The following is a 144,179-nucleotide window of genomic DNA, read 5'->3' on the forward strand; positions in this document are numbered from 1 at the left end:
GTTGCCAGCTGGTGGCTTAACCACGTAGAGCTTGCGGCCCGCAACGAAAATGACCACCGAGAGCAACATGAGCATGGCCGGCACGCTGAAGGCGAGCGAAAAACAATTCTTATCGCCGAAGCAATGCACATCCTCGCGGAGTATGGGTGTAATGGTGGTCGAGATGGTGGAACCGGCATTAATGGCGAAGTAGAACAGCGAGGAAAATGTGGCCAGCTGCTTGGCTTGTTCTGGCATGCGGAACTGATCGCCACCGAATGCCGAAAGCAAGAAGAGCATGCGCACGAGTCTGAAAATAAAGGAGAATATTTTAATAAATCTGCAAATTTCATTATTTTTACTCACTTACCTTTTTCTGCTGCCGGGGTTAATCTGCGCACGTGTGCGCACTTAACCAATAATTAAAAATGTCATTCATGACATGTGATGCCATGCCGTCAGTTTTTTTTTTTTTTTTTTAATTCGCCTTAAAAATTTCATTCATGACATAAGGTGATGCCATGCCGTTAGTTTTTTAATTCGCCTTAAAAATTTTACAAGAATGAATCTAAAACTTCTTTTCCAAACCATGAGGCATAAATCATGCTTATGAATTTTAGATTCAATTTTTTATTGCAAATACCATATTTGAAAAATATGTTTTGCTAGCAAATAACGCACTTGCAAACCGAAAGTCTCCTTCTACAGCAGTACATGTATGCATTGCCCTTGAACGTACTGAGCAGGAGGTACTTTATTGACATGAAAGAATTGAAAATAATTATTAAGCCAAATTGTATTTAACATTTTCTTTGGTGGCAGGCCACTTTGTCGAAAACATACGACAAATAAAACAATAACGTTAACATAAATTTGATGCTAAAAGCAAAAATGTTTTTTATTTAATTATTATTTGCAACACTATGGTAAGGTAAGGCAGTTAACACCACATAAGGCCGCCTACACACTATGGTAATGTAAGGCAGTTCACACCACATAAGGCCGGCTCCACACTATCAATATATATAATATAACTTATGCACTTTTTCTCGCCACCCAATCAGTTTTAGATGATATTCAAAAACAAGCAACAAGATCTTCAACAAAGTAATTTTAGGAAGATGACGCGCTACAGTGCCTTAAAGAAGACGGCAGCCCTACACCCAAACCGGTACCCGCTCTCTTGCACGCTGTGCAAGGGAAAACATCCATTGCGGCTCTGCTCGTCCTTCCGGGCCAAGACACCGGAGGAGCGCCTACGGGAAGCACTCATAGGCAAATATTGTATAAATTGCCTTGCGGTCAACCACAAGTCAGCGAATTGCCCCAGCGACGCACGGTGCCGGCGCTGCAACGAAAAGCACCACACCATGCTCCACATCGGGGAAAATACACGTCGCCGCCCCGCAGTGCCTCAAAATCAACCATGGAGCGAACAAATAAGTTCCGATGATGCTCTCTCCATCGAAGCATCAGACCCTGGAACGGAGACAGGCCTCTCCAACCAGAACCGGAGGAGGGAGAACTAATTGAAACCGGAGCGGAAACACGGCCTTTCCGCCCATCACAGCGAGGGAAACGGAAACCCGGACTTTCCGCCCCTTGCTGCAACATGAACGTCGCGCGCACAAACGCCGTCTGCGCCGTCGCCAAGAGCACAACTCGGCCAGACTGGAGACCAGGTCTCTCCAGATTCACCGGGCTAGCTCCTTTAGAGCCGGGCTAGCGGATCGAGCCAGCATAGCGACTCCTTCCTTGCTGCCAACGACAGCCATTTTACCAACGGCGGTGGTAAAGATTGAGGCAAGGGGACGTCTACATCTGGTCAGGGCTCTGATAGACGCATGCGCCCCTACGTCGCTAATTTCACACGACCTTTTAAAGGAACTGCAACTTGTGCAGACCCATATCGGTGGTCAACGCGGCTGCCTCGTAGTACTGCGAGGCAGACATGGGACGAATACCCGAATGTCGACGCATGTAAGGGTAATTCATGGTTATATGCGCATCAGCCCGACCACTACATTAGACGCGGCCATAGCAGCCCCATACACTCACATCAAACTGGCGGACCCAAACTTCCACAAGTCGTCGCCGATACGCTTGGTGCTCGGCGCGGATGTTTACTCCCGCATTATGACCCAACAGGTCATGTCTCAAACATTTGGGCAGCTCCTCGCACAGGGCTCCATATTCGGCTGGGTGCTTTCGGGTACGGCCCGGTACTAAATTAAGTCATTTTAGTATTTTCTTTTTTAACTTATTCTATTGTTTTCTTTTGCATTCCTATTTAAAATAAGTATTGTTTTTTGGATTGTTATTTAAAGAAAAAAAATATAATTATAATAACAAATGAACTTAAACTATTTTCTATTTAGCTGTACTCATATTGTGCCATAAATTTGTACCTCGTTGTGGTGGTCGATGGACACGTAATTTTTTTTTTTTTTTTTTTTGTTGCTCACCGCAAGGGGGCCGGTATGTTTAGGCCAGCGCCTAATTTCTTTTTACCACCCCTAGTGAGTATATAACAAACCATTGCCAGTTAGTCGTTAAGAGTTTTCACTCAACGGTTAATAACTTTCACTCAACTGGCAATGGTTTCGTTGAAAACTCCCGCGTAGCAAGCGAGCCTGGGAGTCGCGCACTTTCACTTTTTCCTAGCGATCGAAGCAATCAAGACGTCGTCCACCGGCCATCACAACCAGCATCACCACAAGCACAAACCGTAAGTAATTTTGTTGGTAATCACAATTTAATAAAGAACCAATATTTTAATTTGGTATATTAAATACAAACTTTGTGGTTTCATTTGCTAATACACTCCCTTTTTTTCCTGTTTCATATTCTCAACGATCGACGCATCGTCCGCGAGTGACTCGTCGAACGTTCGAGAAACGACACGCTTAGCAGACATATTAAGTGGAAGGTATCAGATATTTACACAAATATCGACCATATGGCTATAATCGCTGAAGTTTCGTTCTCCCAAGAAAGGGAACTGTCTCGCAGAAATACCTCTCGAAAACGTAGTTGGCGTGAAAAGTAATTTGATACCGACGTCTTTGAGAGCGTCTGGAGTGCGGCAAAGGCACCAGGCGAAGACGCCACCCACTTAGTATCCGCTGTGCAGAAGGAACTAGTTGCAGCATGCGACGCAACTATGCGCAGGACGAGATACAATAACAATCGAAAGCCGATATACTGGTGGAGCGACAAAATTGCCAAGCTGAGGAAACTCTGTCACTCAGCTAGACGTCGCGCACAGCGAAACCAGAGAGGGGGAAACGTAATCCGCCTCAGAGAAGCATTTAAATGCCAAAAAAAGCTCCTGAAGCCAGCCATTATCCGTAGTAAGATATCCTGGTTCGAAAAGCTATGTGAGGAAGCGAACATAGACCCTTGGGGATCGGCATACAAAATTTGTATGTCGAAATTCAAAAATAAGTCGCAGCAACCTAAGAACGCATCATTTATGAAAAATGTTGTCGAAGCGTTATTCCCTACACATGCATCCATTCTTCATCTTAATTGGCGTAGACACCGTTTACGCGATTATAGCCGAGTTAACAACAGCGCGCCAGTCGTTTCTTCTTTTCGCTACGTGGCACCAATTGGATATTCCAAGCAAAGTCAGGTCCTTCTCCACTTGGTCCTTCCAACGGAGTGGAGGTCTTCCTCTTCCTCTGCTTCCCCCGTCGGGTACTGCGTCGAATACTTTCAGAGCTGGAGTGTTTCCGTCCATTCGGACAACATTACCTAGCCAGCGTAGCCGCTGACTTTTAATTCGCTGAACTATGTCAATGTCGTCGTATATCTCGTACAGCTCATCGTTCCATCGAATGCGGTATTCGCCGTGGCTAACGCGCAAAGGACCATAAATCTTTCGTAGAATTTTTCTCTCGAAAACTCGTAACGTCGACTCATCGGTTGTTGTCATCGCCCAAGCCTCTGCACCATACAGCAGGACGGGAATTATGAGCGACTTATAGAGTTACCTTTTGTTCGTCGAGAGAGGACTTTACTTTTCAATTGCCTACTCAGTCCGAAGTGGCACCTGTTGGCAAGAGCAATTCTTCGTTGGATTTCCAGGCTGACATTGTTGGTGGTTTTAATACTGGTTCCTAAATAGACGAAATTATCTACAACTTCAAAGTTATGACTGTCAGCAGTCACGTGAGAGCCAAGTCGCGAGTGCGACGACTCTTTGTTTGATGACAGGAGATATTTCGTTTTGCCCTCGTTCACTGCCAGACCCATTTTCTGTGCTTCCTTGTCCAGCCTGGAGAAAGCAGAACTAACGGCGCGGGTGTTGAGGCCGATGATATCAATATCATCGGCATACGCCAGCAGCTGTACACTCTTATAGAAGATGGTACCTTCTCTATTTAGTTCTGCAACTCGAACTATTTTCTCCAGAAGCAGGTTGAAGAAGTCGCACGATAAGGAGTCGCTTTGTCTGAAACCTCGTTTGGTATCGAACGGCTCGGAGAGGTCCTTCCCGATCCTGACGGAGCTTTTGGTGTTACTCAACGTCAGTTTACACAGCCGTATTAGTTTTGCGGGGATACCAAATTCAGACATCGCGGCATAAAGGCAGCTCCTTTTCGTGCTGTCGAAAACAGCTTTGAAATCGACGTAGAGGTGGTGTGTGTCGATTTATCTTTCACGGGTCTTTTCCAAGATTTGGCGCATGGTGAATATCTGGTCGGTTTTTGATTTTCCAGGTCTGAAGATACACTGATAAGGTCCAATCAGTTTGTTGACGGTGGGCTTTAATCTTTCACACAATACGTTCGATAGATCCTTATATGCGCTGTTGAGGAGGTTAATCCCACGGTAGTTGGCGCAGATTGTGGGGTCTCCTTTTTTATGGATTGGGCATAGCACACTTAAATTCCAATCGTTGGGCATGCTATCGTCCGACCATATTTTACAAAGAAGCTGATGCATGCTCCTATCAGTTCTTCGCAGTCGTATTTGAATAGCTCGGCCGGCAATCCGTCGGCCCCTGCCGCTTTGTTGTTCTTCAGGCGGGCAATTGCTATTCGAACTTCTTCATGGTCGGGCAATGGAACGTCTGCTCCATCGTCATCGATTGGGGAATCGGGTTCTCCTTCTCCTGGTGTTGTGCGTTTACTGCCATTCAGCAGGCTGGAGAAGTGTTCCCTCCATAATTTAAGTATGCTCTGGGCATCGGTCACTAGATCACCTTTGGGGGTTCTACAAGAGTATGCTCCGGTCTTGAAACCTTCTGTAAGCCGCCGCATTTGTTCGTAGAATTTTCGAGCATTACCCCTGTCGGCCAGCTCATCAAGCTCTTCGTACTCACGCATTTCAGGCTCTTTCTTTTTCTATCTACAAATGCGTCTTGCTTCCCTTTTCAACTCTCGGTATCTATCTCATCCCGGATTGTGGTCGATCGTAATGTTGCGAGGTAGGCAGCCTGTTTTCTCTCCGCTGCGACACGGCACTCCTCGTCGTACCAGCTGTTCTTTTGCACTTTCCGAAAACCAATGGTTTCGGTTGCAGCTGTACGTAAGGAGTTTGAAATGCCGTCCCACAGTTCCCTTATACCGAGTTGTTGACGAGTGCTCTCAGAGAGCAGGAGTGCAAGCCGAGTAGAAAATCGTTCGGCTGTCTGTTGTGATTGCAGCTTCTCGACGTCGAACCTTCATTGTGTTTGTTGGCGTGCGCTTTTTGCTGCACAGAGGCGGGTGCGAATCTTGGCCGCAACAAGATAGTGGTCCGAGTCGATGTTAGGACCTCGGAGCGCACGCACATCTAAAACACTGGAGACGTGTCTTCCGTCTATCACAACATGATCGATCTGGTTGGTAGTTTTTCGATCCGGAGACAGCCAGGTAGCTTGATGAATCTTTTTATGCTGGAATCTAGTACTACAGATAACCATATTTTGGGCCCCGGCGAAGTCAATCAGCCTCAACCCATTTGGGGAAGTTTCGTCGTGGAGGCTGAATTTACCGACCGTAGTGCCAAAAATACCTTCTTTGCCCACCTTGGCGTTAAAGTCGCCAAGCACGATTTTGACATCGTGGCGGGGGCAGCTCTCATAAGCGCGCTCCAAGCGCTCATAGAAGGCATCTTTGGTCACCTCGTCCTTCTCTTCCATCGGGGCGTGGACGAAAATCAGCGATATGTTGAAGAACCTCGCTTTGATGCGGATTGTGGCTAGACGTTCATTCACCGGAGTGAAAGATAGTACTCGGCCACGGAGTCTCTCTCCCACCACAAATCCAACACCAAACTTGCGCTCCTTTATATGGCCACTGTAGTAAATGTCACAAGGACCTATTCGTCTCTGTCCTTGTCCCGTCCATCGCATTTCTTGGTCGGCGGTGATGTCAGCCTTTATTTTCGCGAGGACATCAACCAGATGGGCAGGGCACTTTCCCCATTAAGGGTCCAGACATTCCAGGTGCATGCCCTCAAATCGTAGTCCATATTTCGTTTGCCATGGTCGTCATCAAAAGGGGGGTCTCTCATCCGATGCTTGTTGCATCCTTTCATTGAGGGTGTTTTTTACGTGGCGGGTCCCAAACCCAGCGCACAACCTTATGTAGGGGATGTTTCGCCTTCTCACATTAGCTCGCCTTCGAACGGATGTTCTTAGGCTACCCAGAGGATACTTGGTCAAAGACCGAAAGTAGTGAGCTGCTTGAGCCATGTGTAAAAGAATCGTTTCTGGCCACTCCCAAGTGAATGGCGATCAGAGAACTTTCCTCAATTGCGTGAACTTCTAAACATGACTCCATTCTCCATGCATGCATGCACATGCATCCATTTCCTACATTAAAAGAAACGAAGCAACGGAGCTACCCCTATTAGTCACAGAAGACGAACTATTGCCTATTGCGAAAAAAATCAAAAACTCTAAAGCGCCTGAAATAGATGGTATAACAAATAGAGCCCTTAAAGAAGCCATAAAAAAAATTCATACTTATCAACAAAGCCGAAATACAATTAAAAATAAATATCTATTTTCAAACATATGTATGTATGGACATACACATAGTCATGCATTTACATGCAATGCGCATCCAATAAAACTAAAAATGCATAGGGACACATGTCATAAATTTACAGAAGAGATAATATTAAACACACACACACACACACATGCATTAAATTGTAGCAATAAACAATATGCTGCAATACATACAAACATACACACATACACATACTTATATTTAGTTATTTAAGATAGTTTTAAAATTTGTATATAAGGAAGGAAAATGCAAAATAAAATCAGAGTGAAATAATTCTCAGCTCAGTGAAGGTCTTTTCATTTCCCCCCACCAGTGGAAAGGTTTGATCAAATCTTCATTGAGTTTTAAACAGTATTTATTTTTTATTTGCAAATTATTAAAAAAAAGAAAATCACATAAAATTCATTTACTTACCTTCTTGTTGTACGAGCACGAATGCCATGTATCTCTCAATCGTTTTTAATGACCCTTTTTGGGATTTTCTTTTGGCACTATTGACAATTATGTTGTTGTTATTGAGTACAAAAAAAGTCTATTAACAAGTAAGGAAGGGCTAAGTTCGGGTGTCACCGACATTTTATACTCTCGCATGATAAAGTGATAATGGAGATTTCATTATTAGTCATTTACATATTTTTCAAATACCGTATTTGTGTAAAGTTTTATTCCGTTCCTAATGTATATACTCGTATTATACAGAGAAGGCATCAGATGGAATTCAAAATAGCGTTATATTGGAAGAAGGCGCGGTTGTGAACCGATTTCACCCATATTTCGTACATGTCATCAAGGTGTTAAGAAAATATTATATACCGAATTTCATTGAAATCGGTATAGTAGTTCCTGAGATATGGTTTTTGGTCCATAAGTGGGCGAGCCCACGCCCATTTTCAATTTTTAAAAAAAGCCTGAGTGCAGCTTCCTTCTGCAATTTCTCCCGTAAAATTTAGTGTTTCTGACGTTTTTTGTTAATCGGTTAACGCACTTTTAGTGATTTTCAACATAACCTTTGTATGGGAGGTGGACGTGGTTATTATCCGATTTCTTCTTTTTTGAACTGTATATGGAAATGCCTGAAGAAAACGACTCTGTAGAGTTTGGTTGACATAGCTATAGTAGTTTCCGAGATATGAACAAAAAACTTAGTAGGGGGCGGGGCCACGCCCACTTTTCCAAAAAAATTGCGTCCAAATATGCCCCTCCCTAATGCGATCCTTTGTGCCAAATTTCACTTTAATATCTTTATTTATGGCATAGTTATGACACGTTATGGGTTTTTGGTTTCCGCCATTTTGTGGGCGTGACAGTGGGCCGATTTTACCCATCTTCGAACCTAACCTTCTTATGGAACCAAGAAATACGTGTACCAAGTTTCATCATGATATCTCTATTTTTACTCAAGTTACAGCTTGCACGGACGGACGAACAGACGGACTTACGTGGTTGCCGCCGTAAATATAGTTGCTTTATGTATATTTCCGTGGTTTTCTAATAGAACCTCGCAGGCTTTTTCTATGCCTAGTACTTCTGCTTGGAAGATGCTAGCCGAGTTCGGTAGACGTATAGAGAGAGATATGCCTAGATCAGCGGAGAATACCCCCGTGCCCACTCCGCAGTCCATTTTGGACCCGTCGGAATAGACTAAGGTGGTATCTTCCTCTACTATTGAACCTCTTCTCCATTCTCGTCTAGATGGTATCCTCACCTGGAAGTGTCTACTGAAATCCAGCTTTGGGAGAATGTAGTCTGATTTGTTAATAGTGAACTTGTTTAGAATTACACTATGTTCGTAGTTCAGCTGTTGCCAACCTCCCAATTCTTTTATTCTTATCGCCGCAATAGCTGCTGTTTTGTGAATAAAAATGTCCATTGGTAGTTGATGCAGGATCACATTGAGCGCATCAGTCGGACATGACCTGATTGCACCCGTAACTCCCGCACATGCTGCTCTTTGTATTCCATTTAATTTTCTAATATTGTATTGTTTGTTTAGCGCTGGCCACCATACCAGAGCTCCATATGTAAGTATAGGTCTTATGACAGCCGTATACATCCACATGATTATATTTGGTTTAAGGCCCCAATTCTTGTTGACGATTTTCTTACAAGTATAGTAGGCCATGTATGCTTTGTTTATTCTTTTTCTATATTTATTTTCCAGGACAGTTTGGTGTCAATCTCCACCCCAAGTATTTAGCTGTGGGGGATAGAGTGAGTGTTGTACCTTTAGTACCGGAAGTTGAAACTGAGGTATTTTGGTTCTGCTAGTGAATAGCATCAGTTCTGTTTTGTTCGGGTTAACTCCTAGACCATTGTTTTTAGCCCATAGGTTTAACCTACGAAGTGCTCTTTCCATAATCTCGCTGACTGTTGAAGGAAACATGCCTGAAACCAACAACACTATATCGTCTGCATACGCTACTGCTTTCACTCCTTCACCGTTTAGTTGGAGTAGTAGCGTTCAGCGCTGCAACCCAAAGAATCGGAGGAGGACCCCCTTGAGGCGTTCCTCTACTCACATAGCTTGTTTGTGTTGCAGTAGCGCCGTTTGAAGCTATAATCTTCCTATTCTCAAGCATCGATAGTATCCATCTGCACACAGTGTCGTCTATGCCACCATGTGCCAGAGAATTAATTATCGCATTTACTTCTATGTTGTTGAAGGCGCCCTCTATGTCTAGAAATGCAGCCATGGTGGATTGTTTGTGGTGTAGTGATTTTTCGATTACACTTATCACCTCGTGAAGGGCGGTTTCGGTTGATCGGCCCTTCATGTACGCATGTTGGGACTTCGATAACTTCTCCGCCATTATTGCTCTTACGTGTAGATCTATTAGCCTTTCTAGTACCTTCAGCATACAGGAGGTAAGGCTTATAGGTCTAAAATCCTTGGCATTCTCGTGTGTTCTTCTGCCAGGTTTTGGAAGAAACACAACTTTACTCCTTTTCCAACTTCTTGGGATGTAAGATAGTTGAATGCTAGCCTTGTATATATTTTCAAGCCTTAGAACCATTGGTTCTACTAGTTTTTGCAGCATTATGGGCATAATCCCGTCAGGACCTGCCGCTTTAAATGGTGCAAAACTGTTTATGGCATATTTGATTTTACTTTTGTCCACTATTTGGCTTCGATAGTCAGCTGCATTCAGCGGTGGTTCTGGTTGAACCCTCCTTGAAGGTTTTTGCTGGCTCCCGGGGAAGTGCGTTGTGATTAGTACCTCCAGAGACTCTTTTGCCGAGGAGGTCCAATCACTTCCCTCAGCCCTAATGTAGGCAGTGTTAATATGATCTTTGGATAGCATTTTACTCAGCCTAGCGGCTTCTCTGCAACTTTCTATCGATGTGCAGAAAGATTGCCATAAGTCCTTTTTAGCTTTCCTGACTGCTTTTTTGTATTCTTTCATAATGTCTTTATATGGCTGCCAGATTTTGATTCTAAAACTCTCATTGAAAGTTTTCCTTAGTTGTGTTCTCAAACTCTTAAGTTCACTGTTCCACCAAGGAAGAGACTTTCTCTTTTTCAAAACTGTTAGCGGAGTAGATTTATTAAAAGTTGTGTCATCATTGACTAGGGCTCCTGTACTAGGCTGATGTCGATGCCCCTCTCGTTCACGAGGGTTGTCAGATTCGCTGTAGCACTCTTCGAGTGCTGCAGGTTTATCTGTACACATCTAAGGTTGTTATTGGGCATCTCGGGTTTCTTCGTTGCCCACATTCCTTAGCAACTGGCTGGCGTCGTCGACCTCTTCCGTGTCGTCTTCGTCAGCCGCTTTGTCGCCTTGGAAGATTTTTAGTCTGGCCTTGCGGATTCCGAAGCTGATTTTGTAGTCAGTCTTCTTCAGAGCCTCAATGGACTCATCACAAATGGCCACTAGTATTGGCTTACTTGCTTTATTAGGTTTTTCCTCCTTGATTAGCTGCCACTCATCTATACCTGGTATAGATTTGTTCTGCAGCTTAATGCACCTCAGGAGTTTTTCGCCTGGCTCCTCTAGAGGGGGTAACCAAATGCGAGCACGAGGTCTCTTTGGAATGTCCCTGGCGGGTATAAGCCTCAATTGGAGGCCTACGAAGGCGTTGCTAATTATAGCAACACTACCCGTCAGGAAATCTAGCGAGGCCTGGTCCGCGCATTTGATGACCCTGTAGCCCCTGAGGGTCTCAGAGGAGTCAAACTCCGGGTGAGGACCCGCAGGATTGTCGAGTACATAGCTTAGCACCATACGCGACAATCTGACGTCGATCTCCACCCATCTCTCCTGTATTGTGCCCGGAGAAGAGGAATTGTTGTTGTGCTGCTGTGTTCTCCTTCACTCCGCCTCGGTTTTTTGGGCTGAGTTCCGGGTACCTCTGTGATGGAGCGATTTCTCTTTTGAGAAGTGCTCTCTAGTTTGTTCTCTACTTGAGGTTGTGATTGCTTCCTTTTCAGGTAGCCTTCTTATTCCTCTACGATGGATTTGAGGCGCTTTGTTTCAGCCTCATCAACTGGGGTACCGGCTGCCTGGTCTTTGGCTATCTTCCCTAGTATGAAGACCGCCCTCTGGTACCGGTTTTTCCTCAGCTGATTTTGGGATTTCTTGCGCTTCTTTTTGTTCTCACTTTTAGCCGCCAGTGCACTTTGGTTGGTGCTCATGGCAGCCTTGGAGGTGGACGCTTCGTCCCTTACCTCTGTGGTTTTCACTGCTGTATCTACCGGTATACTTTGTTTGGTATGTTCGGTAGTACTCTTACTCGTCTCCTAGCTGGAGGCAAGTAGTTCGTCCTCATCGGATTCCGTTATAAGATTCCGATAGCTCACGTCCTTAGTCGTTGCTGTTGTCGCCAATTTGGTTGTTGTAGTTGGTGTTGTTGTTGTTGTTGTTTTTGTATTGTTTGCGTTCATGTTTGGTCCCACGAGTAGTCCGGAAAGGGTAGTCACTCGTCCGCAGAGCCGGTATGCGGAGAGAAGGCTTTTATACCTCCGACCTCGCCCGGGCATCGGAGGGGACCGTTCGCGATCAGCTATTTATTATCCCCCCGCTGACCATTCAGCCCTCGGCACGGGTACCTCGACACCTTGGCTTAGGTGGTGTTGGTTCGGGTGTCCTCATACTTCCACAATAGGAGATGAGCGTAAAACCTAGGGTTTATTCATCCATATCACTATTGTGGGAATTATGAAGTGTCCCTCTTAGTTCGTAAGATTAGAGTGCGTTTCCTTTGGGATGCACACTTTACTCTTACTTAACCAAACTCTATAAGTCACTCATTATTCCCGTTCTGCTATATGGTGCAAAGGCTTCGACGATGTCAACAACTGATGAGTTGACATTACGAGTTTTCGAGAGAAAGGCTCTGCGAGAGATTTATGTACCTTTGCACATTGGCCACGACGAATATCGCATTCGATGGAACGATGAGCTGTACGATATATACAACGACATTAACATAGTTCAGCGAATTAAAAGACAGCGGCTACACTGGCTAGGTGATGTTGTCCGAATGGACGAAAACACTCCAGGTCTGAAAGTATTCGACGCAGTACCCGCCGGAGGAAGCAGAGGAAGAGGAAGATGTCCACTCCAGTTGGAAGGACCTGGCTACGCTTGGAATATCCAATTGGCGCCACGTGGCGAAAAGAAGACATGACTGAGGCGCTGTTGTTAACTCGGCTATAATCGCCAGTAAAGAAGAAGAAGAAAATAAAATATTTTTTTTAATGGTAAAGAGTGCATCTGCAAGATCAAATGTGCTGTAACGAGAATTGAAATCCTGACGTATACGGCAGAATGGTTCGTTTAACTCAAAATTTGTTCTTGAAGGTAAAGGTATTAACTGCCTGGTTGAGCGAACGGGAACTTTAAAATTAATATCAGACAACAGAGATGGACTACAGGCTGACCCATTCATAAGTTTTACAAGAAATATTATATCAAGCATTTCCCTACGACTAGCGAGTCTAGGTAGTTTTATAAGTTTTAAACGATTACTTGTAGTATATGGGGGAGATTTAATCTAGAATCCCAATGCAAATTATTTAAGTAAATATTGTTTTTGAACGGACTCTAACTTTTCCGAATGGACTTGATAACTCCATATGACAGAAGTATACTCTAGTATAGGCCTTTAGATCCCTAAATTATTTAGACCAACGTTTAACAAAACTAAGAGCGCCTTTAGCTTTAAAAACCATGGTGGATACTACATGAAGATTAAAATTGAGTTTGGGGTCCATAGTTACTCACAACTACAAAACTGCTACTTACTCCAAGCTGAAGTATTGTATAATTAAACTTTTCTCAACAATAAATATGTAAACTAATTTAACAAAAACATTTTAATTTAATTAATTTTGAACTATTGTATTGAGTAATTAATATATAATAATAATGACGTTCAAAATTGAACATGTTTGTTGCTACCAAAGTGTGAATTGCAGCAATATATTTAGTTCATTTTTTATCTATTCTACATATTAAACATACTAAATAAGATATAAAAAATAAGAAAAACGTAAAAGCACATACTAATAGTGAATAGTTATGTATATTCAAATATATTAAACATGAATATTTACATGCATATGCCACACGCATATATTTATATGAGACACTCAACGAATGAAATATTTCTCAGCTCAATAAGGTGTTTACTTATCCCCCACCAGCGGTAAGAATTTAAAGAATCTTTCTTGAATTTAATCGTTTGATCTTACAAATCAAGCAAATAATAATTCGGTCCGGCCTGAGATCCTCCGAAATTTGTAAAAAAAAAAATCTAAAATTTATAGAAAGTATTAAATGCTTATTATTTTTTTTTCTATTTGTTAATTTATCTACATTAAATTTAAGAAAGTTTGTACCTAATTGTTATAAAAAATTTACATGATATGTTTACGTAGATGATACGATTATGTTATCTACGAATATGGTTAAGCAGGTTTTCTTGTAAAGAAACGTCAAAAATTGTACCTAAAATCTTTTGTTCACCCTAAAAAAATTTCAGAATTTCAGTTGTTAACATTTCCTAACCAAATAAAAGATTTCAGGTTTCTACAAAGTTATACCAAAAAGTTGAAATTTGACAAAATGGCGGAGGTTTGAACAAAAAGTATTGAATTAGGCCCTTTTTTCGACAGTTTTAAATATATGTCGAATGAGCATTTGGTAATCTTGCTTAGAAGTAGATAAATCCATTAACGAGTTTTATATGTATACGTGTCAAATAATAACAAGAAATTTAACTATTAAGTAATTTTTCTTAACTTTCATTCCCCCATTTTATTGTAAATATCATCAAGTTTTGTTTTACCACCCTCAGGCATTGGTAAATTGCTCACTTTTTTCATCCATTCCGACAATCATACCTATTAATCAGAGAACTGCAACGAGTATGATAAAATCTGAACAAACAGTCGTGCCAAAAACACAATTAAATCAATTCAGTTCAGCATAGACAACATTGTTAATCAATTCGAGTAGCCGCCAGCGTCAACTGATTTGATGCAACACGAACAATCTGTTCTTCGGCAATCACGATCGTGTAAACGTATGGCTGGCTTCGGTTCCAATCGTATCATGTCAGTTCATAGCGTTGCGACGATTGTTTGAATTGAAGTGAAACTTTAGGTAAACTATAAGTAAATCTACGAGTAAATCTATGGGTAAATCTATGAATACAGCAAACAACAACAATTTTCAGCTGGACTGATTTGAATAATGTGTGGCAAAAGTGTATCAGCTTTGAAAATGTGCGCATGTTACAAATTTCCATTATACATATAACATATGTACATATATAGAGACATACATGTATATACAAACATATGTATGTATTTGAAATATCCTTAGAACAAAAGTGCACTAATAAATCAGTGTTTAGGGGATGATATAATACAAACCAAAGTCTGTCGATCATTTCAATCATTGAAGCATGAGTTTGCATCACTTCGGGTATTTTCTGCTGATACGAACGTTCATAAACAAATCAGGTATAAGCTGATCGTTAGTGATTCAAAGTTGTTCTCTATCGCTGATTGGAAGACAAACAGTGCGCTTCATGTATCAGACAGAGTAACGGATCAGTACTTAAGTATAAACAAAAAATTATTACAGTAAAAGCTCCTTATTCGCGCTTCCTTTATTCACGTTTTCACTATTTGCGGATTAAAAATATGACACCCAATTTCTATATTCGCGACTAAAAATTTTTTTATTCGCGGATCTAATAAGTACATACATAATAATAAAATTATTCCAATGGGTATCCAACCCAATATTCTTATCAAATGGACTAATAAAAAAGTAAAATAGATCTTATTACAAGTCAGCCTAAAGTAATGTTGTTAAATGATATCGCGGAGGACTTTGACACAAGCCGCCTTCGCCGCGATCGGTTGAATGAAGGCAACCTTATACCACAATAAATAAAGTATACTTGTGCTCACATAATTAAAAAAAAACTACGTTTCTGAAAATAAATTCACCGAATTATCTGTTCATTTGTATAACGGTTACAAAAATTGTGATCGAGTAACACGTCTCTACTGCACTCTTCCTAGTTCATAATGTCAACTAAAAAAAATGAGAAACGAGTTTCGACACGAAAAAAACTGTGTTACCGCTTAAAGTGAAAATAGAAATGCTTAATCGTTTACGCCTTGGAGAGTCATTTGCATCCATATCACGCTCATTCAATGTCAACGAATCAACTGTACGATCGATAAAAAAAATCCGATGATAAAATAAGGTCGTCTGTAGCTTCAACTTCACTGTCAGCTAAAATTGTTCGTGATCCAGCAATAGAAATAATGGAAGTGGCGTTGTCATTATGGATCGAAGACCTCAACCATAAAAGGGTGCCCCTGAGTGGTCCAATGTCAGGGAGAAGGCAAAGCGTCTTTACGCTCATTTTAAAGAACCGGATGGTAGTTTTAGTGGTGAATGTACAGATGGAGGATTTCAGGCATCAGAAGGTTGGTTCAATAAATTTAAGGTGAGACAATCATTACATGACATCAAAATTGTTGGAAAAGCAACATCTGCAGACACTGCTGCAGCCGGACGATATCCAGAAGAATTTGCAAACCTAGTAGCTGTTGGAGGATACAAACCTTAGCAAGTATTTAATGCAGACGAAACTGCACTGTTTTGGAAGAGAATGCCAAACAAAACATTCATTTCTAAAAGCGAAAAGTCTGCTCCTGGATTTAAGGCAGCAAAGGATAGAGTTACACTGCTGCTATGTTCTAATATATCTGGAGATTGTGTCATTAAGCCACTGATGCTTTACAGATCGTTTAATCCTCGGGCTATAAAAATCAAAACAAAGACAACCTGTCAGTGTTTTGGCGTGCTAATAAGAAAGCGTGGGTTTTCAAGCGCTATTTTTTGCGACTGGTTCCGGAATTGTTTTGTTTCTGAAGTTGAAACTTATTAAAAAAAAAACAGAATTTAGACTTTAAAGCGCTCCTAGTTTTGGACAATGCACCAGGTCATCCTCGCGAACTTGAAACTATGCATCCAAATATAAAAGTGACATTTTTACCTCCCAACACGACGGCTTTGCTTCAACCTATGGACCAAGGATTAATCCAGGCCTTTAAGCTCTATTACATTAGACGAACTTTCAAAATCATCTTGGATAATATGGAACGTAATCCTGATATGAATGTTGTGGAATGCTGAAAGAATTTGACATAGCAAAATGCATCGTAAACATAAAAGAATCAATGGAAGAACTGAAGCCACACACATTGAAGTCATGCTGGAAAAAACTGTGGCCTGCTCTGACTGCAGAAAATTACGAAGAATCCGTGCAAGCTCAAATTTTGACGGCAAACATAGCCGAAATCGCGAATGGAATAGGACGAGATGGGTTCGAACAGATAGAATCAAGTGACATTCAGGAATTGCTTAAATCGCAAGATGAAGATTTGACTGATATCGACTTGGAGGAAATGTTAAATTCACAACCTATTGAAGAAGAGGCTTCAACAAGCACTGGAAACGTGACATTCAATTTGAAAAATCTTAGTGAAGATTTAAGAATAGCAAATGAGCTCTGCGATTTCTTTATGAACATTGATCTATCTATGGAACGAAGTTTAATTTTTAAGAGACAAATTGCTAATGCGACTGCTGTGTATCAGTCTGAATTGAAGGAGCTTTTGAAAACTGCTAACCAAGAAAAAATTACAAAATTCTTCAAACCATTGCCTAAGCCTTAATATAATTAATTAAAATGTTCAAAAACTTCAATTAAATCATTTTTTATATACATACATGTACCTATTTTTTTTTTTGTCACCTAGGAACATATCCCCTATAATCCCATATAAATTACCATCCCGTATTCGAATTCGAACGGACGTTTTCAATTTATCAGAATATCATTTTTCTTTTCCGTACAGGCATTAGGTTTCTTTTAATTATTCATGCGCATTCCTTCAGAGATATTTTTTTCGCATCTGAAAAACGCTTGAGGATTTTCACACATATTAATTTTTTAAATCGAATAAATTTGTATATCAATTTTTGCTGAATTGTAGTTTTTATTTTCATTTTTCCCAATTCGAAGGGAAGAGTTCAAATTATGCGAATACGAAGAAGTTAACAACCTTTTTCGTTGCGACTTTAGAGATTAGATAAAAGTTTGATTCTTTTAAGTCTGAGCTAAATGAGTTAATATAGACTAGCCTGACAGATTTTCAGAAATATTTCGTCTATATGTGTGTAGAGTGATACTTGAACGAAAACTCTTTAAGTAAATAAGAGTTTCGTTTTAAACTTTGATAAATGATGGTTTTGGGTTAATTATATAGTCTCAACAAAAATCTTTAAGGTAATAGAGTTTTAAATCCACGAATTACTAAAAACACGTACTCATATTTCGTATTTATTACCGTTTGAATCCAATTTTTCATCGTAAATGATCAGCCAACACCGCTTCTACCAACCGTTTTACCGTAGGTGGATACCGTGGTGAATATCCCACGATTTGGATTTTTTCCGTAGAAACGTATGTCAGGCTGGGATTGCTCACTAAACGTAGGGTTACCGTCTCGATAGTAGATAGTAATTATAAAATTGTCTTCTAAAATGTTTGAAATTTTCTTAAACTAACTCCAAAACTTAGCCGAATGTTATTATTTATTAATATATAAAACTATTTTTTAATAGTTTATTTTTTAGTTTTGATATATTTTACATTATGAAAACTGTAATTGAAAAGTTAGATGTGTACAAAAGATATGCGTATTGGAGCAATGGGCAACGTTGGTTCAAATTAAAACAAAAAAAAAAAGATGGCAGATTTCTACGGGTTTAACTTTTGACATATTTTGCTCGCCACGGGCGGGCAACTTAGGAAGGGAGGAGCGGAACTCGTTGACTCTGCCATTAATGTAGGGCAGCGAGTCTATACTGTATGCATATGTACTGTAAGTTATGCCACAACTGGAGAGAATGCGAAGACGGACTTAGGAAATCATTCACCAAATATCACGTAACTGTGTATCCTTACGTATTCAAATGGCTATACCAGATATTCGACTTCAAATTTTATTTAAATTGAATAAACAACTACGTAGTATTATATAATAATATTACGTAATAAAATAATAAAATACTTAGGTATTGGCTCGATCAAGATTATTTTTTTAAAGGAGTACTACGCGAAAGTATTTCAGTCACCCGGGGTATTGGCTCGACCAGGGTATTTGTTTTATTTTATTTACAAAAAGGAGTATTACACGAAAGACTTCAGACACAACGATTTGATATAAATTTTATAATATTATCATAGAGTTTTACTTATTTGTGCTTATTAAATATAAATAAAATATTATTCATGTACATATATATGTACATGGAAAAAGTTAACAACTCAATTATAGCTTGAAAAATTTTGGAAAGTATTTTTTATTATAGTTAATATAGAAAGAAGAATCGCGCGAAAATACAAACAAAGAAAAATGGTTAAAATCCTACATATTTGGTTTAAAAGATGTGGCAACACTCGTTGTCTTCATAATTGTTAACTGTGTAATTGTGATTTTTAAATTAATAAATTTAGGTAAAATATAAGAAAATAAAAAAATCATTGATAACTTGTTTCAATGTTTAGAAATATATTTAAATAAAGAAAGTGAAAAATGTGAAAAAAATTTGAGTGAAACATTGAGAAATACTAAGTGTTATTAATACAAATTTTTGAATTTTTAATCAGGAATATGTTAAAAAAATTTAAGTGTTAGCAACATTATTTTTGCATATTCCTCCCTCCTCCAGAAGCTCCCCTATCCGTACATACCCCATTTATACCGAAATTCGTATTTTCCTGACCGCCAAAGTAATCGGAATCGTGCCAAAAAACTATCTGTACATATATATATATATATTTTATGCATGATAAACTTATTAATAAAGCGTGGTACTTAAATATATTAATATGTACCTTGCATTTATATGTTTTGGTACTATTTTTTATTATGTACTTAAATAGATATGTAGTTGTATTACTATATATCGATCTATTTTATTTGATAGTTGTATTTCGGTTTTTCGCAAATTAAACGGATATTTACACAGTTTGGTAACCGTTTAGTGTTTTCGTGAACGTATTTTTAGTTTGAACGTTTTTTTTTCTCTACATACATAAGTATTTGATAAAAACGTAATCACGTTCATACATGCATATGCATGTATATAAAAATCGTGACAAACACCGAATCGAGAACAAAATTGAATTGCCAGAATTAACTAGACAACGTAATCGTAGTTGCCAGAATGGTCTAGGGACGAAATCTTTCTAATGACCTAACATATGTGGGCTCTATTTAGCAGTTATTAGCATTAGCATTAGCATTATCATACAATTCCATCCATCTTCACATTGTCGGGAGGATATTTGGTTTAGGCGAATTTGGTTTTTGTAGCTTCAGAGGCTTAGGATATATGTATATTACACCTATTACAGGGCGGGCAGTTTATAGGTTTTATAAAGGGTTATAGGTTTATTGGTTTTTTAAGTTTTACATATGTTCAGAATTGCAAATGTCAGAATTTTGCTTTCTATTTGACACAACAAAATGTATAAATGTTTAAATCATAGGTATTTTTTGACGCCTCTCAACACAAAGTTTACTAATTTGCATACATCCCATATGATATATAAAAGCTTGACATCAATGTTATAAGATGTATCAAATAAAATAATAGATGCATCGAGAGCATCCCTAGTATTGAAAGTTCCAAAAAATTGCTTTATAAATAATTAAACAGTAAATAAAGTTAAACTTGGTTGCTTGTTTTCATGGTTATCAAGAAATAAAGTTAAAGTGTGATGATTTTTATTAGAAATATTTTATTCAATGAATGAAGTATAAATATTAAAATTTCTCCCTTGATATCCCTTCTATTAACCAACAACTACCGCTACCGGTAGTACCAAACTCACAAATACGAAGTAAACTGTAAGGTTCAGTTTAGGCTATTGCCATGCCTTTGGTGGTGCTAGTCGGCTTATTAGTGGTGCTATTGGAAGCCCACAGTATCTGCTAGGTGATCCGAAGCATTTAAACCATACTCGTATCGTGTTCGACGGTATTTGGCTCTTGGCGTCATGCTAATGAGTGACCTTCACTATGACGGCTATAAACTCGAATGTCGTTAACGTATTAGTTAATAAAAAGTTTACGAAGTCATTCAACTGTTTATAAAAACCGAAATTTTCGCAACTTGCAACGAACTTAATTAACCAATAACAGAAATTTTTTGGTTTTATTTTTTTATCCAATTTTAACATCTTTATAACTTTCTGTTATAAGCAGAGCGGATTAATTTTTGCAAATACATCTGGCAACCTGTTTAAACTTAGGTATCGATTAGCTGATTATCAAAAACAAGTCTTTCGTGCCATGGTAGTTAATTTACTAGTTCTGTCGCAAAAGAAACAGAACTTTTTAAATATAACTGTTTCTGGTGGCGCCATCTATTGGTGAGTATATGAAATAAAATGTTTGATCTCTTGTTGACATTTCGTAAAAATTTTAAGACAATTGAATAACAAAAATCGATGTTATCGATCAAAAAGTGACAGCAGCTTTTGGTTATCGGTCGTAAAATGCAAAGAGCAAATATTAAATTTTGTTTTAAACTTGGGTAAATGTTTACTGAAACATTTCAAAGGATGAAAAAGTTGTTTGTGATCAATGCCTATCACGTAGTAATCTGCATGAGTGGTTTAAGCGATTCCAAGAAGGTCGTGAGGACCTCTGTGACGATCAGAAGTCGGTCGTCTTCAGAAGTCAAAAACAAAGACAATGCTGATTTGTTTTTACGATTCCAAGGGTATTGTACACCGAGAGTTCGTCCCACCTGGCTAACCGATTAATGCTGTGTTTTATTGTGCCACAATACCGTGAGGCAGGGTCCTGGCGCCTGTTGCACGATAATGCGCCGTGTCATCGGTCGACGGTTGTCACTGATTTTTTGTCAAAACTCCATATTAACCATTAATCACTCACCCTACTCACCTGAACTGGCACCCTGTGATTTTTACCTGTTTGGAAAACTTCATTTTCCCATGAAAGGACACTGGTTTCAGGACATTTCAGCTATCCAAAAGGCGACGACCGATATTCTCAAGAGCATTCCGAAAAATAACCTTAAACACTCATTTAAAATGCTAATTGATCGGGCTAAACGCTGTATCGGAGCACAAGGAAACGACTTTGAATAAAAAAATATATCTTTTGAAAAATATTAATTTTTTGTTGTTTTTTTTAACAGTCCTGTTTCTTTTGCGACAGACCTTGCACAATGCCGAAGAAATATAAATCGTTGTGCGAATGAATACGTCGAATGGTTAATCAGTTTCCGGGCGTAGGATCGCGCTATGCTGATCTGCATATTTTATAATTGCTCTGTTACGGCTAATATCTAATAATTTTGTTACTCCATATTATTATAACGATTGTATGTATCACCTATGTTGTATAGTATATGTACATAAATGAACAGGATTACGAGAAAAGTTTAAATTTCGCGGTTCGTCTTTTCCCCGTGAGTTGTAAATCTTGAGTAAAATTTGAGAGCATCTTAATGAAACTGGTACACGAGTTCCTAGTACCAAAAAATGACGAGTTCATGATGGCGTGACCGGACCAGTGCTACGCCCAAAAAAGAATGAATGAATTACAATCATATTTTAGTATGAACTTATTTTATCATCCAACTTAATTAGAATCATCCTCAAATGAGTTATAAATATGTGACATAAACTTAGCCGAAGAGGCAGCGTTAAACCTATAAAATAATAAGGTTTGTTAGAATAACGGAAAGGCTGTTCAATAAGTTTTGTCGTTGGATAAGAAAGCGTTGCTACCAGCTCAACATTTTTTCGACCTCCAAAAAGCGAATCAACAACAGATATCATAGCCAAATTCAGGATATGTATTGTTTTGGAAGATCGTCGGTTGACTGAGAGAGATTTAATAGAGACTCTACACATCTCATTAGGCGGTGTGAGCCATATTTTAAGTGAAATTTTGGGATTTAGAAAGCTTTGTGTACAATGGGTGGCGCATTCGCCAACAATGGAAGAAAAACACATTCGAATGCGACTTTCTCAGTACCATTTGGAGCGTTTAAAAAAGATAAAGTAGATTTTGTGCGTTGATTCATCACTATGATGGAGACTTGGGTCTACCACCATGATCCTGAATCAAAACAGGAGGCTAAAGAGTGGAAACGAGTTCGTGTCCTGAAATCGGCCAAGAAGGTTATGGCATCAGTTTGTTTTTTTGCAATTTTGTTTGTTCGAATAGCAATTACCCGCCCTAAGAACAACAAAGCGGCGGGGGCCGATTGATTACCGGCCGAGCTATTCAAACACGGCGGCGAAGAACTGATAAAGAGCATGCATCAGCTTCTTTGTAAAATATGGTCGGACGAAAGCATGCCCAACGATTGGAATTTCAGTGTGCTCTGCCCAATCCATAAAAAAGGAGATGGGATAAGCCCTCTCAACATCGCATATAAGGTTCTATCGAGCGTATTGTGTGAAAGAAAGACCTGGCAAATCAACAACCGACCAGATATTCACCATGCGCCAAATCTTGGAAAAGACCCGTGAAAGGAGAAGCGACGCTCCGTCAGGATCGGGAAGGACCTCTCCGAGCCGTTCGATACCAACCGAGGTTTCAGACAAGGCGTCTCCCTATCGTGCGACTTCTTCAACCTGGTGCTGGAGAAAATAATTCCAGCTGCAGAACTTAATCGAGCAGGTACAATCTTTTATGAGAGTGTACAGCTGCTGGCGCATGTCGATGATATTGACATCACTGTTGACAGTCATAACTTTGAAGTTGTAGATAATTTCGTCTATCTTGGAACCAGCGTAAACACCACCAACAATGTCAGGCTGGAAATCGAACGCAAAATAACTCTTGCCAACAGGTGCTACTTCGGAATTAGTAGGCAATTAGAAGCAAAGTCCTCTCTCGACGAACAAAAGCCAAACTCTATAAGTCACTCATAATTCCCGTCCTGCTATATGGTGCAGAGGCTTGGACGATGACAACAACTGATAAGTCGACGTTGCGAGTTTTCGAAAGATTTATGGTCCTTTGCGCGTTGGCCACGGCGAATATCGCATTCGATGGAACGCTGAGCTGTATGAGATATATTATATGACGACATTGACATAGTCCAGCGAATTAAACGACAGCGCCTACGCTGGCTAGGTCATGTTGTCCGAATGGACGAAAACACTCCAGCTCTGAAAGTATTCGATGCAGTACCCGCCGGGGGAAGCAAAGGAAGAGGAAGACCTCCACTCCGTTGGAAGGACCAGGTGGAGAAAGACCTGGCTACGCTTGGAACATCCAATTGGCGCCACGTAGCGAAAAGAAGAAACGACTGGCGCGCTTTTGTTAACTCGGCTATAATCGCGTAAGCAGTGTCTGCGCCAATTAAGAAGAAGAAGAATTTTGTTTGTGGATTACTTGCAAACTGGTAAAACAATTAGTTCTTAATATTATTGCAACCTTTTGGAGAAGTTGAAGGAAAAAATTCGTAAAAAATTCGTATTTTGCAGACTTCTATTCTAGCTTCAGGAATGCAATCCACAGATTGGAGGATCGTTGGAGCAAGTTATTAATGTTTAGGGAGATTATACTGAATAATAAAGTGTACTTTGAATCATAAAATTGTGTTTTTCTTATCAAACGACAAAACTTATTGAACAACCGGTATGTAGTATAATATAATTCCACATATTTTCGCCGTTAAAGTATATCCAATATTATATATCTATTTAATCTTGCTATACACATCTTACTTATTGACCGATATATACGGTATAAGACCAACCGAAAGGTTTATTAGGTATGCAGGATATATGTGTATTATTGACCCGATTATATTTATTTTTAGCCTAACTACATACGTGTCGTTAACGTAAAAAGATGTTCTCTGAGTTCCATTTAGATATCTGTTCAACCATCACAAATATATAAGAAGTAAAGTCCACCGGAAGTTTGAAAATCCCGTTATTAAATAAATGGGGGCTACCAAATTTGGTTGAAATTGGTCTAGTAGATCTGGACATATTTGATTTCAACGTAATGTGGGCGATGGCATGCCCGTCGTCCAATTTTAACACCTGCTTAATGCCGCTTTGGGGGCGTAGTAGTGGTCTCATTACACCCATCTTATGGTGCCAAGGAACATGTGTACCAAGTTTCTTCAAGATATCTTCATTTTTACTTAAGTGACAGATTGCATCGATAGAATTCAACTCGTCTCGTATTATTTTTTATTTATACTTATATACATATGTACATGATCGGATATCTTATCACGATTAGTATTAGGTGATACAAACAACCGTGAGGTAAACACAACAAGGTTACAAGAATGTAAAAATATTCCGATCCTAATAAAAAAAGATAAGATAGCGTCGCTATTATCGTTTTATTATTTAAAAATTCCTGTAGCAGCTTCTATTCTATCGAAATTTCGTCGCCTAAGTAGGATAAACGTTGGGAACATGAGTTTTAAATATTTTTAAACATAAGCAGCCGCTAACTATGCAAATGCCTTTTCTTTAAAAAAAATTACACTAGCATCATCTATCTCGCACTTTCTGCCTAAACGGTCATTACACACACTTCCAATAATTAGGAGAAAAGCTTTCGTCAATTTTTATTGGTTCGCAGGTTCCGTTGGTTATTAAGTTAGCGTAACACAATCTTGCCACTCATTTTTTGAGAATTATTGGGAGAGATATTTCCTTGGATTACGGCCTTTGTTTTGTAACTGGTTAATTGTGGTTTTTTTAGCTACCTATTCTATTTGTGAGATTTTCATTGCCATAATCTCATTGCCATTGTACTTTTACCTATTCTACTTTTGTGGTTTTCATCGCATGAGAATTACTCTACTCCTATAATTTTATTAAATTAAAGTAAATATTAAATATAAACAAATACCTGTTTGTACTATCCCCCAGCCACTAATTAAATACAAAGTTTTGGGAAAAAGCAACTTTTAATAGTAGTACATATACAAATGTAAAAAATTATAAAATACTTTATTAGGAGGTTGTACTGGTCAATATAGTAGTTCAATTTTATTTGATTTTACCATTCATATTGATATCCGTTAAGTCAATAAATCATGTCACATCTATATATTTCTGCTAAAGTTCATTTTATAACGCAAAATATGGTGAAAAAATTAAAATCACCTGCAGTAGGTACATTAATTCAGTACCAAATATGTAGAACCAAAGAGTCCTAAGGTTTCAAAACCGGAGCATACTCTTGTAGAACCCCCAAAGGTGATCTAGTCACCGATGCCCAGAGCATACTTAAATTATGTAGGGACCACTTCTCCAGCCTGCTGAATGGCAGTGAACGCACAACGCCAGGAAAAGGCGAACCCGATTCCCCAATCGATGACGATGGAGCAGACGTTCCTTTGCCCGACCATGAAGAAGTTCGAAATGCAATTACCCGCCTGAAGAACAACAAAGCGGCGGGGGCCGATGGATTGCCGGCCGAGCTATTCAAACACGGCGGCGAAGAACTGATAAGGAGCATGCATTAGCTTCTTTGTAAAATATGGTCGGACGAAAGCATGCCCAACGACTGGAATTTAAGTGTGCTATGCCCAATCCATAAAAAAGGAGACCCCACCCCCTGCGCCAACTACCGTGGGATTAGCCTCCTCAACATCGCATATAAGGTTCTATAGAGCGTATTGTGTGAAAGATTAAAGCCCACCGTCAACAAACTGGTTGGACTTTATCAGCGTGGCGTTAGACCAGGAAAATCAACAACCGACCAGATATTCACCATGTGCCAAATTTTGGAAAGGACCTGTGAAAGGAAAATCGACACACACCACCTCTTCGTCGATTTCAAAGCTGCTTTCGACAGCACGAAAAGGAGCTGCCTTTATGCCGCGATGTCTGAATTTGGTATCCCCGCAAAACTAATACGGCTGTGTAAACTGACGTTGAGCAACACCAAAAGCTCCGTCAGGATCGGGAAGGACCTCTCCGAGCCGTTCGATACCAAACGAGGTTTCAGACAAGGCGACTCCCTATCGTGCGACTTCTTCAACCTGCTGCTGGAGAAAATAATTCGAGCTGCAGAATTTAATCGAGCAGGTACAATTTTTATAAGAGTGTAGGTACAGGTACAATCTATTATAAGGTGCTGACGTATGCCGATGATATTGATAACATCGGCCTCAACACCCGCGCCATTAGTTCTGCTTTCTCCAGGCTGGACAAGGAAGCAAAGGAAATGGGTCTGGCATTGAAATATCTCCTGTCATCAAACAAACAGTCGTCGCACTCGCGACTTGGCTCTCACGTTACTGTTGACAGTCATAACTTTGAAGTTGTAGATAATTTCGTCTATTTAGGAACCAGTATTAACACCACCAACAATGTCAGCCTGGAAATCCAACACAGGATTGCTCTTGCCAACAGGTGCTACTTCGGACTGAGTGGGCAATTGAAAAGTAAAGTCCTCTCTTGACGAACAAAAGCCAAACTCTATAAGTCACTCATTATTCCCGTCCTGCTATATGGTGCAGAGGCTTGGACGATGACAGCAACCGATGAGGCGACGTTACGGCTTTTCGAGAGAAAGGTTCTGCAAAAGATTTATTGTCCTTTGCGCGTTGGCCACGGAGAATAGCGCTTTCGATGGAACGATGAGCTGTACGAGATATACGACGACATTGACATAGTTCAGCGAATTAAAAGACAGCGGCTACGCTGGCTAGGTCATGTTGTCCGCATGGACGAAAACACTCCAGCTCTGAAAGTATTCGACGCTGTACCCTCGGGGGGAAGCAGAGGAAGAGGAAGACCTCCACTCCGTTGGAAGGACTAAGTGGAGAAGGACCTGGCTTCACTTGGAATATCCAATTGGCGCCACGTAGCGAAAATAAGAAACGACTGGCGCGCTGTTGTTAACTCGGCTATAATCGCGTAAGCGGTGTCTACGCCAATTAAGAAGAAGGAGAAAGAGTCCTAATAAAAACAAGTAAGGAAGGGCTAAGTTCGGGTGTCACCGAACATTTTATACTCTCGCATGATAAAGTGATAATCGAGATTTCATTATACGTCATTTACATATTTTTCAAATACCGTATTTGTGTAAAGTTTTATTCCGCTATCATCATTGGTTCCAAATGTATATGTATATTATACAGAGAAGGCATCAAATGGAATTCAAAATAGCGTTATGTTGTAAGAAGGCGTGGTTGTGAACCGATTTCACCCATATTTCGTACATGTCATCAGGGTGTTAAGAGCATATTATATACCGAATTTCATTGAAATCGGTCTAGTAGTTCCTGAGATATGGTTTTTGGTCCATAAGTGGGCGAGGCCACGCCCATTTTCAATTTTGAAAAAAAGCCTGAGTGCAGCTTCCTTCTGCAATTTCTTCTGTAAAATTTAGTGTTTCTGACGTTTTTTGTTAGTCGATTAACGCACTTTTAGTGATTTTCAACATAACCTTTGTATGGGAGGTGGGCGTGGTTATTATCCGATTTCTTCCATTTTTAAACTGTATATGGAAATGCCTGAAAAAAACAACTCTGTAGAGTTTGGTTGACATAGCTATAGTAGTTTCCGAGATATGTACAAAAAACTTAGTAGGGGCGGGGCCACGTCCACTTTTCCAAAAAAATTACGTCCAAATATGCCCCTCCCTAATGCGATTCTTTGTGTCAAATTTCACTTTAATATCTTTATTTATGGCTTAGTTATGACACTTTATAGGTTTTCGGTTTCCACCATTTTGTGGGCGTGGCAGTAGGCCGATTTTGCCCATCTTCGAAATTAACCTTCTTATAGAGCCAAGGAATACGTGTGCCAAGTTTCATCATGATATCTCAATTTTTACTCAAGTTACAGCTTGCACGGACGGACGGACAGACAGACATCTGGATTTCGACTCTACTCGTCACCCTGATCACTTTGGTATATATAACCCTATATCTGACTCTTTTGGTTTTAGGACTTACAAACAACCGTTATGTGAACAAAACTATAATACTCTCCTTAGCAACATTGTTGCGAGAGTATAATGAGGGTAGCGAAGCAGAGAGCATTAAAACAAAAGTGCTAAATTTCGAGTTCGTGTTGGTTTGTGAATTCATGCACACTGTATTGAACAACATCAATTATACATCCAAAACTTTACAAAAATTCGACCTCAATTTGGGGGAGGCGAGTAAAGTTTTAACAGAGACCAAGCAAAGCTGTAAATTTATATAAATGATTTCGAATTATTAAAGCGAAAAGCCGGTGAAACTGCAAGAAAATATAGTATTGATACCATTTTCATGAAAAAAGGCAAGGAAAAGTTAAAAAAAAAAACATTTTGGTGAATTAGCTGCTGATCGCCGATTTCTAAACCGAAAAATATTTATTTAATTTTGTAACTCCAACATTTTTATTACATGTAGATGAAGCAACTTTATTACAAAAGTGTGACGAATTCCAAAGAAAATATTCAGACATAATTGGCCCTAATTTTACTTTAATTTATTAATATTTACCACCTGGTTTTAGCTGAACTAACTCGAGCATGGACTGTTCACCAATTATGTAATTAAGAAATAATGAGCAAAATATATAACGGAAGTTTTTACAGCAATGTTATTATTCTTTACTATTCCTGTCACTTCTGCACCACATTTTTAAGGAAATAATACGGACCAAATTCGACTTCGACATTTAGCGGCAATTGCAATTAAAAATATAATCGCATCAATGCTGGATTTAAACAAAGTCATTGAAAATTATACGAAAATTAAAGCTCAGTTTAGATAGCAGTGGAGCCCCATTTTTAAATTTGCCCATTGCTCTTGGTTACCTAGCTACGCCACTGTTTTCAATTATTTGTTGACACGATTTTACAAGATGTCAATGGAAACTTCCACAAGGGGATGAGTTTTTACACGTGATTTTCACTTCTACTAAAGGTCAAGGAGTGTCATCCCGAAGACTTTCATAACAGTAAAAGAAACTAGGTTTAAAGTCAAATTAGAAGGACTGTAGAAAAACTTATGTAATTCTTTCGTTTGTTTTTTTTAGTAAAGACACTCTTAATCACTTCTAAGATGGACGAGAACATCTGCGTGCATCTACTTTGAGGTGATAATTATCTGGCAATCCAAAATTTTTATTTAACAAAGAAACAACTCATGTAAATTATGAGTTATGAAGTTTAGGCGCATGCGAGAATGTATTTCATCGATTCCCGACTAAATTTATCGTATAAGATCCACTAAAAATAGACAAGCGGGATCGAAAAAGAAAAGGAAGTATTGAAGTAAACCGATGTAAACATTAAAACTCGATTCAAAGAAAAAATGGATTCCGTTGTTGGCATTCTCTACTCAAGTTACAGTAGTTAATCAAAGGCTGATAAAGCGTTTCCATGAATTAATCTGTTTTGGCGTATATCATGTAAAATTCGATCGATACGACAAAATTACAGCGAAACTTGGTACTGACTTGTATGAGAGGCACCCAATGTCTCTCAAAAGTGATAACATTTGAAAGTTCGGTGCCACAGTAATCAACTATTTCAACCAGCCGAGGTTAGAGCAAAACACTTCCGAGATACGGCCTCAATTTTTTCCTGAACTTATTCTAGAATGGAGTGTAACAGATACATATATCCTAACTAGATTATTATAAATTTTTGAGTTGTACTAGGAAAAAGCACACGTATATGTGCATCAATTTTGTTAATTTCAAGTAGAGTCAAATTTTGATTTTTATGTTTTGTAAAATAGTATTTATTGTACGGATTTATAATATATATAGCTCGACCATTTGAGCTCATTTAACCTAAGGACTTAAATTAAAGGAAAACATCAGTGCTTTATATTATTTATTTATTACTAGAGGACCCGGTGAACTCTGTTTTGACTTAGATGAAAGAAACCAGGGGTGTTGAGGAATCTGACAGTTGTCGGAATCAGAATTGAAACCGATCAAAAAAAGTAGTAGGTGTCATGAATTCAGACATTATTGGTTTGATATTCGAAACAGATTTTGTATCGGTTTTGGGTGTCACGGAAACCAATTTTATCGGTTTTGCTGTCAGAAACAAAGCAAGAGGATAGTCGCACACAGATTTGAAATGTAAGTCAAGAAATCAACTTATTTTATTGTTACAAATTGATTTATCTTTATTTTTATAGGAAAAAACATAAGAATAAAACACGAAATCACTTAATTATTGAGTTTTGGGAAAAAATGCGTATATTTAAGAGGGGAGCCTGCTTTAGAAGCTTAAAAACTCGTTTTTTTTTTAAATTTTTTTTTTTATGGGAGGGAAAGAAATAATTGATTAACGCGAAATTTCACCCCAAAAATTTTTGGATACGATTTCTTTGATATTCTGCCTTAGGAAGCAATTGCCCGATGCATCTCGCGTGTGAATTTGTCAGACGGCGGGCAGTATGCAAGTCGCAATTTCTATCGGAAACAAAAAATTCAAAGAGATTCATATTTGTTAATAACTTATGTTGAAGTTGACCACAAAAATTTTACATTATGTTGCTTAAACATATGTTCAAACTTAACTTTTCTTAGTTTTGTTTAGTTTAAATATAGATCTTAGATTATTTTTAAAGAGATTCAAGCAAAAAAAAATTCGATTATTTGAAGCTTCTAAAGTAGGCTCCCCCGTTAAAGAAGATTTACAAAACGTAATAAACGTAACTTAACACCCAAATACGTCTCTGTTCATTCGATAAATATTATCTCTTAAAATTTTTCTTTAATTCGGAACTCATTAAAAACTTTAATAGGATTGATGCCAAATGTATTCATTTGCAAGTTTTGTCACATTAGGAAACAGCTGGTTCGAATATTGGTTTTGCGTATGTTCGAAAAGACAATCCAATCAGATTCTGTGACACCATTATTATCAGAATTGGTTTGCAATTTTTCAAGTCGTTTTTTTTAGGAAATAAAAGTTAAATTATATCAGTATTTTAGTTATTCTTTATTGTTCATGTATTCTAGAGCAAATGTCGTACTCTTCAGTCAAATACCTTGTCATATACGATATTTTCTGTTTAATTATCAAGCACAATAACAAAGAACGCAGATGGTCCTCAGTCCCTGGAACGTGCCACATATAACGCGAAAAACATGGATATTCCAGATTCAAACTACTTTAAAAGATTGACCTTGCCGTTGTCCGTATTTGACTTAGAGATGCAGAGATAATGGCTTCCACGATTGTCGTATCCCAAGGAAAGATAGAAAACAATACCCCTTCTAGTAAGTTTAGTTCTTCACATCAGCACGATCTGTTGGGAATATTATACCATTAACGCTCCGTACTGTTTCTATTTACGTTGGACCACACCTGGTATCTCCGAGTAAAACAAAGTTCGTGCTAACGGATCTCTTTGGCAGATCATACGTTGAGCAACATTCTAATCTTCTTTCGTTACCAAAAACCGATGCTAATTTGTCATGAATGTTTTCGAAATAATTGGCGCATATGGAACAATCTAACTATTGGCGACAACGAAATCATTCTGTTCTGTTGGTAGTTCGATCATTATATTATGTTGATCGACGCCGATACAGTGGATAACCATTGTTGCTAGTTAGTGGATATAGAAGGTAAATGGATATACTCTTCAGAACGCAATTAAGCTTGATTTAACCTAATAAAAATTAGGCGTTCCGTTTCTAATTTGGTGAACATATTGACGTTATACTGCTGAAACAATTGATGAAACCGCAACAAATAATTGTCATCATTTTAAGAATCATCAAGTGATACGCGTAATAATCGATCGAACTTTTTTATTACTTTCTTCACCCAAAATTTAAAAATTAAATTTAATATTTGGTATCCACATTTTTAGCATATTTATAAAGTGGTTGTTCGTAGTATTTTAAAAAATGCTTTCACCTCGACAGCGACAAAGCTCGGCTGTGTCAACTTCAATCCAATTAAATGCTGATTCTCAAATGACCTTCAATTAATTTTAAGTGTTGTCCACTTCTACCTTTATCGCTTCACTTCCTTTAATTTTATCAAGGTCAATTTAGTTTTTGGATAATTAATGTAGGTAAATGAAAGATGCAAGCATTTTATGGATTTTTTTATGGTCATGTATTTTAGTACATTTGCTCCACTTTTTAGTGAAGCCCCTTATCATAGACGACATTTTTCGTTGTATTATCAGGTGCAAGAACAAATAACGCAGATGGCCTTCCGACCCGTGAACATGAAACATATAAAATAGGGAAAAACAATGATTTTCTGGATTCAGATCACAAACTATTTAGGATTGGCTTTGGGATTTGTTTATAGTCATAGAGACGTATTGCTACTAACAAGTACTTTTTTTTTTGAAAAAATTCTAGCTATTGTGAATGAAAAAAAGCGATGAACTGGCAATGCCACTAGTTCAATATACAAGCTATGATAGCTTATGACTTTTACTTGAAACATGAAGATTATTATATTAAATATAGTAGTCTTTGTACAGCTTAATATTATCATTTCAAATCGACCTTCTAATATAAAATGCTACAAAATTGAAAAATAAACACAGCCGTGCGAGTGACAATTGCAATGTACTACAATACTATTGTCAGTTCGTGTATTGAATAGAAAAATCTCACAAAACAAAACGATGTTGGCCAAGTTTTGAGATTCATTCGAGAACTTCTGTTGCATTGACTTCAATGTCATCTCTCTTGAAGCATGTTCGTCCTATGAAACTATGAAATATGTGGTATAGGTCTACATTGCAGTTCTTTAACGTTTCCAATGCAGCAGTCGGTAACTTGTTGTCTGTCGACTTTTGCCTTTGCCCCTAATGGAACTGCCATCAAGTTCACCTTTGAGCTTCAAACGTCGCACGACGTTGTCATTATCCAAAAGGCCTTTGAATCTATCTATCATGCAGTCAATAGGATTTACCACTTCTTTGGGTTTCAAAGCACAGACTTTTTCTGGAAGTAGCAAACTCAGTTGAAATCCATCCAATACTTCTCTAGTAAGCGCGTCTTCAGATCTTAGCCGATTATATCCAACGGAGGAATGTACACTGAGACCCTGTAGTATTCTCCTCAAGTTCTCAAGCAGAAATTTGGTTTGGTTTTTCTTCGTCAACTTTCAGTCCTGCCGCCATTTTATTTCGTGTCTGAATAAAGTGATTGAAAATGTTTCTCAGTTTTTTGTCTTTGACTTTGGAACGTTAGAAGCAGCGTATCTATCATATTTGATGCCTTTGCCGGATCGATCGATTCTTCTGAAGAATCACGCTGAGTGAATTAGTTAGAGATAAAATATCACATACGCAAAAACTCTAATTATAAATTGAAATTTGCATACGCATGCGATGAGTATCGTTGCTTTTCTCATTGTTTCCAAATTTTTCCAGTTACTAATTTTTGTATTTAAGAATTAAAAACTTATCCAAGTGGGAATTTTTTTTATTTGGCATGAATTTAGTGTGGGATGTCCACAATAATTTAAGATTTATTGAAAATACGAAAACTGATACAAAGATGAAGAATAAAAATGGAGAGTGAAACTGCTGGAACGTGCTTGCTGTCCGGATGATGCGCCAAAAAGAAGGAAAAATGGCGGTTCGTCAAGCTGTCAGCTTATCCAGTTTTTGGGTTGCCATATCTATGCTTTTTGCAGAGTTCCATTTGGGGTTGCCACATTACTTTGGGGTTGCCACATCACTCCCCCCTTTGTGTTGAACTGTTTGATTCGGCGGGGTTTGGTAATCTTCATCGACGAAAGCTGCTTTTAACCAGTCGATGGTAATGTTTACGTCCTTCCCTCGGATTTTGACATTGAAAAATTTGTCGCCGCGTTCGACTACGGGAAACGGTCCCTCGTATGGTGGTTGAAGAGGTGGACGAATTGAGTCGTTTCGCACGAAGACTGATGGTGTTGAGTGTAAGTTCTTTTCTACGAATGGTACGTGCGCTGAGTGTTTGTAGTTGGTGACGGCTTTAGTGACTGCATGCGTATGCGTAAATTTTCGACGAATTCACCTTCGTTGGCATTGTGCGTATGTTTTTCGGCAAAGAACTGGCCAGGTAATCAAAGTGTATCTCCATAAACCATCTCTGCGGGTGTCGCCTTTAAATCATCTCTCCATGAGGAACGAAAACCTAGGATGAGTGGGAGAACTTCGACCCAGTTGCCTGTCATGTAGCATTTTATCGCTGCTTTTAATGATCTGTGCCATCGCTCTATAATTCCGTTTGACGCGGGGTGATACGCAGTGGTACGAAGGTACTTGATGTCTAAAAGTCTGGAAAGTTCTCGGAATAGTGTAGATTCAAATTGTCTGCCTTGGTCCGTTGTTACTCTACTCGGTACTCCAAATCTAGCGATCCATTGCGTGTAGAAATTAAAAGCGATGGTCTCTGTCGTGATGTCTTCGAGCGGGAGTGCCTCTAACCATCGGGAATAACGATCGACTATTGTCAAACAGTATCGATAACCTTTGCAAGGCGGTAGTGGTCCGACGATATCCATATTTATATGGTGAAATCGTTGCTCTGGTAACGTGAATGTCGACAACAGTGCTCTGTTGTGGCGCTGCACTTTAGCTCTTTGGCACGGGATGCACTGCCTGGACCATAAGCGGCAATCTTTTCGGAGACTCGGCCATACAAATTTTTCTGCAATCAATTTAGTTGTTTTAGCGGCGCCGGTGTGTGCCATGTTATATATGGAATCGAAAGCTGTTCTGCAAAACGAAGGAGTTAAGAACGGTCGGACTTGGCTGGTGCTTACGTCACAGAAGATGTCTACAGCGGTGCCTGGAATCGTGAAAGGTTTGATTATGGGCTGGTATTCGAGTCTTGTAAGTCTTTGAGCTCTGGGTCAGGCTTTTGACTCTCCGCAAGTTTGGCGAAGTCGATAGTTCTTGGAGTATGAATGGCGTCAATACGTGACATTGCATCAGCTACTACGTTTTCTCTTCCGGGGATGTACCGAATGTCTGTTGTAAATTGTGCGATGAATTCCGAATGACGCATTTGACGCGGAGATGCCTTTTCAAGCTTTAGCTGGAACAAAAATTCTCTTCCTTCTAGCATATGTTGAAAATATTTGACTGCTTTGTATGCCGCTAAAAGTTCACGATCGTAAGTGCTGTATCTTGTTTGTGTTTCAGTAAGGCGTTCGGAATAAAAACCTAGTGACTGCCACTGGTCGTTGTCGAGTTGTTGTAGTACAGCTCCTACCGCAGCTCCAGATGCATCAACCGTCAAACTGAGTTGCGCCCTGTGTTTTGGGTAAGCGAGTAAAGTTGCTTTGCATAAGTCGTTTTTGCATTGTTGAAATGCCTCCTTTGCTTCTACTGTCCAATCAACTGGCGATGTGTCGTTTTTCTTGTTCCCTTTTATGAGGTTGAATAGTGTCTGCGAAAAAAGTTTACCATACCGAGAAAGCGTCGCAAATCACATACTCTCGAATGTAGGTTGAAATTTTGAATTGCCCGTACTCGTTCTTCTGGGTGTGAAATTCCACTGCTGTTTATTTTGAAACCTAAAAATTTAACATGCGGCTGACCTAGTATGCATTTCGAACGGTTGATAACAAGGCCGTACTCGCGTAGCTTTTTAAATACTAACTGATATCAAAATATCATCGAGGTATGGCCAGGCGAAGTCGTATTCACGGAAGATGTGATCCATGAATCTTTGGAACGTTTGACTGGTATTCCTCAAACCAAAGCACATGAACGGAAATTCAAACATGCCGAATGGCGTTGTAATTGCAGTCTTTGGTATGTCGTTCGGCTCCACAGGAATCTGGTGGTAGGCCCGACGCAGATCAAGTGTGGAAAAAAATTTGCAACCATGCAGGGAATGAGTGAAATCGTGCAGGTGTGGCAGGGGTACCTGTCAGGCTCGGTGACGACGTTTAGTCGCCTAAAATCCCCTCAAGGCCTCCATTCGCCGTTTTTTTTCTTTGTCATGTGCAACGGGCTTGCCCATGGGCTGCGCGATGGACGACAGATGCCTGCGTTCAGCAAGAGTTGTATCTCGGCTTTTGCGGCTTCTAACTTCTCGTGAGATGAGCGTCTCGGTTTAGAGAAGACTGGTGGTGGTGACGATATGGTGCGTGACAAAGTGTTGTGGTTTTTTGACTGAAGACTTTTCGATCGTGATGTCTTCGAATTCCCTCAATAAATCGTAGAACGGCTGATAATCTTTGGTGTAAGATAAATTGGAAACTACCTTTTTATTTGTTGATATTGAACACAGTTTGCTGGTGTTTGTGACGTCGTCGATGAGTTTGCGTTGTCGTAGGTTGACTGCTAAGTTGAAATGCGATAGAAAATCAGCTCCGATGATGGCTTGTGACACATCGGCAATGATCAAATTCCAGGAATACTGGCGGCGTAGACCCAGATTGAGGAACATAGTTTTTTCGCCGTAAGTTTTTATGGTGGACTTGTTTGCTGCGTAGAGGTTGTTGTTTTTGTCCGGGCATCTACGTTGTTGTTGCGTAGGTGGAATTACGCTGACTTCAGCTCCCGTGTCGATGAGAAAGTTTATTGCGGATTTTTTGTCTCGGACGATTAAGCGGCGGTTTTATCGTTGAGCCTGTCGTCGACCGCCATTGACGACAGACTAGTTAGTTTAACTTTTTTACGCAAGGGCTACGACATTTTTTGGCATCGTTATCAAATTTGTGATGGTACCAGCACAAACCATTCGAATTGTTGTTTTGCACACCGGAACGTGACGGAGGACGGCTTCTGCTGCGACTTCTAGGCCGACGATTTATGTTCGGCTTTATTGAGGCTATCTCTTTCGTGATTTCGGCTAGCTGCTGCTCGATGCTGGATTGATTGGCTATTGCTGTGTTTGGAGTTCCGACCACGTGTACGTGTAGGGTGTCCGCGAGCAGGGCAACTTTGTTGAGCGGTTCGTTGCTTATGGAATTATTAGTCGCATGTTGGAAGGTAACCGACTCATCCAAATGGACTTTAGTATATTATCGTTGATCTCGCTACTGGCTAGACTTCGCATTTCGCGCAAGAGCTGTGATGGGCGCATATCACCAGGCTCTTGTTCCTGCAGTAGCTTTTTTACACGTTTTTGCTCCGAGTCCGCGAATTGTGTTATTATTCGATTTTTTAGCTAGTATACAGTTCACTGTTCGGTGGATTAAGAATTATGTCGCTTATTTAGGCTAGCACGTTGCTTTCGATCGCGGCCACAACGGTGTGGTACTTTGTTTTGTCGCTCGTTATACCTGCAGCGATGAATACCTGCAGAATGGTGTTATCCTGATGGAAACTTTGGCCACTTCCACGTTGCGGTTTGAATGTTCTCTGCCAATTGGCCCCGAAAGTATAGAAAGTTAACCAAAACTCTGTCTACACAGAATTTACCGTGGTTTTCTTATGAAAATAAGCAATCTCGTCCAATTAAGGTAATGGTTAAAAATTTGCATCACTCAAACGAGCCAGAGGCTATATTATCAGACCTCCACAAGAAGGGATTTAAAGCAATAAACGCAGTCAACAAACTGAAGTGGAAAACGAAAGAGCCGTTAGATATGTTTCTTCTTACATTCGATGCAAAAGAAAATATAAATAACATATATGCAATAAAAACCATATTGCATTCAGTTGTTGCCATTGAGGCCGTAAAGCAGTCAAAGCTCATACCACAATGCAAATTGTGTCAATCATATGGACACACTCAAAACTATTGTGGTAAGCAAGCAAGATGTGTGAAGTGTGCAGGAAAGCATAAGACCATAGAGTGTCAAAAACCTAATCACAATCAACCAAAATGCTGTAACTGTGGTGAGGCTCATCCTGCTAACTACAGAGGATGCGTAGTTGCGAAAGAACTGCAAAAGATTCGTGACCAAAGAACTGGTACAAAGAAAAACGATCCACGTCCTAAAAGCTCGGTTGTAAAAGATACCAAAAGCCTCCCAAAAAACGCAATACGCCAACCAATGGCTGAAAATAAAGTTACAACAGCAAATGAGCTAACTTATTCGCAAGTTGTAAAAGAGAACACTTGTTCAAATGATGCTAGCATTCTTCAACAAATCTTAGAAAAGCTTACAAAACAAAATGAGTTTACCATGGCACTTGAGAAGAGGCTTCAGAAGCTTGAAAAAGCAGTACAAAAAAATAAGTAAATATGACAAAATTCTTAAAAATTATGCTATGGAACGCAAACGGCCTTACTAAACACCAAAATGAGCTAGAAACAATACTCACTACTGAAAAAATTGACGTTTGCTTAATATCTGAGACCCATTTTAGCAAGCAAACTTACATAAAATTCAGAAACTTCGAAATGTATCATGCAATACATCCGAACAATTGTGCACGCGGAGGAGCTGCTATTATAATAAGAAGCAACATAAAACACCACGAAGAAAATAGCATATCTACAGATGAATTTCAAGCAATAACGGTCACGATAGATAGCGACAACTACTTGTCCCTTACAGCAGTTTACAGTCCCCCAAAACATCAAATAAAATGTCATAGCTATCTAGAACTGATCAATAGTCATAAAAACCGATTTATAATGGGTGGTGATTACAATGCGAAACATACTCACTGGGGCTCGAGGCTTATAACCACAAAGGGCAGAGAGTTATTGAAAGCTCTTCAATTGTCTGGGTGCAGTATCATGTCTACTGGAACACCAACTTATTGGCCAACAGATCCACTTAAAACACCAGATCTTATTGATTTTTTTATTACAAAACATATCTCCTCAAATTATATGTGCATAGAAAACGGTCTAGATATGACCTCTGACCATTCACCAGTATATTTAACACTACACGAAAGTGTTGTTATTAAGGAACCTCCACTTTCGCTAACAAATAAAAATACTGACTGGGAATACTTTAAGCAAATGCTATCCAATGTTGATAGTCACGTAAAAATAAGTTGTAATTCCGAGCTAGATAACGAAATCATGAATTTAACAAATACAATTCAATATGCAGCCTGGAGTAGCACACCAACTAAAAGAAACGTCACAGCAGGTCATAAGTATACCAAAGAAATTAAAGAAATGGTAGCAGAAAAACGCCGATTACGCCGAAAGTGGCAACAAACAAGATCTCCATCCGACAAAAGTTGTCTTAACAAATTGTGTAAAAAACTTACCAATAAGATAAAGGCATTTAAAAATTTAACCCTAAGCAATTATCTGAAAAGTTTATCTAACGACCATAGGAATGATTATTCACTTTGGAAGTGTACAAAAAAATTTTCTCGACCCGTAACTCAGCATCATCCAATCAGAAAAGCAGACCAGACATGGGCCAAGAGCGATATCGAGAAAGCAAATGCTTTTTCGGCATACCTTGAAGGTGTCTTCAAACCATATGACACATCCAATGCAGCAGAAATGGAAACTCATACTTACGAGAAGTATACCGAAATTCCTCTAATAACTAACGATGAGGTATGTGAAGAAATAAAAAACTGAAGTCAAGAAATCGCCTGGGTTTGATCTTATTACCAGTGAAATATTAAAACAGCTTCCTCACAACGTTATATGTAAAATTACTGCCATAATGAATGCTACCATAAATCTTCAATACGTTTCCATTTATTGGAAAACTGCAGAGGTGATTATGTTCAATAAACCTGGTAAACCAGCGCATGAAATTACTTCGTATCGGCCCATATCTCTCCTGCCAATACTCTCAAAACTATTGGAAAAACTGCTTGCTGTACGTATTAACAACATAATTGAAGAGAGGAAGCTGATACCAGCGCATCAGTTTGGCTTTCGAAAAAATCACTCCACTATTGACCAAGTACATAGAATAACTCGAGTCATTGAAAATGCATTCGAAGACAAAAAAGTTTGCTCGGCCGTTTTTCTCGATGTGTCTAAAGCCTTTGATAAAGTTTGCCATGGCGGGCTCCTAAACAAAATTAAAATGCTTTTACCAAAAAAATATTACAATATTTTAAAATCATACCTTTCGGACCGTTTTTTCGAATTAAACATGGAGATATGTACTCTGGTTTAAAGGAAATAAAGGCTGGAGTTCCTCAGAGTAGTGTGTTAGAACCCATCCTTTACCTACTTTATACGTGCGATCTATCACATGACGACAATTGTATTACAGCAACATTTGCAGATGATACTGCGATTCTGTCTGTCGGCAAAACACAAACTGCATCAATTGCAAGATTGCAGGAACATTTAAACAAAATATTTGAATGGACAGCTAAATGGCGAATAAAATTAAACGAGACTAAATCAGTACACATTGATTTCACATACAACAATACTAGATATATGCCTCTGTACTTAAACGGTGTGCAAATACCATATCATAATACCATGAAATACCTAGGCATGACCCTGGACACAAAACTTAGATGGAGTGCACATGTCAAAAAGAAAAAAGAAGAATTAGAAATAAAATTCAGAAACTTGTATTGGCTATTGGGTAGAAACTCTGCATTATCCACATATAACAAAATTCTAGTCTACAAGCAGGTGTTCAAACCAGTTTGGACTTATGGGATACAACTTTGGGGCTGCTCAAGCCCTAGCATTGTTGCACAAATCCAGCGATTTCAAAACAAAGTTTTAAGATGCGCCGTCAATGCGCCTTGGTATGTTCGCAGTCACGATCTTGAACGCGATCTCGGAATTGACTCAGTTGCTGCATCAATTAAAAAATGTGCAAAGTCTCATATGGAAAGACTTTCTGACCATATGAACACTGAAGCCAGGGCTCTTGTCACTCGAAGTGAATGGAAAGAAAGGCTTAAGCGCAAAAAACCGTATCACCTTATACAGTAACCAGATTCTCTGCAATTTATACGCAGAGCACCATTAATTATTTTGTATTATACATTAAGCAAAACAAATTGTTCGTTAGTTTATTTTATGTTAACTAGTTACAATGGCATTGAAATAAAAAAAAAAAAAAAAAAAAAAAATTGGCCCCGATGCTGCAAATTTTGTATTACCTGGTTTACCGGATGTCCACAATAATTTATTATTTATTTAAAATATAAAAACTGATACAAAGTTGAAGAATGAAAATGGAGAGTGAAACTGCTGGAACGTACTTGCTGTCCGGATGATGCGCCAAAAAGAAGGAAAAATGGCTTCCCGTCAAGCTGACAGCTTATCCAGTTTTTGGATTGCCATATCTATGCTTTTTGCAGAGTTGCATTTGGGGATGCCACATTACTTTGGGGTTGTCACATTACTTTGGAGTTGCCAAATTAGCTATTTGCTTATAACGGTCAAAGAGAACACGCCTATTGTATGTATGTTTATTCTCTTTTATTCCGGCCTTCATACATTTTGCAAACATTCATCTCTTAATTTTCAGTGGTATTATATTGTTTTTTAAGACATTCATCTATTCTTGCTTCACTTAATTTTTTTTGTTAAGCCCACTAATTTTAGTAGTTTTTATTTAAATGATATTTTAACGGATTTACTCAATAAATCGTTGAAGCTCTACCTAGAGTACAATCGCTGGATTGTTAAATATGAATCTTTTGAACATACATATTTAATAATTTAATTAAGAAGGCAAAAATTTAAACACCGCAAATGCATTTGTTTTGAAGAAAAAATTGCATATAAGTTATGCCAACAGACAGGAATAGTCGGTGAAGGTAAAAAATTAATCTTCTTTTTCTTCTTTACAGGCGTTGACAATGCTTACGCCGAGTTTTTTTAATTGCTGAACTATGTCAATGCCGTTGTATATTACATACAGCTCTTCGTTCCATCCAATGCGATATTCGCCATGGCCAACGCGCAAAGGACCATAAATCTTTCGCAAAACCTTTCTCTCTAAAACTCCTAAGGCCGACTCATCAGATGTTTGGTTTTTATTAGTCGAGAGAGGAACGACTGTTTGTTTGATCACAGGAGATATTTCGTCTTGCCCTCGTTCACTGCCAGACCCATTTGCTTCGCTTCCTTATCCAGTTTAGAGAAAGCAGAACTAACGGCGCGGTTGTTGAGGCCAATGATATCAATATTATCGGCATACGCCAGCAGCTGTACACTCTTATAGAAGATTGTACTCTCTCGATTAAGTTCTGCAGCTCGAATTATTTTCTCCAAGAGCAAATTGAAGAAGTCGCACTACCTTGTTTGGTATCGAACGGCTCGTAGAGGTCCTTCCCGATCCTGACGGAGCTTTTGATATTGCTCAACCTCAGTTTACACAGCCGTATTAATTTTGCGGGAATACCAAATTCAGACATCGCGGCATAAAGGCAGTTCCTTTTCGTGCTGTCAAAAGCAGCTTTGAAATCGACGAAAAAGTTAGGTGTGTCGATTCTTTTCTCAAGAACTTCTTCATGGTCAGGCAATAGAACATCTGCTCCATCGTCATCAATTGGGGAATCGAGTTCGCCTTCTCCTGGTGTTATGCTGTCACTGCCATTCAGCAGGCTGGAGAAGTGTTCCCTCCATAATTTTAGTATGCTCTGGGCATCGGTTACCAGATCACCTCCCTCTGGGGGTTCTACAAGAGTATGCTTCGGTCTTGAAACCTTCTGCTAGTCGCCGCATCTTTTCGTAGAATTTTCGAGCATAATTATTGTCGGCCAGATTGGCAAGCTCTTCATACTCATGCATTTCAGCCTCTCTCTTTTTCTGTCTGCAATGCGTCTCGATTCCTCTTCCCTTGGAGGATGCAGTCATGTGTAGAAGTTCACGCAAATGAGAGAAGTTCTCTGATTGCCATTCACTTGGGAGTGGCATATGGCTCAAAGAGCTCACAACTTTCGGTCTTTGACTAAACATCCCCTGGGTAGCCAGAAAACATTCGTTTTGCGCTGGGTTTGGGACCTGCCACGTAAAAAAACATCCCCAATGAGAAGGAACAAACAGCCTCTGCCTGAATATCCTTTCAAAAAACATCGAATCGAATGGCCCTTTGTTATACCTTTGGTATAAGCAGAATCTTCTGCTAGGCATTGAGAAACAGAAAAAAAAGAATCGCACAACTTGTGCCTTTATGGAATATATTCGGCTTTTTGAAAAAATAAGCTGAATGGTTAACAACTGGTGCTTCTGCAAGTTTCAATTCAGTACCATCAACAGAACTTATGCAATGCGGCACCTCATTGTATGTTGTTTTATCGATATCTTGCCTTTCATTTGTAGCAAGCAGTGATATATCTAGATTTTAACTACAAAAAAGACGAAAGTACCAGCTTTGTGATCTTGTGAAGCGTTTCAACATCTCCTACTCAAAGCAGTGTAAATACTTTCCGAATCGCCGCATTTTCACCCGATGAACCCAAACGATATAACGTTATAGCTAGCTGTAGATCTACCGAAAATTTATTAATGCAAAGTAAATTGATCTCATGAGACCCGGAGCATTTGTTGGAAACGTCTTTCGTCTAGTTGGTCAAGAACATTAGATCTCTATTCCAAACACTTAGGAACATTTTGATAATTTCCGCGATGGTTCGAAAAGATAACTGTAAGATTTTCATCCTGTCTCTAAAATGATATTATTCCGAAAAAAATGAAAGACACTTCCTTTCGAATTCACGTTCAAATTACAAGATAGCACCTTATTCCATTTTATGGAATTGCTTAGCCTAAATCTTAAACTGACGGCTTAATCTAGTCCTTATGTAAGTATGTGTTACAAAAGGCGGTACGTAATTATCTCTCGTTAACCATTGTACTTAGCTTATATTAAGATAAGTATTTTATATAATAGATTTTCTTAATTTAATCTTTAACAATTCAATATTTTACAATTCATTTTATTATTCTTGTTTTAGATATAAATATGTCGCTTGACACCGGCCAACTTGACAGGATCAGATTCCTTCAACCTCCATTGGAAGCAAGTGCCAGTTTGTGGATGGGACACTTAATTGTGCCGATGTGCCGAAATGCAGCGCCCTCGGTGGTATAAAGGTGAAGCTGAATCCTTCTTCTGTGGCGAATCCCTTCATTTCCGTTGCCTGGGGCAAAAACGCCTCTTTCAGATCGCGTATTTTTAATATTTTGTAAATCGGACCACAAAAATCTACGCCACATATAAGAAAGTGCCGTAGTGATCGAAGTCTTTCGACTGGAAAATTTGCCATTATTTGTTTTTGCAACTTCGGTTTGTAATGGAAACAATGTATACAGTGGTGGCTGAGGATGAGCTATTTTGCACGGCTGTCTGCATTTACGGGCGTTACGACCAAATTTCGCGTGATACCAGCACATTTCGTTGGAGGTGTTGTGTGAGTTACGGGTACCCGCCGGGGTCCTAGATCTAGATCCAGGCCGAAATCGATGTCCGTGGTCGCTTAGTACTTGGTCAAGTCGTTGTTTCAGCGCTGCTATTTCGGCTTTTAGATCTTGGTCGGTAGATTGTTGAACGGTGCACAATTCGCTGCAGTCTCCTTGGCGCAATTTAATGGACTCCGTAATGGAATCGGCGATTTTCAACTTCTCGACGATTCACATTTGTAGCAATGATTGCCGCTTGCGTATATGTAGGTAACCGAGTGATCCATAAGTCGTGAAGAATACTCTCGCTTAACGTGGTTCCCGCGGCGCACTTCATTTCATTGTAAAGGTTGCTTGGGCGCCGTTCGCCCAGGAGCATCTCGCGAAGTACACACTGCAGGCGTCGCTGCTGGCTTTCCGTAAAATTTTCCAACAGTTTTGTACGAATGTAGCCGTATTTATTCGTGCGCGGAGCAGCATCAACTATGGTGCGCAGTTCCATTAACTTTGAAGGTGGAACGCTTGCCAAAACGATATTAAACTTTGTTATGTCAGCCACGATGCCCGTTGCATCGAACCAAAAGTTTAAAGAATAAAAATATGCCTCAATATTATCCTCTCTAAGTGCAAAACTGTTTTATTTTATTTTTTGTATTGAAATTTAGTTAAATTATGTTAATAATAATTGTATAAATTATTATTTTTAAATTTTTAGTGAAAATCTCAGTAATGCGGAGACACAGTTATTGCTAAGAGTACGGTTGAATATGGAGGACGAGTTTAAATCGGGTAGAAGGAAAAAAAATGTATTGTGGAAGAAAGTTGAGACCGAAGTTAAAAATGTAAATGAAAACAATAAAAATTAAAACGAAGTTCATCAGAAAAAGTAATAAAAAAATTATTCAAATAAAGGAAGGTGAGGTAAAGTAAATTTTTTTGATGAAAACAGAGTGGTAAAATAGTTTCTTCTATCGATTCCATTGATATCATCTGAATCAACACGGCGAATGGGGGCATCTTGAATTCCTTCGATTTCATTGTTGGTTTCCATATCGGCATGTGTTATTGTATCGTTAATATGTTCAAAATAACCTCCCTTATTTATGATAAAATTGTGTAAGATAGCGCAAGCGAGTATTACATTAGATGTGGCTTTAATGCTCGAAGCTTCAACATAATTTAAAATTTTAAACTGTTTCTTAAAAATTCCGAAAGTTTGTTCTATAAATATAAATATAAATTGTACTAGCTTATGTTAAGATAAGTATTAAGGTAAGTAATAGTTTAGTATTATGAACGCATTATTAAGGTAAGTATTTTATATAATAGATTTTCTTAATTTAATTTTTACTAATTCAATATTTAACAATTCATTTTATTATTCTTATTTTAGATATAAATATGTCGCTTGACGCAACAAACATCCAGATGTAGTAAGTTTGAATATTATCCCCCTGTTAACTAACACGTTCATATGCAAACTTTTAATGAAAATATATAAGAGTAAAAAAATTATAAAATATAAAAATCGCAAAGAATCGTCAATTAGTAATGACATGAGTCGTGTTAACTCCTCCCTTATTACAGACTTCCCTGGCTATTTCTTCCATTACGTTAATCAGTTCCAGTTCAGATTCTGCACTTGTATTTCGAAGATTATCCATACATCGGTTTGATGCCTGAAAAGTGAGATTATTCCAGTTTTAAAAATGGTACATGCATATTTTTTTAAATTTTTGGTTATAGTAATATTCACAATACTTGAAAATTGATGTACTACGAAAAAACTTAATTACTTTTTGACGCAACGAAGTAAACATTGTTACAAAAATTCGTTTTCATAATGCATTTTAATAAACTGATTTTTTTTGAATACAAGTCTTTGTCAACAAATTGTTTAGTGACCCAACAATAACTATAATAAAGCTGAGATATATATACATATAGTACATTAGTGCATAATTCATATAGTCTAATGATATACTTAACACATTCGCGTAAATTGCGGGAATTCCCGTCATTCATGTTTCCTTCAATAAAACAATTGCGGGAATTCCCACGCTATATTCCCGCAATTTCTTCCGCACATATAAAAATGCTCTTGCAAAATTAAATGCGGGAATTCCCTAATTTGTTCAGACTATTTAAAAAAATTAACCTGTAGAAAAAAAGCGGGAATTCCCGCCCTTCAATTTTGTATGGAAAAATTAAGTGATGATCTGGCAGCAACCCGATAAATTTAAATGAACGCGAACGTGTTAAAACCCTAAATTTTTCAGCGGAAATGTATTGAATTAAAATTACTAAAAAATACATTGTAAATTACCTGAATGCATAAAACTTTAGTCATATTCAATTCGTGCTGTGCAGTAGGTAAGTTTAATTTAATTGCACGCGACGCACGAGATAATGTAACTACCATTGAATATATATCGATTGAAGCATTTGATAAACGTTTCAATATATATTGCTCATTGATGATGTTTTTGCCATACTTAACCAGAAGGCGTTCCACACTTTTCCCAAATAATTCAATACAGTTAGCCGCTTTTTTAGCGTAATTCTGAAGTTCTGGTGCTATGTGTGGATTAAAATCTATTGTTCCCAATCCAATGGACGTAGAAACTCTCCTTGATATCTCTGTTGAGATTATTCCAAAGTTACTGGCGGGGTTTTTAAAGGCTCTCTGTAAAAATTTTAGGTTCGAGGCAGCATACTGAATGCCTGTTAGTGCGACAAAAAGTCGCAAAATGTCATTAGTGCCTTCGAAAATGCGGAATATTCTGAGATCTCTGAGGACACGTTCTAGTTCAGCTTCTTTCATATATCCCATTCCTCCAAGTATTTGAATAGCTTCATCGCAAACATACCACGCCGATTCAGACGCAAAAATTTTTGATATCGCAGCTTCTAAGTGATATTCTTTACTTCCTTTGTCCATATTTTGCGATATGGTATAAGCCATTGACTCAGTTGCATACTGAAGTATATTCATTTGAGATATTTTTTCTTGTATACAACCATATTCTTTGATTTTCTTTCCAAATTGTACCCTATTATTTGCATGATCTACAGCTTTTTGTATACAAAATTTCATTGTGCCGGCTAAAGTTGCTCCCATTCCAAAGCGACCATTATTTAATATAGTCATAGCAACTTTAAACCCATTGCCTTCCCCTCCTAAAACATTATCGATTGGGACTTTAACATTATCGAAATACACCTCAGTTGTATTCGATGCTTTAATGCCCATTTTCTTTTCTGGAGGGCCATTTGTTACACCTCCAAAAGATCTCTCCACGATGAAGGCTGTTACCTGTTAAAAAAAATTTGATAGTTACTGTCAATTTTCATAACATTAGGGCTAATAATAAAATAATTCTAATTTTATTTTACATATTATTGCGTCAAGCGACATACATATATATATATATATATATATATATATATATATTTATACCTAAAACCTGAAATAATTTAATGAATTTGTAAAAATAGTGAACATTTAATTGTTAAAAATTAAATTAAGAAACTTTATTATATATAAAATACTTACCCTAATAATGCATTTATAATACTAATCTATTACTTACCTTAACATAATCTAGTACAATGTTTAACGAAAGATACTTATACTTACCCCTTTGTAATACATTCTTACATTACCACTAGTTTAAGCCGTTAGCTTAAGAATTACGCTAAGCGATTCCATAAAACGGAATAAAAAAACTCTACAAAGTGTATATAACAAAAACACTTACCCCAACGATACGTGAAAAGAAGTGTGCGCTGAAATTGAAATAAATGTACCTATGCTAATGCTAAACACTTACCTCTACTCTCTTAAGCCTACAAAAAAAAAGGTCCATATGTGAGTTAACACCAAAGATGTTAGTAACCCCACAGCCAACTTCCGGCACGTGTCTTAAGAATAGTTAACATTCAAATTCCCGGAATTAATTGCAATATTGGTTGTGCCAATTTTTATGCAACGGAAATCAATAATATTGCATTATTGCAGAAATATTAACTTTCCAAAGAATAGCTTGCGCAAAGCGCAAGCTGAAACAATATTGCTATTGCAGCAGTCTGCTCAGTACAATAAACTGGTGATGCAAATAATTAAGTGCATAGCCCTAACTTTAATATAAATATAAGTACTTGTAAACTAGATCAGTGGGGCAGTTGTTAATTTAAACTCAATAAACGCGGAATCGCTGTCCGCCTAAAACTAAAATTGTATTTTTTTTCGCTCTCACGAAAGTGATTGCGTTACTGGCGCCCGAGCTAAATACAAAACGTAAAGTTTTGTATAATATACCGCGTAAAGCGTGAAATCAAAAAAACAAAAAAAAAAAAAAATTTTTGTAACGCGTAAAGCATAGAACGTCGTATACCTAAAAGTACCGGTAGTGCGCGAGTGGCAAAATCTGTGGTAAAATCAAGTGAAATACAGTAAAAAGGTTAACTTTGTGCTGCGACCTTTAAGTAATAAACTAGTGACAGTGTGCTAGTGCCACCCTGCAGCAAATTACCCAAAACTGAAGAAGCAAAAAACCGCAGTTGTGAAGGCCCCTTAGAAGCTTCGGCAAAAAGGTGGTATTATGTACCAGCCTACACTCTAGGAAAAAAAAAATTAAAACTGATAGTTAAAATAACAAAGATAACTAATTAAATTTATCGTCACCAAAAAAAAAAAAAAAAAAAAAAAAAGCCTGAAAAGCGACAAGCAAAGTAACAATATAAACAATTAAAATACATTCTAAACATTCTAAAACAAACCATTTAAAGCTAAAAAAGGCTTCAAAATCAAACTCCTAAGGGAAACAGTGAGAAAAAATTAGTACAATAAAAAGTACTAAAATCACCTATAGCCAACAATTGTACTATCCCCAGCGACTACAACCGCCGTTATATCTATACCAAGAATTGCATCAATCAACATCTCAAGAGGACACCAGCCCTGAGAAGAACATCAGCATCCAGGAAGCAGGATCAATATTAAAGTAAGAAAAATTTTAAAGTAACAATATTATATTAACAATTATAAGATGGCAAATCCAGACAATCTTGTTCGCCCCTCAATTCTCCAAAATAATGCAACACCTACTCCTCAGGCGGCGCGAAACGCTCAATTGAGCATTGACGACTTAACGACTCTCATAGGAAACATAGCAACAGACATTTTTAGGCAACAAGGACCACAAATAGTACAGTCAGGTCTTAACCCAAATGCTAGTTTGTCTTTAGCAACTGACCAAACTATAGAAGAAACCCACAGGACAAATTTAATAGACTTAGATAGGATACCCGACGTCGTTAAATGTTTGAAAGAATTTTCCGGTCACGCAGGCGAATTTAATTCATGGAGGAAAAGCGTAGATCGGATCCTAAAAATATACGAACCCCTAAGAGGAACCCCAAAGTATTACGGTATTCTTAGCGTGGTTAGGAATAAAATAGTGGGCAACGCAGACATGGCGCTAGAATCTTATAACACGCCTCTCGACTGGTCTGCTATAACAAAATGTCTTTCCATGCATTACGCCGACAAACGCGACCTGTCCACACTAGAATACCAAATGACCACTCTTATACAGGGACGAAATACAGTCGCAGAATTTTACCAGCTAGTTTACAAACATCTGTCCTTAATTTTAGACAAAGTAGGTTGTCTCGAAATGAGTAATGAATCCTTGCGGATGATGACACAATCCTACAGGGACAGAGCATTAGATACCTTCATAAGAGGGCTGAATGGCGACCTCCCAAGGCTGCTAGGAATAAGGGAACCTGTTGACCTGCCCCAGGCCCTTCACCTATGTCTTAAGTTGGACAACCAAAATTTCCGCACGACTCATGCGCATACCTTATAAAGAACGTACCAAAATAATCAAACCTTTTCAAGAAGGTACCCAATACAAGCTCAAAGGCAAGAGTTTTACCCTCAATTGGCACATATGCCACAAATATACCAATTGGACAGGCAACAACCGCCTGTACAAATCCCAAATATAAACGCTTCCCCCAGGCCACCTAAGCCTCAACCAAGGCCAGAGCCTATGGAAGTTGACCAGAGTATACACTCGCGTAGAATTAATTATATGAATAGGTCACATCGGAACCAACTCCAAGGCAAGACACCGCCATCGGTCACTAATTATCAGCCAAACAAAAATCAGAGGACTTTCCACATAGATACAACGGCGGTCGAGCAAAGCGAAGATGGAAGTGTTCAATACGGGGAACCAAGTGACATCCATTTTTTAGCATGAGTAGCTCTTCGCTCCCTTATTTCGAAGTGAAGACGGAGAGCGGTAACATTCTGAAGTTTTTAGTCGATACAGCATCTTCTAAAAATTATGTTAAGCCCGAATTAGTAAAAAAACGCATAGAAAACGAGAGTCCCTTCTATGCTAGATCTATTATTGGTGATATAAAAATCAGCGAGCATACATACGTGAAACTTTTTCAAAATCGAGGATAAAATAAGATTTTATCTAATGCCTTCATTGAAAACATTTGATGGTATTTTAGGGAACGATACGCTTAGAGCACTAAAAGCAATAATACACACCGACAAAAATTATATGGTATTAAGAAACGGTTTTACTGTTAGCCTTAAACAGCTTCCTTCGCAAAGTGTCAACGTTATTAACATAAAAGAAGAAAATTTGTCTCCTAAACAAAGAGATGTTATGAGAAAAATCGTGAATACACATCCCAAGCTCTTCTCCGAGCCCGACGAGAAACTTACTTATACGACTAAAGTCGTTGGACAAATCCGGACTATCAATGACTCTCCTGTTTACACGAGATTCTATCCCTATCCAGCATCATTAAAAAGTGAGGTAGAATCGCAAGTAGAAAAACTTTTAAAGTGATGGTATTATAAGACTCTAGGTCACCGTACAACTCCCCTGTGTGGATTGTACCTAAGAAAGCAGATTCAGCGGGAAACAAACAGTACCGCTGCATGGTCATAGATTTTAGGAAACTAAATGCTGTCACAACCGCGGACAGATATCCAATACCTGGGAGATATCAGAAGTTATATCTCAACTGGGGAAACAGCAATTTCTTTTACTGTTCTCGACTTAAAAGTGGTTTTCACCAGATTCCACTAAAAAATCTGATATAGAGAAAATCCGCATTCTCTATTAACAATGGCATAAAATATGAGTTTATGTAAGGTTACCATTTGGCTTAAAAAACGCCCCATCTATCTTCCAACGAGCGCTGGATGATATACTCCGAGAACACATTGGAAAATGTTGTTGTCTATGCGTATATCGACGGACATCATCATTTTTAGTAAAACCTGAAGAAGAACACTTTAATCACATAAAAATAATATTTAAAACCTGGAAGAAGCCAACATGAAGGTCCAGTTGGACAAGTGTAATTTTTTTAAAAAAGAAGCAGAATTTCTTGGCTACGTTATCACCCCGGATGGAGTAAAACCAATCCTGCAAAAGTTGCGGCAATTGACAAATTCCCACAGCCCACAAACTTTGAAAGATCTTCGTGAAGTTTCTCTGTATGTCAGATACTACCGAAAGTTTATCAAGGATTATGCGAAATTAGCGAAACCCCTAACAACCCTTTTAAGAGGGGAAGAGGGTAGAATTTCAAAAAACAAATCCTCGCAAGTAAAAATAAATTTGAGCAAAGAAGCGATACAAGCCTTTAATAATATCAACCGATTACAATAAAAAATTTGAGCTGGTAACAGATGCTTCCAATTTCGCTATTGGAGCTGCTCTATCCCAAGATTCGAAGCCCCTGGCATTTATCTCAAGGACATTAAATAAAGCCGAAGAGCACTATGCAGCCAACGAAAAGGAAATGCTAGCCATAATTTGGGCTTTAAATTCATTCAGAAACTATTTGTATGGATCTGCCAAGGTCCAAATCTTTACTGATCACCAGCCGCTAACATATGCGCTGAGCAATAAAAATAATAATTCAAAAATGAAGAGGTGGAAAGCCACTTTGGAGGAATATTCATATGAACTTTTTTACAAACCGGGCAATCAAAACGTAGTGGCGGACGCATTATCGAGGATTCCACCAAATGAGGTGCACATTAACACTTTGTCTATAGCAACAAATTCGGATGATAGCTCATTCCATAATTTAATATATAGTATCGAAGCCCCTATTAACGCTTTCAAAAATCAAATCTTCTTCAAGAGATGCGAAACCTCTACTTACCAATTTAAAATAGTATTCCCAACGTATCATCGCCATATAATAACGGAACCAGAATATTCTCAAGCAAATCTGATTTCAATCCTTTAAAGATACCTCAACCCTTCGGTAATAAATTGTATTAAAACAGAAGAATCCACAATGGGGAAAATACAGGAACTATACCCCTTGCACTTTAGTAAGTATCGCATTAGATTCACTCAAGCAGAAGTCGAAGATGTAACTAGTGAACAAGAACAGGAGGAACTCATAATTAGAACACATAACAGAGCTCATAGGAACAGCAAAGAGAATAGGACACAGATTTTGGAAAAATACTACTTTCCCGTAATGGCAAATAAAATCAAGAAAATTATTAAAATATGCGCCACTTGTAAAGAGAACAAATACGAACGACACCCACCCAAACCCCAACTACAAAATACGCCCATCCCAAAATTTCCAGGACAAATAGTCCACATAGACATATTCTTGGTCGGTAAAGAACTAATTTTAACTGCTGTAGACAAATTTTCGAAATATGCAGTAGCAAAACCCATTCGGTCTAGAGCAGCAGAAGATATCAGACAACCAATGAGGGATATTCTTTTCACTTTAGTACCGGAAACAATAGTAATGGACAACGAAAAATCCTTTAACTCAGAGACACTAAATTTTATGATTGAAAATGAGTTTGGTATTGAAATACATCGAACACCCCCATATACGAGTTGTTCAAATGGACAGGTAGAGCGGTTTCACTCAACCCTTCAAGAAATAATGCGTTGCCTTCAGGTCGAAAAAACGCATCGAACATTTTATGAACTTTTAGAAAAATCGGTAAAAGAATATAATAATTCTATACACTCTACCACTGGAAGGAAACCGATAGAAATATTTTTCGGAAGACGCGTTAGTAGCGATCCCAAACTGCTAGATATTGATAGGCAAGAAATAATTAAAAAACTAAAAGACAAGCAAACCGCCGACCTTTCTTTCCATAATAAAAACAGATTGACACCGAAACAATATTCGGAAGGCGATGAGATTTTCGTAAAGATAAATCGTAGATTAGGAAATAAATTATCAGCTAGATACAAGAAAGAAATCGTAGTACAAAATTATAACACTACAGTCAAAACAAAGTCAGGGAGAATAATTCATAAAAATAATATTAGGTTATCATAAGAGCTTAATTTTTCTTTTCTTTCCCTAGAAAAATGAGCACAGCAATAAGACTTTTGGTAATAATAATGACGATTCTCACCACCGTAGCACAACAAATCGACATACAAGACTTGACAAATAATAACGGATATATTCCCATCAAGACGGAGGAAATAAAAGTAATCGATCACTATAGACAAATTCTTCATATTGTTAATATAACTGCGTACGAGGACACAGTGACACAGTGACAGTGACAGAGACAGAACTCAACTTGATTAATGACTTTGACAGCTACTCTAACATCAAAGTTTCCGTCGCCGTACAAGAACAGCATATTATCATAATCCTTAAAATTCCTAAATATTCACGAGATATCCTATCCAAAATCCTGTTCGAGCCTATCCCTAATGCCAAAAATAAAACAATCATATTGAAAAATTATGAAATACTAGTGGATAATATGAACAATATTTTTAATGTAAATGTAAAGGAAAATCTGAAACAAAATTTGAAAAAAATTGTAGATGATTGTTTAAAGAATATACTAAACTTCGAAGAAGCATACTGCGATATGCAAACCTTTGAAGAAACCGTTGTAAACGAAATTTTACCTGGTATACTAATATTTAAGAATTTCTATTCTGAAATTGTACACAATTGTAATAAAATGAAAATAAAAATTAAAGGAAATTTTCTTATTAAATTTGAGAACTGTGAAATTAGAGTAATGAATAAAACCTTTTCTAATGTAAAAATGAAAGCATTCGATCAATTTATTTTGCCAAATATGATAACAAAAATTAAATACCAAAATACATCTTTTCCAAATCTAAAGTTGAAATCTTTGTACTTAAAACAATTAAATCAAGATGATCACATTAAACTCTTAGTGAATGAAAACTATAAAACGCATATAATTAGTCTAAGCACTGATGTCGCACTAGTATTTATTATAGTACTAGTGGTATTCATTTTGGTATTCATAATTAAGCACAAGCACAAGCTATATGTATCACCAGTATCGCAAGGAAAAACTGAAGACGTTTCAAATTTAAAAAACGGTCCATTTTTACAAGTCGCAATATCTTAGAATATTTTACAAAAACACCGATTGGGGACAATCGATTTAAGAGGGGAAGAGTTAACACCAAAGATGTTAGTAACCCCACAGCCAACTTCCGGCACGTGTCTTAAGAATAGTTAACATTCAAATTCCCGGAATTAATTGCAATATTGGTTTGCCAATTTTTATGCAACGGAAATCAATAATATTGCATTATTGCAGAAATATTAACTTTCCAAAGAATAGCTTGCGCAAAGCGCAAGCTGAAACAATATTGCTATTGCAGCAGTCTGCTCAGTACAATAAACTGGTGATGCAAATAATTAAGTGCATAGCCCTAGCTTTAATATAAATATAAGTACTTGTAAACTAGATCAGTGGGGCAGTTGTTAATTTAAACTCAATAAACGCGGAATCGCTGTCCGCCTAAAACTAAAATTGTATTTTTTTTCGCTCTCACGAAAGTGATTGCGTAACTTGTGCAAATGCTCAAAGTGACAAACATACAAAAGAGTGTAATAAATAAAAAGTGTGAAAAGGGAAAGGTCCACGCTCCAGAAAATTATAATTGGATATGTACATAAGCAAAGGGTACCGTGAATTCCAAAAAAATCGTACCAAAGTGTTTAACTTGGGTAAAAGTTTTTAAATAACAAAAAAATTATAAATTGCGGGCTGGGCTGGGGGACATGTATGTATATAAGCCATATATGTATGTACGTTTGTATAGAACAATAAGGTGCGGGATAAAATTTATAAATTGCGGGCTGGGCTAGCGGACATATCTGTATGTATATAAAATATATATATATGTGTGTACGTTCGTGACTGACGAAAGGGGCCGTACGAAAAAAATTAAAAAACAGTTTGGAAAAGCCGGTGGAAAACCCGATAGAAAAACTTTTTAAAGTGCCGCAACTTTAAAGAGCCGGTAAAAGCAAAAGTGCCGGTATAATCACCCGTTGTTGCCATTCCGCCACTGCTGAAATCACTTCGCTGCCATCACTTGTTGCCATCATGCCGCTGCTGCCATCAAACGAGTGCGAACTACTGAAAGCAGTGCAAAGAAAAAATGAAACGAAAACACATACCAATAAAATTAAAGTAAAAATAAGTGCACACTTTCAGTCTTTGGCTCCGCCTTCTTTCGCATTCGATTATATTGACACATACATATAAATACACATATATATATGTATATCTATAATAACGTACACATAAATAAAAATATGTATAATAAAATATAATAAACATACACACATGGAGGATGGCGTCATATGTAGAAGTTCATGCAAGTGAGGAAAGTTCTCTGATCGCCATTCACTTGGGCGTGGCCAGAATCGATTCTTTTACATATGGCTCAAGCAGCTCACGACTTCCGGTCTTTGACCAATTATCCTCTGGGTAGCCTAAGAACATCCGTGTGAAGGCGAGCTAAAGTGAGAAGGCGAAAACGAAGGACAACAAGCCTCGGATGAGAGAAACCCCTTTTGATGACGACCATGGCAAGCTGTTGATAACTCGGCTATAAACGCGTAAGTGGTGTCTACGCCACTAAATAAGAAGAAGAAACATACGCACATATATGCATAAGCGTACTTAAGTGAAACAAGTGGTTTTGGGATTTGCAGTAGCCCTTTAATTTTTTAAATAAAGGTGACAAATTTTCGATTTTTTCGTTTTTTTTCGCAATTTTTTCGAGCAATTTATTGGTCGGCTTTTCGCAATTTTTCGATTTTCAAACACACTTTCTCCTATCACACTTATCTGATGCTATTGCTCATTTGTGTATTTTTCGATTTGGCCTTTCGTTATTTGGGAAATATCGATTCGATTCATTTACGCGATGTGATTCCCAAATAATTTTTTTGTGAATTTTTTATTCAAGTAAAACACACTCAGCAAGCCAAAGCCAACTCCCGCAAACTTGTTTCCAAAAAAGGAGTTGACGGACTTGAAAGTCGTTAAGACGTCAAAGAACGGTTGCGAAAAGTAGTATTTTGCGCATTAAAACGAGTCTTCTCGAAAAAACCATGACGCTAGATCCTATTGAATTAGAATGTCGGCTCGACATCTTAAATTCACATAGTGAAAAACTAATGACATGCCAATCAAAGATTGAAAAAATTGATGAAAACGACATGGCTCGAGGGGAGTTAGAGGACATAGTCGTTTAAACGAAGTCCATAATATAGTCAATTTTAGCAAAAAATAAAACTTCACCTGCCGAAACATCTTTTGTATCTTCTCACAGCTCAAGGCTCCCTAAAATGAATTTACCGAAATTCAAGGAAGAATATTGTATATCTGGAGAGGCTTTGGGAACAGTTAAAGCGTTTCAAATGTCGGATGAAAATTACCCGAAAGCGTTGGCAAGTCTCAAAATAGTTTATGATAACAAATGTTTGATATTTTTCAATACAATATCTAAACTTTTTGAGCTGCCAACCATCCCAACGCCATCCGCGCCTTCATTGCGATCAATGATTGACGAAGTGTCAGCGGTATATGACTCATTTCTATCGCTGGGTGATGAGAAATAAATAACGAACACTATAATTTCACACATAGTAATGACAAAGGTCGACTCTGCTATCCGATCCAAATGGGAGGAACAGCTGAATTATGACAAGCTGCCACTGTGGAAAGACTGTGAAGCCACCCTAAATAGGAGGTACCAGCAGCTATAAGCGGAAGGTGCTTCACACTCTAGAACGAAGTCCATACCAACAAGCAGTGCGAGTCATGGGAAACAACATATAGACAGGACCAAATCGGCGCTAGTTGCAGCAAATATGAGGCAGCCTCTTTGTCAGCAGTGCAAATCGAAGGATCACCATCTAACTGCCTGCCCCACTTTTAAGGCTCTTCCGGTGCAGCAGAGATTCGAGTTCGTCAAATCGGTACCCTTATGCATAAATTGTTTGCGTAAGGGGCACACTGTCTCTAAGTGCAAAGCGGATCGACACACACGACAATCGATCGCATCACACATTATTGCACCAGCATCCGGTGGAGGTGGCAAAATTAAGCGCGTTTGTTAAGTCGCGGATAAGTAGTTAAGAATTTTCCGCGGAGTTCTGGATAATGCACAATAATTCGGCTAATCATCCAGACCAAACCATCAGTGTTAATGGCTGGAAATTTTCGCACAGTATTGAATTGGCGGATCCAGAATTCCACAAATGTAAAAAAGTTGACATCTTATTGGGTGCAGAAATATTTTTCGATCTTCTAGCTGTTGGCCAAATTAAAAATGGTCCTAATCAACCAACACTACAGAAAACCCTTTTAGGGTGGGTTGTATCTGGCAAATACGTTAGCAATTTAAGTGTCCTCCCAAATTACATAGCACATTATGCCAAGCTGAAGAAGACTTAACGTCAATAGATTCAGTAGTCCAAAACTTTTGGGCTCTAGAAGAATTGCCTGCAAAATAAAATTGCATCAAACTCACACTAGAGCAAAAAGTGTGTGAAATTTTTTTAATACTACTCAGGTATTGCCTTCAGGACGGCCCTTTAAAGCTGGCCGTAAGTTACTCGGTCACTCATATGAAACCGCAGTTCGGTGTATCTGGACTTTATGAATGAATATAGAGCTCTGGGTTACATGAGCCCAACGAACAATAAGATCCCGAGTGAGCCACACTACTTTATTCCACATCAATGCGTTTTAAGGCCCGAGAGCACTATAACCAAATTACGTTATATCTTTGATGCTTCGAGGCGATTTTCAACTCAAATAGCATTGAATAAACTTTTGATGGTAAGTACAAACATCCAAGAAAAGTTATACTCAACTCTTCTTCGTTTTCGCTTACATAAGAATGCACTAACAGAAGACAAAAATTGTCAGCTTATTGTGTGGAGAGAGCATCCTTCTGAGCAAATTCAAATTTTTCGTCTTAACACCGTAACGTCTATTTATCACAACACGGTGTTTGCAAATGCTCAGCGATGCTAATACAATTAAATATCCTCTTTTTTGAGTCTCTAGATCTTTTGAGAAGTGAGGTCATTCAAATATTAAACTCGGCTAGATTCAAGTTTTCAAACCACCCTAAATTTTTCGACAGTGATTGCACTGAAAAGTCATTAAGTTTCAATGGCAAAAATTCCACTATAACGTTAGGAATCCATTGGTTGCCGAAAGAGGGTTAGTTTCGATTTGTTTTAGATGACAATTTCAACGATCTGCGAGCTACTAAACGAAACATTCTATCAGTTTCTGCACGCCTTTTTGATCGTCTTGGATTACTAGGCCCACTAGTTATAAAAGCAAATATCTTATTGCAAGAGCTTTAGATCCAAAAACTAGATTGGGATGAGTTGATTCCATTGCGCCTTGACACTAGCTGGTAGAACTTTAAAGCCAACCTACTGCAGCTCTCATCAATAAGCATAATGAGGAATGCAACGTTGAGTTGAGTGCCATTTGCCAAATACATGGATTCGCCGACGCCTCACTAAGAGCGTATAGGTGCTGCATATACATACGAAGCCAATCTGCTAGTGGTACTAAATGTATGCTGCTTACTGCAAAGTCTAGAGTGGCTCCACTGAAGATCAAGTCTCTCTCGCGTTTCGAGCTGTCGCTAGCATATCTTCTTTCGAAATTATGGTCAAGAGTAGCGCCTATGTTGAGTCGACTTTTCGAAAATATTACATTTTGGACGCTGAAATCGTTTGACATTGGATTAAAACACATCCATCCTCACTACAAACCTTCTGCGCGAATAGAGTGTCCGAAATCCAAGAGTTGACTGACAAAGTACATTGACGGCATGTGCCAATGAAAAAAACTCTTGCGGATCAAGTGTCTCGCGATTGTAACGTGGTCGAATTGAGTAATTCGATATGGTTTAGCGGTCCACAGTTCCTCCTAGAAGACCCTGCATTATGGCTAATTAATAACCACTTCTAGCTCTCACCAGAAGACGAAGCATTAGAGAAGAAGAAAAATACATTTACACTAATTTCAACTGCTGAGAAAAATTCAATATTGGACCTTATTGAAAAATTCTCTTCTCATAAAAAATTGTCTGTGGTCCAACATTTTCGGATGTTATTCAAAAATTGCATAAAGGTACAACGCTACGGCAAACTTGCAAAAACTCAACCCGTTTTTGCATGAGTACTCGGATATCGCTGTCGTTCAAATTAATCCGAGTAGGAGGTCGCCTATTAAATGCACCTCTCCCATACGATGCCAAATTTCCGTTTTAATTAAATAAAAGTTCGCACTTCGTGATAACGTATTTACGGTTCCTGCATATTCGAAATCACCACGCTGGGGCTAAAGCGTTGGTTGCGCTTCTTCGAGAACGCACATGGCTAATTAATGCCCGAGAAGCTTGCAGTAGAACCATATATGTACATTGTTTTCATTGTTCGTTGTTGCGAGAGAAGGCAACTTGTTTGCTGCCTCAAGCAACAATTCTGGCGACAATGGTCCAAAGTATACCTGAAGGGCAAGACGGCAAGGTGCGAGTCGCAGAAGTAGCGATCAAGACGGACACAATTAAGCGTCCCATGCACAAACTGGCCTTGCTTCCAATGGAGGTTGAAGGAACCTGATCCTGTTAACCCTCATCGAGACCCTCGGGTCTGGCCAGCCATATTTTGTTTTTAAATGTTATTTAAATATATTTAGTGTAGCAAACGATTTGCGCTTCCAGATAACTTCCTAGAATTTTATTGTCTATTCAGAAAAAAAATTCAAGGATATCGTATCGAAAAGGACGAAAAAAGGATATTATAATATTACACCTTAATGCACCAATGGTGCTTGGCTAGACCCTATATATTTTGTATGAAAATATATGAACTTTGGTATGTTTCTATCACTTCGCATGGTTTATTTATCTGTTTTTATGTTCGTTACATGTCCAAATTGGTTTGTATGTTTATCTAGGTCAAATACTTTAGCCGCTAGAGCGTTTTAAAGGTTAAGAAAAATGTAATTTTTCTCAAAATGTTACCTTTTTAGTGAAAGCTATTGCCACGCCCCTGGTAGGGCTAGAGAGGAAAGCCCCAGGGGTGAACTAACTCACAAAATGGTTTTGATCCCCCCCGGCCCCATATCCCCTCAACTATAGTGAAACAAAAACAAACAAACGGGGACATGGTGAAAACCCATTTTCGCCTATTGCCACATTTAATAATACGAATTATACATTTCCTGAAAGCTCTTTAAATTACCTAACCGGTGCAATATATTTGACCCATCTAGGTCAAATACTTTAGCCGCTAGAGCGTTTTAAAAGGTTAAGAAAAAATGTATTTTTTCTCTAAATGTTACATTTCTTGTGAACGCTATTGCCACGCCAAGCGTGAACAAGGCAATCAATTTGAATTCAACCAAATCGAGAGGTATGAAATTTTAAAAATGTATCTATATTGTACATATATGAGCGTAAATATAACACATATTTCCATACAAATGTATGTAAACACCACTTGGCATAGCCAAGCACCATTGGTCTCGACTAAGTGTATCAGACCGTTGGTCTCGACCAGGGTTAAGGTGGCCGGTGTTGCGTCAAGCGACATATACATACTATATATATTTATACCTAAGACGCGAAATAATTAAATGAATTTGTAAAAATAGTGGAAATTTAATTTTAAAAATTAAGTTAAGAAACTTTATTATATATAAAATACTTACCCTAATAATGTCATTATAATACTAATCTATTACTTACCTTAACATAATCTAGTACAATGTTTAACGAAAGATAATTATACTTACCTCTTTGTACTACATACTGACATTACCACTAGTTTAAGCCGTTAGTTTAGGCTAAACGATTCCATAAAACGGAATAAAGAACTCTCTTTGAATTGAACCGTGAAACCGCATGCACGTGTTTTAATTTGTCGGCTATTTAATTTTACATCTTTAGAGACAGGCAATTTGGTGGTTTTTAATTTCTAATCGCGCATCCCAACTTAAAGTAACTTTTTGTGTCTCAAAAAAGCTTGAGATTTTTCAGATATGTATTATGTTTTATCAAAACACGGTATTGATATTCCAATGATCGAAATTGGTCGGAAATACTAAAGATATGAATAGTTGAAATAGAAATATGTTGGATGTATCTGAAATTATTTTTTGATACCCTACCTACTACACTCGTGTCTAGTTGAAATAATTCCTCATCTAACGTAAATAATATACAAAATTCGTGAATTTGGCAATGTTAAAATATTAGAATTGGTTTTTAATTTCAATATGTTCATGATAATCACGTGTTTGTAAGATCATAGAACTAGTTAAACTTTGTCATAAATTAATTAGTGATTTTGTCAATAGACAAAACTAAAGGTAAAAGCACAAAAACTTTTAAGCAGAATAAATACAACATTTGGTATAACACATCAGATAATATTTACGAGTCAATAAGTAAGGATGTGATACTCTTGAATACGTTTATACTCTTTAATTTAAATTTTTACTATCGCAACCTGTCGCACAAAGTATGTATAATAGTTTTATTCATTTATTTTGTTAATATCACATAAAAAATCTTTATTAGTTAAATACAGAATTACATACACACAAATGTATATCAAAATGATCAGGATGATAAAAAAAAAGGAAATTTAATACTGGAAACTTCCTACTTCACAAGTTATTTAAAACTCACCACATAATTATTATTGTATGAGTAACAAACAAAACTTATGAAATAACTTTTATTTTTTGAAGGTGTATTGAAAATCTATTTGATATTTGTACATACCTTATCTGTTTTTTCGCCAGTTGCCAGGTCGACTTGTTCTGTTTGTGCAAACACTGTCATTACGTCAGCAACGCCACCATTAGATATCCAGATCTTAGAACCGTTTAAAATAAAATAATTTCCATCATCACTTTTTACAGCCCGAGTACGTATGGAACCAGCATCAGATCCAGAGCTTGGTTCGGTAAGAGCGAATGCTGCGTACACTTTCTCTGTCGTTAACTTTGATAAGTATTTTTCTTTTTGTTGTTGTGTACCAAATAACAAGATTCCCTTGAAACCAATACTTTGGTGTGCACCTAGAGTAATTCCAACACTAAGATCGTTAGCACCCAAAATTTCACACAAACGGCCATATTGTGTATTGCCAAGTCCCAAGCCGCCATATTTCTCTGGAGCCTGAATGCCAAAAGCTCCAAGCTCCCACAATTTGTCCAGTACTGTATCATCAATCGATGAGTTTTCATCATTTCGTGTTGCACTGTTTATCTCCTAAAAGTAAATTGAATAAAATAATATTCATTAGTTTTAATATATGAGTTAATGATACTATGATATTAATATCGGTATTCTGCTTGTCACGATTGTCTCATGTATCATGTATAGTAGTATACTGTATCTGCCAGAATATCAAAATGAGACTCCTGACTAACTGAGTCACTAAATTACGATTGTGACAATTAGAGACATGAGACAATCGTGACAAGCAGAATTCCGATATAAGTGAAAAATTCATGTTTTGTGGATTAAGATGCGTTCGATATGGCAATGACGACAGCAATATTGCAAATTTTTCAAAATTATTATTGGCACTTGCACAGCATAACATACAACCGTCAATTTAGGCGCAATTTATGCAAAAAATCGGCTGCACTAAATTTCTGTCTGCACATTAGCAGAGTATCATTAATATAACTCGTAACTCGAACGCACCTAATTTCAGTCAATTTACCGAATCCATAGAAAGATGAACATCGGAAAAAATTTTCTCATAATCCTGATAATTTTATTTTAATAACGATATATCCATCTCGATTAGGGTTAATGATGTTTAATAAACTATTATATTATGTATGAATATAAAAACCGACGATAATTAAGGGGTTAGTAGGGTAATCTGGCCTGTTTTTTTGATTTTTTTTTTCATAGAACTTTTTTCACATATCATGAGGTATATAGTGGAGCGTATAAAAAAATTGTTTCGGAATTTTTTGATGACATCTGTCGGAGAAATGGCTGGGTGAATGATATGCGTTTTTTCACTGGCGGGCACGATTTCTGATGTTTGGAACATCTGAAACACAAAAAACCCAATTTATTCGTAAAAAGTACGTGAATTGTTATCGCCCCTACTAGAATCATGAAACAATTTTGATAAATAAAAAAGTAACTACCGTTTATTTCTCCCCATGCTTTTTTACATAATGTTTGTCATAACATTGTCAATAAATTATAAAATAGCTAGGCATTTTGTGAACATTTAAAAAAAAATGAAGCAAATCGGTCGAGTAGTTCGACCGGAATCATGTCCGCCAGTTTATAAAAGTGTGTGAAAAACGCGTTTAAAGCGCCAGGGGTGCACTCCGAGCGCTCCGAACGTCGAGCGGTATTATTTTTGGGCCTTTTTCGAAACGTTCCAATGTAAAGTGGGTTTCTACATTAATTCTAAGGTTATAAGGTAACAGAAAATGCACAAAAAAAATTTGAAAAAAGATTACCCTACTGATCCCTTAAAGTTCATTTGACAAGTTCTGTATTAGGTATGTAAAGCAGGTTCCCATTGTAGAACTCCTACGGACCATCGAACTCTAACCGTTACGGATTATTCGTAGGTAGTAGTATGACGTTTTAGGACCTGGGATTGTAGCCGTAGTATTCTACCACCTTAGTTTGTAGGGATGACATTCTACATTAATAGCTGGGAAGGTTATGCAAAGGTTGTCTTAATTTGGTCGGCTCTGAACGAATTCATCAATAAGATAACTTTGGGACAATGAAACGCGACTACCTTTTCGGAAGGTGGGTGCCAGCTCTGACTGCGGACCTTAAAACATGGAAACAAAAAAGGCGTTGGAGCAAATAGGTCGGAAGCAACCTCTTCGAAAACAAAAGTCATTACATTAGACGGAACCGCCTTCGGGTAAAGGCAATGTGAGAACACGGGTACCCCCCGAAAATAAAATCCTTTTTTATCATTTGGGGCTCTTGTCTTTACCCTGCCGAAAAGCTGATGTACTCGTACTTGGATCTCATCCTTAATAAAAAAAAATTGTCATGGAAACCTAATCTTCAGGAGAGGGTAAGGAAAACCCTGATTGGCCAAAATTGTTCTAAAGAAGCTATTAAGAAGCGGCAGGGTCTCCCACCAAAAGTTGTGTTTTGGGTGGGTAAGGTAGAGTCGTTGGAGAAGAGGCGCAGAGAGTTTTTTTTACAAATGGATTGAAGCCCAAGAGGAGTCAAGGAATACATTACCTCACTAGCACTAGTAAAAAGTTGCTCTATATTAAATTCCTCAGAGTGGAACAAAAAAGGTATATTTAACTGCTAGCTCTTAGCAAACCTAACATCGCTGCAATATTAGGTGTATCAGAAGTTGCGGGCACCACAACGGACAGACCTCTCGTCGAAGTGGAACTATTCATAACCTCACGAGTAATCAGTACATTTATTTTACCTAAGCCGTGGATATAATAATAAACAAAGCTACTTTAACCCATTCCGAAATATTTCATAGACACCAAGGCTTGATCTCTTTATTTAAGCTTACGATAGATAGTTCACATGTGTTATTGATATCCCATTCCCACAAAAATTGTAGTAAAACATTTTTTTTGCTAAATACGTTTTTACATTTAACCTAGTTCTCTTCAAGTATGCATATCGACAAAGTTTTAGGAATTAAGCACTAAAGCCAGAATTGATATAAGCAAATGACATGTGGAATTAATGAAAGGTAGGTTTAAAATTTTAACTTTTATTCTGTTAGCAATTATTCTATTACTACATCATTTATATCAGACCCTTTCATCACAATTAATTTTTTAATAATAACAGTTACCTACTGTCTGTCCTTGATAGTTACTATTACTGTAGCAATCTAGTTCATAAAATGACAAAAAAAAAACTCGACTCAAAATTATAATTCTACCAAATTTTGCTAAATCTAAAAGAATCAGAGTCAAAGCTCTATTATTACATAGGTTCTGGTGGAAAAAAAATATCTTTGTATTTTTATGTTTTCTAAAAACTCATAAACAATTGTTTTAATAACTTCCATGCAGCCAATTCAACAAAACTTGGGGCCGTTTTCTCAATAGCAGCAATCTGTCAGTTAAGTTCTGATAATCTTAACCAAAATTCTTTCTTTCGGTAAAGAACTCTTTTTTAACTAGAACTAATTGTTCTTTTCCCCCCGCGTGCAGGCTTACTGCTAGAACAAGCAGTAGCCCATCAGATCGATTTAAATGTGAAATAGGATACTACACTTCTAAACTAACGCGCGCGTATCCACCCTCCATTAAGGATTCTTGCTACTTGAATACTGGTTAATATTGGAGTTGTCACAAATAACTGAGTGCATTCCATAATCAAAATCAAATACATCAAACATAAATGATATACGATTGTGAATTGGTTCATAAAACAAAATAAGCTAAAAAGATTCACTTAAAGCACAGTTATTTCCTCAATGGGATTCATATTTTTAAGAAATTTTAAAATGCACAACTTTATGAGTTGCTCATATTTTCTTGTATAATTTAGTTGAATGTAGGAACAGAGTGTAATAGTTTTGTTCACCTAAAAACTGTTTGGAACAAATAAAACTAATCGAGATAGTCGAGTTCCGGATCTCTGATATCACGATTCAACTTGGTACACTTGTTCCATTGTGATAACGTGCGAAATCGAACTACCATCATGCCTACTTCTCATAAAATTGTATCTGATTCTTTCAACTTACAGTATACATACAATAAATAGTGAATTCAAAGTATACCTTCTGTTACCTAAAAATGTTGGAAATCGTGCTACAAATTATAAAACCATAAATTCTGAATACATAGACCTATAGACCTATTGCTAATTTTGGCACAATTCCGATTTCTTTGGCGCCGCGATTTGAAGGTACCGTTGGAAAGAGGAAGTCCTCCTGATTAAAAAATATATGAGGTTATAGGTACCGCAAACGCTTAGTTTAGGAGATATTCGACCTTAAAGTTCAAAAATTCGCAAAATTCGAACATTTCAAGTAGCTATTTTACCACGTTAAACACACTTTATTCACATTTTTCTCTTCAAATTAATTAAATTACACTATAATCTTTTAAATAAATCCACATTTTACACTTTTAGTAGGTTTTTTTATATAAAAAATCTTTATTTTAAAAATTACATTTTACACTCTTTTGAACCTCATTTGTTTACCAAAAATTACGAAGAAATGGAGCGCTGCCATCTGTCTGAAATTCCTCTTTTTCGCAAAAATTCCTATATTCATGCATATGGATATTTTCTTTTTTAAATTTATTAAGCAAATAAGTAATATTATATACATGTATTAGTAATATTATATAATAATATTATATACATTTGTATAAGTAATATTATATAATAATATTGCGTAATAAAGTGTAAGGTGTACAGTACAGTACAGTACGAAAACTCAAATTTTGTTTCAATATGAGTACATGATAACCGAAAAATATAACCACTTTATATCCGAAACTCATATTTTAAATATAATAATATATACATCGTCACTTAAAATACAAACCAGTGTATCATAAAAAATAAATGGAAATCGCTGACAGATATAATAACCAAAATGTATCAATTTCATAACGAAAACTTAAATTTTGTTTGAATATTGGATATAAAGTGGTTATATTTTTCGGTTATCATGCACTCATATTGAAACAAAATTTGAGTTTTGGGTTATTTTTTTAAAGCGCGGCCGAAGGCCGCCAATGCATAAAGGAGTACTTCGCGAAAGTACTTCAGTCACATAAATTACGTATTACACATATACTTATGTAGAAAGTATGTTTTTATGGTTAATATAGAAAAAAGAATCACGCGATAAAACAAACAAAGAAAAATTGTTAAAAATCCTACATATTTACTGTTTAAGATGTGGCAAGGCTCGTTTTCCTCATAATTGTAAACAATCTAACCTTTTCAACGATGAGTGTGCTAAGTGATTTTTAAATTACAAAATTTAGCTTAAAAATTGAAAAATAAATGTGAAATGAGAGCTTATTTCAAAGCTTAGAGTGTGTATTTAAATATACAAAGTAAAAAATGTGAAAAAATTTTGTGAAACATAGAGAAATATTATGTTTTCTTAGTGCAAATTTTTGAACTTTTAATCGTGAATATTTTAAAAAATATTAGTAATTTTTACATTATTTTTGGATATTCCTCCTCTGGAGGAGCTCCCCTATCCGTAGATACCCCATTTATACGGAAATTCGTTTTTTTTTACCCCTCCGCCAAAGTAATCGGAATCGTGCCCTAATTTTATACCAAAGTATATGTAGATTTCTGTTAGTTTGTTAGATTAGTGAAATTCGGAGAAAATATATTCCTGATAAATGTGTCTTAAGTTTAAAAATGTCCCATATACTTAAAATAGAGATTTTCAAACTACCAGTTCCCCTCTATATCGATCAATATGTGAAGCATCTTAATAAAAGTGAATTGTTCTCGTAATGCCAGAAATACATATACATATAAAATCGGGTTACTATTACGGCATATATGTACTTAATATAAACATTTCAAACTTCCGATTGACTTTATACCGTATATATAGGTAATAAGGAGAATTAAGTAAACGTATAATACTGAAAATACTAGAATTAAATACAAAATCTGTTGACAAATAACTCCATCTCCTATATACTCTGTAGACTTTATACCGAATACCAGTATATCGGCCAATAGATAGAAACTTGTTATCGAGTGAACTTGAGTAATGACATCAATCTAGTCCTCCTAATACTAATATACACCATATACATAATTATTATCGATGTTGCACTTGACTTTAAACTATTTATGATGGTCAATATGTGTGATACTTAATGAGATGAAGTAGCCATTTTTCCTAGTCCTAGCGCGGTCGGGCGCTAAAAATTAGTGAAATCATACACTGATATACACGTGGTATACTACAACCCATTTCCTTACTATAATTATTTCCCATTTTCTGGTCGATTTTTTTATAATATAAACAATATGAAGAAGTTCGAATACCAATTACCCGCCTGAAAAACAATAAAGCGGCGGAGGCCAATGGATTGCTGGCCGAGCTGTTCAAACACGGCGGCGAAGAACTGACAAGGAGCATGCATCAGCTTCTTTGTAAAATATGGTCGGACGAAAGCATGCCCAACGACTCGAATTTAAGTGTGCTATGCCCAATCCATAAAAAAGGAGACCCCACAATCTGCGCCAACTACCGTGGGATAAGCCTCCTCAACATCGCGTATAAGGTTCTATCGAGCGTATTGTGTGAAAGATTAAATCTACAAACTAATTGGCAAGACGAAATATCTCTAGTCATTAAACAAAAAGTCGTCGCACTCGCGTCTCGGCTCTCACGTCACTATTGACAGTCATAACTTTTAAGTTGCAGATAATTTCGTCTATTTAGGAACCAGTACTAGTACAGTGCAACAACAAAACAACGAACAAAAACAAAACTCTATAAGTCACTCATTATTCTCGTCCTGCTATATGGTGCAGAGGCTTGGACGATGACAACAACTGATGAGTCGACGTTGCGAGTTTTCGAGAGAAAGGTTCTGCGAAAGATTTATAGCAGAAACAGTCAAAAACGCTACTCTCTTCCTTCCTTTTCCTTCCTTAGCGAGCAAAATGTGTTAAAAGTTGAGCCCGTGGTAAAAACGCAGAAATCAGCCATCTTTGTTTGTTTTCATTTGAACAATGTTGCCATTGCTCAATACGCATATATAGTTTTGTACACATCTATGTTTTCAATTACAATTTTTTATAATGTAAAATATCAAAACTGAAAACAAACTATTAAAAATAGTTTATATATTTATAAATAATAGCATTCGACTCTGATTTTGAGTTATTTTAAGAAAATTTCAAACATATAGAAGACAACATTTATAATTACTACAGTATATCGAGATTGGCAACCCTGCGATGTGAGAGAGCAATCAGCTGACACGTTTCCACGGCAAAAATCCAAAAATCCTACGGCATCCTACGACAAAGAGAGAAGGGAGTAGCGTTTTTCACTGTTCACTTACATTGCGCGCCCATAAGATAGGTCGTATATGCTAGCACGGGCCACGAGTCTGAGTTTTTCACCTGCTATTATGATCCCTTGCGCGTTGGCCACGGCAAATATCGCATTCGATGGAACGATGAGCTGTATGAGACATTGTAAAAAGTTCAGCAAATTAAAAGAAAGCGGCTACGATGGCTAGGTCATGTTGTCCGAATGGACGAAAACACTCCAGCTCTGAAAATATTCGACGCAGTACCCGCCGGGGGAAGCAGAGGAAGAGGAAGACCTCCACTCCGTTGGAAAGACCAGGTGAAGAAGGACCTGGCTTCGCTTTGAGGTTCCAATTGGCGCCACGTAGCGAAAATAAGAAACGACTGGTGCGCTGTTGTTAACTCGGTTATAATCGCGAAAGCGGTGTCTACGGCAGTAAAGAAGAAGAACCAATATATTAAATTTACACATTTTGGTCGATTTTATACCACTTAATAGAATTGTGCTCATTAACTTTTGCTTATCTTATGAATGAAAAAATATTTTTAAATTGTGTAAAATAAGAAAGTAATATTTACTTTAACGAAAATGCCTTATCATGCAGCAAAGATTTATACTGTACTTACGGTAAAAAATTTTTCAAATGGATCAACTAAACTCAAAATTAGTTCTTTTTCATCTGCCACCAAGACGTCAGGGTATGGGAAAACTTCCGCTGAATGCATTTTTCCACGAAAAATATTCATCATAAATGACGAACTATTTTTTAATTGTGAACTTTTGGTATCACTCTTCATATCCTTCAAATCCATATTAGTTTGAGCCGAAAAATATCTGCAGATATAATTTCCAAAATGATTTAAATGATTATTATTATTTATGAAATAAGCAATTTAAGATTTACTATTTACTATGAGCAAAGTTTAGTAAGAATTTGTTAATACAGGGTTTGTCCGGAAAGTTATAGGACTGAGTCGATTTATACAAAATTTATTGAACCAATAGTTATAATTCTTTAAAAACTTTCAAAATAGGCTCCTTCTGCGTCGATGCAGCACTGCCAGCACGATTTCCAAGCGTCACGGAGGGCATTCTCCCGTCTCGCTTCCCTCCTCAGCTTTGTTTCTCTCCATTGCGACACGGCACTCTTCATCGTACCAGCTGTTTTTTTTTTTGCATTTTCTGAAAATCGCCGGTGTCGTTTGCAACTGTACGTAAAGAGCTGGAAATTCCGTCCCACAGTTCTCTTATACCGAGTTGGTGACAAGTGCTCTCAGAGAGCAGGAGTGCAAGCCGAGTATAAATCGTTCGGCTGCCTGTTGTGACTGAAGCTGCTAGTGTTTGTTGACGTGCGTTTTTTGCTGCACAAAGGCGGGTACGTGCTTTGGGTGACACAAGAGAGTGGTCCGAGTCAATGTTAGGACCTCGGAGACGTGTCTGCCATCTACCACAATATGATCGTTCTGGTTGGTGGCTTTTCGATCTATGCTGAAATCTAGTAATACAGTTAACCATATTTCGGGCTCCGGCGAAGTCAATCAGCTTCAACCCATTTTGGGTATGTTTCAACATGGAGGCTGAATCAACCGATCGTTGTGCCCAAGATATATTCTTTGCCCATGTTGATGTTAAAGTCGCCAAGCGCGATTTTGATATAGTGGCGGGGGCAGCTCTAATAGGTGCGCTTCAAGCGCACATAAATGACAGTCTTTCTCCCACCACGAATTTCACACTGAATTTGCGCTACTTTATATGGTCACTGTAGAAAATTCCACAAAGACCAATTTTTCTTAGGTCCAAATGATCTTTCAAAATGGTTTTCATTGATCCTACTGATATTCCAAGCATGCCAGTAAGATCTCTGACTGTTAATCATCGATTATCAAGCACCAATTCTATTATTTTATTGACCTGTTGATTATCAGTTGACACTTGCTCGTGACAAACAAACGTTCAGAAATTTTATCGTAAAAATGTACTTCAGTCAAGCGCATACTAAACACTAACGAGTTTTTGCGCGATATTTAAATTTAAAAGTCTTACTATTTTTGACCACAGTAGTATATACAGTATTCCAACAAAGTCTAGATATGGAATAGAAGAAAACACATTTGACAGATACCACTAAAAATTTGGACCATTTTATACCATGTTCCGATCAAAAACTTAGATTAGATTACATTCTAAGTCTAATCTAAGATGTCCTCGTAAAAACAAAGGCTGACATCACCGCCGTCCAAGAAATGCGATGGACGGGACAAGGACAGAGACGAGTAGGTCCTTGTGACATTTACTACAGTGGCCATATAAAGGAGCGCAAGTTTGGTGTTGGATTCGTGGTAGGAGAGAGACTCCGTCGCCGAGTACTATCAGTCACTGCGGTGAATGAAAGTCTGGCCACAATCCGCATCAAAGCGAGGTTCTTCAACATATCGCTAATTTGCGCCCACGCCCCGACGGAAGAGAAGGACGATGTGACCAAAGATACCTTCTATGAGTGCTTGGAGCGCACTTATGAAGGCTGCCCCCGCCACGATGTCAAAATCGTGTTTGGCGACTTTAACGCCAGGGTGGGCAAAGAAGGTATCTTTGGCACTACGGTCGTTAAATTCAGCCTCCACGACGAAACATCCCCAAATGAGTTGAGGCTGATTGACTTCGCCGTTGCCCGAAATATGGTTATCTGTACTACTAGATTCCAGCATAAGAAAATTCATCAAGCTACCTGGCTGTCTCCGGATCGAAAAACTACCAACCAGATCGATCATGTTGTGATAGACGGAAGACACGTCTCCAGTGTTTTAGATGTGCGTGCGCTCCGAGGTCCTAACATCGACTCGCACCACTATCTCGTTGCAGCTAAGATTCGCACCCGCCTCTGTGCAGCAAAAAACGCGCGCAACCAAACACAAGGAAGGTTCGACGTCGAGAAGCTGCAATCACAACAGACAGCCGAACGATTTTCTACTCGGCTTGCACTCCTGCTCTCTGAGAGCACTCATCAACAACTCGGTATAAAGGAACTGTGGGACGGCATTTCAAATTCCTTACGTACATTGGCTTTCGGAAAGTGCAAAAGAACAGCTGGTACGACGAGGAGTGCCATGTCGCAGCGGAGAGAAAACAGGCTGCCTACCTTGCAACGTTACGATCGACCACTACACGTGCGGGATGGGATAGATACCGAGAGTTGAAGAGGGAAGCGAGACGCATTTGTAGACAGAAGAAGAGAGACGCCGAAATGCGTGAGTATGAAGAGCTTGATAAGCTGGCCGACAGGGGTAATGCTCGAAAATTCTACGAAAAAATGCGGCGGCTTACAGAAGGTTTCAAGACCGGAGCATACTCTTGTAGAACCCCCAAAGGTGATCTAGTCACTGATGCCCAGAGCATACTTAAATTATGGAGGGAACACTTCTCCAGCCTGCTGAATGGCAGTGAACGCACAACGCCAGGAAAAGGCGAACCCGATTCCCCAATCGATGACGATGGAACAGACGTTCCTTTGCCCGACCATGAAGAAGTTCGAAATGCAATTACCCGCCTGAAGAACAACAAAGCGGCGGGGGCCGATGGATTGCCGGCCGAGCTGTTCAAACACGGCGGCGAAGAACTGATAAGGAGCATGCATCAGCTTCTTTGTAAAATATGGTCGGACGAGAGCATGCCCAACGATTGGAATTTAAGTGTGCTATGCCCAATCCATAAAAAAGGAGACCCCACAATCTGCGCCAACTACCGTGGGATTAGCCTCCTCAACATCGCATATAAGGTTCTATCGAGCGTATTGTGTGAAAGATTAAAGCCCACCGTCAGCAAACTGGTTGGAGTTTATCAGCGTGGCGTTAGACCAGGAAAATCAACAACCGACCAGATATTCACCATGCGCCAAATCTTGGAAAAGACCCGTGAAAGGAGAATCGACACACACCACCTCTTCGTCGATTTCAAAGCTGCTTTCGACAGCACGAAAAGGAGCTGCCTTTATGCCGCGATGTCTGAATTTGGTATCCCCGCAAAACTAATACGGCTGTGTAAACTGACGTTGAACAACACGAAAAGCTCCGTCAGGATCGGGAAGGATCTCTCCGAGCCGTTCGTTACCAAACGAGGTTTCAAACAAGGCGACTCCCTATCGTGCGACTTCTTCAACCTGCTCCTGGAGAAAATAGTTCGAGCTGCAGAACTAAACAGAGAAGGTACCATCTTCTATAAGAGTGTACAGCTGCTGACGTATGCCGACGATATTGATATCATCGGCCTCAATACCCGCGCCGTTAGTTCTGCTTTCTCTAGGCTGGACAAGGAAGCACATAAAATGGGTCTGGTAGTGAACGAGGGCAAAACGAAATATCTCCTGTCATCAAACAAACAGTCGTCGCACTCGCGACTTGGCTCTCACGTCACTGTTGACAGTCATAACTTTGAAGTTGTAGATAATTTCGTCTATTTAGGAACCAGCATTAACACCACTAATAATGACAGCCTGGAAATCCAACGCAGGATTGCTCTTGCCAACAGGTGCTACTTCGGACTGAGTAGTCAATTGAAAAGTAAAGTCCTCTCTCGACGCACAAAAGCTAAACTCTATAAGTCGCTCATAATTCCCGTCCTGCTATATGGTGCAGAGGCTTGGGCGATGACAGCAACCGATGAGTCGACGTTACGAGTTTTCGAGAGAAAAATTCTGCGAAAGATATATGGTCCTTTGCGCATTAGCAACGGCGAATATCGCATTCGATGGAACGATGAGCTGTACGAGATATACGACGACATTGACATAGTTCAGCGAATTAAAAGACAGCGGCTGCGCTGGCTAGGTCATGTTGTCCGGATGGATGAAAACACTCCAGCTCTGAAAGTATTCGACGCAGTACCCCCCCGGGGGAAGCAGAGGAAGAGGAAGACCTCCACTCCGTTGGAAGGACCAAGTGGAGAAGGACCTGGCTTCGCTTGGAATATCCAATTGGCGCCACGCAGCGAAAAGAAGAAACGACTGGCGCGCTGTTGTTAACTCGGCTATAATCGCGTAAGCGGTGTCTACGCCAATTAAGAAGAAGAATATATTCGCTAAACTATACCGTTCTCACTGCCATTGGAAATTTGTAAAACAGCTGTTTTTGAAATTAGAAAATTCAAATTCTTTCATATTTATTAAAAAGAAAACATTGTAATATCTTAAATCTTTATGAAAATATTGCTTTAAATATTTCACATTCAATGGAAATAATTGGTGCATTTTTTGATTTGGGAAGTCGATTCCAGATTAATTCAGATGCTTTGCTTTTAATTTTTCTTGTTTACATTCTTTCTCTTTGTAGTGGGTAAATATGTGATAAATTCCACACGAAGATTTCGAGTAGATAGCTAAAATCTCTTCGGTGACAGCCTTACCCGAACGTTACACAAGCTGATCACATAGTTTTGTAAACAAATGCCATGTCATTGTCCATCCTTGCATACTGAATATTTCGTTACATTCTTGAATTGATATCAAAAGTTTTATTGGCAGTTTCCATGACGATGGAATCTTGAAACAATTGTTGATTATCAAATTGCTGGCAGCCTATGTCAGGGCTTTTTTAACCAATTTTAACAAGTAGTCTGTATTATCAACTTGAAAGCAAGTTCTTGATCATATAACTGCCGAGTAAATCACGTGATTAAATGTCGGTTGGAACACTTAGCTTTAGTAAGTAACCTTACACATTGACCGATATATAAAGGTTACCGAAAGTTTGAAAAACTTATATCAGAAGAAAAGTCAGACATAGAGTTATACATCAGACAGCAGAGGAGACGGTAGTGAACTAGTATAGTGAAAACACACAAAGCATAACAGCTTAGCAAGGCCATAGGCACACACATACATATGTTCGCATATACTCCCTGCAAAAAATTGTGCGACTAATCTCTAAAGAGAGTATTCCGGGACTAGTCTCGATGTGGAACAATTGAGTATTAATTAGTCTCAAACGGGTATAATTGGAGATCAATTAGTCTCAATTAATCCCTATCGGGTACTATTGGGAAAAAAGTTAGAATTTTGGCAAAAATACTTTCATAAATTTCAAAGCAAAGTTACTGAATTTCCTTCCATTCAATTATCATAACCTATTACATTTAAAAAAAACCATAAGTAATGAATTTCGTACATGTCTTTGCACTAGCAAGAGGCGGTGTACAAAAACATTGAAACTTTTTACAAACTGAAAAATTTTTATAAGAAATTGTAATCAGAACGAAAGATAATTGAACTATCTCCATTTTCATATGCGTTAACATTGTATATTTTTAAACATGCTTATAAAACAAAGCCCATGCTAACAACATTTTGTATTTCGACATGTACTTTTGACTTGCATAAAACAATAAATATAGCCTTGAAGCATTTACAAAATAAATGAATTTTTTTTTAATTCATTATGGATTAGAAGATAATTAAACTATCTTTCTTTTAGTATACATTAACATTAACAATTTCCAAACATTTTTATGAAAAATAGCTTTTTCTAACAGAATTTTATATTTCAATCATGTACGTATTTGACTTAAGAGCGGCATTCAAATGTAGACTTCCGTGATGATACTTGGTTTTTAATAAAATCTGGATCTGTAAAAGCATTGATAATAGATTCAAGAGCAACAATATAATCCACCAATAAATGCTTACTTAAAAAAACCAACATACCTTATTATCAAATCCCCTGCAGAACGTTCCAGACTCTGATAAAATAACCAACTGTTGCGCCGGCTATCACATCTGTTGGTTGCTTATGTGATTAGACGTAGAACAAAACAGTTGCATGCTGCAATAATTCATAATATAATTAATTTATTGTGAGATTTACACAACTATATTTCAATAAAAACTTACCAATTGCTTCATTTGGTTGTTTATCTGCACTTCTGCGACTATGTTTACATTTAAATACAGTGTTGTTAAGTTAGGGAAATTTCCCTTTTTTTGTGCTACTTACAAACAAAGGGGAAATTTCATCGATGTACTTTTTCTTAAATATCGTCGAGCTAAATGATATAACCTAAAAGATAAATATTTAAGACGTTTGGAGATTTGATTTTAATACCTACATTTCGATTCGAAGTGAAATTTAGGTTATAATGATTAATAACCTGATGTTAGAAACAATTAATATGCAAGAGAATATTTTCGCTATACACGAAATCTCAATCTTTGTACTTTTTGTATCACTTATGGTTCAAAGAAATGATTATTTATAATAGCTTTTTCTTCAATAAGAAGATACAATACTGCTTTAAGTAAAAGCCTGGATATTAGGCATGCTGTCAATTATTCTCTAAGCATAGACCTTTGTTTCTGCAAATATTTAGTAAGCTGTAGATCTGAGCAAAGCTTGTATTTTATAAGCATATTATCATTTTTAACAATTATTGATTTGGATTTAAAACCACTCAAGCCAATTCATTTTGAAAATTGTGAGCCTTTTCAACCTAAGCTCGAAAATGTCTTACGTAGTTAACAAATAAATGTATGTATCGAGATAGTTCCAAGGCAGTACTATCGATAATATTTCCCGTATAATCGGTAATGTGCGGCCACTAGTTTTGCAACAGATGATTTTTAAAAAGTTAGAAGTGCGAAAAGTGAAAATTGAAAATCTGTTTGGCTAAATCAACATTATTAAAACAAATAAAAGAAAAAAGGAGTAGCAGCAAAGTGAGAAAAGGAGTTTTTGTACAAGATGAGTAAGGTAAGCAAGCGTCACCTAAGGAGAATAATAAGTAGGGAAAGAAAAAAGAATCGTAAAAAGTTAAGACTAGGTAGAAATTACGCTGTGTCGACCGTGTCCACTGCTAGGATTGCTGGAAATGTAGAGGAGGTTCTACCATATGTGCCAAGTCGCTCAGTGGAAGTCCCATTTCAGCAGAAATTGAAAATGTGGTCAATTCGTAATAAAATAAGCCACAAAAGCCTTTCTGAACTGCTTGCACTTCTTGCAGCAGAAAATATTAAAGTACCTAAAAGTGCACAATCTCTATTAAGAAATAAGCCCCAGTTAATGGTGCAAAATATGAGCCCGGGACTTTTTTGTAATTTTGGCATTAAGGCGCAGCTATATAAAATTGGGGAAAAATTGCTTGATTATAACACCATAATTGCAGATATTCATTTTTTTTATGGAAACAATTACTAATTTTTCTTTTTTTCTTGAGCATTTCAAAAAATATGGAGCACCAAATCCCAAAACGTCGACCACAGCAATTCCAATGAAAAAGGCAAGATGTAGGTATTCATCATTTAACAATTATAATCCGTAATTCATAAAAACTTAAAACAAACTTTGCTTTACAGATGGCATTGACACTGCCCACCTTGGACAAAACATTAGTGTATCCAGTGAATGCACTATAGGTGAAGACATCTTCGAAAATGTATTTAGAAAACTACTATTACACTTAAAATGCCTTAATTTTTAGAATCACGTGGGATCAGCGTTTCAACGTCGGCCACTAAATATACCAATGGTAAATTCTTTTAGTAATAGTAAATTTGAATTTGTATGTTCGTCTATGATTCGATAATCTGTACTCTGGAGCATTTAAATTTATTGTTTTAGAATCCAACCAAGGCGTGTTTGAAGTTGTTTGCTGCAGCCACTGCAACACGTTTGAAAAGCAGTTACAGGATATTGGCAAAAAATTAGACGACCTGCAATTGATAGTCGAAGCACAGAATACTGCTATAATGGATGCAATAGCGGTCCAAAAGGTGGCGACTGAGCAATTGATTCGCCAAGAATCAAAAAATGCACCCATCACAAAATATTTCCCAATAAGTGACGTCCCAGAAATGCATCAGTTGGAGGAAAAAATTACCCATACTAACAGAGATGTATATGTAAGTTAATTTGATATATAGATTTATATCATAGCTCAGTTTACAAATATTATTTAAACATATTTTATAGGAATCTGCGATGTCTGCTATATTATGCAACAATCTCAGAAATATAAGGCTGCTGTTAAATAAGGACGTCATAGCGTCAATAAACGTGGATGGTTCACATGGAAAGATAAGCTTAAAATCTTTCCCAAATTTTTATGCTTCATTGACTGGTAAGATAAATATTCCATACCATTGTTTTACACATATGTATGTTTTTATTTCAAGTTAAATTAAATCTTCTTTTCATTTAGGAGCCATTGCCAAATTACCATTTAAGGGATTGTCGCCGGAGGAAGCGCTGCGCAAAGCCATTGCTTTCGAAAAAGCTAAATGCTTTAAGAAAGCTTATCGACAAAAAAAGAAGAATTCTGCATCTTAAACTACTACCCCTCTAATTGTTTTTTTTTTTTTTTAATATAAAACTGCAATAGTACAAAGTTGTAGTATTTCAGACTTTAAATTCTGACTTCTTATTTCTGGACTGAATTTTTCTTTTTTATAAAATTATTTAAAAAATGTGATTTATAAAACTCGTAAAGAAACCAGAACGAATATTTATTTTAAAATTTTCGCAGCTAAAAACTCACAAGAAATATTCTCCTAAAAGTTTGTAGCCCATTTTATTTCGTTTTTTTTTCTTAAAGAATAAATTTTGTTCATGCGTTATATGAAAGCAAGAAATCAACGCGAACTTTTTGAGTGGAGTACAAAACTGCGTAAACGATTTTTTTAAGGTACATTTTTTTAAATTTTGATGATAATTTCTTTCATGAGTTTTGCAAAAATTTTGATTTGTCAGATTTATGTTAGAGAAGCTGTATTTAAAGTGTTTAAAGTCAATTAAATAAAAATACATATTTTAAAACGAAGGCTTCGGATAAAATTTATCTTAATTGTTAAAGGGATTTTAGAGGTTTTATAACAACTGGTCTCATTCTGCTACCATTGCGACCTACAAAGCGACTAGTCCCTTTTTATACCCATTTGGGTATAAATGGGTACAATTAGTCTCTTCATAGGACATGCTCGAACAAAAGGGAACAGTTCAGTCCATACAAAGAGATGTAAAGTGGGATTAGTCGCATGTTCCTTTGCGACTAATCCCGGACACATCCCGGACTAGTCGCATTTTTTGCAGGGCTTGTATAGCTATGAACAATACACACAAACAGTGCAGTGAATATTAAAGTGAAGTGAAACAGTGGAAACAAAACATTGCAATCCGCGTTGTGACCAAACTTCAACTCAGCAATGACTTTACCTAACCCTTCATTCCTGAACAAGGGTGAGCTTACCGCTCTTGCTCAATCCCTTCGTTAATACCTGCTCTCAATAGAGGAGTGCCTCCGACTCCCCGAACGCCGACGACGCTACCACCTCCTCCTCTCCCGAAAATGAACATAATTGACGACTTCCTGTCATCATCCTCATCCGACGAAGGCGAGGACCTCGCGCCCCTTAACCCTGGTCGAGACCAACGGTCTGATACACTTAGTCGAGACCAATGGTGCTTGGCAATGCACCTCTGAACTACCTGAAAAAGAAAAATGAAACTCGTATGCGGCTTTTAAAATGAAATACAACGCATTCCTTTTCGTTGATTTTTTGATTTATTTAGGAGCATATGAATTATTTTTGAGCGATTTTTCAACTGATTTTATGATGATGGGTCCTGAATAAAAAAAAAACATATGTAATCAATTTTCGAATGCTGTTGACAAACTGGATTTGAACATTTAGAACAGAAAAATTGAGTTTTACGACGCAATTTATCGCTTTCTTGCAAACAAAGTCTGCAATCTCTCCTTCCTTTGAGTGTGTCAGCACCTTTTGATGTTGAAGCTACTAATCGTGATGGGATGTTGAGTGAACGACCGAAAAAGGATTCAAAAGCCAAACGACAAGATAGATGTTTGATGACATTGGGATTGTTCATACGATTTTCGATATTGGGCGTTGCCAATGTTCTCGATAAATTGTAAAGTGCGTCGTGCATCCTTTTTATCTAGATGGTCGATTTCTATGCAAACTAGGAAAGCAGCCAATCCCATCACATCCAACAAGTTGCAAAAAAAGGCAAATGTCCATCGTTTCGTTGGCCGTTTTGTAGTGTAATGGGTAACCATCTGATCCATCCAGTCAACGCCGGCCTTTGTTGAATTATAAAATAAAATTGCTTCCGGTTTTTTGGCTTCACCTTCACAATCCTTTGTGTAGTGTAGGGTTGAAATCAAATTGACTGCCTTGTTCTTTTTCGGAACATAGCTACAAATCACTTCACGCTCTCCTCCTTTTTTCCCGTGTACAATATACCTTGCAATGGGTATTTTGGTTGTGAGTCACATGCCCACCAGATTTTCACACCCTATTTGGCTGGTTTTGATGGTATGAATTGCGTAAACTTTGTCTTGCCACGATACGGAAACACTTGCTCATCAATCGTTACATTTTCTTACGGCTCACAGTTTCTGTCGAGGTTTTCATTTAAAAAATTCCATATATCGCGAATTGCGGCAGCCTTATCAGATTGTAGTCGGAATGAACGTGTGCGGCCATCATCGAAACGGATATATCGCGTCAATAACTTGAATCGTTTGAGTGGCATCGCCGCTTGAAAGATGGGAAAAGCATCTGTTTGCCACAAAAGTGGTGTAAACTGCATATTATTGTACGTTACACCAGAAGCAATAAGAGTGCTAGTGAAATTCACCCAAACTTTAGGTTTTGAGGTTAGATTTTCTGCATGCAATATTGCAAATTGGTCTCTTCCATAACGATTTGTTTGACTGATGATAATGAACGAAATATTGGTAGTAAAAAACTGTTTGAATACCCCAATGGGAACAGAGTTTTGTTGCTTCGGTCCAGGCCTAAAGCGCATAATATTGTGTGCACGAGTACGAATTGCTTCATTAGAGTCTTTTTTCCATTCTGCTCCATCTTTACCGTGGTAAGAAGTTTCAGTAGCAGCTGGTGTTTCACGCTATTCTTCTTCTACACCTTCGATTACTTTCTCTTCGTCGCTATCTAATATTTCATTCGGCTCGATTTCGACTTCATTTTCAATATCCGATACATCTTCAAATGGCACATAATCGACATCTCTATCATCGTTATCGCTTTCGAATGGATCCACTTCTTCACGCACAACATCATTACTTTCATTTTGAATGTCATTTACCAATGCTGATGTTAAGCGATCATAAAAATCTGCACTGATGTTTCTAGAACGTAATCGTGTATTATACACATATTCCACTTCATCACTCATTATTATAACCAAAGCGAACAGAATAATAAAAAAACAAGATGAGAACTGGCGCGAAATATGCGTATTTTCACAGTACATGTTGAGCGTTCAACTATGTCATCAACTGACTTGCATAATACAGAAAACGAATTCATTAGAGAGAGAGGAGAAGAACACTGTAGCAAAAATAAACACACAAAATCCTGGTTTTGTTTGTAAACACACTCCTCTTTTGACTGTTTCCCTCTTTTTCTCTGCTTTCGCACGAAAAAGTCGAGCGCAAAGAGCTCGCTATAGACCCGAATGAACATATTTATGCATGTGAGTATGTTTATATGAGTGCTAGATAAACATACAAACCAATTTGGACATGCAACGAACATGAAAACAGAAAAATCAACCGTGCGAAGTGATAGAAACATACCAAAGTTCATACAGCACCATTGGTCTCGACTAAGGTGTAATATTATAATATCCTTTTTTCGTCCTTTTCGATACGATATCCTTGAACTTTTTTTCTGAATTCTATAGACAATAAAATTCTAGGAAGCTACCTGGAAGCGCAAGTCGTTTGCTACACTCTAAATATATTTAGATAACATTTAAAAACAAAATATGCCTGGCCAGACCCGTTGGTCTCGATGAGGGTTAAGGAAAACAACCCTGCACCAATACGAATCCTCCGGAAGGAATCGTGGGAGATCCGCCAAGGTGATTTCAGAAGCCATCCTGGATTACTCCGAAACCGTCGACGGGTTCCTCGCAATCACATCTGCGCTGGAAAAGCACAGCGTTCGCTACACAACTAACCAGCTCCATCAGGACAAAGACATGACTGTCGTCATCAGAGGCGTCCTTGAATGAATGATAAAAGCTTCCTCAGTGAATTGAGGATGAAAAACCCAGCGGCGAAGAGCGTACACCGCATGCGCAAGGGCTCAAAAACATTGCCCCTAATAACGGTCAATCTCGACCCTTCGCATTCCTCAGCGAAGGCAATATTTAACTTGAGGACAGTCGCTGGTCTCAACGTCAAAGGCCAACAGGAAAAGCAAGGGCTCACATCCCGGCACCTTTCGGGGTTGCCCTAAGGCCCCCAAAAACCACCAAAACGGACCTCCAAAAAATGTCGACCCCTCAAAATTCTAAATGCTCTTTTACATAGAGCCACTTGTCCCCCAGCAAAGCCCACACAACAGCCCCATTCCCTACCACGACCCCAAGAATGCCCTTTTTCCTACGCCGAGGTTACCAAAAACGCAACCAAAAATCATAATCCTACCCCGAATATATGAATTGCAATAAGAAACCTCAAACTTAAACCCTTCACCAATGTATGCGGTATAATGTCAACAGGGACTTGGAAAATTATTATATAGTGTATAGGGGGAGGGGGAGTATATATCGGGTGATTTTTTAAGAGCTTGATAACTTTTTTTTTAAAAAAAACGCATAAAATTTGCAAAATCTCATCGGTTCTTTATTTGAAACGTTAGATTGGTTCATGACATTTACTTTTTGAAGATAATTTCATTTAAATGTTGACCGCGGCTGCGTCTTGGTGGTCCATTCGGAAAGTCAATTTTGGGCAACTTTTTCGAGCATTTCGGCCGGAATAGCCCGAATTTCTTCGGAAATGTTGTCTTCCAAAGCTGGAATAGTTGCTGGCTTATTTCTGTAGACTTTAGACTTGACGTAGCCCCACAAAAAATAGTCTCAAAGGCGTTAAATCGCATGATCTTGGTGGCCAACTTACGGGTCCATTTCTTGAGATGAATTGTTCTCCGAAGTTTTCCCTCAAAATGGCCATAGAATCGCGAGCTGTGTGGCATGTAGCGCCATCTTGTTGAAACCACATGTCAACCAAGTTCAGTTCTTCCATTTTGGCAACAAAAAGTTTGTTAGCATCGAACGATAGCGATCGCCATTCACCGTAACGTTGCGTCCAACAGCATCTTTGAAAAAATACGGTCCAATGATTCCACCAGCGTACAAACCACACCAAACAGTGCATTTTTCGGGATGCATGGGCAGTTGGCCACCAAGATCATGCGATTTAACGCCTTTAGACTATTTTTGTGGGGCTACGTCAAGTCTAAAGTCTACAGAAATAAGCCAGCAACTATTCCAGCTTTGGAAGACAACATTTCGAAGAAATTCGGGCTATTCCGGCCGAAATGCTCGAAAAAGTTGCCCAAAAATTGACTTTCCGAATGGACCACCTAAGACGCAGCCGCGGTCAACATTTAAATGAAATTATCTTCAAAAAGTAAATGTCATGAACCAATCTAACGTTTCAAATAAAGAACCGATGAGATTTTGCAAATTTTATGCGTTTTTTTTTTAAAAAAAGTTATCAAGCTCTTAAAAAATCACCCGATACTTGTCTGTATCCATTTTTAAGAAAAGGGTACTATATACTTAGGAAAATTATTATCTCTGAATTTCAATAATACAAGTATACATGTATTTCACACTCACTGGGATTCACATCTTCGGTAACGGGAGGCTTGAACAGTTATTGTCCGGTTTAGGAATTTTTATACTTGAGATGTAAGACCAAATTTGATTCAAATTAGTACAGCTGGTCCGGTCTTACGATATGGCATTTCACCGATATGTGACGGTCCAGTGGCTTAATTTTGACACTGGTCCCTTGCATCCCCTTGTCCTCAAGGAGAGAAGGTTCCGTCTGCTCAGGACCCAGAGAAAACTGTTACCGAACACGGTAAGCGGAAAACTTCTCAAGATCCGCTTCCAAATACCTCCAATTCAGCTAATGAAAACTTTGTTGTAATACCGCGGGAAAAGGCAATTTTTATCTCGAGACATGCTGCGGATACCACAATCGATGATATAAAAAGTTATATCTCGTCGAAATTAAAAACGGTAGATACAGACTTTCGTAAATTTAATTTCAAATACAACAGGGATATTTCGTCGTTTAAGATCGACGTATCCGCTGACAATTTTCAATTGATACTTGACAACTCATTCTGACCACCTGGGGTCTTTGTGCGCGAATTCGAGCACAAACTTGATAAGCCCCCTGTAGTTATCACTAAAATGCCAAGAAATTCAGTGGATACAAAAAACTAATTAACAATAATTCGCTGATTATTTATTATCAAAATGTTAGAGGGCTTAATAAAAAACTTACTGATTTGTATTTAAATAGCATTCATTGTAACTTTAAAATCATTGCTTTCACAGAAACTTGACTAAAACCCCACATTTTTGATAACGAAATATTCAACAGCGAATTCGAAATCTTTAGATATGACCGGCTGAACAGAAAAGGAGGTGATGTCTTATTTGCTGTTCATTCTTTAATTCCATCTGAAGTAGTCGATGTCCCGCATGCAGACTTCATTGAATTTAAGTGCATTCGTATTTCCGCTAATAGTGGCCATATCTACTTAACATTGTCTTATATACCGCCTCACTCTGACATATCTGTATACATATATGCAGCATGATTCATTAATAAGTAATGTTTTCTCAATGGTTAATGATACTGATTCCATGATTGTTTTGGGAGATTTCAACTTACCGTGCGTAACATGGAAATCTATTGATGATCACACCATCCCTATTAGCACTCGTTCATGTTTTAACGAGTTCTTAGATGAAATGTCGGAGTTGGGTCTTAACCAAATTAATTTAATTTCAAACGAGTTTGTAAGTTCTTAGATCTAGTTTATGTTGATAACGCTTCAATGATCTCTGTTGTCCGATGTGATCCTTTGGTTCGGCCAGAGGACTCGCATCATCCTGTTTTGGAAATTAAAATCGAAATCATAGCCAACTTTGCTCATAATAATACACAAGACCTTTTTTTCGGTTCAACTTTGCGAAAGCTAATTTTAAGAAGATTAAATACGAACTTTCTAAAGTAACTTGGCCAGATTACAGTGGCAACATTTAATTTAGTGCTTCCCGCCTTAATGAAACTATTTTAAATTTATTTGAAAAATGTGTTTCGAAGTGTGTTGTTACTCAAAAAATGAGTTCTAATTTATGGTTTTCGAAAGAATTATGTAAATTAAAAAAATAGAAAATCGAAAATTTCGTGCTTTTAAACTTTTTAAAAAAACTGGTTTAGTTGCTGACTATTCAAAATGTTCTTATATTATTCTTATAGTAATTATATAAATAAAGTAAAAAATAATATTATACGTAATCCAAAATTGTTCTATGGTTTCGTCAACTCCAAACGCAGGATTTCTAATTTTCCGTCCGCTATGAAATATAAGTCTAGTATGTCTAGTGACAATCTGTTTCTAATATGTTCGCTGAATATGTCCAATTACTCTCCAAAATCTCCAAAAAATGTTCCGCATCGGCACAAGTTATGTCCGATTTCTGTCAATGCACCTATCATTTCCGAAGCGGACGTCTTATATCAGTTAAATATGTTAGAACAATCATACAATTATGGCCCAGATATGATTCCCTCATGCTTTCATAAGAAATGTGCCAAATATATATACCAACACCTAACAAAACTATTTAATTCATCTCTTATGCAAGGTTTATTTCCATGCATAAGGAAAAAGTCATTTATAATTCCTTTACATTAGAGTGGATTTAGGTCATCTATTGAAAACTATAGGGGAATAGCAAAGTTGTCTGCAATACCTAAACTCTTTGAAGCAATTATAACAGACGACATAACCTTCCGGATCTCTCCACTAATTTCTTGTTCTCAGCACGGTTTTCGTAAAGGGAAATCTACCATAACTAATTTGCTTGAATTTGTATCACATGTATCAACGGGCTTTAGGGAGAATAAGAATACTGATGTTATATATACAGATTTTAGTAAAGCTTTTGATAAAGTAAACCATTCAATTCTTTTGAATAAACTTGATCTTCTTGGTTTTCAACCAATATTTCTAAAATGGGTTGCTTCTTATCTTAGTAATAGAATTCAACAAGTCATATTTAAAGATACTTTTTCTGACATAATCAATGTTCCTTCAGGCGTTCCTCAAGGTAGCCATCTTGGTCCAATTCTGTTCTTGTTATTTATTAACGACATATCATCTGTTGTTAAGTTTTCAAAAGTTTTATTATATGCTGACGATGTAAAACTTTTTAAATCGTATACTTCAAACAGCGAAAGATATCAGTTGCAAACAGACTTAAACAACCTAGTTTCTTGGTGTGATAGAAATGACATGCCATTGAACCTTAAAAAATGCAGAGACCCTACTTCATACGCAATAAAAAACTTTAGGTAGGAGCAAGTAAGCAGTTTTGTTGATCTGGGAGTAAATATGGACCCAAAACTCAATTTTAATCTTCACGCATCTTCCACGGGTTTTAAAGCGAAAGGCGCTCTTAGTTTTGTAAAACTTTATTCTAAAAAATTTAGAGATCCGCTTACCACAAAAATTCTTTTTACATCTCTGGTGAGGCCTATATTGGAGTATGCTTCTGTGGGTTGGAACATTAGTTACCAAGTCCATTCGGATAAGTTAAGAGTCCGTTCAAAACCAATCTTAAATCATGTGCATTGGGATTCCAGGTTAAATCTTCCCCCTTACACTAACCGTTTAAAACTTATAAATCTCCCGACACTCGCTAGTCGTAGGGGGATGCTTGGTATAATATATCTTGTAAAACTTATCAATGGGTCAGTCTGTAGCCCATCTCTCTTATCTGATATTAATTTTAACGTTCCCGCTTACTCTACCAGGCAGTTTAGACCCTTACTTTTAAAATTTTCTAGAACAAATTTTGAGTTAAATGAACCTTTCCGCCGTATATGTCATGATTTCAATTCTCATTCCAGCACATTTGATCTAACAGACTCACTCTTTACCATTAAAAAAATTATTTTATCTACTCTAAAAAAGTAACATTTAAAAATTATAACTATAATCTGATTCTTAATTTTGGCTCTTCAAAATTCATGTTTCTGTAGCTGACAGCTTAAGATCGCAACGCTTAAAACTCTCTTGCCTTTTATGACTCGACTGATACCGCCCGTTCGCGGATTGCGCCCTTCGCGTCGGTTGGGCGGGAGGAGGGTAATCGTTTATTATTAACGTCTCTGACGCATTTAATTGTTGAGTTATCGTACTTTTGGTAGTTGTCAACTATCCATTATATGGGGAATGGGCGGGATTTAGCAATATAGGAACATGTTGCTAGAGTACATATAAAAAATATTCGTTCAATGCAGTTTTGAGTGACAACGAGTTTTTTTTTACACACAAACACAACCACTATGAGTAGTATGATTCTTCAAGTAATAAAAATATATATATTTTTGTGTTGCCAACCGAAGTTTGTTTCACACAAATCAAACAAAATTTATGAGGAATATGGTTACTGGTATTGAAAAGGGGGTAATTTACGACATTGTCGAAAAAAGGGCAAGTTTCGATACTTTTTGTTTAAACCGCCGCCATTTTGTCAAATTTCAAAAAATAAAAGCTTCCATACTACCAACTTACAGAAAAAACTGATTCGAAAAACATGCGAAGTATAAATTAAAAATTCACCTTTCAATTGGATCGCAGTAGTATGTAGCTACGGTTTGTTAATATTCAAAATATTTCGAAATGGCCGCCCACAAATTAGCTTCATTCAGCATTCATCTAAAGTAGAATATGCTTATAGGCTTTACCCTTGTAGAATCCCCCAGACTGCAAATTTGAGAAAACCTAGACTTACTCTAACGTCACAGTTTGACACTTGCATCATTACTGCATCTACATACAAGTCGATCATAACAGCAGGATTCACTGCATCAGAAAAAAATTACAAATTTTTACCGCGACACATGGAAACAACGTTATCTTTGTAATTCTGAATTTTAGTTTTTTGGCATTATAGTTTCTTGCAACATCGCATTGTGGTTGGTTTTTTATTAATTACTATTACTCTAAATTTGAAATAAAGAATAAATAAAAAGTGTAAATAATAAAATAAAAAAGTGTAAGTACAAAAAAAAATAAAATGACAAAGAGGAAAGCAGTAAAACTGATAGACTTTAATGCTAAGGATATGTGTATACTACGTAACTCGTAAGTAAGGTATAAAGAATTACACTCATAAAAAAGATAATTAAAAACCCAACACTTATTCTTTATGAAATTTTAGTTGCAGGAGAACAAGTTTTTAAGATGTAAGAGGAATCAGGTAACAAAATTATTTTTACGTAACTGCATGCATTTACTTAAGTATGTGTTTAATAAAAAATCACAAGTCGAAAATATACGCACATACATACGAATAATATTGCTCTTATTTGTAAACATTTAGGAATCTAACATACTTCAAATTGCCTGGCAGCGATTGTCAAACCGAAAGTGGTTATAAATAAGTGGAAACGCCACATTGTACAGTAAACATCACTAACTGCAATATTTCAATTGCCTAGTGTGTATAAACAGATTAGTTGGAGGATGGGGTCATGTGTAGAAGTTCACGTAAAAAACACCCCCAATGAAAAATAACAAACTGTGAGACGGCATTTCAAACTCCTTACGACTACAACAATTGCGGGATGGGATAGTTACCGACAGTTGAAGAGGGGAGCGAGACGCATTTGCCGACTGAAAACAGAAATATAGCGAGTCCGAAATGCGTGAGTATGAAGAGCTTGACAAGCTGACCCATAGGGGTAATGCTCGAAAATTCTACGAAAAGGTGCGGCGACTAACAAAAGGTTTCACGACCGGAGCATATTTTTGCAGAACCCAGAGCATACTAAAATTATGGTGGAAACACTTCTCCAGCCTGCTGAATGACAGTGAAAGCATAACGCAAGGAGAATGCGAGCCCGATTACGCAATCGATGACGATGGAGCAGACGTTCCATTGCCGGACCATGAAAAAGTTCACATAGTAATTACCCGTCTGAAGAACAACAAAGAGGTAGGGGCCGATGGATTGTCGGACGCACTATTCAAATACGGCGGCGAAGAACTGATAAGGAGCATGAATGATTTTCTTTGTAGAATACGATCGGTCGAGAGTATACCCGACAATTGGAATTTAAGTGTGATCCACCCAATCCACAAAAAGGGAGACCCCACAATCAGCGCCAACTACCGAGGTCTAAGCCTCTTCAACATCGCATATAAAGCTCTATCGAGCGTACTGTGTGAAAAATCAATACCCACCGTTAACAAACTGATTGAACCTTATCAGTGTACCGATACCCAACGAGGTTTAAGACAAGGCGGCTCCCTATTGTGCGATTTCTTCAATCTACGTCTGGAAAAAATAATTCGAGCTACAAATATGAATAGCGAAGATACAATGTTCTATAACAGTGTACAACTGCTGCTGTACGCCGATGATACTGATAACATTGGCCTCAACAATTGCGCGGTTAGTTCTGCTTCTCCAGACTGATAAGGAAGCGAGGCAAATGGGTCTGGTAGTGAACAGTCATAATTCTGAAGTCGCATAAAATTTCGTCTATCTTGGAACCAACATTAACACCAATAACAACGTCACCCTCGATAACTTTTGCCAACAGGTGCTACTTCGGACTAAGTAGGCAATTGAGATGTGAAGTCCTCTCTCGGCGAACAAAGACCAGACATGAAAAAAATAGAAAAACATTGAGATATATCACGTGTTATTAATACACATTTTTGAATTTCTAATCGGGAATATTTTAAAAAATATAAGTTAAATATTCAAAAATGTGTAATAATAACACATGGTATTTTTTAATGTTTAACTATTTTTTTTCACTTTGCATATTTAAATATGCACTACAAAAACATTGAAATAAGTTCAAATTTCACATATATTTTTCTATCTCAATTTATCACTTAGCTCTCCTCGATAGGTGGGAGTCTAGATTCCGGCAAATGCATTTAATTAAACTGTAAACATTTAAAAAATTCACAATTTACACTTTTTGCAGGTTTTATAAGCAAGAAATCTATATTTAAAAAATTACTTTTTACACTTGTAGTGAGCATCATTTATGTGCTAACAGTTATGAGTAAATAAAGCGATGCCATTTGACAATAAACAAATATGAGCAATTCGCTGAAATTTTTCTTTTTCGCTATAATTCATTTTTTTTTATTTAGCAATATTAGTTCTAATAAAAACAAGTGTCTATATATTATGTTTCAAATCAATTTGAGTATAAACAATCTTTCCACGCATATGAATATTCTTAATAAACAAATCAATAATATTATATAATAATATCCTGGGTAATGCTAAATGGCCTGCGGCCTTCACGGCCTTACAACTCCTAGACGACTTTAGCATTGAACTGGTTTTAGAGTAGGTTAAACTTATTTGGATCTGGTTGAACCCTGGGCTGGTGGTGACGACATTCTGGCACCTGAGTATGATGGGGTGACACCCATCAGAAATGGCTGCTGGGCTAATGTCGCTACTGCCTCCGTCCCGTTAAAACCATGGCAGGCCTCAGAGTACGTTCCCCCCAGTCGTCAAGTTGGCGTGGTAGGTGTAAGTTGAGAGGACTCCTTTACGCTGGTCGGCTCTGAACGTACTGCCTCATAAGGGCGTACGTCAACCCTCGCTTTGGCCTCGTCACAGAGATAACCTTGGGACCATAGAAGGCGACTACCTTCCGGGGGACGGATAGCGGCTCTGAGTGGGGACCCTTTTAGCATGGACAAGTTTGAAACGAACGGAAAGGCGACGAAGGGAGATGAAGGGATGTCGAAATCGACACCCAGACTCGTCCCAGGCGGGGCTGCTGCTCCTGTGGCGACGAAACCGTCGCTAAGTAGTTGCAGCGAGAAGACAAGGACCCCGGTTGGAGTCTCCTCATCAGGCGGCAGAATGGAGGGTAGGTAAAGGTGGAGTCTTCGTGCACGGCGGAATCGCTAGCACCAGCAGATGAACTTCTGCTAAAATTATGAAGGGATCCACAAGGGGCATTAGCAGGGGAGCTTTAGCTAGAAAGCTGAAGTCGGACCGTCGACTGGCAGCAAAAATCGTAGAGCGCTACAGGGGCAAGCATGCTGGTCAGGTATCTGAGCAGCATGCCAACACGCTCGAATGGGCTAAGAACCAGCGGTTAAGCGGCAAAGGTCGCATGAGGGAGAAACCTCCCTTGGTAAAAAACCGCGAACGGCGATAGCGCAAGAGTGCTTGGTGTGCTAGACCGCAGCAGGGGGGACGGCGCCATCTCTCACGAAGAGTGGAAGAGAGTAGCGACAGCTATTTCGTCAGTCTTCCTCAGGGTGGTTAAGGGAAACCCGGGACCACCCCCAAAGTGTGTAAGTGCCGGTTGGCATCATGGGATGCATAAGCTGACAAGGCGTGCCGATGAAAGATCGATATAAGGAGGCAGTATCTCAGGTGGGGGAGGTTTGGAAGGGAGCCAGACTGGAGGCCGTGGACAAAGCGGACCTTCCTCTTCGCCCTAGGGCTCCCGTCTGGCTGCCGGCTGAACCTTCCACTGCAAATGAGATTGAGGAAATCCTCAAGTACTGCAAACCCTCTCTCCCCACGCATGAATGGAGGGTTATAAGGCTGGAGAGAACCGATGAACCATATCGGCAAGCGTTGATAATGCGTAACGAGGAGCCCATCGGTCCTCTCAGCAAAACCAAGGGTGCCATCAGCTATGGTTTCGAAATGGTTGTGCTAAAGGTACTCCCAACGGATACCAGAGCTGATGGCACCCAAGCTGCTTCAGCAATGCTGACATAGTAACAGCAAAACTGGAGTGCGAGACCGGAAATATCTGGATTATCTCCGCGTATATGCCGCACGATGATGCGGTGGAGTCACCTCCCGTATTGCTAAGGAAGACGTAGGCTGAAGCGTCCCGGAATGGTGCCGACGTCATCATCGGCTCGGACGCCAACTCGCGACACTCGATCTGGGGCAGCTCGGATACAAATAATAGAGGTGTCGCTTTTTGATTTTATTGTAAGCGAAAATCTTCGCATTTGTAATAGGGGAAATTCCCCAACTTTTGTGATCGCATCCAGGAAGGAGGTTCTCCACTTCACCCTAGTTTCTCATGTGATTGCCCCGCTGATCTCAAATTGGAGGGTCCTCGATGATCACTCCTTTTCTGATCACAGATATATCGGTTTTAGTTTAGTCGGAGAAGGTCCGCCTAGGAAATCATTCAGAAATCCGAGGAACACGGACTGGGAAGGCTACCGAAGGAGGCTTCGGCAAACTCTTCCACACGCACTGGGGGTGAACATTTTGAGCACCGCCGATGTGGTGGACGGGTGGGTCGAAGTCTTCAGCTCGGCGTGCATTTCTGCACTAGAGAGCTGCTGTCCACTGAAAACACCGAAGGGCAGAGGGAAACCTCAATGGTGGACTATGGAGCTCTCGGAAATTAGGGCGTCTTGTAGACGGCTATTTAACAGGGCCCGCAGGAGCGGGTTATCTGACGACTGGGCGTTGTATAAAATAGGACTTTCGATTTACAAGTCCGAGTTAAGGAAGGCTAAGAGGATCTCGTGGAAGACCTTCTGCGAAAAAGTGGAGGGCTGCCACGAGTCCGAGATTCTGGCGTATTCTCGCTAAAAACCCAGTGCCTCTGGGTTATCTCAAGGATGTAAACGGGAAGTGGGCCCTAAGCAGTGAAGATACACTTCAGTTTCTCCTTGATGTTCACTTCCCTAACAGCACGTCCTCTATGGTGGCATCTCTCGGAGAGTTGCATGCTGACTGCACGGCCTTTTCCGACCTTCTGGATGAGCGACACTTGGCATGGGCGATTAAATCGTTCAAACCGTTCAAGTCTGAGAGACTGATGAACTGGTATCTAAGGAGTCGCATTCCGAGAGACTACCTATCAGGAGCGCAACATGCGTATCGTAAAGGCAGGTCGGTAGACACTGCCCTGCACACTATCGTGTCGTGGCTGGAGGAAGCCATCGAGGCTAAAGATTTCGCGGTTGGGACCTTCCTTGATATTGAGGGAGCTTTCAACAATGTCTTACCGGAGGCAGTCATAACTGCTCTAGAGGGTCTTGGGGTTGAATCGAACCTCAAGCACCTCATCTTCAGTCTTCTGTGTGACAGAGTAGTCGAAACAGAATGGGGCAGCGCCCGCGCGCGGCGCAAAGTGAGCAGGGGAACCCCTCAGGACGGGGTTCTTTCTCCTCTTCTATGGATCCTAGTCGTTAACGACCTTCTTAAGAAACTAGAGGATCTGGGCTGCCGGGTGATTGCCTATGCAGACGATGTAGCACTTATAGTCAAAGGAAAGTTCCTTAGCACCGTATATGAGCTGACGCAGGGATATCTCGGCGTTGTAACAAAATGGGCGGTCGGATGTGGACTCGCCATCAACCCGAATAAAACAGAAATGGTTTTATTCAGTAGAAGATATAAGATCCCAGTGACACCTTTGCCGCAAATGGGAGGTATCCGCCTGCGACCGGCGGATACAGTGAAGTATCTAGGGCTCATCCTGGATAAGAAGCTTTCTTGGAAGCCGAACATCGAGGAGAGAGCCAAAAAGGCATCGATTGCCCTCTACTGCTGTAGAGGAGCTATTGGCAAAAGGTGGGGCCTCTCACCGAAGGTGGTCCTCTGGCTCTATGATACCATAGTAAAGCCCATAATGTTCTATGGAGTCTTTATGTGATGGAGGGCTTTACAGAAGACCACACTTATCAGCATGGGCGGTGCATTGAGGTCCACCTCAACCGTGGCACTTAATGCAATTCTGAACATAACGCCCGTGGACATTACCGGAAGGTGTATGGCCGCAAAAGTGGCTATTAGACTCAAGGAATCTGGGTTCCTAAAAGAGCGTGTTTCTGAACACTCAGACATCCTTACAAGCTTTGACTGCATACCGGACCATCTGGATCATGGAGCCGCCATATCAAACTCCCGCGGTTTCTTCTCTACCCATATACCGAAGAGGGAGCTATGGGTGGGAAGAAGCCGTTGGAGGAGAGGCACAGTAAGCTTCTTTACGGATGGGTCAAAGCTTGGGGGGAAGGTTGGTGGAGGGGTTTACTGTCGGGAGCTCTCCATCAGCTCTAGTTTCAGACTTCCTTACTACTGCAGTGTCTTCCAGGCTGAGGTTGCAGCCATTAAGGTAGCAGCAGATCTGCTACTCCGGAGGGAAGTGACCATTCACTCAGATAGTAGATCGGCGATACTAGCCCTGAATTCATTCACAGTGCGTTCAGGGCTGGTTGAGTGTCTGGCTTCACTGTCCCTGGCGGCGACAGTATTTACTATAAGGCTTGTATGGGTGCCGGGCCACAGCGGAATAGCGGGTAATTGCAAAGCTGATGAGCTAGCAAGGAAGGGTACACTAGAGTCACTATCGGTAGAATGGCAACGGGTCGGTGCTCCGGTGTCCTCTTGTGTCCTACTACTGGAAAGCTGGGCCTCGCGGATGCTTGGTCAACGCTGGGCCAGCACTGGTACTTGCGCGGTCGCAAAAGCATTCTGGCTCAAGATACATCACAGAAGATCTAACGATGTCTTCGCCCTCAGTAAGGCAAGCCTCTCTTTAGTAGTGGGGCTCTTGACAGGCCATTGCCTTATTGGCACGCATGCTGTAAGACTAGGAATCTTACCGGATGCCGCTTGCAAAAGCTGCTTAGAAGAAGATGCGGCAGAAACTAGCCAGCACTTCCTCCTTGACTGTCCCGCATTCGGGAGGTTAAGACTTAGATACTTGGGGGCACATACCTTCAGACATCCTTCCGAACTGGTGGGAGTAGATATCAAGCGCATTTGCACATTTGTATCAGCCATCAAACGTTTTGCCGATCTTTAAGTCCGAATCGGGAGTTCGTTTTTCTATGGCATCACAAAGGACTACGTATAGTCCACGTGCGATCTTAGATCGGCCATCCAACCTAACCTAACCTAACCTATAATAATATCAAAAAAAGAAAGTCAATTTTTCTGTCCATATGTCCCTTTGTATGCTTAATTCTTTAAAACTACACAACGGATTTTGATGCGTTCTTTTTTAATACATAGAGGAACTGAAGAGGAAAGTTTATATGTATAATAACATCCATTAAATAGTGGAGAAATGCTGTTATTTTTGAGTTTTCTAATGTGATGTCGTAAATAGCTAAATTTTTTCCGCTTACATTGCAAACGCAGGCTGAACTCTAAGAGATTTCTCAAAATAATGTACTAAGTATTGTACATATTGAAAAGTTCCACAGAAAACTCAGCAATGGTATACGTCTATCTCTTATGGATATCCCACAATAACATTTTTTGTCATTTACTTTTTACGACAAATAATGGCTAATTTTCGAAGCACTTTTAATCAATGCAGTATTAATCGTTATCTCATTAAATACCTTAAATTGTACATGGTTAATTTAATATAGATCTATATGGCCCTTTACAGCATCTGATTTAAATGATCATTTTCGAAGATATTACAGATTTAAAATTGTAGGAATTTCAGGACGTTGAATATATCAGTGATCGGACGCGTTTATAATCGGAGCTCTCTAGCGAAGAATTTTTAAACGGAAACGATGAAGTATATTCGTACTATTTTAAACTGATCCTGCCTCAAAAATAAATTTTTGGAATAGTAGAATAGAACTGCAACAAAATACACAGCGCAATGGATTATAACCAGTTTAATAAACAGTCAATGAATATTATACCACGTGCATCCCAAAAGACTGATGTCATTACCTTGCCAGCCGGCTTCTTCGTCTTTCCGTGCTTGAAGACCGGTTCATCTTGTGCAGTCAACTATAATGTTTGTCGATTGGACTTCAGTGTGAAATGATGGAGCCGTATTTCTATTGTCACAACCGACGCGAAAATTCGGTTTTAGATAGATAGATTATTAATGAGGTAATTCACCGCGACCTAGGGTCTATTGTGCCCTCGATTTATTCGGTTTTATTACGATTAAAGAGCATTCAAACATTCCTCAGAATCAGCAATTCGTTATTTTTGTTAGATTATTAACTTGCGAGGTACCCATTTTGCACAGAGCTTTCGCCTCTTTAGGGCGTCCACTACCTTCAATGTCCACGGTGCTCATTGCGCCTGTTTCTAACTTAGCAAATCTCTATTCAAGGGTTGATTTCCCTGATGCAGAGCTCAAATCCAACAGTATTTTCCCACAAAAAGCAATGCTTTATTAACACACAAAATGCTTTTATGATCCATTTTTTTGTAAACTAACGCAAGTTGCTTCACAAAAATGCTACATCTCATTAACCAATACTTATAATCTAACTAATAGAAATCATATAGATGCTAGTAGTATTATCTATGGGTCACCCACAGTAAAGCGTGGACGAGTCATCTAGTTGCGCAATAAAATACTTAGCCTTCCCCGGGTATTGGCCCGATCAGTATTATTTTTTTGTTTTAAGGAGTACTACCCAAAAGTATTTCAGTCACCACGATAATTGGCTCGACTAGGATATTTTTTAGATCACGGCCGAAAGCCGCTAACGCAAAATGGAGTTCTACGCGAAAGTACTTCAGTCACCCAGGGTATTGGCTGGACCAGGCTAATTTTTTTAAAGCGCGGACGAAGGCCGCCATCGCTAAAAGGCGTACTACGCGAAAGTGTTTCAGCTTCCCAGGGTATTGGCTAGAGAAGAGCTATTTTTTTAGAGCGACACGATCTTATTATAATATAAACTTGTAATATATAAAAATATTATATTACAATGATATAAATGGTCTTAAAGTTTTTCTTATTTGTGTTCATTAAATATAAATCACATATTATACATACGCATATATGGAAAAAGTGTTCACAATTTAAATATAGCCTAAAAAATGATGGAAAGAATTTTTTATTACAGTTAATATAGAAAAAATAAATCACGCGAAAGTACAAAGAAAACGCTGTCTTTGAAAAATTCTTTATATTTGGTTTTTAAGATGTGACAAAGCTGAATTTCCTCCCCTTGCAAACAGTCTAACCTGTTCAGCTATGAGTGTGTTAAGTGATAACTTAAGTAAAAGTGAAATTTGAACTTATTTTAATGTTTTTAAGTGCATATTTCAATATACAAAGTGAAAAGTATGAAAAAAAAGCTTAGTTAAACATTGAGAAATACCATGTGTTATTAATCCGGAAATTATAAGCTAAAAATTCAAAATTTTTTATTAATAACATATTTCTTAATGTTCTACTAGTTTTTTCGAGAAAATTTCAGAATAGCATATCCCGATTTCGGGGTTAAAATGGGCACGTGCGGATAGAGGATGTCCAGATCAAGAAGAAATATATATTTTTAACTTTTATATCCACCAACACTTCATTAATTCGTTTCTATCAATTTGTTTTATATTAAATATTGCAAAAATAACTTTTATTCAATACTTAATTTTGTTCAAATATTTTTGTTCACAAAATAACAAAAGGGTTGCTTTCTAACTAATAATCAGTGCTACCTTACGTTCATATTTTACAGAAGAACCAAAAGAAATAAAGAAAGCAATAATACCCCAATGACAGGAAATATATAACACATTAGTTTTCCGCATATAATTCCTTTCTGCATTGGCGGCCTTTGGCCTCGCTACAAAAAAATACCCTCGGTCGGACCAACACCTGGGCGTGCTCAGTTCTTTTGCGTTGAACTCCTTTATGCATTAGCGGCCGCGCTTCAAAAAAAATAACCATTGGTCGGACCAACACCTGGGCTTTCTCAGTTCTTTTGCGTTGAACTCCTTTTTGCGTTGGCAGCTTTCGACCACGCATCAAACAAACAAAAAAAAAAAAAAAAAAAAAAAAACCCTGGCCGATCCAACACCGGGATTTATCAAAATAACGAGAATTCGGCTGGGATTTAGAATATCATCCCCGGATTTCGGGGATAAAATGGGTGTCACTGGAAAGGTGGCGTTCTCCAGATCACGAAAATATATACATTTAGTTGCCGCTGACTTATAGTTTTAAAGATATTTGCATTTAAAGTTGAAAAATTGACAACTTTTACATTGATAATTTGTGTATTGTGAGTAACTTTTTCACTTATATTGTGCACTTTTCACTTACTAACACTTCACTATAACGTTTCGGTATATTCATTTTTTTAATATTTGTTGTAAATAAAGCTTTATTTTAATTATTTTATTTTAGTTACAATTCTCTGCATTTGCACAATAAGAAAAGGGTTGCCATGGATATTTTTTTTTTCGCGCCGCGCTTCAAAACGTCAGCGGCAACTAAATGTATATATTTTCGTGATCTGGAGAACGCCACCTTTCCAGTGACACCCATTTTATCCCCGAAATCCGGGGATGCTAATCTAAATCCCAGCCTATTTTAGCACTAATTCAAAATAAATTTTTAGAAATGAATTAGTGTAGTGTTAGAAGTGCAAGTTAATAAATAAGTGTAAAATTCATTATAAATCGGAGAAACACGACTTTTAAATAATTGAATTTTTGAACTTTAAATGCAAATATCTCAAAAACCACAAGTCAGCTGCAACTACATATATACGTATGTATGTATCTGGGGGACCTCCTCTGCGGGAGAAGCGATCCCTAATCTGTTTTTTTCACATTTAGTCTTTGTTGGTCGAGAGAAGACTTTACCTCTCAATTGCCTACGCAGTCGGAAGTAGCACCTGTTGGCAAAAGTTATTCGGGCTGACGTTGTTGCTGTTAATTGTAATTCCAAGATAGACGAAATTATATACGACTTCACAGCTGCGACTTTTAACATTTTCGTAGAAGTCAAATCGCGAGTCGGATGATGCTATTCTTAGATTTACTCCTAGTCTTATATGTATGTATAATATAATCACTAATCTGGACTTTGTACTTGCTTATTTATGCTTATAATTAAAAGTCGAAAAACCCGACATATTCTTTTATATTTAATGTATTAAATGTTCTAGAACTTTGTCTTGTTACTAATGTATCTACAACTTTTACTAACTTTTAATTATTGCTTTTTAATATATTCGTTTGTGGACTGCGTAAGCTTTGTGGATACTTTGTGCTAACGGTATACATATGTACCAATTCTGGGAAAAACAATTAATAGTTGTTTTATTAATTAATAATTGTTTTTCCTACGGTAGACACTTTTAAATAACTTACTTTACTCTACTTTTAGACAAACGTAAAAATTTAGAGAAACGGACCAGCGTTGTCGTAGACATGTTGATTTAAAATAATAATTCACAAGAATTAACAAAGGCAAGTAACACGGCTATAAAGAAACTCATACAGAAATTTCAACAAACGATAAATTGGGGCAACATTCTGTCGTTTTCAATTGCGTGAAGTCTGCACAAGTAATAAATATTGTTACTTTTATTATCGGATAAAGTTGATACGATGGATCAAAGTGCCCATACACGAGCACACAAGCAGGAATAAAGGGATGTTAAACTTATTCCAGTGTGAGAGCGCCTCAAAATTAGCGTTTTTTATAACATTTTCCATTCTTGCCAGATTGAACAAAATAACAATTTTTGGGTATTTATCAACCCAATACCCAACATTTAGTACGAATAAAAGTTACTAAATAGTGGTTATTTATTATATGAAGAAACTAATTAAATCTTTTTAAAGAATATTATAACAACTGACTTTTGTCCTTTCAGTACCCAATAATAGGATTTAAGCTTGTTAGCTCTCAATCATTAAATGTTTTTAATAATTTTCCATTGAAAATAAAACTATGATGCTTCAAATTACAAAACGTTTCATCAAATATCTTTAAATTTCACAAATTTATTTAATTTTCATTGTTTTACATTTTTTATAGGTGGTCTTGAACGATGCAACAAATCCCTCCGTTTACATATTTTTTTGGTAAGATTTCAATCTGGCCAACGCTCGTTTCCAATTGCTAAACGTAAAAACCTCCTGAACTCGATCAACTGTCAAAGTTTAGGTGAGTCTCACTGGAAGTGAGAGAACAATTGCTAAACGTCAAAACCTCCTGAACTTTGACAGTTGATCGAGTTCACGAGGTTTTGACGTTTAGCAATTAGAAACGAGCGATGGCCAGATTGAAATCTTACCAAAAAATATATAAACGGAGGGATTTGTTGCATCGTTCAAGACCACTTATAAAAAATGCAAAACAACGAAAATTAAATGACGTTAAAATTACAAAACGTTTCATGAAATATATTTAAATTCGCATTTTCTTTGATATTCATTGTTTTAAATTTTTATTAGCGGTCTTGAACAGCGGCAACAAATTCCTCCGTTTACATATTTTTTTGGTAACATTTCAATCTGGCCATCGCTCGTTTCCAATTGCTAAACGTCAAAACCTCCCCAATCCAGTCAACTGTCAAAGTTTAGGTGGTTTTGACGTTTAGCAATTGTTCTCTCACTTCCAGTGAGAGAGCAGTTGGACATCTCTTTATCTCTGATGGATAATATGATACGAGACTCTTTGTTTGGGGAGAGAGCTGTCAAAACTCGCATTTTTTATAAGATTTGCAAATGATGCCACTGCTGAAAAATATTAGATTGGGTATTTATTAAATTATACAAAACACTAAATTAAACACTTGGAAAATGCATACATATATAAATGCTAAAATACAAAATCATTAATTAATTTACATAAACATTTATTTTGCCCAAATATGTTCAAATAGTTCAATGAAATTACATTTCACACTAATTGTTATCTATGATAAAGGGATGTCCAACTTATTCCAGTGTGAGAGCGCTTCAAAATTAGCGTTTTTTATAACATTTTCCATTACGGCCAGATTGGACAAAACTACAATTTTTGGGCATTTATCAACCCAATACCCAACATTTAGTACGAATAAAAATTACTATGTAGGGATTAATTAATATATAGAGATACTACTTTAATCTTTTTATGGTACGTTAAAACAACTAACTTTTGACATTTCAATACCCAATAAAAGGATTTAAGCTTGTTAGCTCTCAATCAATGCCTGTTTTTAATAATTTTCTATTGATAATAATACTATGATGCTTGAGATTACAAAATGTTTAGTTAAATGCATTTAAATTTCACAACTTCATTTAATTTTCGTTGTTTTGCATTTTTTATAAGTGGTCTTGAACGATGCAACAAATCCCACCGTTTATATATTTTTTTGGTAAGATTTCAATCTGGCCATCGCTCGTTTCTAATTGCTAAACGTCAAAACCTCGTGAACTCGATCAACTGTCAAAGTTCAGGAGGTTTTGACGTTAAGCAATTGTTCTCTCACTTCCAGTGAGAGAGGAGTTGGACATCTCTATATCTCTGCCAGGGATAATGGGATGCAGAACTTATTCTAGTGTGAGAGTGCCTCAAAATAAGCGGTTTTGATAACATTTTCCATTGTGGCCAGATCAAACAAAATAAGAGCTTTTGGGCATTTAAATTAAAACACCCAACATTTATTACGATTGCAAATTATTATATATTGAACTTTTAATATATGGCGAAACTACTTAAATCCTTTTTTATGATTTTATTGCATATTAAAACAAATGACTTTTGATCTTTCAATACTTCATAAGGTGAATTAAGCCTGTTAGTTCTCAATTAATAAATGCTTTTAATCATTGGTAACTGAAAATTAATGATACTATGCATCAAATTGCAAAACGTTTAATGAAATATATTTTCATTTCGCATTTTCTTTGATTTTCATTGTTGTACATTTTTTATAAGTGATCTTGAACGGCGGCAACAAATTCCTCCGTTCACATACATTTTGGTATAATTTCAGTCTTGCCGTTCTAGTCATTCCAATTGCAAAACGTCAAAACCTACCCAATCCAGTCAACTGTCAAAGTTCGGTAGGTGAGCGGCTCTCACATTTCCCATGACAGGAGAGTTAGGGATCTCTTTATCTCTGGTTGATGCATCTGCTGCACATTCAATGCATATTTCCAGCAAAACTGACATAGCAGGTTGCATAGATAAATTTGATCAGAATCTCTTTTCTTGCTCTCTCGGTTGTCAGCTGGCAGCGGACCCTGATCTTCTTTCTGAGCTGGCAACAAAACACAATCAGGATCCCGTCAACCAGCAGTTAGTTAAAAAGGCGGTTTGCCAGAAAAGCAGCGCTAAAACGAAATGCCAAAATTAGTGCATTGTTGAGTTTTATAAAATTAGATGTCAGTAGTTTGTAAAATAATTTTTATATATGGGTGATATAGGCCTACTGGGGAACCGAGCACCCAAAAATGATATCGGTAATGCGTAATGGAGGATGGAGTCATGTGTAGAAGTTCACGCAATTGAGGAAAGTTATCTGATCGCCACTCACTTGGGAGTGGCCAGAAACGATTCTTTTACACATGGCTCAAACAGCTCACTACTTCCGGTCTTTGACCAAGTATCCTCTGGGTAGCCTAAGAACATCCGCTCGAGGGCGAGATAATGTGAGAATGCGAAACATCCCCTACATAGGGTTGTGCGCTGGGTTTGGGACCCGCCACCTAAAAATCAGTACCAATGACAAAGAAAACACAGCCTCGGATGAGAGACCCCCCTTTTGATGACGACCATGCAAACGAAATAAGGACTACGATTTGAGGGCATGCACCTGGAATGTCCGGACCCTTAATTGGGAAGGTGCCGCTGCCCAGCTGGTTGATGTCCTCGCAAAAATAAAGGCTGACATCACCGCCGTCCAAGAAATTCGATGGACGGGACAAGGACAGAGACGAGTAGGTCCTTGTGACATTTACTACAGTGGCCATATAAAGGAGCGCAAGTTTGGTGTTGGATTCGTGGTGGGAGAGAGACTCCGTCGCCGAGTACTATCATTCACTCCGGTGAATGAACGTCTAGCCACAATCCGCATCAAAGCGAGGTTCTTCAACATATCGCTAATTTGCGCCCACGCCCCGACGGAAGAGAAGGACGATGTGACCTAAGATGTCTTTTATGAGTGCTTGGAGCGCACTTATGAGAGCTGCCCCCGCCACGATGTCAAAATCGTGTTTGGCGACTTTAACGCCAGGGTGGGCAAAGAAGGTATCTTTGGCACTACGGTCGGTACATTCAGCCTCCACGACGAAACATCCCCAAATGGGTTGAGGCTGATCGACTTCGCCGGGCCCGAAATATGGTTATCTGTAGTACTAGATTCCAGCATAAGAAAATTCATTAATCCACCTGGTTGTCTCCGGATCGAAAAACCACCAACCAGATCGATCATGTTGTGATAGACGGAAGACACGTCTCCACTGATTTAGATGTGCGTGCGCTCCGAGATCCTAACATCGACTCGGACAACTATCTTGTTGCAGCCAAGATTCACACCCGCCTCTGTGTAGCAAAAAACGCAACAACATAAGGAAGGTTCGACGTCGAGAAGCTGCAATCACAACAGATAGGCGAACGATTTTCTACTCGATTTGCACTCCTGCTCTCTGAGAGCACTCGTCAACAACTCCGTATAAGGGAACTGTGGGACGGCATTTCAAGCTCCCTACGTACAGCTGCAACCAAAACCATTGGTTTTCGGAAAATGCAAAAGAACAGCTGGTACGACAAGGGGTGCCGATGATGTCGATGGAGCAGGCGTTCCATTGCCCGACTATGAAGAAGTTCGAATTACAGTTACCTGTCTGAAGATTAACAAAGCAGCGGGGGCCGATGGATTACCGGCCGAGCTATAACATGGCGGCGAACAACTGATAAGAAGTATGCATCCACTTCTTTGCAAAATATGGTCGGACGAAAGCATGCCCAACGATTGGAATTTAAGTGTGCTCTGCTCAATCCACAAAAAGGGAGATTCCACAATTCCACTACCGTGGGATAAGCCTCCTTAACATCGCGCATAAGGTTCAATCGAGCTTATTGCGTGAAAGATTAAAGCCCACCGTCAACAAACTGGTTGGACTTTATCAGCATGGCGTTAGACCAGGAAAATCAACAACCGACCAGATATTCACCATGTGCCCATTTTTGGAAAAGACCCGTAAAAGGAGAATCGACACACACCACCTCTTCGTTGATTTCAAAGCTGCTTCCGACAGCACGAAAAGGAGCTGCCTTTATGCCGCGATGTCTGAATTTGGTATCCCCGCAAAACTAAATCGGCTGTGTAAACTGACGTTGAGCAACACCAAAAGCTCCGTCAGGATTGGTAAGGACTTCTCCGAGCTGTTCAATACCAAACGAGGGTTAAGACAAGGCGAATCTCTATCGTGCGACTTCTTCAACCTGCTGCTGGAGAAAATAATTCGTGCTGCAGAACTAAATGGGTACCATCTTCTATAAGAGTGTACAGCTGCTGGCGTATGCCTATGATATTGATATCATCGGCCTCAACACCCGCGCCGTTAGTTCTGCTTTCTCCAGGCTGGACAAGGAAGCACAGAAAATGGTTCTGGCAGTGAACGAGGGCAAAACGAAATATATCCTGTCATCAAACAAACAGTCGTCGCACTCGCGACTTGGCACTCACGTCACTGTTGACAGTCATAACTTTGAAGTTGTAGATAATTTCGTCTATTTAGGAACCAGCGTTAACACCACCAACAATGTCAGCCTGTAAATCCAACGCAGGATTGCTTTTGCTAACAGATGCTACTTCGGACTGAGTAGGCAATTGAAAAGTAAAGTCCTCTCGACGAACAGAAGCTAAACTCTATAAGTCGCTCATAATTCCCGTCCTGCTATATGGTGCAAAGGCTTGGGCGATGACAGCAACCGATGAGTCGACGTTACGAGTTTTCGAGAGAAAAATTCTGCGAAAGATTTATGGTCCTTTGCGCATTAGCCACGGCGAATATCGCATCCGATGGAACGATGAGCTGTACGAGATATATGACGACATTGACATAGTTCAGCGAATTAAAAGACAGCGGCTACGCTGGCTAGGTCATGTTGTCCGGATGGATGAAAACACTCCAGCTCTGAAAGTATTCGACACAGTACCCGCCGGGGGAAGCAGAGGAAGAGGAAGACCTTCACTCCGTTGGAAGGACCAAGTGGAGAAGGACCTGGCTTCGCTTGTAATATCCAATTGGCGCCGCGTAGCGAAAAGAAGAAACGACTGGCGTGCTGTTGTTAACTCGGCTATAATCGCGTAAGCGGTTTCTACGCCAATTAAGAAGAAGAAGAATGCGCTATTTGCATACTTCAGTGATAATGTGGAAGCTGCAAAATACCCAAAATTTGTTTATAAAATGCCCAATCTAATACTTTTGGCAAATGTTATAAAAAATGCAAGTTTTGACAGCTCTCTCTCGAACCAAAGAGACTCGTATTAAGTTATCTATGGAAGATTGCACAGACGCAGTGCTTCTTTCTACTTTTCTAGCATTTCATTCACACTGTTGCAATTTCCAATTGAGTAGGAGAAAGCGAAAGTAAGAAAGAGGAAACTACGCCATTCAAGCTTGTCAAAATATTAATATGTTAAATGAGAAAAGACGGGCACAATTCCGATTTCTTTGGCGCCGCGATCTGAAGGTATCGTTGGAAAGAGATAGTCCTCCTGATTAAAAAATATTCAGAGTTATAGATATCGCAAATGCTTAGTTTAGGAGATATTCTACTTTAAATTTCAAACATTCCCAAAATTCGATTATTTCAACAAGCTAGTTTCCCACATTTAACTCACTTTATGCACATTTTTCACTCCAAATTTGTTTAATCAAACTGTAAGCATTTAATCAAATTCAAAATTTTCACTCTTTGCAGGTTTTATAAGTAAGAAATTTATATTTCATAAATTGCCTTTAACCCCCGTAGTGAGCATCAATTATATGTAACAATTATGGGGAAATGGAGCGCTGCCATATGATAATAAGCAAATATGAGCAATTCGCTGAAATGTTTCTTTTTCGCTAGAATTCCTCTTTCTTTATTTAGCAATCCTGGTTCTAATAAAAAGAAGTGTCTATAAATTATATTTCAAATTAAAACGTATATAAACAATCTTTCTTTGCATATGGATATTTTCTTATTTAAATTTAATAAACAACTAAGTAATATTAAATAATAATATTACGTAATAAAATACTTAGATTTTTGAAGTAGTACTACGCAAAAGTACTTCAGTCACCCTGAGTATTGGCTGGACTAGGGCCGAATGCCGCCAACACAGAAAGGAGTAATACGCAACAAGTCTTCAGTCACCGTAAGTATTCGCTTGACCAGGGTTATTTTTTTAAAGGGCGACCGAATGGCGCCAACGCCGAAAGGAGTACTACGCGAAAGTACTTCAGTCACCTCGATATGACATAAATTTTATAATATTTTCATAGAGTTTTACTTATTTGTGTATATTAAATTTAAATCACATATTCTACATATACAATTGTATAAGGAAACAGTGTTCATATCTCAATTATAACTTGTAAAAAGTCGGAAAGTATTTTTTGTTATAGTTAATATAGAAAAAAGAATCACGCGAAAATACAAACAATGAAAAATCGTAAAAATTTTTACATATTTGGTGTATAAGATGTGGCAACGCTCGTTTTCCTCAAGCGCTGAACACATAGAGCACGACCGATTGCAACAGCACGACAGTGAACTGAAAATGGCGTTGTGCATCTTACTACATGAACATTCGTAAGAAGGCAGCAACATAACAATGACCGGCATGTACACAAGACAACACAGCTGTCCATTTTGCATGTACACAATTTCGTTGTCGTACCTTTCCTTTCACTTCAATGAAATTTTAATATTTTGTTCAAAGTGAAATTTTTTATGCAAAAAATAAGTAAATATGTAGGTAAATATTTTTGCTTTAAATTATCAATTGTTATTACAAATGATATAATAGAGCTATTTTATGCTTTTATTTGTAAAATAACTTCAAGTTTGTTAGAGCTGTGAATAATTTTACACATTAGTGGCATCACCACTCTACCTCCTCTTTCTATCTTCCATTCTACTGTCAACTCTACTGTCGTCCTACTGTCGTTGGCAAATATAGGAGGATATTGATGTTAGCGAGAACGACAACTGTCGGCCTGCAGTCGTGTACTCGTGCAGCTGTCAAAATAACAGTGTCCATAAGAACGTGTGTATTTTAATATTTGACAGATGCCGTTTGCAGTCTGTCGCGCTCTATGTGTTTAGCGTTTCATAATTGTAAGCCATTGTAGAACCATACAAGTAACAAACGAATCATATGGTCGTCAACAGCTGAGATCACCTGATCGAAATAGTTGATTTTTCGGCACAGAGATTTAAATAAAAGGACTTAAAAATAGGACAGGACTTAAATTAGGTTAATATAAAAGGTTGCAGTATAGGCGTGTTACCGATATTTTTTGGGTGTTAGGTTCCCCTGGAGGCATATTTTCACCCATATAATATATACAATACTAAACAAAACTATTTGTAATAATTTAAACTAAAATAGATATATTCTTTAAATATTTGTAATAAAATTGAAAAGATTTACTAATATTTTGATACAAAACCTAAAATAATCCAAACTAGGTAAAATTATTCTTTATGAATTTTAATTTTCGAAATATATTTGAAAATTTAACAAAAAAGTACTTAAAGTAATAAATTGTATAGTATAACACAGCAACACGATCTTGCCTTTTTTGAGGTATTTGGCCGTTTTAGTAGTAGAATATTTAGGAAACCCTAATGAAGTGCCAGGACTTTTGCCCTGAGTCTCCCTCATTCTATGGCATTTTTAATGAAATTTCTGTCATTCGATAAGCTTTTGCCTGCGTATGTGTTTGGAGAACAATAAGCTTTTTTATTGTCCGTTTAAATGATTCAAAGGAAAAACAACGAATGTAATTATTTTATTTATTACTGTTTAATATTGTTTAATTGCTTGCGCTTGCGACTACCGCGACATTCAATTGCGACTGACCGAAATTAACAGCTCTAGGAGTTGATTAACCTACAGCTTTTCTTTTACCTCCAGTACGGTATAAAGATCAGCTGAGATAGTGGTACATGTTCTAATTCTCTGCATTTACATTAATGTAGGTATGTATGCTTGCCTATGCAAGTATGATAAGAGTGCGTTATCAAAGTCACTCAAATAGACAAAACCGGTTTGGCGATTGCCGGCGGTCAGACTTAAAGCAATCATACATCTAGTTTTAAACAATGTTATAGTGTTGTTGTAAACAATTAAGTGCTAAGACTGTTGGTACTTAATAAAATATGTGTAAAAGTAGCATTGATGATTTCAACTACTAAATTCGCATATAAACCATGTATCTGTTTCTAAACATACTCCGCCCGTTAAAAGATTTAGGCTTTTAAGATATTATTATTAATTGGTAAGAGACACAGCTTTGAAACAGCTCGCTTGTACACGCCATTTGTTGTCTTTAGAACTGCGACTCCCACCACCTGGTACTTTCCGGAAATGGTTTCTGTGACTCTAGCCAAAGGCCACTTTAGCGGGGGATTGTTCTCGTCCTTTATCAAAACCACGTCCCTAAGCTTGAGATTCGACGAAGATGAGTGCCATTTATGGCGCTGTTGCAGAAGAGTTAGATATTCTGCTTGCCATTTCTTCCAGAATTGTTGTTGCAGGTAGCACATTCTCTGCCATCTGCTAAGATGATTAATATTGAGAAGAGTGATGTCAGGTTCTACCACGGATGTGAAGGGTGCGCCAATGAGAAAGTGCGCTGGGATAAGCACCTCGAGATCGTCAGGACTCTCTGTAATGGGACATAAAGGTCGTAAATTTATAATCGCGGATATTTGGCACACAAGTGTGCGAAGCTCATCAAAGCTTAATTTAGAAAGGCCCACAACCCTATAAAAATGATATTTGGCCATTTTGACTGCAGCCTCCCATAAACCTCCAAACTGGGGAGAGCGAGGGGTATCAGCTTCCATTCAATTTGATTGCTCGCACACTGCTCGTGAATCACTTTCGGGTGCTCTTGGCTCAAAAATAGTTTTTTTCAGTTCCGATAGCTCATTCTTGGCTCCAACAAAATTGGTGGCATTGTCCGACCATATAGTTTGAGGTCTGCCAGGCGTACAAATAAATCTCTTAAGGGCTGCGAGGAATGAAGAGGTTGCCAAATCCTTTACCAGCTCCAAATGAACCTCCTTGGTGGCGAAACAAATAAAGATAAAAATGTAGCATTTAATTGGATCTCTATTGCGTACGTCCGATTTGTAGAAAAATGGCCCACAAAAGTCCACTCCGGTAGTTAGGAATGCTCGATTGCATTTAACCCTTTCCGATGGTAAATTTCCCATTAAATGTTCCATAAGCTTAGGCTTGACATGAAAACAACGAACGCATTTGTTATTAATTCGACTTACGGTTTTACGCCCGCCAATAGGCCAATACTGTAGACGAATAGATGGGGAACTTACAACACATCACTATCACGTGGGTCAATGTCCAAAGTACGCGATAACACTGAACTAAACACCATTATCAAGAACAACAAATTATATGTATTGTAGATTACCCATTAGTATAAATAGAAGCATAACCATACAAGCTTTGTATTTTGTATTTTGAAGATTACCAAATAAAGAACGTTCTGCTGTCAAATGCAGAACTAAAATATCTTTTGACGAAAATAACCCAAGTGTTATTAATTGGCGCCCAACGTGGGGCACACATCAAAAAAGGATTCAGTGAATAAAATACTTACGTGTAAGGCTCCTGATAAAAAGTAAAAGGATAACCTTTATCCTTCAAGTCAACGCAAATAAAATAAATAAAAAGTGAAAATTTAATAACAAGTTAAAACCTAAAAAATGAACGGCGAAATTCAAGCACTCCATACTATAGTCACCGAACTACAGCGAAAAATAGCTTCAATGGAACTAGCTAATCCAACATTAACTCCTCAAGCGGAGGAAGAGGACGACGTACATATGTGTATACAATAATGCACAGGAGATAGATTTAAATATGTTCAAACTAATAGGAACATTCAGCGGCGATCCTAAAGAATGTCGACCATGGAGAAAAATAGTGACCACTCACATGAATAACATTATGCAATTCAGAGGAACAAACTTATTTGCTCAAGCAGTGCTCATAATTTTAGGGAAAATAACCGGCAGTGCATCACAGGTCCTGGTTAACAATAACACCAGAACTAATTTTAATGCAATCATCGATCGGCTTGACATAACCTATGCCGACCAACGACCACTGCATGTCCTGGAAGATGAAATGAGAAGGTTACAACAAGGAAATTCATCACTACATGAATACTACGACCAAGTGAATCAAGCGTTAAACCTGATCCTGTCCAAGTTAGAAATGACGTATAAAAACGAAGCAGTCCTAGCATCACATAATAAAGAAGCACAATTAAAAGCCACGAGAACATACATCTCCGGCATTAGAAGTTCCTTAATCAAAAACGCATTATACTCCAGATACTGTGCATCACTCACAGAAGCTCACGATATAGCCAGAACTATGCAACATGATGTCGGCTATCAACACCTAGAATACAAACCCAGGATGCGACCACATCCGCAACACAATTATACAGTAAACAACAGGAACACATTTCCTCAAAGGATCCAACAACCCAGAGTAGAACCTATAGAAATAGATTCCTCAACATGATTCCGACGACCTACACATCAAAGAAACATACAACTACCAAACAACCCACCAGTCCAACCAAGACAGCAACCAACCTTCAATCCCTTCAGACAAGCAGTACAAACATTTGGCAACCAATTCAAAAGGTAAAGAGACGAAACAGTCACTAATGCCCACAACAAAGCACAGCGAGTGAACCAACTCAACAATGAAAGAAGCGAAATCCAGTCACTCTACAACGAACCAAACAGCAACTACACTGAAGAAGAATATTTTTTATAAGGTACCACGGTCTACCAACACTCAAGAGAACCGCACCAGATGGTAAGTCCGTGCACATACTGATCGATTCAGGTACAACCAGTAGTTATGTAAGCAAAAATTATAAATACGCAAAAATTATAAATACGCAAAAAGTATACCATTAGGAAAAATAATTAATACAACTACACTTCATGGTAGTACAAAAATAACACATAAAAGACAAATTAATCTAGTAGGATTCGACTTAGAATTTCTAGAAGTAAATGAATTAAAAGACTTTGATATCCTGTTAGGAGAAGATTCATTAAGGAAAATGAAGGCAAAGATAGATCTTTTCAAGTATTCAATAACGTTTACTAAAGTGTCAAATTACTCAAAAAGTGCAAAGGTAAACTATACAGTAGGCGAGAAACAGTTCGAAAATTGCATAAAAGATTTAATGAAAAATAATTATAGAAACGAAAACTTAACGTATACAACTACAATAAAAGCTGAAATTAGAACAGAAACTAATGGTCCTGTATGGGTTAGGCAATATCCATATTCATACGCGGATCAAGATTTCGTAAAAAAGGAAATAAATAAATTATTAGCAAACGGTATAATTAAAGAGAGTAAAAGCCCATACAATGCTCCGATATGGACAGTATCTAAAAAAGGATTATATGAGGAAGGAAAACCAAAAAAAGAGAATGGTTATATATTTCCAAAAGTTAAACAAAATTACTATTGCAGATAGATACCCGATACCAGATATCAATATGACTCTACAAAACTTAGGAGAAGCAAGATACTTGACGACGCTAGACTTAGAGTCAGGGTTCCACCAAATTCTAATTAGGGAAGAGGATAGGGAAAAAACAGCCTTTTCCATCAACAGAGCTAAATATGAATTTTTACGACTCCCATTCGGCTTAAAAAATGCACCATCTACATTTCAAAGATGCGTGGATGACATTCTCAGACCATACATTGGTAAAAGCGCGTACGTATACATCGATGAGGTCCTAATATATTCAACATCCCCGAAGAACATATGAAGCACATCGCCGAAATTGTACAAACATTACACAACGCTAATATGAAAATCTCTGAAGAAAAGTCAAAGTTTTTGCAAACACAAACCGAATTCTTAGGACACGTAATAAAAAACGGTAGAATAACAGTAGACCCTGAAAAAATAGATGTAATAGATAGGTATAAAACACCTGAAAGTTTAAAGGACCTACGCTCATTCTTAGGCCTAGCTTCCTATTATAGGAAATTCGTGCAAAACTTCGCACACATATGCAAACCACTGACAATATATTTGAGAGGAGAAAACGGCAACATTTCAAAGAATAAAAGCTCCAAAGTAAAAATAAAACTAGATAAAAATGCACTAGATGCTATAAATACAATAAAGAAACTATTAAAAGAAAAAATCGAATTATACCAACCAAACTTCAAAAAAGGTTTCGACCTAACCACAGACGCTAGCAATTACGCTATAGGAGCAGTTTTAAGCCAAGAAAAAAACCCGGTATATTCATATCACGAACTCTAACAAAAACAGAACAAAATTACTCCACGAATGAAAAGGAGATGTTAGCAATAGTTTGGTCATTACAGAAACTAAGAAACTACTTGTACGGTATAGCAGATTTAACGATTTACACCGACCATCAATCATTAATTTTTTCAATATCGGAAAAAAACCCAAACACCAAATTGAAAAGGTGGAAAAATCTAATAGAAGAATATGGTGCGAAATTAAAATATAAACCGGGACAAGAAAATGTCGTAGCCGATGCACTATCGCGTCAAATTAATACCACATCAGATACGTCTATGCACTCTGCAGAATCGTCTGAATTTAGACACATAACACAAGTGAAAACACCATTTAATTCCTTTAAAACACAAATTGAAATAATTCACGATAAAGAAAATAACTTAGAAGCGAACACGCCATTTCCCGAATACGAACGGTTTACGATTAAATTTCAAACAAAAGAATACTTAATAGAAACATTAAAAAAATTAATGAAACCTAAACGAACCACAGCTTTCCACGCAGACCTAAAAACATGGTACGACGTGAGGAAAGACATAAAGCTCACATTCGATACATACGCAAAAGTGTTTACTCAACACAAACTAAAAGACATAACAGACCCAACAGATAGAGAAAATATAATACAATACACACATACCAGAGCGCACAGAAACGCTAAAAATAATTATCAAGAAATTACAGAAACTTGTTATTGGCCAACACTAAGAAAAGACACAGAAAAAATAGTCAGACACTGTACAAACTTTACAAAGAACAAATATGAAAGAAAACCAATTAAAAACGTAATCGGAACAACGCCAACACCCAATTTAGCTGGCACATCTATAGAAGTGGACACATTCCAAATACGCGGCACGAGATACCTATCTAGCATTTGTCGCTACTCTAAATACACATACTTACGTAAACGCGACACGAAGCGACAATTCCACGAAATAATAGAAGAAGTCATCACACAAATATTCCCCAACTGTACCGAACTAATGACAGATAACGAAAACATATTCAGCGGCATCGGCACAACAGCACTACTGAAAAAGCTAGAAATTAAACATATACTCACAGCAGTGCATCATTCAACATCGAACGCACAAGTCGAGCGGTTACATTCGACGATACTAGAAATAGCTAGGACATTAGCAGCAGACAAGGAAAGTACAGCAGATGAAGAAATATTTCTGGCAGTAAAAGAATACAACAGGACACTACATTCAGTAACCGAAGCAAGACCAGTAGATGTATTCTTTAACAGGAACCTACATCCTGACATAGCAGAAAAAATAAAAAAGAAACAAAATTACATGTTTGAATACCACAACAAGAAAAGAAAACACAGAATTCCAAGAAGGGCAAATAATCTACGAAAAAACAGACAGAAGAGATAAATCCAGTCATCGTTATACAAAACATAAAGTAAAAGAAAACCGTGAGGACACAGTCTTAACAACCAAGGGGAGGATCATACACAAGGATAACATACGCAATGTCAACACAACAAATAAGGATATTGCTGGTAACAATACTATTGCTACATAAACAACTACAAACATACGAAATACCTAACGTCGAAGACAATAAGCATATTCTAACACAAACAGACCCATCTTACATATACAACGAAGAAGATTATTTATTCCACATAGTGAATTTAACGACAATCTTAGACTATTATGAAACCATCACAACATCCATAAACGAACACCACAACAATGAGCAAATAGCAGATACGATGCTCATATAAAGGATAGAAGCACTAAAGGATCAGTTATTAACAAGGAGACACAAACGAGCATTAAATTTCCTAGGCAGTATATTCAGCTTCATAACTGGAGTTCCAGACCATGACGATGTCATAAAAATAAAAGAAAAAATAAATAATAATAATAAACAACAAATAATAAACATACACTTCGAAAAATTATTAGACACGATTAACCTTAAAGCCATTAAACAAAGAATGGTATTGGGGGAAACACACAGGGAACTGTTAGACTTAACAATAACAATAAATTTTGCAAAAAAGAAACATTTTTATTCAGGTGCAATAAATATAGAAGAAGTGGAAATTTCAGATGAAAACTTTATCGCCTCTTTGGATTCGAGTGCTTTGTATTCATCTCGAAGATGCGCCTTTTGAATCATTCGTATAAGTATTTGCAACTTAAAGACATGTCTAAAGTAGAAATAAGCACAAATGCACGCTTTCGACCCTCGGGCAAGTCCTTTGTTGGTAGGAGAGGAGATTTAGGCCAGTTAGATTGATCGGCACCCAGATAATGGGGACCGTACTTCCATAAATCCATGTTTAATAGCTCCTTGGGGCTAGCTCCTCTTGAAAGAACGACCGCTGGGTTGGAATCTGTTGGAACATGGTTCCAAACCATACCTGCTGTGAGAGTTTGAATGTTGTTAATGCGATTTGCGACAAAAACGTTTAAATTAGCTGGTTCACTTCGCAACCACGATAGCACTGTTGTGGAGTTAGACCAGCAAAATACTCCTTTTGCTTTGAAATGCACCACTTAGCTCAAGCCTCGGTACCGTTAGACGTTTTAGTGGAGCTACGCGAGATTTGGAGCAGAGAAGATTGATTCGGATGTGGCCGCCTCTTTCAGCGCGTACGTATATGCAGGCCCCATAAGCATGCTCACTCGCATCACAAAATCCATGTAATTGTATTTCAGCTTCTGGCATCAGCAAGTATCGGTCAAAACTAAAACGAGAAATTGGTTTGTATTCATTGCATATTTCTAGCCATTCTGTTTGAATTGCTTGAGGTCGGCTTTCGTCCCAATGTAGCTTCTCTTTCTACAAATGCTGCAAGAATATTTTGGCTTTGGCCACCACAGGTCCGATCAAACCAATGGGGTCGTAAAGCCTGGCTATAGCAGAAAGGATTGTGCGTTTAGTTACCTTAGCCGGTGTTCCGAAGGGTGAAAAGGAAAATATGAATACGTCCAACTTTGTTTGTCATTATCCTCAATTTCAATTAAGACTCGATCATCATTCGAACACCATTTCCTCAGGTGAAAGTTTCCGAGAGACAAACACTTTTTAGTCTCATTTAATATCACCTTTGCTTCGCCCAACGAGCCTGCTCCGGTAATCATGTCATCCACATAAAATGCATGGTGTATCGTTTCGGCTCCAACGGGGTAAACATGAGCTTCAGCGCGGCCAAGCTGCTGCATTGAACGAATGGCCAGAAAATAAGCTGGCTTCGTTCCATAGGTGACGGTATCTAACTTAAAAATGCTTAAATCTTCATTGGGTTTGTCCTCCATATTATACACTGCAGGAAGTTGTCTGGATCAGACATCCTTACACAGCGATACATTTTACAAATATCTGCAGTAAGAGCAATTTTGAAGGTGCGAAATCGAAGCAAAATATCAAAAAGTGGAGGTTGATGGGTTGGTCCTTTCATCAGAATCGAATTCAGCGAAAGTCCTTTGCTGGTTGGCGCAGAGCCATCAAAAACCACACGCAGTTTTGTTGTTGTGCTATCAGCCTTTAAAACACAGTGATGTGGCATAAAGTTCATTGGAATTTGCTTTGGCATAGTGTCAACGACTGACATATGGTTCAAATCAAAATACTCCTTAATGAATGACGAAATTTGTTGTTTTAGTTCAGCATTGCGCTGAAATTTCCGCTCTAAAGCCTTAAATCGATTGAAAGCCTGTTGATACGATTCTCCTAGTTCGCAAGAAGGTGATTTCGTTGGTAATCGAACCAAAAACTCACCAGATTCCAATCGCTTATGGGTTTTTATAAAATGCTCTTCGCAAAAATCCTCCTCTATTGTATTCTTTGGTGTGGAGCCAATACAATTCTCTATTTCCCAAAAGCGTTGAACTAGGTTATGTAAGTCGTCATCTGTCAGTGTCCGGACTTGCAGTCTTGAAGTGAATGCCCGACTCGAAGGCTATTCAAGCATAGGTTTAACCGTTTTGCTGCTTTATAGCGCATTGTGGGAGAAAGGACCAGAAAGTGCTTGCACCTTGCGATTTTGTGTTCACTAGAACTGCACAATATGCATCCAGCTACAGCTGCCGTTAAAAGCACCTTACGACTGATGGGATTTGACAATTTCTTGCCAACCTATTTTTTCCGAAGTCCAAGGACATTCTCTACATTTTCCAGTTGCTGGCAGCGTTGCTCCAAAAATCTAGCCATTGAATTCCATTTAGGTATTTCGCTTACAGGTGTTTGTTCCTCCCATTTCGCGCGAGATTTGATATCCAAATTTTGAGACACTAGTTGAATGAGTAAGCAGTCAGCAATCTGTTATCATAATTTTGTTCACTTATCTCTAATCAACGAATGGTGTCCAACGCTGCATCACGTAGACTTGACCGAAGGTGCTGGAATTTCTCAATTCTTGTTAAATCTACGTCCTGATGTATAACGGTGTTGAACATCGAGAAAAAACCTAGCCAATCCAAATATTTATCGTTGAACGTTGAAATTTGCAGGACCGGTAACCTTTGCTTTGGCTGAGAGACAGTAATTGAAGTTTGATCGCCAGCAAACGGCTGCTGCTGACGTGTCAGCTTGGTTTTTACCTCGATATAGTGGTTGGTAAATTCCGCTAAACGATCATCAGCGTCGTTGTCCTCTAGTTGGGCGTAGAGAGCATCGAACCTTTTTTTCAGCCTTGTTCGATACGTAACTCACGCAAGACATCGAAAGTCAAGGTGTTGTTGAGTAGGGTGACTTGTTGGACAAATGAATCCAGCTTCTTCTTGGCTTCAGCTGATTCCATTTTCTTGGGTGCCATTTGTTTGCGTCAAAGACCGTAAAGTTTTGAATAAATTTGCGAAAAAATTACGAAATTATTACTACGATTATGTTAATTCCGCGATCACGTCGGGTCACCAAAATGTTTGGAGGACAATAAGCTTTTTATTGCCCGTTTAAATGTTTCAAAAGAAAAACAACGAATTTGCTTTATGGTTTGTGAACATTTATTTATTTCTGTTTAATTTTGTTGCCAAACACGCTTGCGATTACCACGACATTCAATTGCGACTGACTGAAATTAACAGCTCTAAAAGTTGAGTAACCTACAGCTTTACAGTACGGTGGCTACGGTATAAAGATCAGCTGAGATAGTGGTACATGTTCAAATTCTATCCGTTTACACTAATGTAAGTATGTATGCTTGCATATGCAAGTATGATAAGAGTGCGTTATCAAAGTCACTCAAATAGACAAAACCGGTTTGTCGATTGCCGGCGCTCAGAATTAAAGCAATCATATATCTAGTTTTAAACAATGTTATAGTGTTGTTCTATAAGTATATAAGTGCTAAGAATGTTGGTACTTAATAAAATATTTATAAAGGTAGCAGTGATGATTTCTACTACTAAATTCGCATATAAACTATGTATCTATTCCTAAACAGTATGTATAGCTGTAAATACTATGTACTTGTAGGTTTCTACAATGTTGTACACAATCTAACCTTTTCAACGGTGAGTGTGCTAAGTGATTTTTAAATTAATACATTTTGCTTAAAAATAACAAAATAAAAGTGAGATATGAATTTATTTCAATGATTAGAGTGTATAATTAAATATACAAAGTGAAAAATGTGAAAAAATTAGTTAAACATTGTGAAATACTAAGTGTTATTAATACAAATTTTGAATTTATAATCGGGAATATTTTAAAAAATGTAAGTGTTAGCAACATTATTTTTGCATATTCCTCCTCTAGAGAAGCTCCCCTATACGTACCATTTATACCAAAATACGTGTTTTTTACCCGACCGCCAAAGTAATCAGAATCGTGCCAAAAGGCGATACACAATTTCTCAAGAAGAATAATTTAAAACGGAAGCTGGGCGTGTTTGTTTAATTAATTTTGGTGTTTCAGTAAATAAACTTTTATTTGACAGATATTTTTATTACGAATTATTCTTTTCAATATACATACATACCTATAGATAAAACTCAAGACGAAGTTTTCAACTAAAAATGTCTTTATTGCCTATTAGAAAGACGACAAAGACAAAGTTGTCTGCGAATATAATTCTTGCTAAGTTCTATTAATATATTTTGAAAGATAAACAAGCTTTCAATGCAAGAATTCATCGGACACTGGTTAGCGGTAAATTTGTTTTCGGTTGTTTAGCTTAGTATTCAGCTCTCAACAAATGTAAAAACTTCATATAAAAACGCTTCAGAAATGGTTAAGAAAATTTCCTGAGGTAAAAGTAATGTAAGTAAATCCAGTACTAATTTTTAATAAATTTTTTCAATAAAATGCAAATATGGCAATGCTGGTTTTGCGAAGAAACATGAAATCAACTATTATTTCTTGAGGCAAAATCAAAGTAACCATTAAATTCATCTTACAGTTAGTTAAAATCATTATTATGGAACATAGTTAATTTTGAAATTTTGTATAAAACTTACGAATCTTCATCCACATTCCTCGAATCGCCATGAAAATATTTATATACTTATATATATATATACACAAATACCTTCTTTTCTTGAGCAATTACTTAAGAGCTTACTTACTTATAAATTGTAATTTTGTTTGGCTTATTTTGTTAACTAAATACTTCTATTATTTGTGTTTTACAACAACTGACCTTATCGTGGATGATGAAGCCTCACAGTTTCGCTCGCTCTTAGAGGATTTATATTAGTAGATAATGGTCGAGTTTGACAAGCTGGCCGACACTTCTCCAGCCTTCTGATTGGCAGTGAAAGTACAACGCTAGCAGAAGGCGAATCTGATTCCATAATCGATGACGATGTCTGAAGAACAACAAAGGGGCAGGGGCCGATGGATTGCCGGCTGAGCTATTCAAACACGGAGGCGAAGAACTGATAAGGAGCATATATCAGCTTCTTTGTAAAATATGGTCGGATGAAAGCATGCCCAACGATTGGAATTTAAGTGTGCTCTGCCCAATCCACAAAAAGGGAAACCCCACAATCTGGGCAAACTTCCGTGGGATAAGCCTCAACAACATTGCGTATAAGGTTCTATAGAGCGTATTGTGTGAAAAATTAAAGCCCACCATCAACAAACTGATTGGACCTTATCAGTGTGGCTTTAGACCTGGACCAACTAACCGACCAGATATTCACCATGCGCCAAATCTTGGAGAAACCCGTGAAAAGAGAATCGACACACATCACCTCTTCGTTGATTTCAAAGCTGCCTTTGACAGCACGAAAAGGAGCTGCCTTTATGCCGCGATATCTGAATTTGGTATCCTCGCAAAACTAATACGGCTGTATAAACTGACGTTGAGCAACACTTAAAGCTCCGTCAGCAGAGCTAAATCGAGAAGGTACAATCTTCTATTAGAGATATCATCGGCCTCAACATCCGCGCCGTTAGTTCTGCTTTCTCCTGACTGGACAAGGAAGCAAAGCAAATGGGTCTGGCAGTGAACGAAGGCAAGACGAAATATCTCCACGGCGACTAGGCACCCACGTCACTGTTGACAGTCATAACTTCGAAGTTGTAGATAATTTCGTCTATTTAGGAACCAGCATCAGCACCAACAACAACGTCAGCCTCAAAATCCATCGCATGATATCTCTTGCCAACAGGTGCTACTTCGGACTAAGTAGGCAATTGAGACGTAAAGTCCTCTCCTATTTTTTTTCGACGAGAAAAACCAAACCCTGTAAGTCACTCATTATTCCCGTCCTGCCATATGGTGCAGGGGCATGGACGATGACAACAACTGATGAGTCGTCGTTGCGAGTTTTTGAGAGAAGGGTTCTGCGAAAGAACCCACGAATTTACCGAAGAATTAAAAAGAAAAAAAAAAATGATTGAAATAAGTTTACTAAAAACGACTGGACATTTCCGAAAGTGATATCACCCATAATTATAATTGTTCCAGAAAATAACAAAGAGTAGCAAGTGCCAAAAGTTGTTTTATAAAATTGATTGTTCCTCGCATGCTGAGTTTACTTATATGTATACATATATGGTATTAATTAATTTTGGCAATTTGTTTAAGTAAATATGTTTTTACAAATAAAAATAGCAAATTAATATAAAAAATACTAAATTTTATAAAGGAAAAGATTAAAAAGGGCAACAAATAAAACAACATTTCGAGGCAACAGATATTCTTACTGCTAACGAATAGGTAACACGCACGCTTTAAAGTTTGTATGTTAAAGTTAAAAAAGTTCTTACCAAAATAGGAGCACTAACAGAAATTTGGGTAACAAATACTTTTTGCCCTTAACCCAGCAGGGACGATAACTATTTTTTTTTAGAAGGAAGATGAAATTTTGAGGGCTTGTTAATGTTGTTAGAATGTACTAAAAAAATTAATTTTTGTGGTCATACTTTATCAGATAACGGTACAATGACCTGTGACCATATGGTAACGCTAGGACCTACAGGGTACAGGTAATGTGCTATAAGAAAATAAGTTAATTATGCCAAGTAATGTGAATAAAATAATGAACTTTATTGAAATAGTTAAAAAAACATATTTATTTTTGGTTTTCGTTGTCAATATGGTACTGAGCGAAGCACTTGACGCGTAAACCTACATTGCATTTAATGCATCGAATTCTCACAACACTTTTACAAGTTTCACCTAAGCAGCGACGTCTATTTATGATTGGTTCAATAAAATGATCAGTGTGATCAAAGCGGATGTTTCTATATACGCCATCGTGCAGCCGGGGTCGTTTCCGGCTAGGTTGAACCGGTTCGCCGTAATGTTTGCAATAAAATACTGCAATTTCACGTCTAAACTCTAATTGCGAAAGCTTCTTCGAACTCTGTTGAAGGTGCCAATCATTGGATACTGCAACGTCAATAAGCCAAGTAAATATTGAAGACCACCACATCTTTCCCAGGTATGCTATTCGGTACATATTTACGTTTTGATCGAGCCTATCAACACCGCACATGTATTTATTATACTCCGTTAGCATGCATGGACGTGGAATGGCGATCTTTTTCCCAGCTTTTTTGCAGTATCGCGAAGCTAATGAAATTGGCGAGCTACCGTAACAAGTTGAAGCGGCACACACAACAGAGTTATCAACCCACTTAGTCAGCTTTATTCCAATATTTTCTATTGTAGCAGTTTCGAATGAACCGCTATTAAACTTTTTCATTGCCACTTTTGTTTTCAAGGGGCAGCTGGAAGGAATACGATTTTCTCTTACCGTTCCTGTTCTATTGTACCCCATCGTCTTCAGATAAGTCAGTAATGGAAAACTTGTAAAAAGGTTGTCGAAATAGAAAGAAAATGGTAAACTCCTTGTGTTTTCGTCAAAATCATTTATCATGTTTATGAGAGGTGCTGCACACTTTCCAAAGCACTGTTAGTATTCCGTGTTTGAACGTGGATTTCTTCCTTGGTATATGTCGAAATTGACGAGGTATCCAGACGGAGTGCATAAAGACCAAACTTTGTAGCCGAAACGGATAGGTTTGCCTTTTAGAAACTGCTTGCATCCGTGGCGACCGTAGTACGCAATCATGCTCTCATCGAAAGACAGTTGCTGGCATGGATGGAAGTGCTTCAACATAATGGTCTGTCATAGGTCTCAACTTCCAAAATTTGTCTCCATTATCATTAAGCGCAACCAGGTTAGGTTCAAAATGTAAGCACCTACAAATTTCTTTAAAACGGTCTCGACGCATGGCTTGTACAATTAGTTCGTTGCGTAAGTCCTCTGAGCTGTTCCAATACATCTTCACATTAGCAGCGGTGTTGTAGCCGGTTATTAAAAGTATACCAATGAATGTACGCAATTCTGTAAAAATGTAAATATATATTAAAAGTCAAGAGGAAAAAGTGCATAAAGTTACTAACTCACCACAAACATTGATATTCAACACAGGTTTTTCAAATTTCTTTGTGGCAATGATGAAAATTGCACGATATGCTCTAATAAAGCGTCATCAAAAAAAAAATTCAAACAACTCGTGAGGCTGCACGACAATCATTGTAGTTTGCTTCCGGAAATAAAGGCATTGGATCATTTCTACAATCCTTCGACCAATTAAACACAGTGTCCTTATTTGCTAACGGAAGAGGTTTTTCAGACGGGGTACCTTCTACTCTTCTTAACCTGCTGGATACAGGCGCTATGGGAATATTTTCATCTGATAGCTATCGTTGTTTTCCTTCTGTACTTTCCTTGGTGGTCTGTGCGCTTATGGACTGTGAGCAGGTTGAATTCAGATACTCGTAAAACTGCTGTTCTACATTATGAGATCCTTCACCTAATAGATCCGCTAGAGCTGCTTCAATATTTCCCTCTACTTCACATGAGTCCACCATTGAAGCAGAATCTACATGCACACCATTTTTAAGCACAAGTTCACACCCTTCGTTCAATTGATTTCGACACACATTGTCAATAATTCCACCGTCATCTTCGTTAGCATCGTCTTCGCCACTTAGTTCTCCATCTTCATTAGGTGGCTCAATATAAATTCCGTCTATTTGTCGGCCAAATGATGTGTTATCGTCGTCTAACTCATCCAAATAGTCTGCAATGTCTTTTAGCGTGAATTTTCTACAAAAAAATGGCGAATTATTCAAAATTTTTCTCAAAATTAATATCGAATCAGTAGCACACTTGATTTGAAACTCATTTGCAAACCTGTACCCTGTAGGTCCTGACGTGACCATATGGTAACACATTTATTAAACCACCAAAAAATAAGACAAAAAGTGCATAAATCTTTAAAACTAATTACTGAGAGTGAAATGTGGTAATTTGACTTCAGATTTTTGTGATTATTTATGGAATATATTTACAAATAAATACATAGCAATGAAACTTACTTTCTCCCAGATGCCATTTTGTAACTTTTTGCTCCGTAAATAAAAATGCACTTCTGAACGACCTCTCACAACAAATTGCGTTTAACAACTAAACAGCAATCGTTGCGAATTTCAAATTTGGAGCTTTAAGCTTCTAATAAAAGCTTTGGTTTCTACTGGGAAAAATGAATGCCACAAACAGACGTTTTTTTTAAATTCATGTTCTGTTTTACCATACGGTAACGTCAGTCTCTCCTGGGTTAACAGAGTGTAAAGAGATATGATAACCATAATCCGGGTCAATTACGGTTCGTAGAACCGGCTGTCGTATGAATTATGTAGCCACAAACACCACCTACACGCCACTCCCTCACGCCCAAGATCACCCGTGACAAACCCGAATACCTCAATTCAACTTCAAACGGACTCCAGAGTAAGATCGAAGAGATAGTTGCACTCATGAACCGGGAACGTGTATCGATAGCTGCGGTCCATAAAACCAAGCTAAGCAGCCGTTCAGATCTTCTGAGTTGTGCCAATGTTTTACGAAAAGATCGCGAACTAGAAAACGGTGGTGGCCTAGCTTTCATATTGCACAACACCAAGTGCAATATCGTCTAGTCGATGAAGACATCGACCGCACAGACACTACCCTAGAATGTCAGGGTATAACTATCCCGTCAGGCGATGTCGAGCTCGAAATATTTAATATAAACATTCTTCCAGTTACATGTTGCCCTACAGGATATCACACGAATATATGTGGGATACTTCGTGGTGAAAACCGTTTGGTACTAGGCGACTTTAACGCGCACAACGATCTTTGGCATTCCTGCCTGTTAAACGATCATAGAGGGATGAGGCTGGTGGAACAGATTGACTATTCGACATTCTGCACAATGAATGACAAAGCCACAGAGTTATGGGCACATGTAATAGCTCGCCCGATATTAACATTGTTAGTGATGGTCTGATAAATAGCATAACATGGTGACCTATGCTAATTGTCGCATCAGACCATCTGCCCATAATTATCTCGATTGAGAAACCTCCCGATTTTGTTTCTGTGGACAACCGTACCTTCGTTAACTTTAACAAAGCTAACTGGGTCGGCTTCATAGAATTTACTGAGAACAACTTCGCCGTTTTACATTCATACAGATGTAACCTATGGGGAACTTCGATTCCGCAAGGTGATCGCAGCCCTACCCCTTGCTTCCGCCCAAATTTCCCAACCGAAGCAACCGTTTTAGCTAATAAGCGCGATACCTTACGCCATACCGATCGCGGGGATCCCCGAATAAGGGATTTCAATTTGGAGATTAGGCGATTGGTAAACCACCATAAGCACCTGAAGTCCTACAACCTCTCCACCGGTGTGAGTAAGCTTTGGTCTACTGCCAAACTCGAAGGGACATGATGACCGAATTGTACTTCAATTCAATGGCCACGCACCTTCGGTAAACAAAACCAAGCGATTTGTTACACGACGGCTGCGCAAAATGCCATAAGACTGCGCGCCACTTTCTTTCACCGATTAGGAGGTTCAGAATGCCATCAACAAAGCGAAATCGTATCTTATGTTAAAGCATCTAGGCTCGACGGGGTAACCAAAGTCCTCAACCTGTCGCTGACCACTCTTCAAATACCCGATGTGTGGAAAGTCGGAAGAGTGGTCCCGCTACTGAAACCTGGGAAACCCGCCAACAAAGGGAAGTCTTATCGCCCGATATCTCTCCTCTCCCCAGTAGACCTTCACTCACGACCTGAGCCCAACCAACCACTAGTATGAATTCCGAAAAGTGCACAGCACCCCACAGCCCTTAGCGTCATAAACGCTTAGAAAACTATAAGCTGAGAAGAATAAAACAGGGGGTTTCGCAGGGTGGTGTCCTCTCGCCGTTACTGTTTAACGTCTACATTTCGAAACTCCCACAGCCGCCAGATGGAGTTCCCAAAATCTCGTACGCTGATGATTACACGATATTGAAGTCTGGCAATGGAATCGATGACATGTGTTCAAAGGTAAAGAGATATCTCTCCGACCTTTCTCGCTTCTTCTCTGCACGGAACCTAACACTCTTCCCCACCAAATTCACAGCGACCATATTCACGAACTGGTCGAAGGAGTATAGATTTGAGCTTAATATTGAAGTCGATGGTGCGTAAATTCCGACTGTCAATAACCCTAAGAATTTGGGTGTAACCTTCGATAGTCTATGCTCCTTCACTCCCCACACGACCGCGATTATCGCCAAGGTACAGAGCCGCAACAAAATCCTCAAGTCGCTAGCTACGTTGTTGGCAACATACAAGGCAATCGGCCGACCGGTCCTCAACTACGCAACACCTATATGGTCGCCTGGATGCAGTGGTATGCAGATGAGGAAACTCCAGACCTGCCAAAATACTGCCCGCCGGACCACGACGGCATGCCTTTTGATGTCTCCTATTGAACACCTACACAGTGAGACGCTTATGCTCCCAGTTAAGAAGCATAATGAACTCCTCTCCAAGCAGTTCCTGCTGTGATGTTTTCGTAGAAATCACCCTTGCAGCCATCTGCTTGGAGCGGAACCGCCGCCTAGGAACATCAAAAGGTCCTTCCTTGATTACGTCGACGTCGTACAGTACGCCGACCGGACTTCGGGCGCAACTGACTTTCGACAGATACTGACTGCCATACACAGTGGAGCCATTAACACCTTCACCGACTCCCTTCCCGTGAATGGCGTTCTTGGAGTCAAACCACCACCCATCGCAGACGAAGAGCTCGAGTTGCCGCGAAAAATGCGAGTGACCCTAGCGCAGCTTCGTTCTGGATATTGTTCAGTTTAAACTTCTATTTGTCTAGAATAGACCCTGACATATCCAACATATGTCCTTCGTGCAATGAGTCTCCGCATGACACAGGCCACCCGCCAACCCCACTCAGCTAACACCCTTTTCACTTTGGTCCGACCCCGTCGAAACAGTACGTTTCCTGGGCCTCCCGCTAGATGAGGTCGACCACAACCAGATAATTCTCATCATCCTAATGTTGATTATATGTCCGTTAGAACAGCAACAACAACATCGGGTAAAAGTTAGGTAATTGATCAACGATAGATTATCAGTAGTTAATGCATTCATTATTCGACAGGCTACTTTAGTTCTAGCCTAGGGAAACCGACTACACGTCGGTGTGATTACCTTACTCGCTCTCTCTCATTAATTTTCCGCAAATGCTACGTATATTTAATTGTTCGAATTTGCAACTATTTTGGGAAACTATCTTTTACACTTCGGTAAACAACGTTCGTTTCGTTGGCTACTTGTTTGGTTAGCCATCTTTTCTTGGACATAGCTAGTTTTGTTATTGTTATGGTCATCTGCGGCTTAAAGAAAACCGGTCAGTAGGTTATTTGTTTTGTTATTCATTAGCCACAGAAAACTGGTACAATGACCATCGTGCCACCTGCTACGGGTTATTCATTGGTTACTACTGCCTATCGTAACAGACATCATTTTCCTTATAAATAAAACAATTGAAATTTTTATTTTATTTCTTTATATTTAATTTTTTTTTGAAGTTTACATGTTATATTTTTCCTTTCTATTTTTACAAATTTTCAGAAATTATTTAGGTTGAGTTTCTAAATATTACTATTTATGTATACATTACAAACTTTTTCTTACAATGAAATGTTTGCCAACAGTTATGTATGGTATTTAATATATTAACATTATTTTTTTGTGCATTTGTAAGCTAATTTAACAATAATTTTTTAAATTAATTTAGAACTATTAGTATTGGGTAATTTAAATAAATCATAGAAATTCGGCTTTGGCTGATTGGTCAAGTTTCATCTATGATTTTTGCGTTTATGGTTGCCGTAATGAATCCATTCTTCATCACCAGTCACAACCCGCAAAACTGAGTTATTTCTATTGCGTTCAAACAGCATTTGAACGTTTTGATATGGCTGCCTGAGTGACTCCCAAAGATTATGTGAGGGTTTCTTATGTTTGTAACAATCTTTATCGAGTAAGGCCGTCCAGGACGTTCTTAGTCTATTAAGTCAAAATCACCACTTTTAAATCGTGCACACCTCTTTTAGCTCCGGAGCTCATCTAGAGCCTGCTCACCATAAACTTCCACCAAAATAAATGACTTTCGACCATATGTAATCCAAGTTTTGAAACATTCGAAATAACGCTGAAAAGAGATAATTAATTTTTGAACATATAGTTAAATATTTAGATGCTTTATATGCGATATTTAGTAATCCAACTTTTTTATGGTAGTTCTTAATATTAAGAAATCTTTCTCCTTATCTTGATGTTTTTCGCTTAGTCGTAACATTTTGGCAAAAACGTAGTTTAACGTAACTCGATATGTCTCAACACATAAAAAAAGGGGAAATTTCAGTACTGATTTTGTTCAAACATACGAGAGGTACTTCAACCAAAATGTTATTGTGAACGAAAATTGGGTACCAAATATAGTGTGTAAAAGCTGCTACAACCGTCTAATGGATTGGAAAAATAGAAGACTTGAAAGCAGAGATAAAGAGATGTTTAACTCCTCTCTCACTGGAAGTGAGAGAGCAATTGCTAAACGTCAAAACCACCTAAACTTTGACAGTTGATCGAGTTCAGGAGGTTTTGACGTTTAGCAATTGGAAACGAGCGATGGCCAGATTGAAATCTTACCAAAAAAATATGTAAACGGAGGGATTTGTTGCATCGTTCAAGACCACTTATAAAAAATGTAAAACAATGAAAATTAAATAAATTTGTGAAATTTAAAGGTATTTGATGAAAAGTTTTGTAATTTGAAGCATCATGGTAATATTTTCAAAGGAAAATTATTAAAAACATTTAATGATTGAGAGCTAACAAGCTTAAATCCTATTATTGGGCATTGAAAGGACAAAAGTCAGTTGTTATAATATTCTTTAAAAAGATTTAAATAGTTTCTCCATATAATAAATAACCACTATATAGGAATTTTTATTCATACTAAATGATGGCTGTTTTAATTTAAATGCCCAAAAATTGTAATTTTGTTCAATCTGGCCATAATGGAAAATGTTATAAAAAACGCTAATTTTGAGGCGCTCTCACACTGGAATAAGTTTAACATCCCCTTATTCCTGCTTGAAAGTATGCCATTCGGTATCCCAATGACTTGGACTAATCCTGGCGAAGGTCACAATCCATTGAATTGCTATGCATGTGCGAATAAAGGAGCCGCAAAAAGGATAAGAAAAAAAATTAAAAGGTCATAAAAAAACTGACACATACGAACGCCAAACCCTTTAAGGGTTTTACTATACTGACCTAGTACCATCACCCTGACTTGGAATTTCTTAGCCCCCAGATTAGCTGTTGTACTGTGTATTTTGCGCTTTTATATCACCTAGCATACACCGTCGAACTGTCATCGTAACCGGTTGCTTTTCGCTCTGTGCTTATTGAGTTTGTTAAAACGGTATAACGGTTTGTTCTGCGTTTATATTACGCTCGTGCTTTGTTTGTGAATTAATTTTTTATCGTTTTATATCTTTTCAATCACTTAATTTCTTAATTTGTTAAACTAAAATTCGCGTTTACTATGGCCCTGGGGCCACCAAATTAGGGGATAATAGGTTTTCCTATTATCTCCAATAATGAAAAAGAAAAGAAAAAACCAAATCCGATCCCGTTAGACCAATTTCCAGAATTACCAGTCTCAAACACGGATGATCCAAAATTTTTGGTCATGTCATCGCTGGACGACAACAAGCCACTTAATTCGTTATCATGCTTCGCTACGTATAAAGGTATTCAAGCAATCAGTAAGGAAGTAAGTAAAGTTACTGAGCTACGTGATGGTAGCCTACTGCTCTTTGTAAATAACAACAAAACAGCTAGCAAATTTCTTTCTGCAAAAATTTTACCTGGCGGAGGTCATATCAATGTCAAGCTTCATAATACTTTGAATACGGTTAAAGGCACCATATACGCCCCATTCCTGAATAACTTATCAGAAGAAGATATTGTTGATGGTCTTAAGGAGCAGGGTGTTTCTGCTGTACATAAGTTTTCACGAATTGCTGACGGCTCCCGTAATCCTACGGGTGTAGTTTTATTAACTTTTGATAAATACAAACTTCCTGAAAGAATTGATGTTGCCTGGAGGAACCTCACTGTCCGTCCGTATTACCCTAATCCTATGCGTTGTAAGCAATATCAATTAATTGGCCACACAGCAAAATACTGCCGTAATTCACCTTCTCGTGTCTCATGCAACCTCCCTTCCGATCATACCCCACCTACTGAATGTAAGAGAATAATGTGTGCAAATTGCTCGGGCGACCACCCGGCATCATCTAATACTTGCCCTAAATATCAACAATCCAAAGAAATATTAAAAATTAAAACTATTTATAAATGTAGTATGCGTGAAGCTGTTACCAAGTATAAAATTCAATTTTCTCATACAACTTCTAATGCAAACTCTTTTGCCTCTATAGCTAAAATTTCTAACAATACTAATCAAATCAATAATGAAACAACACCTAATAACAAATCCAACAATCCTACCAAAACTAATCTAACAACAACTACAGACATCAATTCATCTAAACAATCCCTTCCAACCCATCCTACCTCCTCTTCTGTCACTTCTCCTTCCCCTCTCTTTTCCCCTTTATCCATCTCTGACTCTCCTCTCAATATCCTTTCCTCCTGTCCTATCACACCCTCCCCCACCCTCTCCTGCTCGCAAGATCCTCTTGCATTACCCAATTTTCCTTCTTACAATGAAGACATTTAGTTTAAATAAAATATTCGTAGCTTAACTTTTTTCTTTTATAAGTTTACATATGATATGATTACACTTCTTCAATGGAACATTAACGGTTATGTTAATAATTATATTAACTTAGAGTTACTTATGGGATCGTACAATCCATCTATTATCCTGTTGAATGAAACTCACCTATCTTATAATGCCTCAGCTTTTACCCCTAGGGCTTATGTGGGATATTTTATTAATCTCCCACATAACACCACCAACAAGCAGGGAGTTGCCATCCTAGTTAAAAGAAATCTACCTCACGTATTACTTCCCATACCCCTTTCAATTTTTTCTTCTGTAGCTATTGAGATCCTCGCCCCCTATAAAATTTCAATCATCTGTGCTTATTCCCCTCCTGATCAATCATTTTCTACTACTGAATTTTTAAATCTTATTCCTTCCGGTTCAAATCCTTTTATCTTGTGTGGTGACTTCAATGCTTGGAGTCCTCTTTGGGGCTCTGCTTCGGCTAACTCCAAGGGACGTAGCATTGAGGATGCCTTACTAAGATCCAACTGCATTGTTTTAAATGATGGTTCCCCCACCCATTTTTCCACTCACTCTACCTTCACTAATATTGATCTTTCCATATGTTCTGCCTCCCTCTCCTCAAAAATATCCTGGTGTTGTATTGATGATCTCCATGGCAGTGATCATTTTCCCATCCTTTCCAAAATATCTACTTCTCGCCCTCATTCATTTTTTAAGCCCAGGATTCGGTTTAAAACTGATTCGGCTGATTGGGATAGGTTTGAAGAAACCTGTTTTTCGCATTCACGTTATTTCCCCTTTTCTTCCAATATAAATCAAGAGGCTTCTAGAATCCAAAAATTATACGTTCTGCTTCTAACTATTCTTTTCCCCTTTCTTCTTCTAAACCAGTCAAGCTTGCTCCTCTTTGGTGGAATAATGAGCTTTCTGCACTAAGAAATCTGAAACAGATCGCATGGCATCAATTTAAACGTTTACGTTCTAGTGCAAACTTAATAGCTTACAAAAATCCAATGCACTTTTTCGCCATAAAGCTAAGGCTGCTAAGGTTCATTGTTTCCAAGAATTTACGAATAATATCACTTCTTCTTCGGATTCTAGAAAAATCTGGACTGATATGAAAAGACTGGCTGGTTTATCACCTTCTTCTCCTATCACTTATTTAAATACTCCTCGGGGCACTCTACTATATCCCAAAGATATAGCCTTAGAGTTTGCCACCCACTTTTCCAATATTTCTTTGGACTCCAATTTCTCTTCTGATTTTTCCTCTAGTAACCTTTCTCTCTTTGCTCTCCTTACCTTCCTCCTTCCACCTTATCTCAATCAGCTGAATATTTAGATGCCGATATATCTGAACTTGATTTTAATTTAGCCCTCTCGTCAGTCAAGGGCAAAACTCCTGGCATTGATAAAATCTCTTACCTTATCATCAAGCACCTTCCTCCATTCCTTATATCCCGTCTAGTCAAACTTTACAATAGTATTTTTCTCAGTGGCAACTACCCTGTCCTCTGGAAGACTAGCGCGATTATTCCTATTTTAAAACCTGGTAAACCTCCTGGTGTGGTCAGCAGTTATCGTCCCATTTCCCTTCTTCCTTGCCTTGGTAAATTGATTGAAAAGATTATTGCTACTAGACTCGCCTGGTATGCTCAATCTAATAATCTCATTTCGCACAACCAAGTTGCGTTCAAGAGGGGGCAGGGTACGTTGGATGCTCTCCTGCACCTTGATCACTTTATCTCTGATACTCTGTCCCACAAAAATCATGTTTCTATTCTTTCTTTAGATTTCCTAAAAGCATTTGACAGGATTGGGATTCATGTAGTGTTAAGACAGCTTAGTAGGTGGAGAGTGGGTTCTCGTATTTTTAACTTTGTCAAATCTTTCCTATCCAACCGTAAATTAAGTGTTATCATATCCAATGTTTCATCCTCTGTTCTACCATTAGATAATAGTACCCCACAAGGGTCACCGCTCTCGGTGATCCTATTTACTATTGCATTTGATGAAATCAGTACCATTCTATCAGATTTTGTTACTATCCGGCATCAGATTTATGCTGATGATTTAATTTTATTCTCAAAAACTTCAAATTTGACTTCAGTAACAATTACTTTCTCTCTGAAATTTTATTGCGTCTTTCTCGTTGGTCCTCTACTTCAGGCACATCAATATCTTTTCCTAAATCGAAACTTTTTCATATTTGTAAAAAACATCAATGTACTATCCCAACGCTCACATTTGATAATACAAACATTTTGTGTACAGATAGTATTAAGTTCCTTGGTATTGTATTAGACTCTAAGTATACATTTAAGAAACATTGTCAGTATATAAGAAAAAGACTTTTTGTTAATTTAAATATTATTAAATACCTCTCATGTAAGCGCTCACTCATCGGCTCGGCTTTACTGGTCAACGTCACTAAAGCCCTCATCTCATCTGTAATTAATTATGGCTTGGAAATTTATGGACATCATTCTAAGAATCATCTAAAGATGCTTGCTGCGCCCTATCATTCTTCAGTTCGTTGTTCTCTTCGAGTGTTTCCAACATCGCCAATTAAAAACATACTGACGGAAGCTGGCCTATACCTTCTCTAAAAGATGCAGTGGAAGATAGCTTAAATAAGCTTTATTCAAAACTCATACTCAGCAAGAATTTTACTATAAAAAGGACTTTCAATCATCACTTTGCAGAAAGAGGTCTCCTAAAATACCGTCTTCTATTTTTAAAAGTGCTTTGTTTGCTAAAACCAATGAGTTGCCGCTTAAAATATTGCTGCCTTGCAGTAAATATATTCCACCGTGGAAAGTAAATGAATCTTCTTTCATTAGTGATCTTACTTTTCTTCGCAAATCCATCACTCCAAGCACTGTGTATAAATCTCGATTTTTGGAATTATCTGCGCACTTCAAATCTTTTGGTTGGCAGTTTATATATACTGATGGCTCCAAATGGTCGCATACATCTTTTGCTGTAGTTGATGATAACCAACAAAGAATATCGTATGGTTTATTATTTCCATTTTGTTCAATTTTTACCGCTGAAGCTACGGGTATTCTCAAAGCTGTCCAGTATGCCCAACAAAACCTTGGTAAATTCATCATCTGTACAGATAGTCTATCGTGTTTTCAAGCTTTAAAAAACCGCAGTAACTACAATGACGTCATTATTGGCATTAGATCGCTGTTGTTTTCGTTAGCACATAGACTAAAAATAATGTGGATACCCGGTCACTCTGGAATCATTGGAAATACTTTTGCGGACTCGGTGGCTAAGGAGGTGTGCATCACTCCAACAACTACATCTGCCTTGTTTGTTAAGAGTGATATAAAACGGCTTATTATTCAACAAAGATCCACTAAATTGGCGCTTGATTGGATGAATTACAGACACCACTACTCTAGAATAAATTCAAATCGTATCAAACCATCCTTTCCGTCATCGCTTTCATCTAATTATATCATTCCATATATCAGACTTCGCATTGGCCACTCCATTATCACACACGCTCACATACTAAATGGCACTCAGATCAACCAATGCCCATTTTGTGATTCAGATTTAAATCTATTGCATCTTCTGCAACATTGTCCAGCACTTCAAACTCATAGACTGTCAAACTTCAATAATACTGATCCTATAATTTTATTGATGGATCCCTCAAGCAACAACATTTCGAAAATCTACAACTTTTTGAAAGACAGCGACCTTCTTCGACGCATATAACATAACCAGTCGGCCGATAGCCCATGATGCTAGTGCTGCGTATTTTCTTAAGTTTGTATAATAATTGTATTATTATGTAAGCTTTTATAAAATAAAAAAAAAAAAAAAATAAAAAAAAAATATCCCCTAGCATTTCACTAATTCGTTTGTGCACATTTATTTTACATTAAATAGTGCAAAATTAGTTTTAATTCAATATTTAACTAATTGTGTAAATATATTTACTTAATAATAACGAAACAGCTACATACTGTCAAATAATCAGTGCTATATTTAGTACGAATAAAAATTATTATATAGTGGTTATTTATTATATGGAGAAACTATTTAAGTCTTTTTAAAGTATATTAGAAAAACTGACTTTTGACCTTTCAATACCCAATAAAAGGATTTAAGGTTGTTAGCTCTCAATCATTAAATGTTTTTAATCATTTTCCATTGAAAATATTACTATGATGCTTCAAATTACAAAACGTTTCATCAAATACCTTTAAATTTCACAAATTTATTTAATTTTAATTGTTTTACATTTTTTATGAGTGGTCTTGAACGATGCAACAAATCCCTCCGTTTACATATTTTTTTGGTAAAATTTCAATCTGGCCATCGCTCGTTTCCAATTGCTAAACGTCAAAACTTCCTGAACTCGATCAACTGTCAAAGTTCAGGAGGTTTTGACGTTTAGCAATTGTTCTCTCACTTCCAGTGAGAGAGGAGTTGGACATCTCTTTATCTCTGGTAAGAGTATTGACAATTACGAATGAAACCAGCTTTGCCACATCTAAAAAACCAAAAGTAAAGGATTTTTTAATGAAAGCGTTTTCTATGTTTTCACTTTCGCGTGGTTATTTTTTCTTTATTAACTATAATAAAAAACATTTTTCAACTCTAGAATTGAGTACTACTAACTAAATTGTGTGAAATTTAAAAATATTGTCGTTCGCATTTTCAAGACTATTAAATAATATTATTATAATTAATTATTAATTGTATTCTATTTATATTATTAGTAAAATAGGTATATTTTAATGTAATATCACCATATCGCTCTAAAAAAATAACCCTGCTCAAGTCAATCCTCGGGGTGATCTAGGTATTTTATTATTTCATTACGTAATATTATTACATAATATAATATACCTTACACTTTATTACGTAATATAATATTATCATATACAGTCGGGCTTCGATTATCCGCGATCGGGTTAACCGGTAACCCCGATTAACCGTCTATTGTTTTATGTTTGCAAAGTTTTCAAATTGTTTGTTTCGATTAACCGTGATTACCTCTTTTATCCGTGACGGCAGAATTTTTTTAGAATATTTTTTTTATTAAGTAAAGAAGCAACTAGGTCGCAAAGAAGTCTGTAGACGTATATGAAAATGAGAGAGGAATAAGCATAGAGCGCAAAACCACGAATATTTTTTAATTGGATTGAAAAACACTACACATGTAAACAAGCACACAAGTACGTCACTATAGCTGAATATAATAAGCATGAAAACGGGGAATTCCTTTGTTTGAATACGATGAGTCATAAGCATTTACAAGTGATTAGTTTAGTCAGTAGGGTAATCTTTTTTCAAAAATTTTTTTTTTTTGCACTTTGTGTCCATTATACCCTTAGAATTGAGTAGAAACCCACTTTACCATTGGAGCTCGGAGTGCACACCTGGCATTTTAAACGCGTTTCTCTCAAAACACACTTTTTTAAACTGGCGGACATGATTCCGGTCGAATTGCATAATTTTTTCTTTTAAATGTTCACAAAACGACTGGCTATCGTCCCTACTAGATTCATAGTTTTTTATAATTTATTGACAATGTTATGACAAAATTTTGTAAAAAAAACATGGGGAAAATTTAAAAAAAAAACGTTAATTACTTTTTTATTTATCAAGATTTTTTCATGTCTCTAGTAGGGACGATAACCATTCACGTACATTTTAAGAATAAATTGGTTTTTTGTCTTTCACATGATCCAAACACGAGAAATCGTGTCTGCCAGTGAAAACACGCAACTCATTCACTCAGCAATTTCTCCGACAGATATCATCAAAAAATTCCGAAAAAACTTGTTTTACTTCCACAAAATTCTATTGTAGAATAAAAATTTCTATAAAGTAAAAAAATGTCAAAAAAACAGGCCAGATTACCCTACTGACCCCTTAAACAATTTATTTATTGGATTTCCTTAATTGGTCTGTTTGTTTTTTTTTTTAAGAAATCATATCATTCTTATTGGAATGTCCCGTATAAATAAAAACTGTAATAGACTGATAGATATAGTTTTTAAATTGGGAAGTTTTAAAAATTTAACCATAAATATTTCCTAACTTAAAATGAATAGTAGTATCTTTATATATTTACCGTATTTAGACAAGGAATAATTACAATAGTTATGTTTTTCTATTCAATTTTGTCACTATTTTCCAAATGAGCAATTGTGGGCACACAAACCCATACATGACTAACTTCTGTGCACACAGATCGTTCAAAGTGTATGGACGTGTTTTTGAATTCACTCCTTGATTCTGATTTTTGCAAAAAGTAAGCAAACAATAATAATAAATAAAAACAAAAAAACAAATAAAAAACAGTGCACACAAACTTTTAATAATAAACATTAACAAATAGTGCACAAAACAAATATATAAAAACAAAAAACAAAACAAAAAAACAAACAGTAATGAGTGCTTCGCAGCCTCAACTGCAAAACCGTAGGCATTCCTTAAATGCCTACTTCAGTTTTGTCGAGCCAACAAAGCAACTCCTGGCAAAAACAAATGCAACGGCGATGATGAGTCATCACAGCGATCAGATGAAAGAGAGACTAAGCAAGCGCAGTCAGCAAAAGCAGCAGTAAACAGCAATCGGACAATAACAAATCCATTGACAGCAGCCACTATGCAGGTACCAGCAAGCACCCGGACAGCGAAGGAAAATAAAATGCAAAGTGAGAATGTACCATGCAAAAAAGGGCCATCAGTTCGGACTGGTCGCTACATTAATGTAAAAAGGAAATTGAGTCATATTAAAACAGCGGTCAATACCAAAAAATTTCAAGCAAACACTCCAAACACCAAAAAGCCAGAAATTCTTAATGGCAACAGATTTGCCTTATTAAGCAAGGAGCCTAACGACGAAGCAAAGGGTACCACCACGGTCGTGAATGCCAAACCCCCTCCAATCTATTTGCGTGAGCGTAGCTCAAATGCGCTTGTTTCAAAAATGAGCAATATAATAGGCACAAACAATTTCCATATTGAGCCCTTGATGAAAGGTAACATAGATGAAACAAAAACTCAAACATACACTGAAAAAAGTTTCATGGAAATTGTAAAATTGCTATCAAATAATAACAAGAATTACTACTCTTACCAACTGAAGAGCTCAAAAGGCCTAGTTGTTGTCATAAAAGCTATAGAGTCTTCGGTAGACTTTAACGACGTTAGAGAAGCACTAGAAGAAGGTGGTTTTAGCATTAAATCAGTAGTAAATATTTTTAACAGGAACAAAGTCCCACAACCAATGTTCAAAATAGAATTGATGCCAGATTCTAACAAATGAAAGAAAAATGAAATACACCCGATTTACAATTTAAAATATCTTCTCCATCGCAGAATCACCGTTGAGGAACCACACAAGAGAAATGGTCCAGTACAATGTACAAACTGCCAAGAGTATGGACACACGAAAGCATATTGCACTCTACGAAGTGCCTGTGTAGTATGTGGTGATCTACATCCAACTTCAAAATGTACTCTTAAAAAAGAGGATTTAAATAAAAAATGCAGTAATTGTGGAGGAAATCACACTGCTAACTACAGGGGTTGCCCTGTTTACAAAGATTTAAAATCGAAGTTGTCATAGGGCATTCAAGCACGTCGTAAGCAAGTGATGAATATTCCATCTAATGAAAATATTAAAATTCCCGTCCCGTGCTACAGAAGGGAGTTATGCAAACGTGGTGAAAGGCTATACTGCACAAATGCAATTGCCTCAAAATCAACCAAATGGAAGCGTTGAAACTATGATTTAAAACCTTACTCAATGTATGACACAATTTATGGCTTCAATGCAAAATATGATTCAAGAGATAATCAAATCACAAAACCAAATGTTGCAAACTTTTTTAAGTAAAAAATGAGTGTATTGAACATTTGTTTATGGAATGCTAACGGTGTTAACCAACATAAATTGGAACTTATTAGATTTCTGGATGAAAATAGTATCCATGTAATGCTATTGTCAGAAACTCATCTTACGAACAAAAACAATTTCTTTATACCGGGATTTAGACTCTATGTTACAAACCACCCAGATGGAAAGGCACATGGAGGAACAGCAGTGTTGGTTAGAAAACGATTATATCACCACACATCAGAATCTTATGCCACAGCGCAATTACTAGCTACAACAATAACTATAAAAAATCGCTGCGGGGACTTAAATCTGACGGCCATATACTGCTCACCTCGGTTTAAAATTACAGACATTCAATTTAAAGACTTTTTTGGAACACTAGGCCATAGATTTCTAGCAGGTGGAGATCACAATGCAAAGCACACATATTGGGGCTCACGGCTAATTAATCCGAAAGGACGACAGCTGTATCACACTATTATAAATAAGCACAATAACCTTGACATAATATCTCCTGGTAAGCCGACATATTGGCCTAGTGATCGTAAAAAAATACCAGATTTAATTGATTTTGCTGTAATCAAAATTATAGATAAATCGCTTATATCAGCTGATACATGTACTGATCTATCTTCTGGTCACTCTTCTGTACCAATAAAGTTATGTGAACAACCCATATTCGTTAATCCAAAAGTGGGTTTAACTTCTTATAAAACGAATTGGCTAAAATATAAAAAATACGTGAGTAGCCACATTAATATTGAGTACAAAATAAATACAGGAAGAGATATTGACGAAAGCATAGAAGAACTCAATGATATAATAACTACCGCAGCTGTCTTAGCAACACCAAACAAAAACTATACCCAAAAGTCCCTGAAGCCACCAACTAACTCCAACATGCCTATACGAGACTTGGGTGGAAATTGGGCTCGAAGTGACGAGGAAAAGGCTAATTGTTTTGCAAATCACCTAGAAAAGGTATTTCAACCAAATTGCCCAACGAACAACTTCGAGTTGTCCAGCTTACCTAACACAGTTAACGAGTCACTCGAGTCTTTTAAGACTTCATCTACTGAAATTATTAGAATAATAAAAGAACTTAACCCTAAAAAGTCACGTGGATATGATAATATTACCCCAAAAATGCTAATTGAGTTACCAAATATTGCCGTAGAAGTGCTCTCTTTGCTCTTCAATGCAATTCTTTATCTCGGACACTATCCTAATTCATGGAAAAATTCGCAGATTATCTTGATGGACAAACCTGGGAAAGACTTAACACAGCCGTCTTCATACAGACCAATCAGTCTTCTACCCTGTCTTTCTAAAATATTTGAAAAAGTGTTGCTATCACAGATGTGTTTTTTCCTCCACGAAAATAATATAATACCAACGCACCAATTCGGGTTTCGTGAAAAACATAGCACGATAGAGCAAGTAAATAGAATTGCTAACGAAATAAGAAAAGCATTTGAGCACAGAGAGTACTGTTCAGCTATATTTCTAGACGTGGCTCAGGCGTTTGATAAGGTATGGCATGAGGGCCTTTTATATAAGATTAAAAATATTCTACCTTCAGAATTGTATAAAACATTGGAGTCTTATTTAACAATTTATGGTAAAAGTGGGAGATTTCATATCTGATGAAAGACAGATAAGGGCTGGTGTACCCCAGGGCAGTGTTTTAGGTCCAACACTATACATCATATACACAGCAGATCTTCCAACAGCTAACAATGTATTAACTTCAACTTTTGCGGACGACACAGCCATAGTGAGCCGTAACAAATGCCACATAATAGCATCAAGAATATTAGCCAAGCACTTAAGGTTTGTCGAAGAATGGCTAGCCAACTGGCGTATAAATGTGAATGAACAAAAGTGTAAGCATGTTACATTTTCGCTTAGACCAAATATATGTCCGGCCATAAAAATGAATAACATTCTAGTACCCCAAGCGAATGAAGTAACTTATCTTGGTATTCACCTAGATAGAAGACTTACGTGGAGAAAACATATATCTAGTAAAATAACTTGCATGAAGATAAGAGCTGCAAATTTAAATTGGCTATTAAATAAAAACTCCAAACTTAGCCTAGACAACAAAGTGCTTTTATATAAAGCGGTCATAAAGCCGATTTGGATGTATGGCATTCAACTGTGGGGTACGACCTGTGCAACTAATATAGACATAATACAAAGGTTCCAATCAAAAATGCTTAGATCAATCACGTGTTCGCCATGGTACATGCGTAATGAAAATATCCATAAAGACCTTGGTATTTCTATGGTAAGGCAAGAAGTAGAAGACAGCAGAATTAAATATATATCTAAACTCTGTGATCACCCAAAACCTTTGGCTAATGCTTTGGTACATTCCTGCAATCGAACACGCCTTAAAAGAAGAGATATGCCCGCGAACTAAGGAGCAATGTATCACCAAAACAGCTCAATCACTGGCTTAAGCCTGTCTAGTTTTTAAATAGATTTAAGATTTTATAACTTATTCTTAGGCTTCTAAAACAAAAAGAAGATTCAATAAATAAAAAGATATTGAAACAAAAATATGGCAATTATAGCAGAAATCTCGTACTCCCGAGAGCAGGAACTTCTTAGCAAAGACACCTCCCGAAAGCGAAGCTGGAAGCAACAAGAGTTCGACCCAGACCTGTTTGAGCTAGTCTGGAGCACATCAAAGGCATCAGGTGTCAGCAGTGCGAAAAGAACTGATCGCAGCATGCGATGCAACAATGCGTAGAACGTCACATCACAACAAGCGGCGGCCTGTATATTGGTGGAATGAGGAAATTTCCACGCTGAGAAAGCTTTGCCACTCAGCTAGACGGCGTCTACAGCGTAACCCGGGCGAAACGAACGAAAATCGCCTTAGGGAAGAATTTAAAAGCCAAAAGAAGCTTCTTAAGTCGAAAAATCACACGAGGCAAAAAATCATGTTTTGAGAAGCTATGCGAGGAAGCAAACATTGACCCTTGGGGTACTGCTTAAAAAATCTGTATGTCCAGATTTAAAAATAAGCAGCAGCAACCTAAAGACGCCTCTTTTATGGGAAAAGTCGTCGGAACATTATTCCTGAAACATGACCGAATTTCATATGCCAAGCGACGAAACGAAACTGCAGAGTCACCCCCGTTAGTCACGGAAGACGAACTACTGGCAATAGCAAAGAAAATCAAAAACACCAAAGCGCCTGGATTGGATGGCAGACCAAACAGAGCTCTGAAGGAAGCCATAAGCTCTAAACCTCGAGTATTCGCTAAAATGTACAACGCTTGTATAAAGGAAGAGGTATTCCCCGACTCTTGGAAAGTACAGCGTTTGGTTCTGCTCCCAAAACCAAAGAAACCACCTGAAGAACCTTTATCGTACCGACCTCTGAGTATGCTCGACACAATGGGTAAAGTGTACGAAAATATAATGCGAAACCGCTTGGGGTTAGCAATCCAGAAAGCCGGCGGATTATCAGAGAGACAATACGGCTTTATAAGAAAGAGATCCACTATTGACGCACTACGGGAAGTCGTCGATACTGCGAAATGTGCAGTAAGTGGCAAAAGATGAAAACGTGGATGTCAAGAATGCGTTCAACTCGGCAAAATGGGCAGACATAAGCAAAGCCCTGGATGAAATACGGGCCCCTGAATACCTCATAAACATAATAATGAGTTATTTTAAAAACAGAAGGCTCATTTTTGATACGAACTCTATCTCGAGTGGAGTACCCCAAGGGTCAGTGTTAGGCCCACTATTATGGAACCTTATGTATGACGGGGTGCTAAGAAGACAGCAACCAGCAGACGTGAAACTATAGCGTATGCGGATGATCTCATGGTCGTAGCAGTGGCCAAACAATTACCCGACCTGAAAAATAAATGTAATGAGTGCTTAAATGGCCTACGCCAATGGTTCTCTTCTGTGAGTCTGAAACTGGCGGAGGAAAAAACAGAAGTTTTACTCATAAGCATTAGGAAGATAGAAGAACGAATAGAGCTCACCATAGCGGAATGCTTTTCCCTTGAATTCGAAAATCGAGGGCAATAAAATAGTACACGTTCAGAGTCTTCTATATACTCTGTACACGTCGGGCAGTTCAGACTAAGTCATTGTGGAATCTGGAAAGGTAGCTTCTAAAGCATCCATGTCCACTAAGTATTTGGGTCAGATAGTAATCTAGATCCCCATGTCGTCTCTCTATCCACGAGTGGATGTCCGGTATAAGTCGATGAGTCCAGCGCCCTTTGGATCAGGAATTCCACCGCTTCTGCCACATTTTAGTGCTCTTGTTTCTCTCCTCTGTCCTTGCCGATACTGTTTTTGGCTTTGATAGCTGACATAAACGCGACATAAACGCTCAAGTTCATATCCCTGGATGTCAATAGGTGGCATGCTGGCTAATACTTCAGCAGCGTCGGTTGATATAGTCCGGAAAGCACTTATTACCCGAATTGCAGAAAGCCTATGCACTGTAATTATTTGTTTAGCATACGATTTTATATCCATTGCCTGTATCCATACTGGTGCCGCATACAGTATTACGAAACTCATTGCTTTCGCTATTAAGAATCGCCGGCTGGAACGCACACAGCCTCTATTGGTCATCATTCTTGATAGGGCATTATAAATTTTGTTTCCTTTCGAGGAAGAATACTCCAGGTGTTCTTTAAATTTTAATTTGGAATCCCATATTACTCCCAGATACTTCAGTTGCGGCTGCGAAGTAACGTGTACTATTTTATTGCCCTCGATTTTCGAATACAAGGGAAAAGCTAAAAACCACACTCGGTGGTAGTTTTACAGTCGATAATTTAACGACACTCATGTGTGAGTCGACTGATAAATGGAAATCTGTCAGCGAAGCGTCAGCATCCATAATGACACAACTGAGACTTTTTGAACAAATTAAGCGTCCGTCAGTCCGCATGATAGATGAGACTTAAATGTCCACGCAGATGTGACTTAAATACCACGCAAACTCACGCAACAAACCAACCACACTACACACCATAATCTTTTCCACCACCCAACCGATCAAAAAGGA

At 37.9% G+C, this 144,179-nt stretch overlaps 2 protein-coding genes across 4 annotated transcripts; one reads left to right on the top strand and one right to left on the bottom strand.

Annotated features, from left to right (window-relative positions):
• Nucleotides 1-46,125: 46,125 nt before the first annotated feature.
• LOC120781862 (very long-chain specific acyl-CoA dehydrogenase, mitochondrial) lies at nucleotides 46,126-100,641 on the bottom strand. 2 transcript variants are annotated; one of them, XM_040114082.1, is made up of 5 exons: nucleotides 100,412-100,641; nucleotides 70,832-71,039; nucleotides 62,948-63,439; nucleotides 47,098-48,087; nucleotides 46,126-46,450 (listed from the first exon to the last, which is right to left on the bottom strand). In XM_040114082.1, the coding sequence occupies exons 1-5, from the start codon at nucleotides 100,471-100,473 to the stop codon at nucleotides 46,313-46,315; spliced, it is 1,890 nt and encodes a 629-aa protein (XP_039970016.1). In that variant the 5' UTR covers nucleotides 100,474-100,641; the 3' UTR covers nucleotides 46,126-46,312. The 2 variants fall into 2 exon arrangements, with proteins under 2 accessions (XP_039970016.1, XP_039970017.1); XM_040114083.1 differs by having other exon boundaries at nucleotides 100,456-100,640.
• Nucleotides 77,617-80,617, top strand: LOC120781864. 2 transcript variants are annotated; one of them, XM_040114085.1, is made up of 7 exons: nucleotides 77,617-77,938; nucleotides 78,402-78,471; nucleotides 78,541-78,600; nucleotides 78,666-78,713; nucleotides 78,806-79,086; nucleotides 79,157-79,304; nucleotides 79,386-80,617. In XM_040114085.1, the coding sequence occupies exons 1-7, from the start codon at nucleotides 77,930-77,932 to the stop codon at nucleotides 79,511-79,513; spliced, it is 744 nt and encodes a 247-aa protein (XP_039970019.1). In that variant the 5' UTR covers nucleotides 77,617-77,929; the 3' UTR covers nucleotides 79,514-80,617. The 2 variants fall into 2 exon arrangements, with proteins under 2 accessions (XP_039970019.1, XP_039970018.1); XM_040114084.1 differs by having other exon boundaries at nucleotides 77,617-78,471.
• Nucleotides 100,642-144,179: the final 43,538 nt, after the last annotated feature.

The sequence above is a fragment of the Bactrocera tryoni genome, unplaced genomic scaffold (assembly GCF_016617805.1).
Source record: "Bactrocera tryoni isolate S06 unplaced genomic scaffold, CSIRO_BtryS06_freeze2 scaffold_7, whole genome shotgun sequence".
In the NCBI taxonomy this organism is placed as follows: Eukaryota; Metazoa; Arthropoda; class Insecta; order Diptera; family Tephritidae; genus Bactrocera; species Bactrocera tryoni.

Excerpts from the sequence above, each read along its gene's own strand:
- LOC120781864 (XM_040114084.1), top strand. The coding sequence starts at position 78,366 with ATGGAAACAATTACTAATTTTTCTTTTTTTCTTGAGCATTTCAAAAAA. Across the intron at positions 78,472-78,540 it reads TCCAATGAAAAAGGCAAGAT|ATGGCATTGACACTGCCCAC; the intron begins GTAGGTATTCAT and ends TTTGCTTTACAG. Across the intron at positions 78,714-78,805 it reads GGCCACTAAATATACCAATG|AATCCAACCAAGGCGTGTTT; the intron begins GTAAATTCTTTT and ends TTATTGTTTTAG.
- LOC120781862 (XM_040114082.1), bottom strand. The coding sequence starts at position 100,473 with ATGTCTACGACAACGCTGGTCCGTTTCTCTAAATTTTTACGTTTGTCT. Across the intron at positions 63,440-70,831 it reads CATTTGAAAAATTTTTTACC|GAGATAAACAGTGCAACACG; the intron begins GTAAGTACAGTA and ends ATTTACTTTTAG. Across the intron at positions 48,088-62,947 it reads CTGGCGAAAAAACAGATAAG|GTAACAGCCTTCATCGTGGA; the intron begins GTATGTACAAAT and ends TTTTTTTAACAG.